The sequence below is a fragment of the Poecilia reticulata genome, chromosome 3, assembly GCF_904066995.2.
Source record: "Poecilia reticulata chromosome 3, P_reticulata-male-v2, whole genome shotgun sequence".
Taxonomy (NCBI): domain Eukaryota; kingdom Metazoa; phylum Chordata; class Actinopteri; order Cyprinodontiformes; family Poeciliidae; genus Poecilia; species Poecilia reticulata.
Window position 1 is genome coordinate 4,009,309 of NC_088832.1, and position 138,816 is coordinate 4,148,124.

The 138,816-nt window shown below is 40.6% G+C and overlaps 3 protein-coding genes across 9 annotated transcripts; 1 reads left to right on the forward strand and 2 right to left on the reverse strand.

Moving 5' to 3' along the window:
• Positions 1–13,105: 13,105 nt before the first annotated feature.
• Positions 13,106–36,434, reverse strand: hdgfl3 (HDGF like 3). The gene is made up of 6 exons (XM_008405033.3): positions 36,081–36,434; positions 34,878–34,954; positions 31,500–31,638; positions 31,174–31,332; positions 20,291–20,425; positions 13,106–18,394 (listed from the first exon to the last, which is right to left on the reverse strand). The coding sequence occupies exons 1-6, from the start codon at positions 36,162–36,164 to the stop codon at positions 18,368–18,370; spliced, it is 621 nt and encodes a 206-aa protein (XP_008403255.1). The 5' UTR covers positions 36,165–36,434; the 3' UTR covers positions 13,106–18,367.
• A 4,715-nt stretch (positions 36,435–41,149) lies between these two features.
• Positions 41,150–52,295, forward strand: rbbp7 (RB binding protein 7, chromatin remodeling factor). Of its 2 annotated transcripts, none has more exons than XM_017304038.2 (12): positions 41,150–41,297; positions 44,482–44,626; positions 46,967–47,112; positions 49,459–49,635; positions 49,757–49,872; positions 50,084–50,244; positions 50,357–50,483; positions 50,574–50,651; positions 51,086–51,162; positions 51,277–51,334; positions 51,475–51,585; positions 51,732–52,295. In XM_017304038.2, exons 1-12 carry the CDS (start codon positions 41,282–41,284, stop codon positions 51,798–51,800), a joined length of 1,281 nt encoding a protein of 426 aa, XP_017159527.1. In that variant the 5' UTR covers positions 41,150–41,281; the 3' UTR covers positions 51,801–52,295. The 2 variants fall into 2 exon arrangements, with proteins under 2 accessions (XP_017159527.1, XP_008403254.1); XM_008405032.3 differs by having other exon boundaries at positions 49,462–49,635.
• A 61-nt stretch (positions 52,296–52,356) lies between these two features.
• On the reverse strand, positions 52,357–89,686 carry txlng (taxilin gamma). Of its 6 annotated transcripts, none has more exons than XM_081604949.1 (11): positions 89,623–89,686; positions 87,815–87,931; positions 85,021–85,168; positions 80,130–80,221; positions 68,712–68,882; positions 68,019–68,213; positions 65,107–65,226; positions 58,969–59,043; positions 58,770–58,862; positions 55,163–55,258; positions 52,357–54,291 (listed from the first exon to the last, which is right to left on the reverse strand). In XM_081604949.1, exons 2-11 carry the CDS (start codon positions 87,905–87,907, stop codon positions 53,965–53,967), a joined length of 1,410 nt encoding a protein of 469 aa, XP_081461075.1. In that variant the 5' UTR covers positions 87,908–87,931; positions 89,623–89,686; the 3' UTR covers positions 52,357–53,964. The 6 variants fall into 6 exon arrangements, with proteins under 6 accessions (XP_081461075.1, XP_008403250.1, XP_081461076.1 ...); XM_008405028.2 differs by lacking the exon at positions 89,623–89,686 and adding an exon at positions 89,277–89,414; XM_081604950.1 differs by lacking the exon at positions 89,623–89,686 and adding an exon at positions 89,140–89,264 and having other exon boundaries at positions 87,815–87,923.
• Positions 89,687–138,816: the final 49,130 nt, after the last annotated feature.

Here is a 138,816-nt window from a genome sequence, read left to right on the forward strand (position 1 = left end):
TGCTTGTTTCTGTATTTATCATCAAAAATTATTTCCCAGAGCAAAAAAAGTCATGGGAATAGAAATTATTTTCACAGGTGTCTATGAAAAATGCAACAAACATTCAAGTTAAAATTGGTAGGTCTAACAGCAGCCAATCAGAGTGGAACAAATATTCTTATTTTGTGCCATTTTCTAGTTGTTAAATATTCCACAAAATGACCAGATAAAAGATGTACAACATGTCAGTTTAAACTTTGAACTATTTGCAAACCGACTGAGCTCTGCAACATTAAAACATGGATAGAACTGTAACTACATTAATCATAGCTCTTCTTCTCTTCAGTGTTTCTGTCAGTTTCTGGTGGTGCAGCTCTGTGCTGCCTTCAGGAGAATGGGACATCAGAGTATCATCCATAAAACTTCACCCACATGGCATTTATTGTGCAAACCAGAGCTTTCAGTGGAAAAACAAAAGTTTCAGGTCCTTTTAATGCCATATAAATATGAGACAGAAACATGGATTATATCTTTATATAGACCTGTCTATTGATTTATAGATTAATAGTTTTACTGGACAGAAATTACAAAGAACAAATCTGGTTCTTAATCAAATCCTAATGAGTCAAATTGAAAGTGTCATGGAGTCATCAGCCTCATGACATTAACACTGACATGAAAAATAATATTGAAGAAATAAATATATCAAATCTAATTAAAAACATAAATAAGTGATCAGTTCTTTACTGTTATGGTCTGTAAGATATATTTATTCTCATTACTAGATATGGTCTCAACAAACCCATGACATTTCAACAATATTATTTTACCTTTTATCTGGAAATAGTGTCTATTCTTAATAGAAATAGTGTTTATTCTTGCCATACAGTCTCTGTCAGGGTCTGTGTTTTTCCCCTTTTTTATTTCTTAGTTTGTTTTCTTTAGTTTTAGTTTTTATTTTTCACTGGTCTCTGGAACCGCTATTCCTCGGACATCCACTAGATGTCACCCATGTGCTACCCCTGGAAAGCGGCGAGGTTCAACGCGGGCGCACACGTGCAGCTCGTTTAGAGGGCGTGGATCCTGGATATAAGCAGCTGCTCCGCTCCTTCTCACCGCCTGAGTGTTTGCTTACCTCGGTAACAATCGTTCCAGAGAAAGGCCCTCTGTGATCTTCGCTGTACTAACTCCTTGTTGTCTCCCTTGTCAGATGATCCAGCTGTCTCCTCGTTGTTCCCGAGAGATCAGTTCCTCCCGAGTGCTGTGTGAGTCTGTTTCCCCGTTGTTGTGGATCACCTACCTCCTGTGTCTTCCCCCAACGCTACCGGTGATACCGGTCAGACGCCACCCCTCGTGTGTTCGTCTTCCCCCCTTCGTGGATCCTTCTCCGGTGGATTCCCCTTCGGAGCGTTCCGGGTCAGGAGACCCATGTCCGAACCTCACCGGAGAGAAGCTACTACAAGAACAGGAACCTACGCCGCTATGCCGGCCGTTAATTATCACTGTCCGCTCTCCAACGAGTCATACTCACACAAACCCAAGCTGATCACTCCACCCTTCTCAAGTAAGCATTCTCCAATTATTTCTGGACAACCATCTCCTCGCAGTTTCTAACCTTGTGCCTCTCATCCATCGGCAGTAAGATGACCTGGTCCTCCGCTCCAGTATTCTCCCCCTCTCCATTCTCCCCCTGACTTCAATAAACAATAATTGTACTTTTATTCGTCTCTTCTGGTCGTGTTCTTGCATGTGGGTTCGAAAGATTAATACCAACATGACAGAACACTCAGGCCAGTTCACGACCTCCGCAGACCCGATCAGAAGGGCGATCTCGGATCAACACGCCCTTATTCAGTCCCAGGACGCAGCTCTGAGGGAGCTGGGTACCTGCCAAGCAGAGACAAACCAACGACTAACTGAACTGTCCAACTTACAGAACTCGGTTCCACAAGGTGCTAAACACTCTTCTGTTTCCCCGTCTGCTCCGTCGGTGGCTCCGGATCCATCGGTCCATTCCGGGATTTTCGAAATCCGCCCGGCAACTCCAGATAAGTTTTCCGGTGACATCAAGAAAGTAAAAGGTTTCATACTCCAATGCACCATAGTCTTTAACCATTCACCCCAGAGCTTTCCCCATGATGACAGAAAAACCTCCTATGTATTATCCTTGTTGACGGGTCGAGCCTTAGAGTGGGCCGAATCCCGGTTTGTTACGGCTTCTGATTATGGATGTACTTACCCTGAGTTCTTAGCTGAATTTAAACAGGTCTTTTGCCAAGAGGCAGAGGGAACATCATCTTCCAGAGATTTGCATGGGCTAAAGCAGGGTCAGAAAAGCGTTTCAGACTTCGCTATAGACTTTAGAATTAAAGCGGCCGCCTCGGGCTGGAACACTGTAGCTCTTAAAAGTGCCTTTTTTCACGGCTTAAACGAGCACATCAAGGACGAACTAGCCACTTTAGACGAACCCGAATCATTAAGTGACTTTATCAACTTAACCATAAAACTGGATAACCGAATCCGGGCTCGGGCTAGGGAACGAACCTGCCGAGTCACTTCACCACGTACCTCTCTGACCAATAATCAGTCGTCCGCTCAGCCTTCATCCTCCTCTTCATAGACCCCGGATTCTGAACCCATGCAGCTGGGAAACGCGAGGCTCACGCCCGAGAAACGCCAACAAAGGCTCCGATCTCGGCTCTGTATTTACTGCGGTGAGCCAAATCATGTGATCGCAAATTGTCCCTCATGTTTAAACCCGCAGGTCCAGAAGTAGGGACGGGGAGACTGCCGGCACCTTCAACCACCAGACCCTGTCTCACCGTTTCGGTCACCCAGTTCACCCAAAATGACTCACTTTCCGTGTCAGTTCTCATTGATTCCGGTTGTGAACAAAATCTCATCAGCTCCGACATAGTTACTCAGCTCTCCGTCCCCACGGAACCCCTACCTGTTCCTCTCCGTGTCGCTGCCCTGGATGGTAAGGGACTACCCCAGATAACCCACCGGACGGTATGGTTGCCTGCTAATTTCAGGCAACCATTCCAAAGAAATCATTTTCTATGTTTTTCCCACAGCCAGTTCACCCATAGTTCACACATAACCCCCAAATAGATTGGGTCGAGGGAAAGATTAGTTCCTGGTCCTCCAGATGCCACTCCGTCTGTCTCCGTTCCGCAGTTCCTCCACTGTCCCAGTCGCCCACGATGGCGGAGGTTAAATTGCCCGACGTCGCGTTCGTTCCGAGTGAGTACCATGATCTAATCCAGTGTTTCTCAACCTTTTTCGGGCCAGCGCCCCCCTAGCCCTAATCCAGGTCCCTCACCGCCCCCCACCAAAAAATTTGTAGGCTACTTTGCACTGACTATTATTTTATTATTAATGTTACTATCATTATTGTAGATGTTTTGAATCGGCGCACCGATTATGTTTTCCCGTACACTTCGCGCCCCTTACGCTCCTTCACCTCGCGCACATAACGAGGTAAATGTAGCGAGTTTTGCCCTAAACGTATCGGCGTCTGGAGGAGGGGGATTGGGGGGGGGGGTAGCAAGTATGTTTCTACGCTCTTTTGTGGGGTTGTGCCGATTTATGTTTTCGCATCTACCTGAATAATGTGTAGTTGCGCCCCTGCCCATGGCACTTCAACAATATTATTTTACCTTTTATCTGGAAATGGTGTCTGTTTGTTTTTGCCATACAGTCCCCTGTATTAATTATTGCTCGAAAGGTCTTGCCATACCAGTTTATTCCTCCGTAGTTTAGTTTAGTTTCTTAGTTTATTCTTGCATTTTGTTTTTCATTCATTTCCATTTAGTTTCATTTGATTAGTAGTATCCTCTCTCTGTTTATTGCTATGTTCACTTTAGTTTCTTTCCTCTTGCTACATTTATTTTATTGTTTATTGATCATCAGTAATATTCATTCATCACCTGCTGCGCCGCTTAATCGTCATGTTTTTCACATCATGTGTTGATTTTTCACGGTTCAGCGTCAGATTCTCTGTTTTTATGCCATAATTCACATCTAGTTTGTCGCTACGTTTTGCCCGCTTCTCACGTTTCAGAATTTTGCGCAATGTGCTCGGCTTTTTTTTTTTTTTAACTCCCTAAGATGCAGGGCGGTCGGGAAACATATCTTTGGTGAAAAGGCAGACTGACATAAAACTTTTAAAACAACGGAAACAATTACGGCATTCTGATTATTGAAATTTTAAAGTGCTGTGGTACCGTTGTTCCATCACACCCGTTTCACGTCGGACCACTTACAGCACCGGTGTTAACGCTATAAAATGAACGCTCTCTATTGTGGCATCACCCATGGACGGATTTCTTTATTTAAATGGGTTAATTTTTCAGAGGGATACAAAGTGAAGGTATCGTGATTTTAGTAATTAAGAGCGATTTTCTGTTGTTCTTCCATGGTAGCAGGCAGCTTTCAAACGGAAATAAAACACTTTTTAATATAAATTGCTGCTTTGACATGATCACAGAACTGCCAAAACATATGTATCCTACATAAATACCAGACAAAGTGAATCACAGCAACGTCATCAGCCAGTGTAACGCTGAACTGATGCGGAGCCATGAAGCTAAAAACACTGAATAGAAGAAGAGCTGCCATCGATACAGTTGCAGCCAAGCATGATTTAATGTTACACAATACAGTTTTATCAAGTTGCTCAAAGTCTAAACTGGTATTGTTGTGGATTTAAGGTGTAAAGTTTACCTTCGACCAAAGGCATCCCAGCGCCCCCCTTTTGTAAAAATGTCCGCCAGCGCCCCCTGCTGGCCTCTGAACGCCCCCTGGAGGGCGGTACCGCCCACGTTGAGAACCGCTAATCTAATCAGTGTTTTTAGTAAAGACAAGGCTCTCTCTCTCCCGCCTCATAGGCCGTATGACTGTGCTATCGACCTCTTGCCTGGGGCTCCTCTACCTAGTAGTAGGCTGTATAACATCTCCAGGGCCGAACGCCAGTCCATGGAGGAGTACATAAATAAGTCACTCACTGCAGGTATCATCCGTACCTCTTCTTCCCCTTTGGGTGCTGGGTTCTTCTTTGTGGGGAAAAAGGATGGTTCGCTGAGGCCCTGCATTGACTATAGAGGCTTTAACCAAATCACCATAAAGAATAAGTATCCGCTACCTCTACTCTCCTCAGCCTTCGAGCCTGTTCAGGGGGCAACCATCTTTTCGAAACTGGATCTAAGAAACGCATAATATTTACTCCGCATTAGGGAGGGTGACAAATGGAAGACTGCTTTCAAGACCCCTCTGGGGCACTATGAATACCTGGTCATGCCTTTTGGTTTGTCTAATGCCCCCTCCTTCTTCCAGGCTCTCGTGAACGATGTCCTCCGAGATTTTATTAATGCGTTTGTTTTCGTCTATCTAGACGACATTCTTATCTACTCTAAGTCCCTCGTCGAACACCAAAAGCATGTCCGTTTAGTTCTCCAAAGACTGTTGGAGAACAAGCTCTATGTGAAAGCTGAAAAATGTGAGTTCCACTGTCAGTCTGTAAACCTTCCTAGGATATGTCTTAGAGAGCGGACAGGTGAGAGCGGCTGATGACAAGATCAAGGCAGTTCTGGATTGGCCCCGGCCCGAGACACGCAAGCAACTTCAACGATTCCTAGGCTTCGCCAATTTCTGTAGACGGTTCATCCGGAACTATAGCCAGACCGCCTCTCCCCTCACAGCTCTTACCTCCATAAAGAAAGCATTCACCTGGACTTCACAAGCCGAAGCGGCCTTCACTGAACTTAAGTCCGGGTTCTCCAAAGCCCCTGTCCTCGTACAACCCGACCCAAGTAAACAATTTGTAGTGGAGGTAGACGCCTCAGATACAGGGGTCGGGGCTGTTCTGTCCCAGATCACAGAGCTTGACCAGAAATTACATCCGTGCGTTTTCTTTTCTCGCAGACTCTCTCCTGCGAAGAGGAATTATAATGTGGGAGACAGGGAGCTGCTGGCAATAAAACTGGCCTTAGAAGAGTGGCGTCACTGGCTGGAGGGAGCGGAACACCCCGTTCTTGTATGGACGGATCACAAGAACCTGTCGTACCTCCAGTTAGCGAAGAGATCCAACCCACGCCAGTCACGTTGGTCATTGTTCTTCGCACGCTTTAACCTATCCATCTCTTATCGTCCAGGTTCCAAAAACGTAAAGCCAGACGCTCTCTCCAGGGTCTACTCCCCGGACGATTTGGAGGAGAGTCTGGCCCCCATCCTTCCACCAAGCTGCACGGTCGGAGTATTGACTTGGGAGATAGAAGACATCATCTGCCAGGCGCAGGAGGCCGAACCTCCACCTGAATCCTGCCCTCCAGGTAAACTATACATCCCTTCAGCAGTTCGTGCCCGTTTCCTACACTTGATTCATGCGTCTAAGTTCTCCGCTCACCCGGGAGTCAGTCGTACCATCACCGGAGAGAAGCTACTACAAGAACAGGAACCTACGCCGCTACGCCGGCCGTTAATTATCACTGTCCGCTCTCCAACGAGTCATACTCACACAAACCCAAGCTGATCACTCCACCCTTCTCAAGTAAGCATTCTCCAATTATTTCTGGACAACTATCTCCTCGCAGTTTCTAACCTTGTGCCTCTCATCGGCAGTAAGATGACCTGGTCCTCCGCTCCAGTATTCTCCCCCTGACTTCAATAAACAATAATTGTACTTTTATTCGTTTCTTCTGGTCGTGTTCTTGTATGTGGGTTCGAAAGATTAATAACATGACAGTCTCTGTATTAATTATTGCTCGAAAGGTCTTGCCATACCAGTTTATTCCTCTGTATTTACTTTAGTTTCTCAGTTTATTCTTGCATTTTGTTCTTCATTCATTTCCATTTAGTTTCTTTTGATTAGTATTATCCTCTCTTGGTTAATTGCTATGTTCACTTTAGTTTCTTTCCTGTTGCTAGATTTATTTTATCGTTTATTGACGCTCGGTAATATTCACTCATCACCTGCGCCACCTAATCACCATATGTTTCACATCATGTGTTAATTTTTCACTGTTCAGTGTCGGATTCTCTGTTTTTATGCCATAATTCACATCTAGTTCGTCGCTCCGTTTTATGTCCAGCTTCTCCTGTTTCAGAGTTTTATGCAATGTGCGCGTCTTTTTTTTAACCCCCTATGGTGCAGTGCCGTCGGGAAACGTATCGATGGGGAAAAGGCAGACTGACATAAACCTTTTAAAACAACGGAAACAATTTCTGCATTCTGATTATTGAAATTAAAAGTGCTGTGTTGTTCTATCACCCTGGTTTCATACCGGACCACTAACAGCACCGGTGTTAACGCTATAAAATGAACGCTGTCTATCGTGGTATCACCCATTGAGGGATTTCTTTATTTAAATGGGTTCATTTTTCAGAGGGATACACAGTGAGGGTATCGTGATTTTAGCTACCAGTAGCAGGAGAACGGAGCTGCACCAAGAAGCTAACAGAAGCTACAAACACTGAATAGAAGAAGAGCTGCCATCAATACAGTTGCAGCCAAGCATGGCTTAATGTTGCATAGTACAGTTTTACCAAGTTGCTCAAAGTCTAAACTGGCATCGTTGTGCATATCAGTTGTAAAGTTTACCTTCAACCAAACTCCCCTCAAAGGTATTCCAGCGCCCCCCTTTTGTAAAAATATCCGCCAGCGCCCCCTGCCGTCCTCTGAATGCCCCTGGGGCGTGGTACCGCCCACGCTGAGAACCGCTACTGTAGATGGAAGTGTGGATGGATGGAGGTTGGACAGGTTGGTTGGATTTGGTGATGACAATGATGATCAGGATGAAAATGATAGGAGCCTGGTGTTGGAGGGTTGCAGATGGTGGTTCAGGAACTATTGCAAGAATATTGTGAACATGAAACTCTGGAGATAATCTTTAAGTGAAACGCTTAACTCTCTGATGTGTAAGTGGGTCCTTTTGAGTGAGGTCATCTTTTTGCAATATCTTTGTAATGAAAAGTTTTCATCTCTTCATATTCCAGGTATTCCTCAAATATGTTACTGATATCATGCAATTCAAATATTTAATTTACCTTTTATACATTTTAAGAAATAACATGTTTTATATCACTACCCCCATTTTTCCGTGATTGGGTCCAAAATGACCCACATTCATTTCCTGAGGCGTTTAATGGGAATCTTTGTTTCTTACCAACTGTGACTTTCAAGAACACATTGTTTTTTGTGAACCAAACACACTGAGTCCCAAGTGTTACCCCTGAATAATAATATTTTACAGATGAAGAAATCTTATAATATATAAGTATTAATTGTAGTATTTATTTATATTTAGTAGTTTTTAGTTTTTACCTCACAGAAGTGTGTGTGCGTGTGTGTGGGCGTGCGTGCGTGCATGTGTGTGTGTGTGCATGTGTGTGTGTGTGTGTGTCAATCATGAGTACTGTGACGGTGTTATTGTCACGAATCAACATATTAGCCTTCTTCAAAGTTAGCTAACACTAGTTATCTAACCAACTAGCTAACATTACCAGCTATGCTTTATTGTGCACCTCTCCTTGGGCTGCCACCTTATCGTGGTGGAGGGGTTTGAGTGTCCCAATGATCCTAGGAGCTATGCTGTCTGGGGCTTTATGCCCCTGGTAGGGTCACCCAAGGCAGACAGGTCCTAGGTGAGGAACCAGACAAAGCGCAGCCCGAAGACCCCTTATGATGTAGACGAACTTTGGATTTAGTGTTCTCTCACAAGGATGTTGGTCACCGGGGCCCCACTCTGGAGCCAGGCCTGGAGGTGGGGCACGATGGCGAGTGTCCATATGTGCACTTGGCACCAGGTCACCCTAGGCCGCAGTTTGATGATCGATTTTGTCGTAGTTTTATCGGATCTGCAGCCGTATGTCTTGGACACTCGGGTGAAGAGAGGTGCGGAGCTGTCCACTGACCACTACCTGCTGGTGAGTTGGCTCCGGTGGTGGGGGAGGAAGCCAGTCAGACCTGGCAGGCCCAAACGTATAGTGAGGGTCTGCTGGGAATGTCTGGCGGATCCCCTGTGAGGCGGAGCTGTAACTCCCATCTCAGGCAGAACTTCGAACACGTTCCGGGGGAGGTTGGGTACATTGAGTCTGAGTGAACCATGTTCCGTGCCTCCATTGCCGAGGCGGCTTATCGGAGCTGCGGCCGCAAGGGTTGTTGGTGCCTGTCGTGGCAGCAACCCTCGAACCTGTTGGTGGACACCTTCGGTGAGGGATGCTGTCAAGCTGAAGAAGGAGTCCTATTGGGCCTTTTTAGCCTGTGGGACTCCAGAAGCAGCTGATGGGTACTGGCGGGCGAAGCGGCATGTGGCTCGGGTGGTCGCAGAGGCGAAAACTTGGGCGTGGGAGGAGTTTGGAGAGGCCATGGAGAAAGACTTCTGCATGGCTTCGAGGCAATTCTGGTCTACCATCCGGCATCTCAGGAGGGGGAAGCAGTGCAGCACCAACACTGTTTATAGTGGGGATGGTGTGCTGCTGACCTCGAGTCTGGACTTTGTGGGCCGGTGGGCGGAATACTTCGAAGACCTCCTCAATCCCACCAACATGCCTTCTGTGGAGGAAGTTGAGCCTGGGGACTCTGGGTCAGGCTCTAAAATCTCTGGGGACTAGGTCACCGAGGTGGTTAAGAAGCTCCTTGATGGCAGGGCCCTGGGGGTGGATGAGATCCGCCCGGAGTTCCTTAAGGCTCTGGATGTTGTAGGGTTGTGTTGGCTCACACGACTCTGCAATACTGCATGGACATCGGGGGCAGTTCCCCTGGATTGGCAGACTGGGGTGGTGGTCCCCCTGTTCAAAAAGGGGAACCGGAGGGTGTACTCCAATTACAGGGGGGGCGGGGGGGTCACACTCTTAAGCCTCCCTAGAAAGGTCTATTCAGGGGTCCTGGAGAGGACGGTCCATCGGACAGTAAAACCTTGGATTCAGGAAAAGCAGTGTGGTTTTCATCCTGGTCGTGGAACACTGGACCAGCTCTATACCCTCAGCAAGGTCCTGGAAGGTGCATGGGAGTTCGCCCAACCGGTCTACATGTGTTTTGTGGACTTCGAGAAGGCGTTCGACCGTGTCCCTAGGGGGAGTCTTCTGGGGGGTCCTCTGGGAGTATGGGGTACTGGGCCTTTTGATATGGGCTGTCAGGTCCCTGTATGTCCGGTGTCAGAGTCTGGTCCGCATTGCCGGCAGTAAGTCGGGTTTGTTTCCGGTGAGAGTTGGACTCCACCAAGGCTGCCCTTTGTCACCGATTCTGTTCATTACCTTCATGGACAGAATTTCTAGGCGCAGCCGAGGTGTTGAGGGGATCCGTTTTGGTGGCCTTAGGATCGCATCTCTGCTTTTTGCGGATGATGTGGTCCTGTTGTCTTCATCAAGTCATGATTTGCAGCTCTCGCTGGAGCAGTTTGCAGCCGAGTGTGAAGCGGCCGGGATGAGACTCAGTGCCTCCAAATCCGAGGCTATGGTCTTGAGCCGGAAAAGGGTAGAATGCCTTCTCCAGGTCAGGGGGGTCGTCCAGCCTCAAGTGGAGGAGTTTAAGTATCTGGGGATCTTGTTCACGAATGAGGGAAAAAGGGTGCGGGAGATCTACAGGTGGATTGGGGCAGTGTCTGCCGTGAAGCGGTCGCTGTACCGGTCCGTCGTGGTAAAGAGAGAGCTGAGTCAAAAAGCAAAGCTCTCAATTTACCGGTCGATCTACGTTCCCACCCTCATCTATGGTCATGAGCCTTGGGTCATGACCGAAAGAACGAGATCATGAATATAAGCAGCTGAAATGTATTTCCTCCGCAGGGTGGCTGGGCTCTCTCTTAGAGATAGGGTGAGAATCTCGGTCATCCGGGAGGGACTCGGAGTAGAGCCGCTGCTCCTCCACGTCGAGAGGAGCCAGTTGAGGTGGCTCGGGCATCTGGTCAGGATGCCTCCTGGACGTCTCCCTGGTGAGGTGTTCTGGGCACGTCCCACCGGGAGGAGGCCTCGGGGAAAACCCAGGACACCCTGGAGGGACTATGTCTCTCGGCTGGCCTGGGAACGCCTTGGGATTCCCCCGGAGGAGCTGGAAGAAGTGGCTGGGGAGAGGGAAGTCTGGGCCTCCCTTCTGAAGCTGCTGCCCCCGTGATCTGACCCCGGATAAAACGGAAGAAGATGGATGGATGGATGGATGGATGGATGGATGGATGGATGGATGGATGGATGGATGGATGGATGGATGGATGGATGGATGGATGGACTTTATTGTGTATGTGTATTATTTGTGTATGTGTGTGTCTGTTTGTGTCTGACACCCTGGATGAGAAAACCAAAAGAGAGAATGTGTTGAATTACATGCAAAACCTATTGATCAATGTGTTCAAGGTTCTTTCTTTCATCATCTCAAAAAATAAAATAAAAACTCATAGCTATATGAATAAATGCAAATGAGTCAGAAAAGAAGAGTGCTTTCTCCGGGTTGGGGAGGATGTCCTGCCCCAAGTGGAGGAGTTCAAGTATCTCGGGATCTTGTTCACCAATGAGGGAAAAATGGAGCAGAACATCGACAAGCAGATTGATGTAGCGTCTGCAGTGAAGCGGGCGCTGTACTGGTCTGTTGTGGTGAAGAGAGAGCTGAGCCAAAAAGCAAAGCTCTTTATTTGCTGGTCGATACGTTCCTACACTCATTTATGGTCATTAGCTTTGGGTCATGTCTGAAAAAACGAGGTCACGGATACAAGTGGCCGAAATTAGTTTTCCCCATAGGGTTGCTGGGGAGATACAGTGAGAAGCTGAGATATCCAGGAGGGACTCCGAGTAGAGCCTCTGCTCTTTCATGTCGAGAGGAGGATCTGGTCCTCTCGACATGTATGCGTGTGCATGTGTGTGTGTGCGTGTGTGCGTGCGCATTTGTGTGTGCTTGAGCATCTGGTCAGGATGCCTCCTAGACGCCTCTCTGGTGTTCCGGAGAGGAACACCAGAGAGGCGTTCACACCTTGTGCCCGGAGGTGTTCCGGGCACAACCCACCAGGAGACATAAAAATAAAACTTTGAGTTTTATGTCAAATCCACATGAATTAAATGACAGAAACCAATTTTCTCATTGAATCTTTGATTCATTTTGTCCAGCTGTACACTGTTAGACTTTGTCCAATCAGAGTCAGGTATTATGTAGTTGGTGCTTTTAATCAGTTTTCAGTTAATTAAATTCAAGTCTTATGAACACAAAATGTCACTAAAATCACTCTGTCCTAAAATCTTTCAGAAAATCGTAAAATCGTATTGAATTATATTGTTTGCTAAATATCGTGATGCATATCGTATCGTGATCAGAATATTGTATCGTATCGTGAGATTATTGTATTGCTACACCCCTAATGGATGGATTCACACACATACACACACTGACATGCATGATACACATGTAATAGAATAGAGACAGTAATGTTAGTTAGCTAGTTTCAAGAAATCTCTTTCGCCCCCCCTCCCCATCCCCACACACATAATGGATGTTGACATTATTCATTAGACATTTCATCATTGCTGTTGTAAAATTGCTGTCATTTTGTTTTAAAAATTTTGTACAAATTGTCACAAATGTTCAACAAATTGTTCTAAAAATGTTTTGAAAAGTGAAAAATGAAAATATTTCAAACAATAAATAATTCTTGTGTGAAATAAAACACAGTGGAAAGTATTATACAAAACATAATTTTGAATCAAAATGACAAAAATAGCATAAAAACACATTGATTGTAACCCGGGTCAAAAAAAAGACCCAGTCACGAAAGACTGTATAGTCAGTCACTCACGCATCAGAGGGTTAAGCATAAGACACAAAACCACAAGGAGAACAAGAGGTACCGCAGAGGCTAACACTCAGGCAATGAAGGCGCAGCACGGTTAATGAGGGTTCATGATCTGCAGCTGTGCCAGAAACCCTTAGTGGGAAAGGCAGCTGCAGGCTCCACTCCGCCCTCTAGTGGAAGCCTGCAGCTCAGCAACGGTCACTTGAACAGCACATTTCACCGACTGATTAAGGTGAAATGTATCACATCGTATAAATACTGCATCATCAAGTCTACTTGGAGGAAAGCTACTTAAATATTTTTTTCATTCAACATGAGAAAGTGTATCTGGAAGTGTTTAATGACAACTGCAGCATAAATATGGATCCCAATGTGTTTATTTAGCAAAAAAAAGTGTCTCCCACACACAGCTAAATCAATTTACATTAAATTACAGTTTATAATGGATATATGTTCCAAACACAATCATAGGAATATTAAAAACATACAGGAGGTGCATTACCTTATTATTTAAAAAATAAATAGTCTAAAAGCTGCAGGACTTAGTTGACAACTCATGGTTTTTGAGATTTCAGTTTAAATAATGACAAAGCATGTTTGCAATGTTTTAAAGAAAAAACATCTTTCAAGTCTGGACTGTGATCAAGGTTAGTAACAGTTTTAGATACTGCAGGAAATCTCCATTTTCCTCTTTGAGAGCAGCAGGCTAAAAATGAATAGATGTTAAGTACAACAGCATGTCACTACAGAATGCTTTGAAATATCATGTGACCTATTTTATAGACACTGGGCAACACATACAGTATAAATTTTTCATTAAAATGATGTAGTAGAGCTTTTCAAGTAAAATGCTAGGCCTATATTCTACATCAAAGGTAAAATATACAGACACTGTTAATAAGGGCTTACAATATGTAGCCCAATTGTGAACTCGATATAGTTTATCTATTTTTCTCGTTCATTTTTTTCTGATTATATAGCAGGAAGTTTGACATATGATGTCAGGTGGTTACAGAATACAGTCACACATAAGGATTCTTAACAATTCTGTTAAGCTCAATAAATGGAAATGATCAAAACATCAACACAAACACTATACTGCCAAAAATACTGGGCCACATTACTGAATTCAAGTGTTCCAATTACTTCTACTGCAACAGATGTATAGAATCCATGACCCAGGCCTGCTGACTACTTTACCAAACGTTTCTGCCCTCAGGAGCTCAGTTAACCAGGCCCTTGTTAGGGGGCGTCGCTTTGTCCAGAGGGTCTGGACCTTCTGCTATTGAGAAACGATTTCTATTGAAGGTGTGGACTCTATTTGGACCCTAGAACCCTACAAATGTGTTCTCTGTAGTGATATGTCATACCTCTATCTGACAATCTAGTTAGTAAGTCTGGAGTTGGCAGTTGCGAGGAGAAAGGTATTTGCCTGTCTGAACTGAGTGAAGAGTAATAGAGGGGATCGCTGCATGGCAGACCTGACCTCAAAACTTTTGGGATGAATTAAAGAGACACTTTGACGCAGTTCTTCTCGCTCAGTATCGGTTTCTGACATAACAAATGTGCCTCTGGAAGAATGGTCAAAAACTCCCAAAACAGGTTGAAGAGACATTTGGAACAACATATCAAATTTGGTGAATGTCCCACAAGCTGACATGGATGTGGGGGAGAGGAGCAACTACGTTTGGCAATATAGTGTGTGATTGGACTTTAGAATATATATATATATATATATATATATATATATATATATATATATATATGTGTGTGTTTGTATGCACACCTGCGTGTGTGCGTGCGTATGTGCATGTGTGCGCGCGCGTGTGTGTAGGTGTCCGTGTGTGTGTGCGAGTGTGCGTGTGTGTGTGAGAAACTGTGAGGGGTGGGGCAAGTTGGCAATCTTGAAAAACAATTTCAGACACAGCAGATATAATGAATATAATACAAGTTGGTACACACACCAGTATAAATAGTGTGATAGCTATATGCATAATGTGTGGTTATGAATTATAAGGAAAAATATGCACAACTTCATCTGGCTGTTTTGCTTGGTTGAAGTATGAGACATCATTTTATGGTTTCCTCATGTTATTGCAACAATAATGTACTTTTGTAACAAACATTTCACAAACTACCTCTTAATAAGCCACTTTTTAAACAAAATTTTCAATCCACAGTCTAACAATTTTGGTACAAAGTTTCTATGGAAACTAATTTTCACATTCATAATTTGAAACAGATTTAACTATGATACACTACCTAATGTAATGTTGCCACACTACATCAAGTAGTGTGGCAAGATTATGGTTCAAAAAAACTTTGGAAGCATATGATGGATGTACAAAAACAAAGCTTATATGAAGCTTCAGCATTTCAAATGTGTATTTTTTGCGCTGGCTGGATCACAGTAACACAAGGTGAAACCTAACCTGTTGTCTGTGCAGTCCTTTCACTCATTCTTTTTCCGACAATATTTTCTACAAACTAAAACTGAAAAAGAAATTATATTATTCAAACAGAAGCATTGATACTTTTGTGGTAGGATCATTTGACATTAGATAAGTCAAATAATTTACTGACCAACATCAAAAGATTTATTTGAATGCCACCATTTGGACACTTTTAAGAGGTGGCAAACTTACCACTTCTTAAAAATGTCCAAATGTTGGCTTTTAAATAAATCTTTTCAATCAAGTTCTTTCAGTTTTTATTCTCTGTATCTACAACAGTCAAATGTGGGAGGATGTAAAGGCTTACCACTACTGCTGGTAGCAGGATGTAGTAATGTAAGTGTAAGTAATGTAGTAAATGTAAGTGAAAATTTCAATGGAAGCAGATGTTGAAGGTCGAGGTCAAATGTCTAACTCGCCCATATTTGACTCTGCCTTCAACAGCACTCTGCAGTCTGAATGTACAGAGTTAAACATTTAATTCATGGTGAAGTCATAGGAATTTGGGGAAGTAGTGAGCCTGTGAGTCCATCAACATTTCCCTACACCCTCAGTAGAATACTGCAGTCAGTGTGGGAGAGGCAAACATTAAGACTGGGAAAGATTTACTTTAGTTTATCTTAAAAATGGGATTAATAGCATGTACATATGGGAGATATAGCCAAATGACTAGTTTACATCTTTACTCCAACTAACTAGGTAGTATGAAAGAGATAAGAGCAACAGTAAGAAAAACAACAAGTAAAGATAGTACAACTTAAAATATATAAAGTCAATAAAAACATACAAACTTAAACATGGTCATGGTTTTTCAGGAGCCATATTAGGATGTTTATCAAAAGAGGTTGGGAGTTAAAGTTCCGGACTTTTTCAGAAATATATTTGAGGTATGAGATAGACAATACGCTTTAAAAGTTGGAATGCTGAGGTTCAGCATAATAATAAAATATTTTAGAAACCAATACAAAATCATTATATTTCATAATGTTGTCCCAAATCATCACACATATTTTTAAAGTATCTGACAATGATAGGATTATTTGTTTTGTTTGTTTTTTTAAGTAAAATTAATTTACATCTGATTTATAAACTGTTTTATTTAGTTTTAGTGTTTCTGTCAACACACCTTGATCATAAAATTAGAGCTTTAGCAGAACTCTGTAGAAGCTGAGTATGAGACGAGGTAGTTCAGTCCTTTAAATTAAAAGGGTCAAAGCCTCAATCATTGAGCCAAAACAGTCCTCAAACTTCGCCTCCTATCTAAAGGTGGGTACAGCCATCAGTGTACAGGGGAAAAACACTGACTTGGGTGTAGAGACAAATAATTGACTATGACCACAATTGCCTCTTTCTTCAACTGCATGCTAGTGTTGGGATGAGAACAGACAAACAGTAAGCCAGGGGACATGTCTACCTTTGGGCCCAGAACATCTATAGTTTCACCTGAATCTATAAGGCAGAGTCAAAAGCCTGGCATGGAGTCCATCTTTTTACTGAGCTCCCAACTGACCCCACACTGGACTGAGCAGTCAGGAGAACCAAGCTTCAGGAAAATAACCAGCTAATTTCAGCAAACATTCATGTACTAGTACATTTTAAGCTTCACACCTGTTCACAACACTCTAATAAGGGTGCTTTACGTGTTTAATTTGAAAGCCTGGCCTAAAGAAGACAGTGGAATAATCACAGCTTTAAGAACATTTTATCCAGAATGGATAATGGTTTGCTGAAGCAGCTAACACAAAGAGAAAACTGGCTGTTCAGAAGCTGGCTAAGTGATTCATTCTCAAACTGAAACCTCCTATTTCTCGTAGTGCTGTCCATTCTCAAAGACTATATTTGTACATTCTGTTGCTAAATTGAATTTGTCGTGTAGATGAGCAAAGAACAGTCATAACAATCATAACAACCCATCTGCTCATTAAAATCAGCAACACTACACTAGGGGTGAATCTAGAAAAGCATTTATGGGCTGCAAAGAGAGGAGTAGGATAGATTGTGGGGCGGCTCCATATGGCAAACGTAACGTGTTTATATAATCACAGTCAATCACAGAGACGACAATCAAATGTAAACTGGAAGGTTCCCAAATTGAGACAGAAGTTATGGTATAGTTCACACCACACCAGTCTGACGCTTCAAGTTTGACATGTGTGCACTTTGAATGGAGATTGTCGAGATTGGTCTCATCTAGCATTTGCGCATCTGGTTAGCGCATTCAAAGTCTATGCAGAGGCGCGTCAAAATCTCTCTAGCTGTTGTTTTCCGTTGACGGCCTATTTGTCTGATGCACAAGATGCTCTTGGCATAACAAACGCTCAAAACACTCCAAACGGTTAAAATAACGCTGAACTAGACGCGTCAAACGGGCCACAACGGGTCCTCGACGCGCCTCCGTTTGCGTTTGATGTGAACGCACCATTACATTTATACTGTAAGCTATTTGGCTGCTTCCTCAAAGTGCTTACTGTTTCAGATTGTTTGTCTTCATAAAACTGCAAAATCATCCTGGACTCCATTCAACTGCAAGTTAAGCAAAATAATGTGATAAGTCAGAATCTTTTAGACTGGAAGCTTTAGAGTGGGGAGGCAGCCGAGCGTTGAGGTATCTGATCGCATAACACTTCCCAATAAACCAAACCCACCCAAAAAGAATATGACAAAAGGTGTCCCAGATGGAACTCGTTAGTGAGTAATGTAAGATCATACATTGTTCTTAAGCTTGTATACTTTATTGATTTCTTTTGATTTGTTTTTAATCAGTGGCAGTTCTTCTCTATTCTGGGTTGTTTATTTGAAGAAAGGCTTAGTAAACACAAAGACTAGATTAGATGTAATTGTGTAAATGTATAAATCAACCATAATAATATAAACAATTGTATTCCAAGATATCATGTTGAAAAAAAAGAAAAGCCTTTATTTGAATTCTGACAGCTCTGTTATTAGTGCTGACAAATGGAAAGCCCAGTTTTGCCCTCATTTTCTCCTCAGGTTGGATTCTGGAAGCTCTTAGGGTGCAACTTTCTCACATACACAAAATGAGAGTCCAGCACAGAGACGGAGGTGATGATTGCAGTCAGTGATGGCTGAACATGACAAACCAGGTACTTGATTCAATTCTCCAACATCATCACGAAAAAGAGGGATCCTCCTGGCATGTTCTCTCCTTCAGTGCTCTTCCATGAGCAGCTGGTTCTGCATGGACAAAATTAAGCATTTAAAATCAATAAAATGACAAAGCTCAATTTAATTCAATTCCATTTACTTTATTTATATAATTACTTTTCACAACAACTCATGTCAAAGCACTTTACCTAAATAAAATGTCAAATCAATCAAATCATACATACATTCTAGTTGATCCTAGTAATCAAACAATGCATGAAAGAGTTTATTATTCAAATTGAGTAAAAGGTTTCCACCTAAAGAAACGCAGTACATTCCATCAAGTCACTGACATGCAGCACTGCCTCCTCCTGGATGAGCATGTAGCTCCATGCATTGACTTTGCAGCTTACACCGAGCATGTAGGATCAGTGGAGAGAAACAAAATTCCCTTTAACACATTTGTCCTGTATGGAGTCTAAGTCCATATCACAAATCCCCTTACCTTTGATTTTTAACACAATTGTAATGTTGTTGTTGTTATTGGGAAATTGTGTGTGCCTTAGTGAGTGAAATGGAGAGTCTTTGTACGACAACGAGTCCTAAATATTTGGAGCAGTGTCACCAACTTTTAGATGTGTCCCTGGTCCAACACTTAAATCAAATAACTGAATTACTTCCTCAGTACTTCCAAGTTCTCCGGGGTCCTGCTGATGACCTCATTATTTGACTCAGGTGTTGAAGCAGAGACATCGGCCCTGGAGGCCTGAAGTTGAGGACCCCTGGTTCCCTGGTCTAGTCCAACAGACCTAGTTCAGGGATCTAAAATCTTTATAATGCGAGAAGCCATCTCTGTCTTCAGTCTAGCAAAGTAAAACTCATTTGGAGCCTCAAACACTTCCTGATATTTTGAAAAAATGGGGGTTGCAAACACTTGAAGCTCAGAGGAGACAGAGCTTTTGTGTTGCTGCTCCCAAATTATGGAACAATTTGTGGATACATATTAGAAGTGTTATTTATTGTTCACTTTTAAACCTCTTCTTACGTCACATTTTTATTTTTGGGCTTTTAACACATGTTGAGACTTTTACTTTTACCTCTGTTGTTGCATTTTATTGTTTCTATTGTTGTCTTTTGTCCTTTCCATATTTTTTGAATGTTTATTTATTTTTATCTGTACAGCACTTTGTTGCAGTTAGTGTTGTTTTAAAGTGCTTTACAAACAAAGTAATAGTAGTAGTTAAGGGATGTGGTTAATCTGAAGCACTTAATGCATTAATATTACATAATGCATATTAATTGAATCTCCTATTTTGACATAAAAGCTTCTCCCCCGCAGAGGTTTACTTAGTTCAAAACAGTGCATTATAATTTCACTTTTCAAACCACTGCGGTTAGAGCGGGCGCCCTGGATACAGAGGCTAAAGACCTGAATAAGGCTGTCCTGAGTTTGAATTCCGTCCGTGGTTCCTTTGCCGCATGTCTGTTCCTCCTTCCCCTGTCACATTCCTGTCAAGTAAAGGCCACTAGTGCCAAAATAATTCTCATATAAAACAAAAAAAAAAACATTGTGATGGATGTTTGGATAAAACCAAGGTAACTGATCTGGGTGTGCTATCAGGACATGGAGTGGGACTGTGAATCTAAAGGAGCTCCTCTTTGCTTTTTACTAGGACGTCCTGTCATTGACTTTTATAGAACTGCCTTAAATATTTGTAATCCGAGCCTATCCGGTCACTACATGGACATTACAGTTTTGTGACTATTCCAAAATGAAGCACATACCAGCAGTGGACCAGGTTAACCTGCCATTCTGTCTCATCATCACTTTCAGCTAGTTTCCAAGAAGTGGAAAACACATGCCGATCAAAGATTGAAAAGAGCTTTTATAAAGGGCTACTGGCAGCTCAAATATTTGCATGTGATTCGATTGATGCTTTGTTTAAAAAGACTAAAATGTTTTTAAAAAGTGATTAGGACCCCCACCTTAGCGTCGGTAGTCTTTTGGATAAAGTTGCTGTCGTGGTCTCCTCCCTCTGAGTCACTCTTTTGGTCTTCATCTTTGCCATCCCTTTCCTGGTCATCCTCTTCAGATGAAACCCTGGACAGTTTTGAGGAGTTCTGTGAAAGACAAGCACATCATGATCTACCCGGCGTGTTTCTCAACATAAAATCATACTCAGTTGGAATGTCAGTGACTTTAAGGGTACGTTCACACTGCCAGTATATGCAACCTCTATGTGTTCTGCAGTGTGAATGGGCAAATGACCTGAAAGTGTCCCGCATGCGCAGTAGAGGGCGCAATAGCGTCAGCATTCTCAGTGTTCTGCCAACTGCCATAAAAAGAAGAAGTAGTGCTCAGTGTTTGCGGAACATGGAGGCTAACGGTGGACTTAGCTTACATATTTGAAGTTGTTGTCCGGCCAGAGCAGCATATTAACAACTTAATCCTCATTATAGTCTGTCATGGTTGTTGTTTTTCTTCCCGCTTGCACGTATCAGGATACAGAATAGTGAGATTTGTTGAGAATCAGTGATGTTCAGTTCGGATGAATGCGGCCTGGACGTTAGGTCACATTTGAATCGGATACGTATCGGATATGGGTCACATTCGAAAAAGAATCCGACCTGTGCTGTTCAGACTCCCATGAAAAGATCAGATACAGGTTGCGTTACGCCAAAAAAATCGGAATTGGGTCACTTCAGGCTGCAGTGTGAACGCAGCCTAAATCATCTTCTTACATACAAGAATCATTCAATCATATATGTTTGAATTGACTATATATTCCTATTTTGAATTCTGATCAGTTTGTCTTGTAAATTACATTGAGATGATATCTGCCATGAATCAGCTGTTTAATTGATTGGAATAGAATTACTAAATTTATTTAATATTGCATGTGTTATAACAGGAGTCTATGTGCTTAAGTAGATTTCAAAGATTTGCTCTTTATTGTCATTGTCATATGGACAAGAGCAATGGTAAAGTTAAGATAGCAAAGATACATTCATGAATATCTGAGAATTAAAAATTCTGTAAAACACCAGCAAATATTGGAACAAGTAATTTCATATCAGCTGTCAACTTGATAGAACCTGAACATAAACAGATCCAATTTTCCATTTTTAGAAAGTTTTTTCTATTTACAAAGGAATTTGGCTTTATTATCAATGTGTCTGCATATAAAATGCTGAAGACAAATTGCAGCTAACTTTATTGTCTACATCCAGTGTTTCTTAGAGACTATGGCCTGAGTGTTTCAGGTGTTTCCCAGCTGCCACACAGAGCAGTGAAAGTCCAGATATTCATGTGTCTGTTTTGAAGATTTCCTTATTGCTTATTTACACTGCTTAGATCTTGTCATATCAGTCTGGAAATGTGACTTCCCTCTTGTTCAGAAACTTGAGCTAAACTCAAATTTTATGTGAAACATTCTTCATTTTTTCTTGTCATGAAAACTTAAAAACAGCAAATGCATTTTCTAACCAAGCAGTGAAAAGTCACAGCTCAGCTCTTACAGCAAGGCACTAAGTTAAAATTCATAGGGACATCCCAGTGAATGAAGGCCAAAAAACCATGGGGAAAACTGAGAAAGGCAACCATTTGTAGAACTAAATCATTCCCCAAATACAGGGTGCTATATTCATGATTTAATGACAATACTAATTTTAATCAGACAAAAATAATGTGAAAATCGTTTTCAAATTATTTTATCTGTTAAGGGAAAACATTTTTACTCATATTTTATTATATGAGAGCAGTGCTCCTAGAAAGCCTCACATTCCTTCAAATGCACCACATGTGCTCTGCACAATGGAGACCAGTTGCTAGGCAACTGTTGTTGCTAAGTAAGGGAGCTGAATGTGAGTGACTGCTTCCATTTACAGCAGAAATAGCAGGTTTTTTCCTTTTGGCCCTGAATCCTAACAAAGACAGACTGTAATAAAGAATACAAAATTAGTTAAGTAATAACTTAGTGGCAATGAAGACAAAAAATGAAGACATCAAAAATAAATACTGTATCATTCATACATTTTGAAAAATGTAAATAGTAACATTTTATTTATTTTTTTAAAATGACTGGGCGTGGCAGTGGCGTAGGGTTAAAGTGTCTTAAATTTTTATAGAACCATTTGTGCCAAATTAATATAGTTCTCAGAAATGTACACAGTCAGAGACTATCAATGTTCTGTAAAACTCACTGTACAACTCTGTACAAGCAATACAGTAAATTGCTTTTCAGTCATTTGAGTTGATGCTCTCAGCACATTTACAGTATTTACATTTCTTCACTTGGTGCAGTTCACTTTCCAAACAGTAATAACTGAGGTCAGTTTCCTCCAATGTATTATAGGCCTGGCGGGTTGCCATGCTTTTACGTGGCTCACCTATATGGACATTTATATGAAACCCCGTCTGTGAGGGAGCGGGGGGGGGGAGGGGGGTATATAAACCCCCCCTCACAGGCGGGGGTTTATATGCAAATTCTTTGTAGAATTGAATTAATCAATTCTACAAAGAATTGATGAATTCTTTGTAAAATTCATCAAGTTGAGACTTCCGGTTTTGTGACTGATGGAGTAAGACGTGTTGGAGGGAGCTCCTGCAAATTGCTTTTTCTATAAGGTGCATTTGGGCTTTTTTGTGTACTTTGCCTGCCCTTTAAATTTTATAACGAGTCTGCTACAGCTCAGGATGCCTCCAAAGCCCAAAACTACGAAAAATTCGACAACTACAGCGGCGAGGCCTGGTCCCCCACCCGCATCCCCGCCTCGGCTTGCTGAGACCGATCCACCGTGGGGCTCAACTAGTGGGCGACCACCTTCGGAAGAAACTTCTACATCTCGGAACGTATATTCCCCGGACTTTAAGGTTGAACTCCTCAGTGCACTTCGTGAAGAGATGGTGGGCATTTTCAAGACTGAATTGGAGACGGCGTTGACTAACAATCTGACCCAGATTAAGTCGGAGCTGCAAGGCGTGAAGACCGAGCTAAATGCTAGCATTGCGGCTATCAGGTCGGAGGTGGATGCATTAAGGGTGACTGTTGCAGACATGGAGGGACCGTTGACTTCAGGCACTCAGGGGCGGAGCCAGAAGGGGGGGCGGGGGACCCAGTGCCCCCTGTCATCTGATTGGCCCCCCTAGTCGCCCCCCCAGATGATTGACATGTAACAGCACCAGGTCATTCCTGTACATTATTTGGAATAATTCTAAGCCAATCTAATATCTGAAGAAGAAAAACAATAATAAATATATGAAAAGAAAATGTATAAAACTTTATATAAGTCCATGTGATGACATAAATAAATAGATTTAGATCAGGCGCGATACCAGCCTCCTTTATACTCATAACAACAAGCTGATATTCTTCTCCTGGATGTTTCAGTTGTGCTGCGCTGTGATGCAACTCAAAGGCTAAAGTACTTCATACCTGGTGGTTCTTACACACCAATAAGTTATTTATTGATCCTCCGCAAAAAGAAAAAAAACCGAAGAGGGGCCGACAATGTTCGTAGTTTGGAGCAGAGGTGGCGCTGGAGTTTTTTCGTTGCCCGTCAAAGAAAAAAATCATTTTATTTCCAATTTGTAGTCATCCAATTTGTAGTCATTAACATTTAGTATTTCTCTGCGAGAACGTTTTTGAAATCAGGTAACAATTCACAAAATAACGTGATTAGAAGACGGCAGAACTCTGATCGTTTCCTGATCCCTCGGCGGGAGAAAAACTCAGCAGAAGCGGATCAGCTCACTAGACGCTCCAAAGCCTCTGGTCCGTTAAAGCGACCAGATCAGAGGTGATTCTCTGACAGATATTGTTCTTATAATGATTAATAATGAGCTCCACGATGTTCTCTGTGCGTAAAGTTGAAACTGTCTGCGCACCAAGTGGTCAGCTGCGCTTGATCACAGTCTGGACAGAAGACGAGGGTGAGGAGGGAATCTGACATATTAACTAGGTTAAGTTTTTACTGGTTTTGTTTTTAAAACACCATTAACTAAACAGTGTAACTATATATTGTATATTTGGCGTTTGTCATCTCATGTGTGATTAATTGGAGCGTAACGGTGGAGCATTTATGCGCATTTATTGTCCAGCGCACTGCGCTTGTTTCCGTCTAACGAATCTGCACTTTAATTTCTTTCCTCCCTCAACAGTCAGCTGCTACTCCTCTATTTAAACTACAATAAGTAGATCAACGCTCAGCTTCTCAAATTCTTCCTGGTCGCATCTGCAGAGAAACCTGCGCTGGTTTATCAACAGTTGGATCTGTCTGAACCAAACCGAACAATTGAACTCTGTAAGATTTTTCCTTTTTTTTTTTTCTTTTTCTTTTTTTTTTTTAACCCTGTTCGCAGTTCGGGCGTGCGTTTTTGCCAGGATTTATTTATTTTATTTATTTATTTTTACATGGTTTCGCTTCTCCAAAACGGACAGATGTTACGTCTGCCGCGCTACTTCTGAGCATCGCTCTCCTTCTGGGTGCGGAGGGTCACGTCTTCACCTCCATTTGTTAAAACTGTGGGGCGAGTTACGTCTAATTCTTCGCAGCAGCGGAGCCGCGTCCGCATTGGTTGTGCAGTGCACTGCGCATGGATCTAATTAACTTCTGCATCTTAATGTATTTCCTCAAAGTAAACTGCCGGCTCCTCTGTTTAGACTGTAAATGGATAGCTCTACATTGCATTCTCTTTAGTTTTCTCTGTTCTGTACTGGAGACTGGAGTTAAAGGCGCCGTTTCAACTAAAGGTTTGCAATGAGCTTCCTAACCAAGGTGTCCGGTACATAACTCTTCAACACGCTGTCAGCTCCCGGTGAGAAAGACACATTTATTTCAGTGTCCATGAGATGATATTCAGAAAGGATTATTTTATTGATTGATTTTAGTTGCCTCTGTGATGAACTCTTTGCGTAAAGTCTGTCATGACTCCATGTGCACCAGTCAAAGGTGTTAATTATAACCTGTCAAATGACAGAGGGGCTTAAAAAAATGACCAAATATTCAGTTTGGTTATTTAAAAAAAAATAATTATATATATATATATATATATATATATATATATATATATATATATATATATATATATATATGTGTGTGCGCACACACATTTAAAATTTTGCCCCCCCCAGAGGTAGTCCTGGCCCCCCCAACTTTAAAAGTCTGGCTCCGCCACTGCATGCACTGATGATGTGGTCTCACTCATGAGCAATTTGGAAAAGCTTTCGGCGCAGGTCCTTGCTCTTGACAGTAAATGTGAAGACTTGGAGTCAAGATCTCGGCGTAATAACATTAGAATCATAGGACTACCAGAGGAGCGCAACCCAGTCAGCGCAGACACGATTTCCACCCTGCTTAAAGACGCCTTCGGCCTGGAGAAGGTGCCGGTTGTGGACCGGGCGCACCGATCTCTACAGGCCAAGCCGAAGCCAGGTGAGCGGCCCCGTCCCATAATAGCTCGTTTACATTATTACTCGGACTGCGCCGATATTTTACGACGTGCCAGAGCCCAGCAGTGGGTAAAAGTGGGGGATTCCACAATCTCCATCTTCCCTGATTTTACAGCTCGGACCGCGAGAACCCGTGCAGCCTTCAACGATGTCAGACGCCAGCTAGAGAGGTCCCAGACGTACGGTTTGGGCTGCTGCATCCAGCTCGTCTCTGCATCACTAGAGGAGGTGTCACGAGAGAGTTTACTTCACCTGTGGAGGCGGCTGCCTTCGTGAAAACACTCAAGATAAAATAAAACTGGTCTCACCACCAGAAAGCTTAATTCTGGTTCTTTTGTAAGTATAGCTGCAGCCAGATTTCTCTTTACTCCGAAGTGACTTTTGGCAGTGATGGCTGTAATGCACGTTTGAATTACTTCGTTCTTGCATAGTTAAATTTGTTGTGAGTGGAGAGCGGGAGGCCGCTCGTATTGCTCGGTCCAGGCCGGCCGGAGGCAAAAGAGGGTTAGGCGACATGTAATGTATCTGTTCTTATGTTAACACGTGTTGCAGGAGCTCCAACTGAGTTGGGGTGAATTGAGGATGACTGTTGGGTACAAAACCTTAAGTTTAGTCTTTAGGCTCATGACTCCATTTGGAGTCTGCACTGGTATCCCATCGTTTGGGGATGGGGTAGTGGTAGGTGCTATCTGGGGGAGGGATGAGGGATGTGGGATGTCAGTTCAGAAATATTGTCTTTTTTTTGTTTGTTTTGTTGTTTTTTGTCGTTGCTTTTTGTCCTCTTTTTTCTCATCCTTTGACCTGGTGCGTGGGGGCAGATTCTGGTTGCCTCACCATTGTTAACGCATATCTCACATGGCTAATGCAGACAACTCAAATGTAAGATTTATCAGCTGGAATATTCGAGGTTTAGGGGGTGCCGTCAAGCGGAGTAGGGTATTTTCTCATTTAAAGCGTTTGAAACCTGACATTGTTTTTTTACAGGAGACACACATGAGGAATAAAGACCAGTTTAGACTAAAGTGTCCTTGGGTTGCAGAGGTACTCCACTCTAGTTTTAATTCAAAGGCTAGAGGGGTTGCTATCCTGATAGGTAAATCTGTGCCACATTGACCAAAACCATCTTAGACAGAGACGGCAGATATCTCATAGTTTTAGGTACTCTATTCCAGGTACCCACCCTGCTAGTCAATGTATATGCTCCTAATTTTGACAATCCATGTTTCATGAACAAGTTGTTTGAAATTCTTCCTTCTTTGAATAACTGTGTTTTGATTTTTGGAGGGGACATGAACTGTACTATTAATCCTCAGTTAGACCGTTCTAAACCTGTCCTAACCCAATCTTCAATGGCTAGAACCCTACATAGTTTCATGCTAAAATTGAGGATGTCAAACATTCAGAAGCTTACTTCTGAGTTGGAATTGGTTGACCAACAGCTTGCAACTGCCCCTTCTGACAGTCTTTCAAAGCATCGCTTGGTCTTACAAACTAAGTTGGATCTCATTACAACTGATGAGGCAGAGCGCCTTTTGCTTCATTCTCGTGCTAGGTACTATGAATATGGCAACAAGCCCAGCAGATTGCTAGCTCACCAATTGCGCCGACAAGCAGCTTCACGTTTACTATGTTGTATTAAAGACTGATCGGGGGTCCTGCAGGAGGACATGCAAGTCATCAATTCTGTTTTTTCATCATTCTACGAGTCCTTGTATAAATCTGAATTCCCATCGGATTTGACTGATATGCACACGTTTCTAGACGAGCTTCAGTTTCCCCCTTTACACTCAGAACTGATTGATCACCTAGAATCTGGTCTGACTGTTCAGGAGTTAAATGCTCCTTTACAAAATATGCAAAACAGCAAAGCTCCAGGACCTGACGGGTTCCCAGTTGATTTTTTTAAAGCATTCCAAGCCAAACTTATTCCGTTGCTTCATTCTGTCTATGTTGAGTCTCTGACACTCGGCTCACTCCCCCCTTCGCTAAGACAGGCTTCTATTAGCGTTCTCTTAAAGAAGGGCAAGGATCCTGACCTTTGTACCTCCTATAGGCCAATATCTTTAATGAAGGAGGACACAAAGATTCTAGCAAAGGCCTGGCCCAGAGACTTGATCGAATTCTCCCGACAATTATCTCTAAGGAGCAAACTGGCTTCATAAAGGGGCGTCAACTCTATTACAATGTTCGCACCTTGTTAAATGTTGTTTATTTGAGGGAGACTACGGTAGCGCCCGAGGTTGTCATATCAATTGACGCTGTAAAGGCATTTGATCGGGTTGAATGAAGTTACCTGTTTGTTGTTTTAACAAAATTTGGATTTGGTAAAAATTTTATATCGTGGATACGCCTTCTTTATACACTGCCCTGTGCCTGTATTATTACCAATAACGACCAATCCAGATACTTCTTTTTAAATAGAGGTTGCAGACAGGGCTGCCCCCTGTCACCCTTCTTGTTCGCACTTGCAATAGAGCCTTTGAGCATTTTTCTGAGAATTTCCCCCAGTGTTAATGGAATCATCAGAAATCATACAGAATTAAGGCTATCGTTATACGCTGATGATTTGCTTTTATATGTCACCGATCCAATAGGAACCTGCCCCACAATTGTTGAGTTCTTTCACAGATTTGGCCAGTTCTCAGGGTATAAAGTTAATGTCGCCAAGAGTAAATGTTATTCTGGGAACCATTTAGCCCTGCAGCTAATCTGATGTTCCTTTTAAGCTGATGTTCCTTTTAAGCTGTGCCCTTTAGGTTTTCAGTATCTTGGGGTCAACATAACCAGATCTTTTAAATCTCTGTACTCTAAAAATTTTCTCCCGATCTTAGTGGACATTAAAAAAGACTTTCAAAAATGGGGGTCCCTCCCACTCTCATTAATTGGGAGAATAAGTACTGTTAAAATGAACATCCTGCCAAAATTTATTTTTCTTTTTATATGTCTACCTGTATTTTTACCAAAAAGTTTTTTTTAATTACTAGATTCGGCTATCTGTCATTTTTTGTGGAATGGCAAAACACCCAGAGTAAGACAAAAAATACTTCAGAATTGTACGTTTTATGGTGGTCTCTGCCTACCCAATTTTCAGTTTTATTACTGGGCAGCTAACATAACTACAATTGCTTTCTGGTCCAATCCAGTTGATATACCCTGGTGTCAACTAGAAGCACATTCATGTCCCTCAGCCTCACTTTTGGCTTTGCTTACAGGTCCAACCTCTGTGAATCCTGCTGGCCAAACCAATAACCTCATAGTTGTAGATACCTTGAGTATATGGTTTCAGTTTAGGAGACAGTTTAAATTTACAGGCCCCATAGTCTGACCCCACTTTTAAAAAACCCGGTGTTTACACCTGCTCCTACTGACCTGACCTTCTCCTTATGGCAGGATAAGGGACTAAAATGTTTCAAGGATTTATATAGGGAAGGGTTGTTTCGCTCTTTTAGTGATTTGGCTTCTGAATTCAATCTCCCACCCTCCCATTTGTTTAGATACTTCCAGATAAGGGCCTGTGCAAAATTCTTATTTCCCAACTTCCCTCACCGACCACCTGAGCAGCCGTGGGGCAAACTTACACAACTTAACCCCCTGCAAAGGTCTTTAATTTCAAAGATTTATAACTCGATTCAATCATATGATGTATTTTTAGCTACAAACACTAAGAGAGCTTGGGAATTGGGGCTGGTTTTTGATGATCAATGGTGGGAGGCTGCCCTGACAGCCATTCACAAAACTTCTATATGTGCCCGCCTGAGCTTGATACAGTTCAAAGTAGAATTCAGATGTCATTATTCAAAAACTAGGTTGGCACAGATCTACCCAAATGTGGTGGATGTTTGCGACCGCTGAGGAAGCTCACCCTGCAATCTTGCACATATGTTTTTCACATGCTCAGCCCTCACAAATTTCTGGCAAATTTACTTTCACACTATGTCTTTTGTACTTTCGAGAACTATTGATATTTCAGCTCATACTTGTATCTTTGGTCTCCCAGAGCGATATAGTCAGTACTCCGTAAGAGAGTTGGAAGTGATAGCTTTTACCTCTATGATAGCTAGGCGCCACCTTCTCTGTAACTGGAAATCAACTAGAGCTCCATCCAGCACAATGTGGATAAATGAGGTCATGTCCTTTATGAAAGTTGAGAAAATTGAAAATTAGATATACAAAAACCGGAAACTTGAACAAATTCTACTCTAAATGGCAACCATTTATTGAGTTTGTTGCTTCAATGTAGAAATGTAACCCCACGCACCCAGCTTTCCTTCTTTCCTTTTTTTTTGTCTTTACTATTAGTTTTATTTCACTGCTTTACTATTGGAGGTGTTCGGTGTACGTTCTTTGTTCTTGAAAACATGCATCTTAAAGTCAATGATCTAAACAGTTTGTTTATGCCAGCATTCTTACACCCAGGAATTTGTAAACACCTTTGTTCCATATGGAAAAATTTCAATAAACATATGAATAAAAAAAAAAAAAAAGCAATTCATCAAGTTAGGAACCAAGTTTAAATCCATTGCGTTTGCTCTGCTCGCGCAGCTCAATGCGAGCGTGCAGTGAGAATATTTCTTTATGAACAAAGCACCATATGTGTCGTGTGCGTTTACGTCTCAGCATGCTGATTCTACCTGCGGTGATAAAGTTTGAGTTCCTGGTTAGCCAGTGCGTCAGTGGACCAGGGGTTCAGCACGCGGAGGAGCTTTCGCACTCACCTCCATGCGTGTTGCGTGACTTATTTATTGTTTTGATTTTGCTTTATTTTTTTCAGCGATACAATGCATATCAATTGCTTTGTCTATTTGAAGTCTTACTAAGCTTACTAAGATGCATTAATGAACAGCTACAACTCAAAGATTTAATTCATAGTATCAGATGGTAACAGATGAGGATTGTTCTTTGAACTTTTACAAAGTAAACTTGCCAGCTCCTTAAAATCTTAAATTTAAATGTTAAACAATTTAAAATCTTTTAATTTATCTATGCTGAAACCATTAAATCAAATTTAGCAGCACTGATATTCTCTTATTCATTTATGCCTTGAGTCGGTTTTAAATGTGATCAGCATTACATCATGTTTTCAGATCCACTAGCTTATGACTTAATTTGGATTTAACAGAAGTGCAAATTATTGATATTTATTTTAATTGTATTTTATTAATTTGTTGTTTTTAAGATTCTATAGTTGTTGGTTTACGTATTGTCGGCAATGTCTTCCAGTAACATAATTACAGAGTAATATTTTCTTTTAATAAACAAAGGCAATTTTAAAAGGTCAATTTTAACATTCAGACACTCTGTACTAGACTTTTTGAATTATGCCCTAAAATAACACAAGTGTTAAATATGGTGTCTGGTCATAGCTATAAAGTCGACTTCCATTTAATTTACAACCTGCATCTTATTGTCACATCATACCTTAGAAGAGGGTATTTTTTTCCTTTTGGATCCAGTCTTGTCTTCCTTTAACTTTTTCTTGTTATCTTCTTCCTGAACAGAGTCACCGTCATCACCCTCACTGCTGCCATCGGCCGTGTTTCCTCCCTCTTCTGTTTCTGATGAGCTCTGCTGCATGGCCTGTACATCAGACAGTATAGGTTAAGACAGGCTTGCCTTCCTTACAAAAACAGGCTCTGCTTTGAACAGTTCTTTATTTGTACCATTAAACATGCTGTTTTGCAACCCCATTGTGTAGTTATTCTGTCTTTCCTTTGAACCAAAGATGATGCAAGCTGCCAACTGACCTGATAACCTGTGAACTTGACTCCAGGATTGTTTTCAATCTCCCACAAGCCTTCATTGAAGCCTTTTCTCTTGTTTGACTTGCCAAATTTGTCTTTATAGTCTTTGTAGGGCAGAAGATCCTTTGGACCTAAGAATGCACTAAAAGGGAAATTTAATTAAAATATGCTCTCAAGCATTCTTTTGCTCTCAAGCAAGTATTGAATAAATGTATATGTATGTACAAGTAATTAGTGTGGTGTTCAAATGATTGCCTTAATGGGTGGTATTTAATTTAGGAAAAATGTTAAAATTGGCAGTCCTAAGATTTATTTAAAAAATGAACTTGTACTGAGTGCAGGTCTACTTAGCATCAGAAGTGTGTTTATGGTTCAGCTTAAGATATGAACAAAGAAACATTTATAAAGAACTTTACCATCTTCATGTACCCTTAAAGGTGCAGTCGCAATGCAGTGTCCCCTAAAACTTTCAGTACTCCCCCTCGTTTACCTTATGTTATCATAAAGGTATGAAATTTTGTATACTTGTAGAAAAGTATAAAATAGTCTGAAGTCACCACTGTGGCATATGTTTTGTTCTAATTGAGTAGGATAGATCTCATCTAATCCAGCTCCGAAAAGAGATTCATTCAGTCAAAGATTTGGTGGATGAGGCCTAATTCCTCCACAACGCCTCCAAACAGCCCAAAGCCCTGTTTTGACTGAAGTTTATGAAATCCAGTACTGACAGAAAAAAGCCTCTTGGAGCCATTGTGACAGGCCCGGTGGCATGCGTGGGCATTGTCCACCCACAGAGTGAGCTGTGCCCCCCCACCCAGTAGACTGTAAGCTATTTTTTTACAATTATTTTTACCTCAGCGTGGCCAACTTTCTGTTATTCCTATCTTGATTTGATGCAGTAGAAACTCTCGCCCTTCCCATATCTGTGCCCTCTGTCCCCCGCACTTCTTTCAGCCGTGACATCCATAACTGTTTAATTTACTAGCATGTTGTAATATGTTGTGTTTTTCCGAAATGCCTTTAAAGGCAGCATGAATGCTAAGATGCTCAAGCCAGTTTTACACCTGTACAGCAGTGAAGGAGACCTGCTGCTGCTGCTGCGCATGGAAACAAACCAGCAAAAGGCAAAGAAGTTTGATAGTTTTTTACCCCCCAAACTAATGGGAGTGAGTTGATTAATGCTGTTGGATGCAGAGATAATGTTAACTAAAGGATGACTTGATAATACCAATATATCACATTAAGCTTGTTAACAAGTATGGGCTACTGATGTTCAAAAGTTGGTAATATGGTTACATTTACTTGAGTAACATTTTGGGAAAAATGGTAAGAGTCCTGCACTGTACTTTTTTCTTTTACTTGAGTAATATTATTGATAATAATAATTGAGTAGATTAATTTAGCATTTAAAGGAATAGACTTCAGAGATTGGAAACATTAGATTTTTAGATTTCGGCAACATATGAGCTAATGTTTATGCAAATTTGAGCATAATTACTCAATATTTTAAACATGCCACTGTATACATCCTTATTTATTTTTGTACTAATAAACATGGTTATTTTATTTGAAAGGTTACATAAAGGTTTGCTTATATATTTATATTAAAGTAAAAGCTTGTTTACTGTGCTCCCCCAAAATAAACCAATGCCCCCTCTGCTAAACTTCTCTGGATCCGGGGCTGTATTGTGAAAACCCTACAGACTTTTGTGGAACAAAGCTGCCATCTTGTATTACTTACTCAAAACAGAGGCTGTGGTGGAAACTTTTGTTATCTTGTCATTAGCTTTACTGACATATTAAACAACGTTTAACTGAAGTCCTAAAGGGGTGCGGGTTATAATGTTTTTATCTTTTTTTTTTAAAATCTCTTTCTCTTTCTCTATTTAATGTCACATGCTGTTTTTATTTTAATTATGTAAAGGACTTTGAAATGTGCTATACAAATAAAATTTGATTGATTGATTGATTGATTGATTGATTGATTGATTGATTGATTGATTGATTGATTGATTGATTGATTGATTGATTGATTGATATGCATAATTTTTGTTAATCTGTAAACAACTAAACTGGATTATATTGAAATTTAAATCAACAGTGTTGCCTAGAATATTTCAAACAGCTGTAATTCCCTTAAGTAGGATCAGATCCAAACCAAATTCGGTGATGATGACTGGGGTATGGTCAAATGCCCACTGCCCACATGGGCAACAATTATTGCTCCAAATATAACAGAAACGAGGGGGGCGAGTCAAAAAGTAAAACACGAAAAGAAAAACAAACTTGGAAGTCATGCGAGCTGCATTTCTGTTACTTTTATTTGTGCTATTATCACAACTTCAGTATTAATGGTACAACTGTCATCAATGGAGGAAATGAACTTAATATGCTTACAAAGACTTGGTTTGATTGGGGACCAAAATTGCAACATTTGTTACATTTTCAGCTGGTGCAATTCTCTTTCATGCTCCACGGTGACAAACGGACTAACCCCATTCAGCAATCTGTTCCCTCCCTTGTCTGTAGTGGAGATGTATCAAGAACCACTGAAGAAAACCACAGAAAAACCTCAAAAAAAGACACTGATCACAGCTTTCTTCTTCATGAAATGTAAACACAAACAGATTGATGTCAGAATTTAGCAATCAAAGGTTTTCTCTTTTGTCTAAAGTTGGCAAAAGACCATGATTCTGTTCTCCCTCTAGTGTTAGACTTGCATGGTTGTTTTGATAGAATACCCAGAATGCCCTGGGTTATAGTCCCCTTCTTGCTTTTGGAGTGTTCTACGGTCCGCTTGGCATTCACATAGATCAAACCGCAACATAGTTCACTTCAACCAAACCGTCAGCTGACAAATTATTCCCTCAGGTACAATCGCTAAACATGTTTTAATAAAAATGTACTGGCATAGATTTGACAACTAAATAATATGAAAATATGTGAGTGAGAAGAGTTCTTTTCATAGTTTGGTCACATTTAAAAGTCTTTTGTGAAAGAAAGGAGAATAGGAAAGAAATAAACTCAAGGAAATATTAAGTCAGTATGCTGACTGATGCATGACATCATGAACTATATGTTATTAAAAACTTTTAATCATATAAAATATATTAATGAACAAGAACTACTTCGTACGGAGACGGTGAAGTTAATTCAGTCTGTAATCATTTGTAGGTTAAACACTGAATCATAAATATTAAATTATTGTGTTTGTGAGTGAAAAACAGTACAAAGACATAATAATATAAGAAAGAAAATATATAGAAATAGCAAATGAGTAGAACGTCAAACTATAGATGTAACAACTGGATGAAAGTTAAATATAAAGCACATTATGTATAATAATAGTTTTCTTGTTTGAAAACAAATAAATGTGCATACGTTTCATGGGTCCCAAAGAAGAAGATTGGATATTTGTTGGCAGGAGGTTTGACCGCTCCTTCTGGAAGCTCATCAATCTGAATGACAGGAAAAGAGAAAAAATCCTAAATGTAATTACACAAGTTAGAATTTTATTCACAGACTGTGTGCAGTTCAGTTTTACTATATTTTATTATTTAATATGAAAATTCTACAAATTAACTTTACAGTTATTCCAAGCAGCTGTATTTACCAGGACAATACAAAGTACCCCACTAGAACGATATGGAAACGTGTGGTAACTGTACTTAATGGTTACCAGAGTTTCCAGTTTCCAATCGCTAATATATTTTTTAAGAAATTCAAATCAGAATCTCTTCAGATTTTTTTTTTAAATGAACTCAAAACATTTTATAGCAAACCTAAGCATACAAACAATTATTTTCAGCACAGCAACTGTATATTTGCTTTCATTAAGTTGTTCAGCAGTAACATTCTGCTTTTTGCTTTTTTTTTTGTTTTGTTTTCTACACTTGAGTTGAATTGATAGTGTTTTTCTCTTTTTCTTTTACGGTAGTTAGATCACATTTTAACCCATAAACCTTATACTCTCCTCTACGATTCCCGAAGAAAGATGGGAAAGAGAACAGCGTTACCTGCTATCCATCTTCTGCTGACACGTTGTTCACAAAATGTTTGATCTTACGTGTTAAAAAAAAGAGCCTGAGTGTGATAAAAGAAAAAAAAGAGAAAGTCGGAAACTACTTTTTGAAGGTAACCTTAACAGTAGTCGCTAAAATGACGCGACAGATCCGTCCGTGTCGGTTGCAGAACACATGAGCGCATTAATTAGGTGCAGGTCTTACCAAAAGATTAAGTACAACGTTTAACATTGTTAAAACAGACCTGGGCTAAGGTAACTACAGGTCAAGTGCCTTATATATTCTGGAATACTGGATACAATTCAAGCACTTTCTCCACTCGTTTGCTGAAATATCTAAAAATGTTGTCTTCACCAAAATATTCGCTTGGAAAATGGTGCCGACAAATGTTCCTTTTTCCTCTGCAGCCGTCATTAGCATGTCAGCAGACAGACTGACGGCACCAGGAGAACCTGCCCCAGCAAAACAGTCCATCCTGCTGAGAACCGTGCAGTCAGCCCGCCGCTCTGTGGAAACGCCGCCGCCTCTCTGCGCTTTCAGCCCGGCTGCAGCACAGACTCACCCTCGCTGGCCAGTGCGGGTATCCCTTCATCTTTGCGAAAACCAGATCTCCTGCCTTGTATTCCCGCGGTCGTGGTCGAGCCATGTCGCTGAAGAAACGCCGAGGTTTGGGCGGACTTGATAATCCTGATCACATTTAACTGGGCCCTAAATGCTAGTCTAAATTTTCAATCATCAAGTTTTTATATGAAGACTGCAGTTTTACATGAAAATAAATAAATAAAAAATGCGGGAAATGGGACCCATAACAGACCTTTTCTCTTACGCACAAAGTCAAGAGTAGATGTAATTGAGAATGGCCTAAATTGGAGTACGGATCCAGTAAGAAAAGCAAAATGTGTCATATTAATGACAATTCATTTCCGGTTAAAATAAATATTTAATTTCCTCTCCTCCTGTTCTTTTTTTTGTTGCAACTTTTTTTTTTTGCCAAAATATGATGAAATATCTGTAATAATAAATAGCTCTTTTAGTTCCCCAATGTTATGAATTTCATTCCCTGTTATAGCTTTTATTTATTCATTTATTTGTTTGTTTATTTGTTTATTTACCATGAGGTGATTTTATAATCACATACACTTAATTTGGTAGCAAGCCAGAGAGGACATTGGTTGTTAAAAAATCTTAAGTTAAATAATTTTGTGTAAAACTTCATAAGTACACAATAGTAGCTATATGTGCTGGTGTTTGAAAAAAAAAGAAGACTTTTTTAGATTTGTTATTATTCTGTCTTGATAGCTAATAAATTTGTCTCGGTTTGTGTTATAAAATACTAAGGAGGAACACCTGTAATGCTATGAAAGTTACTTAGCACTGGCAATGTGGGTTTTAAAAGTCAACTCATATAAAAACACTGTGTGTAAATGCTGTAGATTCATTAGACCTTTGTGAAAACTTTTATGTGTTTTCCATGACATTTCAAGCCCCAGGAGGGGGTAACACAAGTTTTTCTGTTCATGATTCTGGAGTTTCTACCAGTAGGCTTGGGCAGGCAGGCCTAACCTCCATCTCCTCATCAGACGGGGGAGTAAAAAGAGATGCTGCATCAATCAGCCTTTTTTATAGAATACTTTTCATACACTCAGATCAGGACAAAGTTATCGAATCAAAAACAGAATTAAAGTGAGGTAAATAGTTTAAATATAAAGGGTGGGGAAGAGTGCAAATGCAAGGATTTGCATAATATGAAAAATAAATAAATAAATGTTTAATTAATAAAACCTCCAAAGTTAAGTTCCTACACAATAAACATAAATAGCAGATGATAAAATCCAAAATAGCAAACAATACATTTTTAAGTACAATAACCTTTTTAAATGACCAACATTGCCTTTTATTAAGGAAAAAATAAATGTAAAAGGTAACATTTGCTTTTAGGTTCAATTACAAACCAATATGTTTTTCCACCTTCAAAAGCACAATTAAGTTTAAAAAACCTAATATTATTTTTACATTTCTTGTAATAAGTTCTCAAATTACATTACTTGAGGTAACCAAAGTTTCAACCAAATAATTATTTTACATTATGCAAGAAAACTTCCCTCACCTAGTTAAACAAAGATATTTCTGCATTATTTTCTCTCACATTATAAGACATAACTAATTATTTTTAAATTAGAATAAAAATTCTTGATTCAACTTGTATGAACCAAATATCTGATATTGTATTTTATTAAATATCACACTGAATTCTACTCAGAAACCTTTACTTTGAACAGATTTTATATCTAAATAGTATCCTAAATGTGATGTTATGGATACATAATCTCTGCATTTTGCTGGGTATCAATTCTCCTTTTGGCAGCTTCACATAGGATTTTAAGATCAGTATTTACCAGACTTAATGGTCTTATGATTCCACATTTGTCTGGATTTTTCCAGTTTTTCTAAGAGCAATACCATCAATGCACATGTTAGGAATTTGGGTAAACTTTTAGTTTGAAATACCTACACAATGACATCTTGAAGTATCTTAAACCTATTTGTCCATGTAGGGCAATTATAATTTATGACATTCTCAAATATAACTTTTAAATGTTAAAATATCTTTCCATAATTTTATGCTTTTAATGCTCTATCTAGAACTTCAACTGCATTGCTGGGTTACAGATGTAGTACCGACATCACACAATGCAGGTGGGGGTCAGAAAGTAAATGCACAACCAAAAATAAACTAGTAAGTAAATACTTAAAGCTAAAGACATGTAACATCTTTTATCTATTTTTAATGCTCAACAGGATGAAACACATTAACAATAAAAATCAGACTGCAGTTTGTGCATTTCATTACTTTGGCTGAATCGTGATAAACTGAATCGTTATGGGTTAGAAATCAAAACTAGCAAAACTGGCTGTTGTTGCATTGGTAAAAGGTAAAGGCAATTTTATTTATATAGCACATTTTCAGCAACAAGGCAATACAAAGTGCTTTACATGAATTAAAATGAAATACAAACAAAATAACACACCAAAGGAAAGAGCAAAAGAAGAAAAATAATCTAATGTTGATCTAAAGTATGTAAACTAGGTGCTCCTGTTCAGGGTTGCTAGATAAGTATAAGTAAGTATCCTCTGGTCTAATTCCTTTTCTGGGTTGTAATAATAGGAGTCTCTCTGCATAATGATCTAAAAATTAATCTAAGAAGTAGAATATTGGTACTCTACAGTTTTTAACAAAATAAGCTGAAGAGTGGCTAATAAACTGGAGTCTCTGGATTCCAAGTTTGTTCTAATTCCCTTTTCTGGGTGAAAAGTACCGTACTCCACAGTTTCTAACAAAATGAAACAAAAACAGTAAATTACACGTTAGGGCACAGAGCAATTTTTTTTGCATTGATAGATTTAAGCTTTTTTTTGTCAAATGTAATATTTGAATCTTATTTAGCTCACTAACTCCTATGTTAATAAAAACAGTTTGAAGCGAGAGGGAGGGGTTGAGCATTATGAATGGCCAACAGCTCAGTATGTTGGAGCCGAAAGAAGCTGACGATAGATAGAAAAACAGAAGGTATGTGTTTTTTTCTTACAACACAGAGCCTTTAAATATTACGTAATACGTTTTTTTTTAGTTTTTTTTTTACATTTTTACCATAAAAACCCTGGTGCCCGAGACAGACTGGCGACCTGTCCAGGGTGAACCCCGCCTCTCGCCCAGTATGCTAGCTGGAGATGGGCACCAGCAACCCTCCCGACCCCACTGAGGGACAAGGGTGTAAGAAAATGGATGGATGGATGGATGGATGGATGGATGGATGGATGGATGGATGGATGGATGGATGGATGGATGGATGGATGGATGGATGGATGGATGGATGGATGGATGGATGGATGGATGGATGGATGGATGGATGGATGGATGGATGGAAACCCTGGTGCTTTGACCAATAAGTTTAAGTTATGATATTTCCCAGATATTCATTATTTCTATTATTGGTTGTCAGTCATCCTGGACTTGCCAAAACTAAAAAAGGTTTAAAAATAAAGCAACTTAACAAGTTATAATTTAAATTAATACATAACTTGTATTGCGAGCCGCTACAATAAATCAATGTCTATGAAGAATTTTTTTAAAACTTGTTTTTATTTAGAGCCTTAAATGTTTTGTACAGATGTAGCAGAAAGAAATTAGTTATGTGACACTGAAGCAAACTCAATTCTAAACTAAATTTTAATTTGATTTTGACTTTGAGTCTCAACAGTTTGTTTACTGAGAAATACACACATTTGATGTGTATTGCCACCTATAGTAATTTTTGATCCTGGAGTTTGAACAGGTTAAAAACTTTTTAAACCACACTTTAGTGCTGGATCAAATCCGGCGGCATACATAAAGCCCCGCCCACTCGGCACACTGCTACAGAGGTTTGTAGATAATGCAGACCCATTGATGACGCTCAGCTCCGACAACTAGCCAGGGGAATATGCAAAGTTTCCGAGTAATGGATTTGGATGGATGATGAGTAAATTGACCAAAATGTATGGATTAGAGGATAAGAAAATAGCTCAGATTAATCCAATTAGTGTAATTCCTCCATGGCTATTTCCTGAGGTTAATGTAGACATGAGACTTCTTAAAATGAAAAACGACTGGAATTTAAATGAAATAGGGGTAAAGACTGGTGTATATTTACGAAAATCATATTATAACTACCTCAAAATTTATTCAGATGGTTCTAAAAAATCCCAAAGGATGTGTGGGAATAGGAATAAATATACCAGAGTTTGAAATCCACATCTCCAAAAGATGATCAGATCACCTATCTGTTTTCACAGCAGAAATGATGGCAGTTACATTAAGCCTACAGTGGGTAGAGGAGGTTCGACCAGACAGGGTGGTGATATGCACAGATTCTAAAGCAGTATTAGAAAGTATTCCGGGAGAAGGAAATAATAGGAAAGATTTAGTATTAGAAACTCTGCATAGTTTATTTAGATTATATAGAGGTGACATTGATGTTTGGTTCTGCTGGGTACCAGCTCATGAAGGGGTTAAAGAAAATGGAAAAAGCAGATAAATTAGCAAAAAGGGCATTAGAAATGGCAATAACGATAATAATTTCTTTTGGGAAAGGGGAAGGGAAATCATGTATTAAAAATAAAGAAATAGAAGAATGGCAAAAAGGTGGAATGAAGATAAGAAAGGGAGAAGATTATATAAAGTACAAAAGTCAGTATTAATTAGAAATATTAATGAGAGAAACAGAAGGGAAGAAATAATAATGACCAGATTAAGAATAGGCCACACCTATTTAAATGACACCTTACATTTAATAGGGAAGAAAAGTAATGATAAATGTGAAGGATGTAGTGAGAAAGAAAATGTAGAACATGTATTAATGAACTGTAGAACATATAAATCTGAAAGGGAGAATTTGAAAAGAATGGTTGGAAGGACAGGTCAATAATTGAGTCTTAAAGGAATATTAGGAAATGAAGGAAACATAATGGATATTTATAGATTAAGGAAAGCATTATTTATTTTTCTTAAAAATACAAGATTAATAAATTTAATTTAATAGATGTAAAGAAATGTTACACACACGTGTACAGTAGGTGGCGGTATGCACCTCAAAGTTGCTTGCAATCCGCCATAATAGAAGAGAAGAAGAAGAAGAAGAAGACAACTAGCCAGGGATCTGCTAAGAAGTAGCAGTTTGCGACTTCCTTTGTTTTTGACCATTGTGTCATTGCGAGGTTTGGGACATGGCTGAAAAGGAGGGTAGGTTAAATACAACTCTGTAGCATGTGGGCAACGGTTTAGTTTTCTTTTATGTATCTCTTTGTGTGGATTTGTCGGGCTTTATGGTTAGCATCTTGTGCTAGCTCAGTGAAGCGCAGTCATGCCTTCTGGTCTTAGCAGACTGCGTGCTGGTGGAGCTGAAGTTATGTTCAAGAACTTCTGTCAAGGTTTCCACAAAAGGCTTTCTGCATTCCAGGTGATTAAGCATGGTGAAGAAAACCCTGAAACTCGAGTAGATAGTACAAAGTTTGTAACAATATTGCAACTAAAAAGTGAAAAATAAGATGTCTATGTCGAAATTACTAAAATAAAAACCTTACAACGAGAACTGCCGTATCAGATAGATGCGTGGGACAAAAGAGTCCAAGATTGTGGAAATCTTAGACACTTATTGGTTGTAAAACTCTATTGCGAGCACTTTTTGGAATTACCTGCCAGATATTTGTGTTAAATCAGCCAAACTCACTATAGATGTATTATCTTACCGATAAAACAGACCAGTCACCTTTTCCCCATATTGTTTAACGGGATAAACTCTTCTCCTTCAACTGACAAGCTTGTGCATTCTATGTACGTCACTGGGAGACGTCACAGTTGTTAGTTGAAGATCTTTATGAATCGTTTTTGCAATATAGGCACATGTATACAGAATTACTAAATGCAAGGGGTTAGAGGAGACAAACTTTAGACAAGAACTTACAAAAGAAAAAAGCACAAACAGAAAATAAATTTACTAGTGTGTAGAAAAGCATCACTTATCTGTTTATTATATTTAAGAGTATAACTGGTTCCTATAGAATATGCTTTATTAATCCCCAAGGGGAAATTGCTTGTGGTTTTCTTGTTCCCAAGTCTTTTACCTGTGATGCTGTGTTGCAAAAGCTCATTGCTAAAGTGGTGGACTGATGGTCTGTCCATCTCGCATTGTGAAAGAGAAAAGTTTAAAGAAACAGAAGTTTGGCAAAAAAGACGACAACAAAAACAAACTATTATTCACAGGATCTAATGCAGTGGTCTCAAAGGGCCGGTGTCCAGCAACTTGTAGACGTCTCTCTGCTTCAGCACACCTGGCTCTGATTAGCTTCTGTGGAGCTTGACTCCATGCTATGGAGGAAGTTTCACCATTTAATTCCAGTGTGTAGGACAAGGGACACATCTACAGGTGGCAGGACTCTGGTAATTCAGGACTGCAGTTTGAGATCACTGATGTAGTGTTTGTAGATTTGAGAGTATTTTACTTTGCAATCATATAAGCAAAGAGAAAAATCTTCTATTATCAATTTATCAATAAATAGATGTTTTATGATTTTAAAAATCATATCCTTATTAGGTTAAAGGTTTATAAATTAACCTTATCCCAATCAAGATAAATGGCACCTAATGAGTACCTAAAAACAAATACACATGTTTGCTTAACGTCTCACTTCTAGTCCATGGAATTGAGTGATAATGTACAATATATTTTTTTAATAAATGCAAATTTATGACTTATGTTTATGTGAATAACCTTTCCATTATAAATAGGTTGTAATTATCTAAGCTATGATTCACAAATTCAAGTTTCGAGAGAAAACTAGATTATCTGGGCATGAAAACATTAAAGGTGTATGGATGAGTTGCTGACAACATTTTTGATGTCATTGTGGTCGTCACAATGCTAACATTTCTATACCTATATGAAGCAAAAATACTCTACCATTTCTATACTGCAACATTTTTTGAAGGCTGCGGGTTTCATCCAGTTGAGAGCAAAATTATGATTAATCACAATGTCAGTATTTGAATTTTCCATTACTGGAGTAAAACCAAAAAGTAGGGGGAGAACTCAGCCTTTGTTTAGAAAAATTCCTAATTAAAAAATGTCACTTCCTTGTTTGGCAAAACAGTAGACAGTGGTTCTGCTTTGTGGGAGCAGATGTGGTTCTGCTGGAGGTTACTTCCTGTTAAGAGTTTTTCCTCTGCACTGTCACTACATGCATACTCAGTATGAGGAATTGTTGTAAAGTCAACAACACAAATGATTGTCTGCTGTCGTTTGTGCTACAGCTGGCTAATATGGCTCAAAAATAAAATCTCCAATTTTAAGGTTTTTTTTCTCACTTTCTCAACAAAAAATTACGAATGATAGAACATATTTAAATGCAAATTAAATGTAATCTAAAATATATTTAAATGTTAAATATAGTTTCAAAAACTGACTTTTTTAAAATCCTGCCTTCTCTTGAGTTGTCCTGAAATCCAAATAAATGGAAGCTGTAAAACACGCTCATCAAACAAGATTGAAAAGCATGGTTGGCTTACATCACTGAATTATGGAAACACAAGTAGTACATTGGTGAGAATAAAACCCTGGTTTTCAAAAGTTCAATTTTACAAAACAGAAAATTTGATAAACTGATTTATTGACCAGCCGTAGTACATGCCACTAAAAGTCAAATGCAAAATACCAGATTGAAAATGAAAATATTGGATCATACCATGGAGGAGGTGACAGATCCTGAACATTAAATGGGTTTAAGACTGAAGGCTTAAAGAATCTAGAGCAACATGCCAAACTAAGATAATTTAAATGGTAATAGACCAATCATAGTAACTACATTTTAACAACTTCAAGTCACTTTTTTGCACTCAGATTTACCTGGTAGAAGTCTAGTGGTAAATTTTACCACCAGACTCTACACAAACCTCTGCCTAGGTTTCACTGAACAGTGGACATCATTTGCTCTGAGGACCAATTCTTTCCTTTTTATGGCCAGCCACCCCCAACTTCTAATTGAAGCAGGGTGGTTGGCTCTGCGCAGCCTGGTACAAAATGCTACTTATTAAAATACTCAAATATTCAATAAATAGTTACAAATTCTTGCATGCAAATGGTTATTGATATGTAAATCTACAGTTAAAGTACAGTGCTGAATAAAATGCTAGTTAAGGTGATTTTAATAAAGTGCAAAGGTGTTCTTAAAGTGGTGTGCAAGATACTTGAGTAGAACAGTCCCAGTAATGAAGACGTCTCAATTAAAGCCAGTTTATAACCATAGAAATACAAGCTTCTGATCATGATAAACTAACTCTGAGAAAATATTAATTAAGGATGAAAAGGTAAGACAAATATCTGATTACTTGTGTTCATACATTTAACTTATCCCTTGCTGATCCTCTTCAGTGTACGATGATGCAGTGGAAGAAAGGGTCATCAATGAAGAATACAAGATCTGGAAGAGGAACACTCCATTTCTGTATGACCTGGTCATGACCCATGCCCTGGAGTGGCCCAGTCTGACTGTGCAGTGGCTTCCAGATGTCAACAGGTAATTAGGCCCAAGCAGCGAAGCGCTGGCGGAGGCTTATTGTAATCACAGGATTTCTTATTCTTATTTTTCCGCCACTTCACGGGGCTGTTTGGGGCCTTTTAACATATTCAAAAACTCACCAAACTTCACCCAAAATTGTCCCCTGACGAAAATTTTCGGATTCTGGCGGAATCCGAAGTGGACGTGGCCAAACTGCTCTACAGCGCCACCTAATGTGAGTTGGGGGGAAAATGTAGGTCGTAGAGATCTGAAAATCGGTATGTAGGTAGATCTCCCCAAATTTTTTTCAAATCTCCCCAAAGAAAAAAAGTCTTGGAGGTACCCCCTAAAATCCTCAGGGAGGCAGCCATTTTGGGTCAAAGGTCAAATTTTGGCCATTTTTCAATTTTACTCACGTCGAACTTTAACGAACTCCTTCTAGGGATTTTGACCTATCGGCTTCATTTTTGGTCAGGATGCAGTTAATGGGTGTGCCATTAAAAGTTATCAAAACGGTGAGTTTTCATACATGTTGAGGGGGCGTTCCTGGGCGCCGAAGTTGGCGTACTCGCCAAAGAAAACGAACAGCTACAACGTTCACATAGAAAGGTCAATTGGCACCAAACTTGGTATGAGCGATCCTGGTTGGATGCCTGACGATCCAATGCCGTCATAGTCTTACCTCACTTAAGCCCCGCCCCCTCAGAACAGGAAGTGACAGTTTTTTTACTTGGAAAGATCCAACTCTGGCTCTCTTGACCTAATCAAGATGATCTTGTGTCAGAGGACTGATAACGAGTTGGTCTCACTTGCTTTAAAGCGCAAAGAATTTCCAGTGAAGGGCGTGGCCATGGCGACACGGCAAAGTCACAGGTCACACCGCCGCCATACGTTTGGGTCTAGATTCCACATGTTTCAGTCCAGCTGCACAAAACTCACTGAGATCGATCCTTGTTCACCCCCCAACAGGAATTCAGTGGAAAATTTGGTGGGCGTGGCCTAATTCCTCCACAGCGCCCCCTAGAATATTTTAAATAATCAGCCCCCAGCCATGCTTTATCCCACAATTATGAAACTTGGTACACATGTGTAACTTGTCAGGACCTACAAAAAGGTTTCTTGGAGCCATGATCCAAACCCCACAGGAAGTCAGACCATTTTGGATCAAAGTCGCCCTTTTGTCTATTTCATTGATGTCGTATCTGAGCGAACTTGTCCTAGAGCTTTCGAGATCCAGGCTCCATATTCCGTCAACACAGTCTTGAGGCATTGAGGGTCAAAAGTTATCAAAGGAATTTTATATGTCAAAGCATGTGGGCGGGGCCAAGCCTCAAATCTGGCCATTTGCCATAAAACATGGAGGCTGGGGGAACTGCGCCAGAGCGTTAGCGGTGGCGAGAGAGTGGTGGTGCAGGAACCCCCGCGGTTGCAAGTATGCCTTCGGCGCGCTTTGCTGCGAGGGCCTCCAACGCCTCTTGCGGCTTTAATTACAATTGTTTTGGTAATAAAGTCTCAGTAATGGTGACATGGAACTGCCTGATGCACCGCTGATCTGGAAAAATCAACCAGTTTGCATGTCTGTCCAGTAAAGATGCAGCTGCTTTCTATTTGGTAAGCACAAAATTGTCCTCCTGGAGACTGACTGGTAATGACATTTTATTCTCTTAGATTATTGTTGATGGTTTTCCCCATGTGGCATTTCACAAGCCAGTAATTCTCTGACATCAAAGTACAACACGCAGACAATACGGTAAATGCTTTTTCCAGTTACTGTCATCCCAGAACAACACAGAGAAACCTATTGGCAGGTGATTGTCTGGAACTTAATGGTCAAGTGAAAAACCTCCAAAGAACTTTGGGCATGAATCCAGTGATCTTACAACTACAACAGCAAGAAGGGAGACCTGAACCCAGAGTTTTGAAGGAGAAACCCTGTGCCTTTCTCCCATTGATGTACAGTTTCCCTGCTACCCTAGCCTGGCCTACTGCCTTCCTCCTCCACAATTCTGCTTGAAATAATTCTCACTCCCAGCACAGTCTGGACTTTCTGCCCTGTACTTGGTCATCTCTGGTAGAATTTTAAACGGGCTAATCCGCGAGCAGAAGAAGTTGTTGTGAATGATGACGTACGTTACTACAGGAAGTCCAGTCTCTGCTAGGCCTTAATCTGAACAGTGTTTATGTGTGAGGTTCATTTCTGGTCTTAGAGTGGTTCTGAAGAATCAAAGTCAGGATATATTTACTTTATGTTCATGTCTAACATCTTTATAAAATAGTTTTTCTTTTACAAGCATTTTTTCTGGAATGTTTGAAACATTGATTCTCCTTATCTTTTCTTTGTGAAAAATGCATGCTTAGGCCAGAGGGGAAGGACTACACAGTCCACCGGCTGGTTCTGGGGACCCACACATCAGATGAGCAAAACCATCTTGTAATAGCCAGTGTCCAGGTACCAAACGACGATGCCCAGTTTGATGCATCACACTACGATAGTGAAAAAGGAGGTTAGTACACAGATCATTTTTGAATTTCATAGCAACAAAACCGTTTTCTATTAACAAAATCAAAATTTTAGTGACAAATTTATGTCAACGACCAAAGTATTCATACCGCTTCAAACTTTACCACATTTTGTGACATTCTGACCACAAACCTCAATAGATTTGATCTGATTTCCATTGGTTCATTTTCATTTCAAGTTATTTTTGTAACCATTGCAGGGTTTCCCCCAGAAAACTTGTTAAGCCCGGTGGTCGGGGTGCCGAGGCGTTCCACCGGCGGCCCACCGTGTTTTTGTATTGAAAGATGTTAAGTAGGCAGGAAATGTAAAAATATTACTGGGTAATTTTATGTTACCCGAAAACATCGCCAATGAAACGCTATTTAAACCCACATCTAGTCTTAAAAACAACTAATCAAAAAATACAATTAAAATTAATATCAATTATTTGCACTTCTGTTTAATCCAAATTAAGTCAGCAGCTCCATCAGGCCCCCCAGGGCTTCAGGGGCCAATAAATGCTAATATTTTAACAGAGACCACAGATATATGAATGTAACACTTGTTTATTGAGCTAAATTTTATTTAATGGTTTCAACACACATAAATTAAAAGATTTTAAATTGTTCAAAATGTATATGTAAGATTTTAATGAGCTGACAAGTTTACTTTGTAAAAGTTCAAAGAACAATATAGTTAAATTGTTACCATAGCTACCAAATTGTTACTGATGCTATGAGTTTAATCTTTGAGTTTGAGCTTTGTTTGTTAATACAAATGAGTAAACTGCTATTATAACTTATTGATTTTTAGGTTGGCCAATTAAACTAGTCCCCCTCTCCCAGATTTCTCTAAATTTAACGCAGAAGCTGTAAGTGGTGCGGATGTTTTTAGCATGAAGAGGGGCCCCCAAGTCAAATTCTGCTTCAGGCCTCATGCAGCTTTGGACCGGCCCTGCATGGTGAGTTAAATCCGCTGCACTGCGCAGAGATGCGTAACAAACAGGAGATTCAATTCAATGCTGCTAATGTGGCTTTAGTAGCTCTTCCATTTCATGTCTGTTGAGTTTTTAACAAGGAACTATTTTGGTTGGTCGAGTTTATGGGACGAGTTTCTCAGATCTCCACGCACATTAACTCTGACTGATTAAGTGGACAAAGCATTCGATATGGTTTAATGCGTCGTTTAACCGTAAAAATACTACTACCAATAAAATAATATAAAACCAGCATGATGCGTGACTGCGAGGCGGCAAGCGCGAAAACTCCTCATCGGGCTGAACCTGCATGATGAAGTTGGCGCTGGTTTCTTAACCACTAACGCTCTGACCAACCGGGAACACAGCCAGGCGCTGGACAGCATGTTGAAATGGAAAAGCCGCACAAAATTCTTTGTCCACAAATATAAATCATTCTCTACAAGTTATTCCTGCGGTTCACATAGAGCTAACACGGTAGGGTTTGAACTCCTATCTTGATCAAAAACTCTGGAAAGAATCATAATTCCTCACAGGGGGTTGATGTCAATATCCATACAGGTTAGCTTGTGTCCAGTTTGAGTGAAAGGAGGCATGGGATCTGCGCTGAGGTAAACTTAAGACATCCAGCTGCTGCAACGCGCAGAGGCAACGCGCAGAGGCACCAGCTGTGTGATTGGTCCGACTTTAAATGCATAAACTATAAATCTATCTTCTCTAAACTTAATCTTTTTCTAATCTTTTAGGAATTTAGGAATAAATCTGCTCTGCCAGTGAAGTGCTCAGAGCAACAGAGATGCTTACAATACGGCTAAAAAAAAAAAAAATTTAAAATTGCTTTTTTTGTTATTTTTCTAAAAACATAAACAAGAAATGCTTAGCCTGGCGGCAGGGTTATCAAAGCATGGCGGGCTGCCAGGCCTGTAATACACTGGGGAAAACCCTGCATTGTTGCTGTTTGGTCATTAACAGAGGTACCAACAATTTTGTTTGTGTGTGTAGATCTTACACACTTAGATTTAGCATTATGAATGCCATTTTAAACCACATACATAAATCATATTCACTTAGCATGTTGAAACTTAGTTTTTAAAAAAACTGTTTATCTTCCAGCAGGTATGTTGTTGGAGGTTCTGCTGTTTGTAGGTGTGGGGTGTTCATGGCATCTGAGCAAATGACAAGTACAGTATGTTTGATGAGAAGCAAATATCCAGTGATGCTACTGGCCGTAGCCAGGGGATGTTTCTACTACCAGAACCAAACGGTACTGTAGTTCTTCTATTACGCTGTAACTGGCCACAGGTGATGTTTTATATGCAGCTGTTCAGTGTTTTATCAGATTGTAGTGCTTTCAATGTTGGGCCTGTGTGTTGTCAGAGTTTGGCGGGTTTGGCTCAGTGAGTGGGAAAATAGAGATTGAGATCAAGATTAACCATGAAGGAGAGGTGAACCGAGCACGCTACATGCCCCAGAATCCCTGCATTATTGCCACCAAAACTCCCACATCTGACGTTCTGGTCTTTGACTACACCAAGCACCCATCAAAGCCAGGTGAGTCAAAATTGAACTTTTGCCTATTGACTGTTCCTAAATAGTCAATAGGCATTTAGCCTATTGACTAATTAGGAACTGGAGTGATCATAAATTATGAATATGAATATTATTATTTCAGATCCCAGTGGGGAATGCAGTCCTGACCTGAGGCTCAAAGGTCACCAGAAAGAAGGTTACGGCCTTTCCTGGAATCCAAACCTCAGTGGGAACCTGCTCAGTGCCTCTGATGACCATGTAAGTGGCTGAAGGAACACTATTAGTGCTCTGCTCTCTCCTTTCCTAAAATCTACATCTGAGTATTTGTCGACATCGACATTCTTAAAATTGTGTACAGTTGGACATGGGGTGTTTGGATCAGAAATCAGAACCTTCCTGCCAATAAGAGATCCAAAGAACTGAACAATTGCAAGAATAATTTGTGCTGTTTTTAATTTTACCTCTACAGACCATCTGTCTGTGGGACATCGGTACCGGCCCTAAGGAAGGAAAGATTGTCGATGCTAAGACCATCTTCACTGGTCACACCGCAGTTGTGGAAGACGTGTCATGGCATTTACTCCATGAATCCTTGTTTGGCTCCGTTGCTGATGATCAGAAACTAATGATGTCAGTAGCTGATGTCAAAGCAGAAACTTTCCATAAAACACTACTCCTCCATGTTGTGTTTCTGATAACTGACATGTTCCTGTTGGTTTCTTTGGGATTTGGGCTGCTTCAGATGGGACACGCGTTCCAACAACACTTCTAAAGCCAGCCACTCTGTTGATGCTCACACTGCTGAGGTCAACTGTCTGAGCTTCAATCCCTACAGCGAGTTCATTCTTGCTACAGGTTCTGCAGATAAGGTGGAAACCATGCTAACGTTGCAAATTCAAGTTTACCTGTAACTCCCAACTGATTAAAGACAGATGTCTTTTTCTGTTTGGTCCTCCCAGACTGTTGCATTGTGGGATCTAAGGAATCTCAAACTGAAGCTCCACTCTTTTGAGTCCCACAAGGATGAAATTTTCCAAGTAAGAATTTTAGTTGTTTTGTCAAGAACTTGTTGGGTCCTCATATCCAACTTATAATGCATCATAAACAATAATAGTAATATGCTGACCAGAAATAAACCAGTCATCTAAAACTGTCAGACCAGCTAGCAGTGTGATTGGGAAAGATCCCAATAACCTCCTCACTTCCTGCTTCAAACGAACGTTTGTCTTTATATCCCTTTGGAGTTTAAATCCTTCAGAAGTTCAGTGGCTAGAGTTGTGAAGCTGAGACGATTTGTGTGACGCAGATTTCAGACACCAGACTTTCATATTCTGTGTCAGAACAGTCATTTTTATGGCAGGCAGCTGTTTACATGCTACATGTTAACGGGTCAGGGATGGTTTGATACTTTGGGCTGTTGGACTCTGCATTCAGTTTGATCTTACTAGGGACTATCCATTCTGTTCATTAGGTCCAGTGGTCACCTCACAATGAAACCATCCTGGCCTCCAGCGGTACTGACCGACGTCTCAACGTCTGGGATCTCAGGTAGAATCTTAGTGTTCAGTGATGATTGCTGATCATGAACTTTCCTGCTCACATGTTCAGGGGTTGACAAGTGGAGTTACTGTGCAGGGTGATAATGATGGATTCTGTTTTCAGTAAAATTGGGGAGGAGCAGTCTTCAGAGGACGCTGAGGACGGCCCACCAGAGCTTCTGGTAGGTGATGTTTAGCAGAAGCCTGTGATGGACAGTATGACACGAAACCTGTCTGCTGGTTGTCCAGATGGAACCTTTTAGTGGTTTGTTGGCAACCTGCTCATGTCTTCATCCAGTTTATCTTTTTTCTGCCACTTCAGTTCATTCATGGTGGCCACACGGCCAAGATATCGGACTTCTCCTGGAACCCCAATGAACCCTGGGTCATCTGCTCCGTGTCCGAAGACAACATCATGCAAGTCTGGCAGATGGTGAGAACAGTTCTTATCCAAAGTCTCTCTTGATCAAATTAGAAACTAGATCCCAAGGTTTGATCACTTTAACCCTGACTGTACCTTCATCTAACGGAGATGAAGGAAAGTCTGAAGGGACATTTTGTGCTTCCCTTGTCTTCCAGGCAGAGAATATCTACAATGATGAGGAGCCAGACAACACACCCGCATCAGAACTGGAGGCTCAAGGATGATGAACACCCTGACCAACTAATCTGCCACCACCTGGACCTGGCTGCCTCCTGATCCAATAATTTGTGAAATGTCAGAGCAGCCTGTGCCCTCTCTAGTTCACACTTGAATTTGGTGTCATTCCACTGGCCCCTGACGGCCAGGGCTCTGAACAGAAGCACAGATTGGTAATGCTGTTCCCCTTCAAGTGTTTTCTCTTCAGTATTATGAAAAACATTTTGTGGTAAAGGGCTTTAGAAAATATTGTTCATAAAGTTATTTTTTCAGACCCACTAAGTTCACAGGAAAACATGATACCACAACATTAAGATGAATGTTTGCAGCTCTTGTTGGTAGTTTTCTATCACCACTATGCAGATGTACATTGCCAACTGTGAGCTCGCTACTTTCCAAGGTACAAAACACTTGGCGGTTTGGGATTATTCATCATTACATAATGTAACACATTATCAGTGATGTTTCTGGCACCAAACTGCAATAAAGCTTTTCTAAATGTTGCTTTTCAAAAGCAGATGTTTGAGATTTGCGTGAAGTGGCTAGGGAAAATTAATCCAGACATTGGAAATCCTACAAAATGTTTATTGAAAAGCATGACAGACTTGGAACATTTTACATTTAGAAGGTGGTAAAAACAAAAGCAGTCAGTTTGCTGACTCATGGCCCTGCCCACAGAGGTAGATTCTGACATTACTCGAGTAATTCTGGGGCAATGCCAAGGTCAAGCTGTCTGCAGCTCAGCCTGCTGAACATTTAGTTTCCTCTGATTTCAACTCGGCATGAAGAGTCGCTTAGAAAGGTGGGCAAAGGTCAAAGTGCACATACTGCCATTTTACACATTCACTGCTATGCAACACTTACAATCTTAATTATCTCACCTGGACTACATCCATATCCGTCCCACTACTTTGTTATGCCAAAATATTAGTCAGACAGATCTGGGGTCAGCCTGGAGCTAGAGGACTACATGTGAAGTAAGTGCTACAGTAAAACAGGACAGGGCACATTGCATGGTAACAGCTGCTGAGGCTTATGGAAAGGAACAATGATTACTACAAGATGTGCAAATAATGAGATGAAGTGACAAATCTACTTTTCAAGTGAAGAGAACCCAGAAGGGTCAGTAGTACAATCCTCCCCAATGACAGCAGTCAGGCTGGTACCTGCTGCTACTTCCTACATTCACTTAAGGTGTAAACTCACTGAAGAGGCCACACCCCCATCAGAGCCCTTAATGGTTCCTAACAGCAGATGTATTCAAACTCCAGAAAAGCAAATCCCATCTTCTCTTCCAAGATCAAATCTGACATGGTTGGATGTCAACGTTTCAAACATAATTCACACCAATGGCCCGTTAAAACCAGCCTCTGCGCTCTGAAGAATCTGCAGGATCAGGTTGGAGACAAACCCTTCACATCTCATTTTGATCTGATATTTCAACATTTATCTTGTAAAATGTGGAAATCTCCACCTGAATGACAGCAGTGCCGTTTAGTCTTCCTGGAAGTGCTTTAAAGGCCAAGTTTGATGAAAACGGACAGATGGAGATAGTCACAATGAATAATACTGGCTATCTAGTCAGGAGAAAAACTTAGCATAGGATGACCCTGAGTTTCACTGGAGATGGTTCCTAAATGATCCACTGGTGGCAGCAGACCAAGTTAAAACCAGAAAGACTAAAGCAGACAGCCAACATTACGAGACATTCACACCTTCACTGGGAACTACAACTGACTGTTTGGGACCAAAAGAAACCCTAAACATTTGTTAGAACTCCATATGATGGATTTTAAAGGAAATTTCCTTGAAAAATACAAATGAGAATGTGACTTAGAAAAATAGCTCAACTATTTGATGGTCTTCAATCATCTGGTGGCCCTTATGTACTAGTCATATTTTCAGGAAGCAGAAGCTTTGAGGAAAATGTCGTGATTAGACAGACCTCTGTACTGCAGTCTGCTGGAACGATGTGCTCCAGGCCCAACTCAGCCTGACTGGTGGAGGAAAGGGCTTTGCTCACAGCTCAGCGCCTTAGAAATGTGGCAATTCTTCATACAATAATTTTATTGAGCAAAGTGTAAAAACACAAAAAGATCAAAAAGATAGTTTACAATTGTGAAAGGGTAAATCTTTAGTAATGGTAATGTTTCAAACTGCCCCATAGCAGCTTCAATCCAGCAGCCTCGTCGGTGGTGTTGCTGCAGCAGTAGTGGGTTTATCAGCAGCATGCTGTGGGGGCTCCTCACACGCCTCCAGCTCTTCATTATGCGCCAAATCTTCAGAATCCTCCTCGTCGTCGTCGTCTTCCTCGTCCTCCATGGGCAAGGCCTCGTGCTGGTCGGGGCCAGGCGGCACCGGCCCCTTGTCCCTCTGCTCCTGCAGGAGGCTCAGCTGGTTGCTCAGGTCGTTCCTCTCCTTCTGCAGAGCTCTGCACAGGCGCTCCAGCAGCTCCAGCTTCCCCTGCAGAGCCTTGAAGTGCCCATCACGCAGCGTTTTCTGCAACAGTGTTCCAGACACAGCAACTGTGTATAGTAGTACTATTGATTAAAACAAAAACAATCACCATAACCCAACTATAAATATGCACAGTTGTTTTTCTCGCAGAAATGATACTCGTGGTGAAACCCCTCCTTCTGCTACGCCTCAACCAATTCAAATACAAGCAATTATCTGGGTTTTTGTAGCAGACAGCAGGTAATGTAATCTCCCATTACTCAACGGCAACTAAGAAACTTACTCCATTGCACGTGCATACAAGTAGCAGCAAACTTGTTCAGGGGACAAAGAGATTTTATTTTCTAGTTTCTGGGTGCCCCACCTCTTTCTGATGCTGCCCTGGGGAACTGCAGATATTGCCCAGAAAAAAACCGCCACTGTGCACGTTGTCAAGAAATGTTTGAGAAGTTTTATTGTCTTTAACCAAACATGTCCAAAGATTCCTAGTTTTCCAGGTGTTAATATTCAGGAAAGTTTAAAGGAATTTATTTTAAACGTGTTAAATTTAGAAATGCCCCTCTCCATTTCCTGTGGAGCTTGTGTGATGAAGCCACAGTCACTTGTTCTCATCCAGCCAAGCAACCAGCATAATTTGTGCATTTGAAATTTTGAGCTTGTACACGTAGATGTGCACACACAGTCGGTCTGATTTTTCTGCAACTTTCTTGCATCGCAGCCTCACTTATTTTTCTTGCAGCCTAGCGACGCAAGAAAGCTATAAATAGCCCTTCACAAGAGAAAGGTTTTAGATCAAAATAGGTAGTTTCAGTAATCTGTATCATGTAATATTAGCGCATTAAAATGTTCAAATTAATGTTATGCGTTAACGTGGTCAGCCCTAGTTTAAAGAGTTTGTGGGTAAGAGGCTCACCTCCTCAGCCATCTGCAGCAGCGCCTGGTTGTTGCTCTCCCACTTGGTCCTCCACTGCGTTGTCTCCTTTTCCAGCTTCTTGATCTTCTTTGTCATCTGGAATTAAATCCACACCAATCTTGTGGCTGGTGTTATCTTACCAATCTACTTAGAACTTGTATCTCACTTCACTGTACTATAAATATTTATTCAGATTGAAATTAGTGTGAAACTGCTATGAATGGTACATCTTGATATTTTTGGCCAGAAGTTGCCTTGAAATGTTGCTTCTAGCAGAGAAAATGTTTGAGGTAGGTTTATATTGCTCTGAAGGGATCCAAACTCTTTCAATGAGTAGACTGTTGTGAGACACCAACATCCCATAATAATTTCACCAAAGCTACAGGCTGATAACCAAGCTCCTCCTCCAAAATAAAACTTGGCAGCTTCCTCTAAACTCTCAGTCCCAAAGCTTCCGCAGTCTAAAAGTAACTCCTAATATAGGAAAATTGATCAAAATTCTCAAATTCTAACAAGATTATTCTCCAAATTTTCCCTCAGCAAGATAAAAGTTATTCACAAACCAGTGTTTATCAAACTTTTTCAGAGTGAAGACCGCTTAACTCTTAAACAGTCAGGGGCCACTTAACCTGAAATCACGATTACACAGTTTTTTTTAACCACCAACACTGTGTACATTAATAACATTTAGTTCCATTTGTGATTTAGAAGCACAATTAAAGAAAAATAGACTTGAGTTGCTTTAACAGAAACAAAAATTCCTTTTCTGCACCATTAAATATAAAAATAACCGACCAATTGTATTTAATATTTTTTTAATTAATAAAAACAAAGCATCATTCATTAACAAGCAAAGTCACAAAAAACAAAGAATAGTTCAGACTAACTGGAGCGATTCATACCGCTAACCATTCAAAGGAATCCAATCGCTAGTGAACAGCGCATCACTTCCTCTGATAAGTACAAGGTGTCCTGGAGTCGTTTTCTTTCTGTCGGTCTGCAGCTTTTCATTTGAGAAAACCCGGTTTAAGCCAGTTTTCTATCATTATTTTTAACACAATCCTTTGGTGAACTAGCTCCGAGCACATTGAGCTAACATTGCGGCAAACAAACGGAGGCCACTGTTTGAGAAAGGCCATTAATGAAATGTTAGCAGTTCATAAATATCCATATCAAATGGATGATGTAGTAAAATGATCAGACCAGAATCATTGGACATTGCGAGAAACCATGACCAATAACAATAACGAAGATGTAAATAAGGTTTGATCAAACATGTTCATTGGCATTAATACAATACTGTAGTTTCGTCATGACACATTTTCATTCTAGATTTAATGATTGGCTCATTTCTACCATTGATTCATGAAACAGCCAAAACTAGGCTGATTTCTTTCAGAAAGACTCAGGAAGTAGCTTAGCAAGGAAAAAACTTGCTAAGCTAGGTAGTCAGGGCGCTGAGGCGGTTCACTAGCATCCCATCATGTTTTTGTATTAGAAAATGTTATGTTCACAGAAAACGTAAAAATTAGGGATGCTCCGATCAGGTTTTTTGCTGCAGATTCCGATCATCCATGAGGCTGATCTCTGCCAATCACAAATCTTTGCTATCGCCTTGAATGGCTGTTAATTTTTCATTTTAGGTATAAATAATACTATTGTTTGGCAAAATGGAATAATTATCTGGCAATAAATTCACCTAATTTAGACATAATAGACATATTTTAATTCATATCTAAAATCTTTTTTTTTTTTTTGTTACATGCTGCAGCTTTCAGCAGACGTTCGGTGTGAGAGTTCACTGTCTGGTGGAGGTTGAGCGGCGCTATGTCTGTGAAATATTACTACTACTAGCGGCGGTACAAGAGCAACAACAGAACCAGCGTCTTACACCGTCAGCTCCAAGACTTGACTTACTTTTCAGGTATTTGTTTAGCTTTCTGATTGTGATACTAATCCGGGTGAGTTGGTAGTTGTGCGCTGCTTTACCTGCTGTCTGGCCGCTCTGGATGAGCTCTATTTCCTGCAGTGAACCTCGAGATGGCTATACTCCCATCAAGTGCCTGTTTTTTAAATCCCCTGTTAGATTCGTTGTGTTGATGCATTTTGACATGCTTCACCGCCGAGGTAATTTTCCACCGCAATACGCAAACTTCCTTATTCATTCTCAAGAGCGTTATAATTCCACATGACAGGATTTGTTGCTGCGCACTTGTGCAATGTGCAGGAAAGAGGAGATAAGCTGCACATGCAGGCTGCAAAGCAAGATAAATGTGATCGGTTTTGGTGATTGGCAACACGAGTCTGATTGGCGAGCACCGATCATACACTTTTTCACGGAAATCGGCCAATTATGATTGGTGGCCGATCGATCAGCACACCTCTAGTAAAAATATTACTGGATAATTATGCTACTAGAAGATATTGCTGACAGTACTTAAACCTGCAACAATGGAGTCAGAAAAACAACAAATCATAAAATACAATTAAAATATCAATTATTTGCACTTCTGTTAAATCCAAATTAGGTCAGCAGCTCCATCAGGCCCCCAGGGCTTCAGGGTCTCCATAAATGCTAACATTGCAATACAAATCACAGATGTATAAATTAACATTTGTTTAATGAGAATATCAATGCCATTAAATTTGATTTAATGGTTCCAGCATAAATAAATTAAAAGATTTTAAATTAACATATACACTTAATATTTTAAGGAGCTGCCAAGTTTATTTTGTAAGTGTTCAAAGAACAAAATTCATAGTTAGATTGTTTCGTTACCACAGCTAAAATCTGATGTTGCTATGAGTTTAATCTTTTGAGCTCTATTTGTTCACAAATACTTCTAGATAAATTAAAATTATAACTGATGACTTTTAAAGTTGACCAATTAAACAAGGCCCTCTCTTCCAGATTTCCTTAAGTTCATGGTGAAATACTGTTGGTGGTGCTGATGTTATTAGCAGTAAGAGGGGCCCCTAAATCAAATTCTGCTCAAGGCCTCATACAACCTTGGAGTGGCCCTGGATGATGAGCTAAATCCAATGCACTGCACATCTCTGCTGGACACAGAGGGACAAACGAGGAGATTTAATTTATGTGGCTTTAGTAGCTCTTCCATTTCGTGTCTATTGAGTTTTTAATGAGCACCACAGAAACTGTTTTGGTTGCCCGAGCTTTATGGAATGAGTTTTTCTGATCTTCGTGCACGCAACTCCTTCTCCTCCACACCTCCTCAATAAGATAAAAATGTATGTTGTCTTGGTACTCAGAGTGACCCTAAAAAGCTGAATGAATCATTCTGAAGCAGCGACTCCTAGCAGGAATCTCCAGGCAGAGATGGGAGCTCTGTGGGAGGACATCATGATCTTTCTAAGTCAAGCAACAAGTCTTCAGGACACAAGTCTAATTTGAGTCTGACTTACTTTTTGAACTCAAGTCTCTGGTTCCATTTGATTTGATTTGATGGAACAATTTTGCTGTGAACTTTTTAGAGAGGTCACAGCTGTGAGACAGAATGTTCTTCTCTAGTTAAATGATGTCAAAGTCGTAGGCCTGAGGATGCTGTCTAACCATTAAGACACAAAGAGGTGAAGATCCAAAGCTCACCTTCTCCATTTCTTGTCTGAAAGTGGTGAAGACTTCATTACTTTTAGCCAAAGTGCTTTGAAACTCTTCAAACTTGTCCATGTACAGGGAGAGCTGAGAGGAGAGAACATTATACCAGAGCTCATTTGTACAACACTACGTTTACTTTATTACAGCACATTGTGTTGCAGAAGCATCCATCCTGATTGGACCAGCTCACCTGTTGTTTCAGCTGAGATTCTTGCTCTTTCATCAGCTCACATTTGCGCCTGGACTCTGTGGCGTCCTTCAGCAGCTGAAATGCCACAACAGACAAATGTTTAACCCTGAACTAGGCTTCAAGACTTAATTTTTCCTCTTCAGTCCTGCTAACAGTTTAGGTGCTTATGTTCCATTCTACACGGCTGATGCTGCTACAAAGTTCACAGTTTGTCAACCTCCCCAGTGTTCAGAACGAAGAGCCACCATGGAGAAAGAAGAAAGTAGCAGCGGAGAGCCATCTCATCCTGGTGTAGAGGGGTGACTACTAACCCAGAGTGGTCAATAGTCCAATCCAAGCATGACTGCTTGGATTGGACTATTGATATATACAGCATATTTATAACAACTGAAGGAAACAGTTACTTGATTGTGATATAAAACAGCACTATGTGCCTGGAAAATACATAATACTGCCCGTTTGAGTGTGAGTTAGCAGCCTGAGTAGGACTAGAACTGAAACTCACTTGTATCACACAGCTTTTTAGAGTGTACAGTGATCCCTCGCTATAACGCGGTTCACCTTTCGCGGTCTCGCTGCTTCGGATTTTTTTGTGCAGTTTTTTTCACAGAGCATTGTGTTCTGCGTCCTGATTGGCTAAACAGTCTCCGAGCTCCTTCTCTACCTGTGTGCCAATAACGTTACGGTATTTAAATATAAGTAATACAGATTGGCCATTCAGGAGATGGAAAGCTGAAAACTTTGAATGCCAGCTGGAAAAAAAAAAAAAAAAAAAAAAACTGTCCAGAGGCAGCGCAGAACCCGACCGGAGGCTCGCTTGACGAGATCCGTCGCTCTGCCGTAGATATAGCTGTGAATCTTGCAAAGCAGCTTGGAGGAGACGTTTTAATGACATGACTCCGGATCACATTAAGGCCCGATTGATGAACACGCACATCCGCTGACCTGAAAACAGGTTTTGTTCTTTGGTTTCAATAGAGTATTTAATTTGCTGTATAATAATTGTAAAAACTAAAGGTAACTACTTCACGGATTTCACTTATTGCGGGTTATTTTCGGAACGCAACCCGTTCCGTAGGATCAGGATCACTGTACTTAAAAAAGAAAACTGTGTAAAACTCATTAGTATTAAACATCAGAACCACTATTCTAAAGGCCATAGCATGCCGCTCGCATCTGACTCTTAAAGCTTTAATCCCTTTTGGTTTTTTTGGCATGCCAGCTCCGACTTGAGTCTTACAGACCACTGGACTAAGATCAAGTATTCAAAGAGAGATTCATGAGTGTTGGTACCAGAAGTCCTGGCAGCATGAGTGCAAGCTGGCCTAGCAGGAAGCTCAAAGCTGCTACCCCCTTTCATCTTCCTGTACTTCTTGCGTCCTACAAAGAATAAGAACGCTACTCTTTTTGTGTATAGAAGATTCTAGTTTATATTTTCCCCCAAAGCAGGTCTACTTTGCTATGCCAACTCATCTCACTGACATTCTAGTTTAAAGGCACAGTCCATACCGCCACAGCCAGATTCATTTTCCAGATCCGCCGCAGCTTTGCCTGGCAGTTCCCAGATTTTCATATCTACCTCAGGGGTAAAAATAGCAGGACCGATCCAAAACCATTTGAGTGACATTTGACCGTATGTATTGATTGGCTCATGATTTACTATATTATGTTATAGTTTAGCTATAATAGAAAATAGAATTCTAATCCCTCACTGTTTGCATATGGTTGTGTCTACATCATACATACACTGTAAAAAAAACAAAAAACGGGTAAATGTACAGTAGAAATTTGAAGGAATTTTTCCGTTTTAGTTTTACAGGTATTTGCACTGTATTTTCCATTTTATGCATTGCATCATGGGAACAAGAACCTTCGCAAAGCGCGAAAACTGGTCAAACGACATTTCAAGCAGACCCTGGAACATATATCTTTTGGACTTCGGTTGGATTAAGAGATGGAGTTACCATTCTGCCACCACCCTGGTAAAGTAAAATAAATAAGAACACATTCTTTTCTGTGAATAATGTTTTTAAATATTTGTAGTTGACTTCATGAGACTTCTGGCACAGTCTATAATTGCAAACTATTTTGCTGTCTTTTTTTTTACAAAAAAGGTGTATATTATTTTTACAATGTTGTGTTTGCTTGTGTATTATAAAAGTAAAATGCAATGATTGCTGTATTACTATTCATGTATTTTACCAAACTCAAAGTACCGGCCATTTTTTCAAGTCAAACTGAACTGAAAGCTAACCGTTCATGGCGTCATGCTACTTATGTCTCAATCCTGCTTTTTAACTTAACTTTTCCTGGAAAGCACCTAGGCATTTTTATAATAGGTGTGTACATTTGTTTTTGTTTTACTCAACCTGTTAAACCTTTAGTTTAAATTAAGAAATATGTGGTGTTTTCTACAATAACATAGTTATGTCTCTTTCTAATAATGTCTAATGCAGCACTATGTAACACATTTTTTTACATATTTGTTGAAGCTGTCACTGTGTCGTGATATTGCATGAGAGATAATCTGTGGAAAAAAATTTAGCTCTTCTGTTAGCCAGTGCTAACTGAATTCAAACAGTCAGAGCCAGGAGGCAGGTCTTAGCGTGTCAATCACAAACTCTTGTGGTGCTGCTCATCCCACTTCTCACCGATCTCTTGCGTTTGGCTACGCTGCAGCTAACGGAACCTCTCATGAATGTTAAGGATGAATGTTAAGGCTAGTTAGCATGGACACCGATGACAGTGGATAAGCGGTTTTCCTATAATGGTAAATTGATTGACAGCATGAAGAGGTTGATTGACAGCGCTAAGACTATCCTCCTGTCTCTGATTGGTTGGTTTTGGTTGGGAGTGATGGATTTCTTCAGATGGAAATAGTAGCACAGGGGGAGTGGAGGAGTTTGTTATTTTCACAAATTATACGTCTCATAACATAAAATCAAGACATGGTGACTTTATTTTAACAAATATGAAAAAAATCAGTGTATGTTTTTATTTTCTCAAGAAAATATTTGTGTATTGTGTATGCTAGGGGTGCACCAATAAATCTTCCCCAAATTCTTAATTTTGAAGATTGGTGATCCGCCAATACATGTGAAAGTGATTTCATCCACTGATCTTATCTACCTCAGCTAAGATCTAAAAATCAAAGCTTTCCTCTCCTGTTAGAGACGTTTGACTGATAGACCGACCCACCAGGTCATGTCTCCATGTTTGCAAGTTATCAATAGTCACCCCACTGTTGCCAACCCACTGACGTTTTCTGCATTTAGCAATATTCAGACAAGACAATCAGTATGGACCAAATCAGAATTAACAAGTCAGATTTTTAAAGATTGGCCAGAAATCTGCAATTGACACACTCGCAGTGTAGATTTTTTATCTGTCAGAATTCATCAAAATTACTCAATGTTGTTTGTGAAAGAGCGATTAGCAATTGGTGAGACACTGATGAGCAAGGTGATGTGCCGCTGTAATGTAATTTAGAAGCATTTTGTAAAAAGTACATTTATAACATGAAGTGTTTCTGTGTTAAACTTGAGTATCCATTCTCTTTGTTTAGAGTTTTTCTGGGCTCAAACCCTGAACGAGGTCGACTGACACTATGCAGAAGGTGAAGAAGCAGCTTTGCATCCCAGATGGCTCAAGTTCCTTAATGAACTGAATGACTGGGAATCCATAGAAAATTTGAGCCTTTTGAAGTTTAAACGTGATTGATCATCTCATCAAACTTGGTGCACCAAGAACCTTTGCGAAGCACAAGAATTGATCACTGAACATTTCAAGCTCTTGGTAACTGGACCTCAGAGTTGGATTAACCTTTTTTTTGCAGAACATAGACATAAAATACTGTAAAATACTGTTATGTTCACAGCGACTAGAGGTAATGAGAGCACACACTCATGAATCCAGTGTCTTCCACTGTCGTTGGCCTTAGGCTGGGTTTATGTAGCATTTGATTTTTAACTAAATATTTATACCTGTATTTCATAAAAATAGTGGTTGACTTTTGGCATTTATTTTGAAGTATGTTGGTCCTGTTTACAACTATGATTTTCATGTTCCAAAGCAATTTTTTGTATGTTCCATCTTATAGTAATTAACAAAATTGTTTGACTACAAAGACTAGAGTCAAGACTGCTTTACATTTAATTTATACGTTGAAATTTGTATAGTAAAATGCAATAAATTAGTTGTGATGTACAGAAGATAAACATTAGCAAGCTCAAGAATATGTTTAACACTTAATATATAATAGCGAAGGTTAGTTATAAAGATTAGATGACGTCTTAAATTGCAAAATAAAATCTGCAAATTGTCGAATGGTTTCATTTTTATATCACTTTGCATGAGCTGCTTTCAAACTAAGTGTTTTGTGTTCTACAACTACATTTCCTGTGGATTTAGAATTTAGTTTTGTTTCAAAATTATGCGAAGAATATATTAAATACATTAACTTTAATATATTTTACACTATAATTAATATATGGTATAGAATAAAGACTGCAATGGTTTGGAAGACAAAAGTATTTGGAAATGTCCAAGGTTTTTTAAAAAAGTTTGTGAATATATCACAAAAGACAGAGTAAAAAGACAAGAGAATTTCAGTTTTGGGTTAACAAAATAATGGTATATTTGACATAAACTGTTAAATTATGGAAAATATTTTGGTGGAAATTCTGGAAGAAAAAAAAACAAAAAAAACAGAAAATGTCCTGGTAACTTTTTGCCAGGATATTTTCAGTTTTTTTTTTTTTTACAGAATTTCAGTCAGAAGTTTCCCGTAATTTAGGGCTGCACAGTGGCGCAGTTGGTAGAGCTGTTGCCTTGCAGCAAGAAGGTTCTGGGTTTGATTCCCAACCCCGGTCTTTCTGCATGGAGTTTGCATGTTCTCCCTGTGCATGGTGGGTTTTCTCCGGGTACTCTAGTTTCCTCCCATAGTCCAAAAACATGAGTGTCAGGTTAATTGGTCTGTCTAAATTGCCCCTAGGTGAGAGTGTGTGTGTGCATGGTTGTGTGCCCTGTGTGTCTCTGTGTTCCCCTGCGACAGACTGGCAACCTGTCCAGGGTGAACCCCGCCTCTCGCCCGAAACGTTAGCTGGAGATGGGCACCAGCAGCCCTCCTGACCCCACTAAGGGACAAGGGTGCAAGAAAATGGATGGATGGAAGTTTCCCGTAATTTAGTTCACATTTTTCTGTTAAAAAAAAAAAAAAAGGAAAATGTCTTGGTAATTTTCTGCCAGTACATTTTCTGTTTTTTTACGGAATTTCCAGCAGAATTTTTTTCTGTAATTTAACAGTTTTCTGTGTTTAAAATTTAACATATAAAAGCTGTTAAATTACGGGGAAAAAATCTGTTAAATTACTGAAAAAAATTCTGCTGAAAATTCCGTAAAAAAAAAACCCCAGAAAATGTACTGGCAGAAAATTACCAGGACATTTTCCGTTTTTTTACGGATTTTTCTTTTTACTGTGTACATCATCCGATTTGCACCAAACTTGATGATTGACCTTTGCTAACTCCCAACAAGCAGCAATACCATTAAATAGTAATTTGACTCCACTGCACCCCGCAGGGTATTCCAACAGCTATATCTTCTTACTACATCAGCTGATCTACACCAGAATTTTTGTGCATCATGAAGGATACGCAACACATCGTCACAACGGAGAACCCTGAAGTTTTCCATTGCCGAGGATTGCTGCAAGCATCAGCAGAGAGTTGAACACAGCTGCTGCTCATATCCCGCTCACAATAAGGAACACAGCGTATAATGGAAAAGCTCACTACCTGAGGTTGAACTGAGCCACACATTAACCGGTTAGAGCGCAATTTGTCAGAGGAAAAACACCTCTTGTATTGTGTAGCTCTGACCCCAGGTTGTTCACATATTGACTCCAGATCCAACTTGGTCATAGTCACAAGAATCACTAGCTGTCAGCCAGGCCCTGTTGACTTCAATATGTTCCATTTACTGCTTATGTCTTTCAATCCAATTTTCTGTTGGATCGGATGCAAAAACGGATATGGTGCATTTTGGCCACAATATTCTGATGATCTGATTCTGATCTGCCAAGGTGTTCTGATGAGCTCATACATATCACAGACAGTTAAAAAGAAGAAATTATCTTACAAACTCTCTCTCTCGCTGCTGCTTCTCCTCCACTTCTTTCATCATCTCAGTGATTCTTTGCAGCTTGGCATCCATTAGCTGCTGCTGCAGCTCCTTGTGTTTGAACACCTTGTCTATGTGCTGCAAAAAGAAACGATGTCAGCATGCAAGACAAGCACAGGAACACAAACGTCTTCATTTTCATTAATTATATCCATGAATTAGAAAACCTCCCTAGCAGTGACAGGTTCCACTCCAATCGCAAGTACTGGAACAGGCTCCAGATCACAGCATTTTTGGAAGGATCATAATCAGAGTAGCTGACGATATTTTCTGTCACACTACAGTTTATGATTTTACATCATCTGTCCTGTAAAAAGTCATCAATTTTCCCCTTAGTCGTCAATCTTAGAACTCGGAATGTTCTAAGATTGTCGACTTGCTTGCGATAATCATAACCAATCATCCTGCAGTGTTTGGTGTATTGCGTAGAATATCAGGACCGCTCCGATTTAAAACCGGGCATATTCAACAAGTTGGATTGTCTTGGCCCAACTATCGCAGCGTGTGCGGTTTTCCCTGACTGGGAGCGAGAACGCAACCTGTTGAATGTGACAGGTAGCCAATCAGAAAGCATGGTGACATAAGCACAGAGAGGAATCCCAAACAGCTGACAACGAAGATGGTCTGCGGAAACAGCATGAATGTTTATTCAGCATTTCATACAAGGAATATCAATAGAAATGATGAGGAGAGGAGTTGGAGCGAAACTGGTTTAGATGTGTGTATTTATCCATAATAAATGATATTTGGAGTTTAAACTATTAAAATAAAAGTGTTTATTGTGGAGACTTCACAACTTTGGCAGATTTCAGTTATTTGAAGGCAGATGTGGTCCCCAATGAATACCAAGTGACCACTAGCCTTTTGCAAATTGCCTGCCAGGATGTGAGTATTTTAATAGTCTTAAAATTCAAAAATACTTTATTGCTACCAAAGGAAAATTTAATGTTGTAACTTATTAACTCAAATTCTGACACATTCACAGTATCTCACCTAAATCATTCATCTGTCAGTCAGGTGAAGCATCCACCTGACTACAGCCTGGTTTCATTTAGTCTGTTATAACATACTTCATGCCAACACGTTTCATAAACACCAAATGTTAACTCAAAAGTGAAGCAGTGGGACTGCAGCAGATATTTGTGTTTTGTTTTTTGTATCGTATCAGCTGACGCATACATGCATTCGTCAATCCATTATCTTATTAAGCAGTATGCCATGAGATCACATGACCATATGCACTGTTGTTCTCTCCCTGGCTGGTAATACTACAGTATTACAAGACTAGGTGCCAACAACATCAAGGTACGTTTTCGACTTTTAATGGATTTTTAGCTGTTTAATTGTATCTGCCCTTTGAAAGTCCATCTCTGCCTCACTGTGAGCAGTGTGTGTCTGTTTCACTTTGACATCGTGCTCAGGGTTTTAAATTCACTGCGGGATTGCAGGTAATTTTCCAATCAAGTTTTTATAATGTGGGAAATTCACAGTGACGTGATGATGTGCACTGGAAGAACACTTCTCCTTAGTATGAACTCTCTTCACTGTCCAACAGCTGCCGGATTCTTTTTACCGTCAGATAATAAAATCATGGAGTTAAAACATAACTTACCAACTGCAAAGGGCTTGGGGGGCGTGGGGCACTAATGATAACAGGCAAAACTGATGCCAGTGATGTCGGAAACGACAGAAATCCTTATTTTTCCTCCAACAGATAGTGTCATTGGTGGCAACTTTACTGACTGAGTCTATGTGGCTTACATAGCAGAGATCAAATCTGCAGATGCATTGGGGGAAAAACTAGTTGATGCTAAATATCAACTTCGCTCCGTGGCTCAGATGTTTCTCATTTACCAGCAGCGAACAGAAAAAGGGAGGCAGATTCGGCAAGAAATGGTAAATGATCTGTTTTATACAACACTGGACTGGTCTGGGGACTCTTGAGCTACATCCAGCCATTCACCCATTCATGCACAGAATCACAGACATGTGAAAGTTAAACTGAAGATATACAGATGAAGTGTGATGAGAAGCCTAGCTGTATGGAGGGCTGATCCTACCAAAAATTCCAATAACTATAAAAACATAAGTGAATTGATAACGTAATTTATGTGGCAAATACTGCAACCAAAAAAAAAAAAACTTTACAAACTTCTTCAATTACACAATGTGACAAAGTAATATTTGTTTATAATTTTTAACAGTATTAATGTAAATATCATAACTATTATTTAATTTGTGACATCATAACTATTCTTTAATTTTCATTTTCTTCAATCTTAGTTTTCTTTTCAATATTTTTTTCTCTTTTGTCCATATTCAGTATTTATTTAATGCAATATTTGTATTTACTGCAACAATTCAATTAAGAATTTGTGTGTAGTTTTTTATGTACCGTCACCTTTGTGAACCATGCATTGATTTATTTTTTCCTTTACAATTTCTTGTTACAATGCAATGCTCCAAGAACTTAAAACCCTTCCGCAGTTTTAAATCAACACTTCTGAATAACATTTATCATTGTGTCGTTTGTATCATGTAAACAGAGGTAGACAAAGAAATATTGGCTTCAACAATACCCCCCCCCAAAAAACAAAAAAACGGCAGCACATATCGGAGTTCTGTCAAACCGATACCAAAATAATTTCTGACTGGTCAATTTCTAGTTTGAACTGACCTGGTGGCAGGAGGAAGGTTAAGTGTGACTTGGCAGGCTAAACGTTCATGTGAAGCAGAGTGGAAGCATAACTAAACCAGACGATGGGAAGCTGCTACAGTAGAAACCACTTTTAGAACCTGACTCACAACAACCCGAAGTTGCCCATGGTGCTGAGTGAAGCTGCAACATGACTGCTACATTTGGTTCTGACCTCCTCTCTGAGCTCGTACTGCTCTATGAGCTTCTTGAGCTTGTCGGCCAGCTCCATGTTCTCCTGCCTCAGCTTGGCATTGTGGGAGCTGTGCTGCTCCATCTGCACCTCAATGTCACCCAAAGTCATCTGGAAGTGCAGCATGGCCTCCTTCCGCTGCTCCTCATACTCTCTGGACCGCTGGCCGTTCTCCTCCTGTCAGTGAACACAGAGCCAATCTGCTTCAACATTATTACAGTAGCTCACAAAATTAAGTGTAACCCTCACAGTTATGTAAATATTTAGTTTCATCTTCTCATGGGGCTAAACTGAAGATATGACACTGTTATAGAAACTGTAAACTGACTACTTGACATTGTATCAGAGTAGATTTGCTTCGGCAAGGCAGTGGTCGTCTTAGAGACATGTTTGTGGCCCAGTTTCTGAGGGGTGGGGAGAGACCTGGTCTGCTTCAGAGCATGTTGGAAAAATTCTATGTGACCAACCTATGAACTGCCTCTCCACTACCTGGGGGCATTGTGTTGCTTAGCATCACTGGAAATCAACAACCAGACCTGTTAGAAATAAATTTAAAATGGAAAACATCTTAGCTGTATAAAGGGCTTTGTAAATTTAAACGTGCGCAATGAAATGAAATGTATGCAAAGCTTTGTAGACTTCAAGGAGCCTAATTCTTGTGAAGAGAGCCATTACCTTCAGTGTCTTGTTGTGTCTCTGGAGTTCTCTGCAGAGACTCTCCAGCTTGCTGCGGGCCAGGATGGCTTTGCTGTGTTCTCCCTGCAGGTGGATCTTCTCCTTGACAATCTGAGACTGCTTCTTCTGCAGGGCTTTCAGCTGTTTCTGCATACAACGGCTCTCCTCTAGCTGAACCAACCACAAAGTCACAACACATGAAAATAAAAGGTAAATAAAAGCTGTACAATCTTGTAGGGATGCACCAATAAATCAGCCCCGATTTCCTTAATTTTAGAAAATCTGTGATTTGTCCATATCTAAATGTGAGGCTGATCTTATCCACTGATCTTATCTACCTCAGAAAAGGTTAAAAATCAACCTGTCCTCTTTAACTCTGCCATGAGAGAGGTTTGACTAATAGAACCAGCATGACCTGCAAATATGCATATGATGTCTGCACGTTTGTTTGTTTTTTGTTTTTTTTTCAGGCAGACAAAAAAAAATGCATCTGCAGATCAGGAGGATTTTTCAAGATTGTTAATTAGCCAGAAAACTTCTGGCTGATGAAGTTACATCAGCCAGAAAACATATAGACCAGTCACAGTGCTGGTCTATATGTGAACACGGTCACAAATCAAGCTTTAGAAAGCTAATGTCAGTCTCTTTCACAAAGTCATTCAATGATTTTGTGTTTTCAAAAATAAAGTTGACATCACAACACAGAACATGTGGCTCAGAAGGTGTTCTGTTCTAAAGGAGAGAACACAAAAGCATTCCTGAGACCTCCAACTGCTCAATAAAGGTCAGGGATCTGTTCATTCTCTGCACTTAACGTAATTTAATGACAAATATTAAAGCAGATCAAACTACTTCCACCTTAATCCTGCAGCTGGCTGGCCCCACAAACGTGTCATGCAGGGTTTGCCGCAGTGTCGGCCCGCCATACTTTACGAGCCCCCCGCCAGGCTAAGCGTTGATGGTTTTTGTTTTTAGAAAAAAAAAAAAATATATATATATATATATATTTTTTTTTTTTTAAGCGGGACTGCAAGCATCTCTGTTGCTCTGAGCGTTTCACTGGCAGATCAGACTTATTCCTTAAAGATAGGTTTATAATTGATGAATTTAAATGGTAAAGCCGGGAGCGCAGATCAATCACACCGCTGGCGCTTCTGTGCGTTGACGCTGCTTGATCACTGAAGTTTACCTCATCGCGGATTGCACAGGCCTCCTTTCACTCATACTGGACAGGCTGACCTGTATGGATATTTACATCAACCCCCTGAAAGGAATTGTATTTCTTTGGACAATTCTATATCAAGGTAAGAGTTTAAACCCCACCGTGTTAGCACTGGTTGCGCAGCTCTATGTGAACCACAGGAATAACTTGTAGTCACACTTTCAGAGGTGCGTGTTGAGGGAGTGGTGAGAATGATTTATCTCACCATTTTCACCAGAGCTGCACATACAGGGAAGATAGATCCGCACATAACAGACTTATGTGCGGCGTTTACATCTCAACACGCTGCCAAGGGTGTGGCTCTGTTTTCCCTGTAAAGTTTATGTTTGTGGTCCCGCTTGGCTGGTGCATTAGTAGTTAACGAACCAGTGCTAACCTCATCATGCAGATTCAGCCCGGTGAGGAGCTTTCGCGCTCGCCTTGTAGTCACGCATCACGCTGGTTTTATATTATTTTAGTATTATTTTTCCAGTTACAAGATGCATCAAATCATATGAATGCAAATGCTTTGTCCACTTAGTCAGCCAGAGTTAATACGTGCTGCGGCGCAGAGATCTGTAAAACTTGTCCTATAAACTCGAGCAACCAAAACAGTTTGTGTGGCAATTATTAAAAATTCATCAGACACGAAATAGAAGTGTTGCCATTAAATTAAGTCTGCAGCTTTGTTGTACATTTCTGAACGCAGTGCAGTGGATTTCATCCTGGATTACTGGTCCAAGGCTGTATGAGGCCTCGAGCAAAATTTGACATAGGAGCTCCTCTTGCTGGTAAAAGCATCAGCACCTCTAACAGCTTCTTTGTTAGATTTAGTGAAAACTGGGAGAGGGGAAGTAGTTTAATTAGTCAACCTATAAACAATGAGTTACAATTGCAGTTTACTCATTTGTATTTGTGAACAAACATAGCTTAAACTCAGATTAAACTCATATCATCAGATTCTAACTATGTAACTATGAATAATGTTCTTTGAACTTTTACAAAGTAAACTTGACAGCTCCTTAAAATCTTACATTTAAATGTTTAACAATCTAAAATCTAATTTATATATGCTGAAACCATTAAATCAAAATTAGCAGCACTGATAATGTAACAACTGTTACATTTATTGGTAACACTTTATTTGAAGGGGTGTGCACAAGACTGACATGACACTGTCATAAACATGACATAACACCTGTCATGAACATAAAGAAGTCTTGGGGGGCGCTGCTGAGCACCGGATATGTGGTTTAAAGTACATTCTTGCACCTCCTTACACACTTTTTTTTTAGAACAGACTGGACTACTAGTGAATGAAAATACATATCTGATTTGCAACTTGTAAGTACCGGAGTTAAACATGAGGAAAAACAACAAGGCTACTCGCAGCAAGGCTGACCACGAGGCTCCGGCTGATCCACATGCTAATAGCATACTGCTAACCAAGATGCAGGAGATGCTGAACGACTCACGCACTGATCTCAACAGGTTTGAGAACATTGTTTCGAATGTCATTAAGCGGGAGATCTCAGCTGCTGTGACACCGTTAGAAGTTATAATTGTCTCGTTTGGGAATGCTATTCAGGACTTGGAGTGGGCTGCTAATGATCAGGACAGGAGGCTAGCTACCCTGGAGGCATCGGTCAATACCTTAAATGTATTAAGTGGAAAAGTTGTCCAAGAAATGTGAAGACTTGGAGGGTTGCTCCAGACTAAACAACATCCGCCTTGTGGATGTACCAGAGGGATCCGAAGGTCAACAGCCAACGAAGTTTGTATCAATGTTGCTTCAGGATCTACTTGGCCTTGATGCTAAGCCTGCCCTTGACCAGGCTCATCGCACATTGTGGGCCAAGCCAGCAGAGGGGGACCCACCGCGCCCGTTCGTTGTCCGTGTCACCCTGTTTCAAGAACGGAATGAGATTCTACGGAGGGCTCGAGTCGTCTCCCTTACTCTACGGAGGAAAACGTGTGTTCATTTTCCCCGATTATTCAACCTCATTTGCTAAAAAAAACGTGCATCGTTTACGAAAGTGAAGAAGGAACTCCATTCTTGCCCCAGAATCAAGTTTGGGCTTCTTTTCCCTGCAATATTACGGATCACTCTTCCCAACAGGCAAATTCGCTAATTCGAGGACCCAGCCCTTGCTGCAGACTTTGTTGAGAAAAACATTAAAAACGTGGTTGATCCGGCCACAGTTTAATTCGGGAGGTGCCGCTTGCCAATATATATGCTCCTAATTGTGATAACGAATACTTTTTTAAACATGTTTTCCAGTCACTTCCCGATTTGTCCACTTATCACTTAATATCGGGAGGTGATTTTAACTGCTGGCTTGATCCTCAGCTGGATCGCTCGTCAAACATAACCAGGCCTTCACGCTCATCCAAAATTATTAACTCCTTTATGTTCGAATTTAATGTTCATGATGCCTGGCGTTTTCTTCACCCTTCCCAGAAGGTTTACTGTTTTTTTTCCCCCAGTCCACCACACCTTTACGTGTATTGATTTTTTTCTTGATTGATAATAGATTGCTGTCCTCTCTCATTGGGTGCAAATATGATGCTATTGTTCTGTCAGATCACGCCGCAGTTTCTATAAATATTAGATTCGACTCTTACCCCACACTGAGCGGCCACCGTGGAGGCTAGGCACCCGTCTGCTATCAAGTGAAAAATTTGTATCTTTTGTGGCACGACAGATTATTTTTCTAGAAAATAATAGAGGACCTGAGGTGTCGGCCTCACTACTCTGGGAGACACTTAAAGCCTTCATCAGAGGGGAAATTATCTCCTAAATAAGCTGCAAAGAGAGAAAATTAGTACTTTGACACGCCACATTTCTCAAATTGACAACTTGTATGCAATATCACCACCTCCCACTTTGTACAAGGATCACCTTGTGTTGCAAGCCGAGTTTGATGTGCTCATGACACAACATACTACTGAGCTGTTGCTTCAGTCTGGTGCCCAGTTTTACGAACATGGAGATAAGGCTGGTAAACTCCTGGCTCACAAAATTCGAAGCGTGTCAGCCTCTTGCCGCATCTCTTAGATCCCAGGGTGTCACAACTAACCCAATGGAAATTAATTTGGCCTTCAAGGATTTTTATAGGACATTATACTCCTCAGAATGTACTCCTTCTGTAACCGATTTTGATAACTTTGACGGTTTCGAAATTCCTACCATCGGTCAGGATGTAGCTGACAATCTTGAGCCCTATCGTCACCTTCGAACTTACTGAAGCAGTTAAGACCCTACGGGGGGTAAATGGCCCTGATGGGTAACCTTGTGAGTTTTATAGAATATTTTGGGACAAGCTTTCTCCACTACTTTTAGAGGTATACAATGAATCTTTGACCTCTGGGCACTTACCTCAGACCCTTAATCAGGCAATTACTTTACTTGCTAAAAAATGCAAAGACCCTCAACTCTGTTCTTCCTATTGCCCAATAAGTTTACTTAATGTTGACTTTAAATTGCTTGCAAAAACAATAGTACTAAGACTAGAAACAGTGCTTCCCACTGTGGTTGGCATAGATCAGACCGGCTTTGTACAAAATGGAAACTCCTTGTCCAACATAAGACGACTCTTTAATGTAATATACAGCCCACCCTCTGTCAGTACTCATGAAGTTGTGATATCTTTGGACGCCGAAAAGACCTTCAACAGAGTCGAATGGCCATATTTATTCTACTCGATTAGGAAATTTGGCTTTAGGGAGAATTTTCCGTCTTGGATTAAGTTACTTTATTCTGACCCATGTGCATCAATTAGGACAAACAATACCCAAATCTGGCTATTTTTGTCTCAGTCGCTCTACGCGCCAAGGCTGCCCGCTGAGTCCGCTATTTGCTTTGGCAATTGAACCCCTTGCAACGTTAGCTGGAGATAGGTACCGGCAACCCTCCCGACCCCACTGAGGGACAAGGGTGTCAAGAAAATGGATGGATGGATGGATGGATGGACCCCTTGCAATAGCGCTTAGATGCAATACAAGCATTATTGGTATTAAGAGGAATGACATGGAAACCAAGGTTTCTCTATATGCTGATGATCTTCTTTTGTACATCTCTAATTTGAATATTTCTATTCCTGCTGTACTTGCCACACTTGGTAAATTTGGGCAGCTGTCGGGCTATAAATTAAACCTCAGCAAAAGTTAATTATTTCCAGTTAATGAGTTAGCTAAAAGTTACCCACTGCACACATTGCCATTTAAGGTCGTAGACTAGAGCTTTACCTACTTAGGGATCCAGATTACATCCAAATACAAAGATCTTTTTAAAGCTAACTTTTCCCCTTTATTATTGCATGTTAAGGAGGACTTTGATCGCTGGTCGGTGCTTGGCTTCTCGTTGGTTGCTCGGGTTAACTCGATCAAAATGAACATCCTGCCACGTTTTTCCTACTTATTTCAGTGCATCCCTATTTTTCTTTCACGGTCCTTTTTTAGCAAACTTGATAGTATAATTACCAAATTTCTCTGGAATGGGAAGGCTCCTCGTATACGCACTCAATTCTTACAACTCTCATAAAGACTTTATGTTCATGATAGATGTTATGTCATGTTTATGACAGTGTCATGTCAGTCTTATGCACATCCCTTCAAATAAAGTATTACCCATTTATTTATCTGTGGTCTGTGTTAAAATATTAACATTTATGGGGCCCCTGAAGCCCTGGGAGGCCTTATGGAGCCGCTGACTTAACTTGGATTAGGGCTGTTGTAAACGAATATTTTAGTAATCCAGTAATCTATCGATTATTCTTACGATTAATCGAGTAATCGGATAAAAAAAATTATAAAATAAAATATAGGTAAATCTGGCATAACACCGGTGTTACTATCAGATATCAATATCAGTCTAATTTTTCATATTTGAGCATCTCCAACAGTTACTTGATTGTAGTTTAGAAAACTAACCTGTAACAATAATAGCTCACTTTCTAAGTTAACCAGAAGAAAAGTTATACAAAGATCTGAAATTATATTGAATTTGATAATAAAGAGGCAGGCTCACAAATACACTTGTAAAAAATGTCTATAATTCAGCTTTTAGTTAATGTATTAATCTTCAGTGAACTCTCACCTTGCCCCATACTTGTCAAGCTTTGGGCTTGAGAATACAGGAAAAGTCACCTGGAGCTGGGGACTTGAGGAGGTGCTGGGGCGGGGGCGGGGGCAGAGGGGGGTGGAGGCGAATGAACAAACGTAAGATGGGGGTGGAGAGGAGAAAGTAGACCAGGGGACGAAAGTAAGAAAGCAATATGGGATATTTACGGCACCTTCGTTCGTCACACTCTGAAACTCATCTACCAGCCATGTACCACCACGATGATTTCCTTAACCTGTTTGTTGAGACCGGGGTGATATGAAATTTATTGTGCGGTTTGTCCGTAAAGATACATTTATACTATAAACATCAACTACTCAGCCGCCCGCCGTGTTCAGTCTATCCGCTCACCTGTATAAATTCTCCTGCAGCGCTCTTTCCACCGTTCGCTTTCAACCAGCAGCTCCTGGAGGAAAAAGGCTGCCGTACTCCAAGCATCACACCAGTCATTTTAAGGATGCTTACTGGTCCCCCAAAAAACAATGAAAAGCCGGCCATTATCATCAATCAATAAAATCCCACGGGCTGAACTTGAAAATTGGGACATTATGCCGCCAACACTTAGCTTTCGTCAACAACTCAGAGGCGGAAGTGAGTACTACGCGTAACGCAAATAATGTCCCGGCCGGAACACGGTGCGCCAAATAATAAAACATAAATTAACGAAGCTTGGGGGTAGGTAAATTTTCCTTGAGGAATTTTAGTAATCGAGGTACTCGAATCATTCGAGGAATCGTTTCAGCCCTAATTGGGATTAAACTAGGGTTTCTCAAAGGGGGCGGTACCTCCCCCAGGGGGCGCTCAGAGGACAGCAGAGGGCGCTGGCGGAAATATTTACAAAGGGGGGCGCTGTGATGCCTTTGGGGGGCGTTTGCTCGAAGGTAAATTTTACACCTTATATGCACAACAATACAAGTTTAGACTTTGAGCAACTTGCTAAAACGGTATTATGTAACATTAAAACATGCTTGGCTGCAACTGTATCAATGGCAGCTCTTCTCCTCTTCAGTGTTTGTAGCTTCTTGGTGCAGCTCCAAGCTCCTGCTACTAGTAGCTTCACCGCATCAGTTCAGCATTACACCGGCTGATGACGTTTGTGTGATTTCAACTAAGGTAAATAAAGAAATCCCTCCATGGGTGATACCACGATAGAGCACTTTCATTTTATAGAGTTATTGGTGTTGTAAGTGATCTGGTATGAAATGGTAGTACCACAGCACTTTTGAATTTTAATCATCAGAATACCGGGATTTTTTCCGTTGTTTTAAAAGGTTGACGTCAGTCTGCCTTTCCCTGTCGATGCGCTTCCCAACCGCCCCGCACTGTAGGGAGTAAAAAAAAATATTTAAAAATGACTTGCACGTTGCGCAAAACTCTGAAACAAGAGAACCGTGACATAGAACGGGGCAACAAACTAGATGTGAATCAGGATCAAAGAATTCGGCGCTGAGCAGTGAAAAATCAAGAACTTATGAGTAGCAAATCAGGTGAAACTCATGATGATTACGCGGTGCAGCAGGTGAATGACATGATGAGTGAAGATTGCTGGTGGTGTCAATAAAAACAGTAAAATAAAACTAGAAACAGGAGAGAAACTAAATGGAAATGAATTAAGAACAAAATGCAAGGATAAACTAAGAAACTAAATTACCGAAAATATAGAGGAATAAACTGGTATGGCAAGATCTTTCGAACAATAACTAATGCAGAGGACTGTATGGCAAGAACAATCAGACACTGTTTTTAGATAAAAGGTAAGATAATATTGTTGAAGTGCCATGGGTTTGTTGAGACAACATCTAGTACTAAGAAGGAATATATTGTACAGACAATAACAGTAAAGAACTTATCACTTATTTGTTTTTAATTAGATTTTATTTTATATTTATTTCTTCAATATTATTTTTCATGTCCGTGTTAATGTCATAATGGTGTTAATGACACTTTCAATTAGTCTCCTTAGGATTTTACTAAGAACCACTTTGTTCTTTGTAATTTCTGTCCAGTAAAATTATTATTCTATAAATCAATAAGACAGGTCTATTGAAAAATATCATCCATCTTTCTGTCCCATAAATATGGGACAGAAACATCCTTTTAATGGCATTAAAAGAATCTGAAACTTTTGTTTTTCTACTTAAAAAACTGGTTTGCACAGTAAATACCATGTGAGTGAAATGTTATAGCTGATACTCTGATGTCCCATTCTCTTGAAGGCAGCACAGAGCTGCACCACCAGAACCTCAAACACTGAAGAGAAGAAGAGCTATGATTAATATAGTTGCAGTTCTATCCATGTTTTAATGTTGCACAACACAGTCTTTTGCAAATAGTTCAAAGTTTAAACTGGCATTGTTGTACATCTTTTATCTGGTCATTTTGTGCAACATTTAAACAACTAACATCAGAAAATGGCACAGAAGAAGAATTTTTTTCCACTCTGGCTGCTGATAGGCCTACCGATTTTAAGCTGAATGTCCGTTACATTTCGTAGACACCTGTGAAAATTTTTTTTATTCCCATGGCTTTTATGTTCTCTGGAAAATTACTCTTGATTATAATTACAGAAGCAATCATAAAAATTAAAGCATCAACAACAGTGTCAGTAATATTAATAAAATAATGTTCAGTGAAAAGTAACATACAAATTTTTGATGGGGGTGGTAAGGGACCTGGATAAAGTATAGGGGGGCGCTGGCCCAAAAAAGGTTGAGAAACATTGGATTAAACAGAAGTGCAAATAAATGACATTAATTTTAATTGTATTTTTTGATTTGATGTTTTAAGACTAGCTGTGGATTTAAAAAATGTTTCACTGGCGACTTTTTCCTGTAGCATCTAATTAGATGCTACAGGAAAAGGTCTGGGTAATTACCCAGTAATATTTTCACATTTCCTGTCTACTTATAGTACTGTTATAAACAAATATTTTAGTAATCTAGCAATTATTTTTACAAGTAATCGGATGAAAAAATTAATAAAATAAAAATATTTGTAAATCTAGCACAACACCAATGTTACTATTGGATATTAACATCAGCCCAATTTAACATTTAAAATGTTAAATTAACTTTCAACAGTTACTTTTCTGTAGTTTAGAAAATTAACCTGAAACAATAATAGCTCACCTTTTAAGTTAACCTGAAGTTATACAATAATCTGAAATTATATTCAAGTTAATAGTAAAGAGGTAGGCTCACAAATATAAAATATGTATGTGCTCCAGCTTTTAGTTTATGTATTCATCTTCAGTCAATCTAATAGATGAACTCTCACCTTGCCCAGCCATTTATAGCTTTTGTGTAGGCTGATTTTAAAATTAGTTAACTGGACTTGTAGCCATTATTTTGTGCCCATGTGGCTGGACACCACACACCACTATCGAACCCATTATACCTAGGATTTCTGTCGGCTAATGTGTCTCAGGTTTTGAAAATGGGCCGACAACTCCTGTAATGTGCGCTGGACATTAGACTAATGAAATGAGGAAGGGAGGGTCAGTGGAGAGCACAGGAGCTGAGCCTTTTTTCATTTAGTGTCATCAACAGAAAGACAAAAGGCCGGAAGAGATGATAATTAAAATGAGGTCGATAGGTTTAATTTATCGTCCGATTAATTGACACCTTCGTTTGTCACACATAGAAACACATCTACCAGCTATGTACCGCCACAATGTTCTCCGTCACCCGTTTGTTGAGACCGGGACGATACAAAATTTACTGTGCGGTTCGTCCATAAAGTTACACTTGCACTATAAGCATCAATTACTCAGCCACCCGCCGTCTCCTTTCTATCTGCTTATATACACTTAACATCTTTAATACAAAAACATGGTGGACCGCCGATGGATCACCTTGGCGTCCCGACCTCCGGGCTTAGAAAGTTTTCTGGGGAAAACCCTGATCATGGCTCAACACGTCGGGCTGATCCTTCTAGACGTGTTCTGCAACCTTAGGCGTTTGGTTTTACACAAGGTAGTGAGATTTTTAATTTTTTTTATAAAGGTTTTATTGGCTCTAGTGGCCTTTATTTGATAGTTAATTCACAGGAAACAGGGTAATGAGAGAAGGGGAAGACATGCAGCAAATGTCGCCAGGCAGGGAATCGAACCTGTGATGGCCGCGTCGAGGACTGAGGCCTCTATATGTAGGTTGTGCTGAACCCCTGAGCCACCACAGCACAGGTAGTGAGATTTTCAATTATACGCTCTGTTCCTCACTATTGTAGGCAGAATGTGGTTCTGATGGACTCCAATAAATTATTAAAAATTTATATCTGGCCTAAACAAAGATAAAGACTCAAATCAGCTGATTATTTGGCAATACATATAAAAACAATTACATTCTGGCATTTTATTTTCTTGAATTTGCGATCTTTTGGATTTATGCATCGTATTTTCCGCACTATAAGGCGCACCTAAAAACCTTCAATTTCCTCAAAAGCTGACGGTGCACCTTATATATGGACCAATATTGAGCCACAACAGGTCTAGCAACTACGATAAGCAGCCGCCGACTTAATTTTCCCCCGTAGAAGAAGAAGCGCACGGTGCATGCTGGGATAGTTTTCAGAACGCTGGTTTGTAATCTATTAATAACGTTTGACTGACCTATCTACCTACCGACCGTCTAGAATCAGGTCGTCTGCAGGTCATTTTGCACCACGTTCTCCACAAACATGCTGTGCGCGAGCGGAGAAGGATCACCATCGTCAGGCCACGCCCCAGCCCAGTCGCAGTAGGCTCTCCTCGTTGACCGGAGTCGGACTGTTTTGTTGATATTCACTTTAGTGCAGCTCCATCTAGTGGATGCATAAAGTAACTCCAGCCTCTCCTGCAGCATCTATTCTATGCAACTTATAATGCACCCCTTTAAAACTTATATATGAAAAAGTTTTAAAATAGGCCATTCATTTAAGGTGCGCCTTACAATCCGGTGCGCCTTATAGTGCACGGTAATACTGTAATACTATAGAAAATACGGTAATACTGTCAAAAAGTGGTAAACAAATAGCCAGTTAATAAAAAAAAAAAACTCTACAGTGGTTTAGTGTCTTATGTAGCCCTATGTAAAAAGACAGAAGCAAACATTCCTACCAGATCTGCATATTTTTTGCACAGTGCTGCCAGTTTCTCTTCAGGCGTGGCAAGAGAATTCAGTGCCTGCATCAGCAGTACGACCTCTTTTCCTGCAGGGAAAATGACAAGACAGCCAAAGAAACACATTAAAAATAGTTTAATAAACAGATCACAACACTAAAAGCTCCAGTACAAGAACTCAACACATTACTTTTAGATTTATGCCATCTTGGCAAATTATTTATCATACAAAGACAATTTTGCATAAATTAGAGAATGGACATTAGAATGAAACTAGTAAAAAGGAACAAAACTGTGATTAATGATATATTTAAACTGTTTTGAAGCCAAAGATCAAACAGAAATAATTTTTAGTCAATTTTATATATAGCAGCTGCTTCAAACATCAGCAGACCTAAATGTAGCTTCCCAAACCATTACTAACTAGTAGAGATGTGCCGATCAGGTTTTTTCCTGCCGATACCGATCACCCATGAGAACCGATCACCGATACCGATCACATATTTTTTTAATTTTTTTTAAATCATAAACACTACCGGTAAAATTATGTGGAAAAAGGAACCATGAATTCACCTTAGACAAAAGCTTGTTTTTAATAACTTTTTCCAAGAAGAAAACTAAACAAAACAGGCATTGTGCAAATTGTACTGCTATCGGTAATACTATCTTTAACAGACTGAAAACATATGGAGGCTCTGAAGAGGCTAAATAATGCAAAGAGCCAAAATAAAACCTCTCAACATTGCCAAAAAATTCAAGTATAAAACTTAACATTCAAAGGTAAATACAGGATCCATTACAATAAACAATCCAGAGTTACTGAATGAAAACTTCCTGATAGCATGGCGGCTAGCTGATTACTGCTAGTTCTGAGTGGCTGTTTCTGACTGAGCGGAGTAATTATGCAGAACAGGGAGGAGATCGATTATTTTTTTAGAGATTATCTGTTTCATGTTAGGACAGCGAAGGTTTTAATATGTACGTAAAATGTATTTTTTTAGGTTAGATGCTGCAGCTTTAAACAGAGGTTCAGTGTGAGAGTCACTACCAGGTGGAGCAGAAGCGGCGCTCCGTCTGTCAAATATTACTACCTGTAGCGCGTAGCAGCGGTTCAACAGCGAGAGCAGAACCAGCGTCTTACATCGCAGCTCGAAGACTTAAATTATTTTGCAGGTTATTTGTTTAGCTTTCTGACCGTCATGCTAATCCAGGTGTGTGTTTGTAGCTGTGCGCTGCTTTACCTGCTATCTGATCCTCCATGTCTTTTTTACTGTAGTGAGCCTCGATGTAGCCAAAGTCCGTCAAGTATGTCATTGTTTTTATGTCGTATTAGATTCGTCATGTTGATGCATTTTGACGTGCTTCAATTTTCCGCTGCAGCACATAAACGTCCCCTTTCACTCAGTGCGTTCAACATCGCTTAGGATTTGTTTCTGCACGTTTGCGCAGTGTGAAGGAAAGAGGAGAACAGCTGCACAGGCAGGCTGCGAAATGAGATGCAAGTGACCGGTTTGTGTGATCGGCAACAAGAGACCGTGATCGGCGATCACCGATCATGCACTTTTTCACAGAAATCGGCCGATTATGATTGGTGGCCGATCGATCGGCACACCTTTACTAACTAGTGTTCAGAGTGCGAATGCACCAACATGTATGTAGGCTGTTGCAGTTACTCCTCTCGTCTTTTTACTTTTTCATGTTATTTATTTACAACATGAATTGCTTTTTGCACTTTACTAGAAGCTCATCCTCAACAATGTTGACTAAGAGTCTAAATCTTTTTCTTTGCTCCAGAAATATGTCTTTTATTCTGCCAAGTACAACAACTTGACCACATTGTTTACACCAGCTGATTGTGCTGAAACCAGAAGGCATGGTGTTCAGATCTGGAGACACATATGGGCTGCAAAAAAGGAAACAAACAGCTGAGAAGAGCAACAAGCAATAAACAACAGAGTGTTGTGGAGAAGAAGAGCAACAAGCTGTTTCTCCCCTCTCGTTACCATGGGCAACATTAGATCGATGGCCAACAAGACGGATGAATTAACAGCACTAGCCAGGAGCCAGAGGGAGTTCCGGGAATGTAGCTTATTGCGTTTTACGGAGACATGGCTGAACTCCGACATTCCTGATGCCAATGTCTCCATCAAGGGCTATGAGACTGTTCAGGCTTACAGGGATTGCACCAAGAACATAAAGCAGAATTGAGGGGGGGGTTGCTGTTCAACTAAACAACCGTTGGTGCAATCCTACTCATTTAACGGTCAAGGAGCAAATCTGTTGCCCGGATGTTGAACTGTTGGCGGTTGGTCTATGTCCATTTTACTTACCAATGTGAACATTTCCATGTTATTGTGGTGACTGTTTACATTCCTCCCTCTGCTAACGCCACGATGGCCATGATGTCTGGACATTCGACTGCATTCATGGTTATCGAGGGTGATTTTAAACATGTTACCATGGACAAAACCCTGCCCAACTTCACCCAGCATGTGAGCTGTCCCACCAGAAAGGAGAGATCCAGAGTCCTTTCTGTTAACGTAATGCATCTTTTACCGTCTAACTGTATGCTAACGTAAAAGATGCATACAGTTCCTCTTCCCTCTGAGTAGAGGGAGTGGAGAGGTGCAGCTCAGTTCTTGTTACATACATCTGGTAAAGAGACAGCCTGCAACCACGACGACAGCCAGGAAGTGGTCAAAGGAGGTCAATGAGACACTACAGTAGTGGTGCTCAAAGTCGGTCCTCAAGGGCAGGCATCCTGTATGCTTTAGTTCTCCCCCTGGTTTAACGCACCTATCTTCACATGATGGCTCATTAGAAGACTTAAGAAGAACAACGACATGCTGAAAAGGTTGTTAACTACCACCAGGGACTACGAGGCTGGTCCACTAACGCACCAGCTAACCAAGAAATGCATAGGAAACATGCATTTCCTATGCATTTCTGAGGAAGAGAGGCTGTGTGGGCCTCTCTTACTCAGGCCCACACAGACCTGATACCTACAGATTTTAAGCTGAATGTCCATTACATTTTTCATAGACACCTGTGAAATTTTTTTTTATTCCCATGGTTTTTTTTGTTCTCTGGAAAATTACTTTCGATTATAATTACAGAAGCAACCATAAAAATTAAAGCATCAACAACAGTGTCAGTAATATTAATAAAATAATGTTCAGTGAAAAGCAGCCTACAAATTTTTGATGGGGGTGGTAAGGGACCTGGATGAAGTATAGGGGGGCGCTGGCCCAAAAAAGGTTGAGAAACACTGGATTAAACAGAAGTGCAAATAAATGACATTAATTTTAATTGTATTTTTTGATTTGATGTTTTTAAGACTAGCTGTGGATTTAAATAGTGTTTCACTGGCGACCTTTTCCTGTAACATATAATTACCCAGTAATATTTTTACATTTCCTGTCTACTTAACATAGTACTGTTATAAACAAATATTTTAGTAATCTAGCTATTATTTTTACAAGTAATCGGATGAAAAAATTGATAAAATAAAAATATTGGTAAATCTAGCACAAGACCAATGTTACTATTGGATATTAACATCAGCCCAATTTAACATTTAAAATGTTAAATTAACTTGTAACAGTTACTTTTCTGGGATAGTTGTCAGAACACTGGTTTATAATCTATTAATAAAGTTTGACTGACCTATCTACCTACCGACTGTCTAGAATTCCTTTGCATTTCTGAGGAAGAGAGGCTGTGTGGGCCTCTCTTCCTCAGGCCCACACAGACCTGATACATTTAATCAGTGCAATCACAGAGCCACGCACTGAGCAGCATGTTGAGACATAAACACACGCCGCACATAACGCTTTGTTCACACAGATATACTATCGTCACTGCATGCTTAACACGCACCTATAATTGCGGTTCACAATGAGCTGTGTAAGCAGAGCGAACATGGTGGCTTTTTAAACTTGACTCATACCTTGATGTAGAGTTCTCCAAAGAAACATGAGTTCTTACAGCAGGCTGAGATAAATATCCATACAGGTGAGCCTGTGCCCAGTTTAAGTGAAAGGAGGCGTGCGCCAATCCGCGCCCACGTAAACTTTAGAGATTCAGCCGTGATAGTGCGCGAGGCAGCCAATGCACAGAGGCGCCAGAAGTGTGATTGGTGAGTGCTACCGGCTTCATAAATTATAAACCCATATTTCAAGAATGATCTTGCACTGCCAGTGAAATACTCAGAGCAGCAAAAACGCTTGTAGTTAGCTAATGCTTAAAAAGAAAAAAAAATGTAATAAAAACAAGCAATGCTTAGCCTGGCTGGAGAGCAAGTAAAGACTGGTGGCCCTTCAGGGCCACACAAGGGAAAACCTTGAACCTTGTATGTGTTTGCCCTTCTGATTGAATACTTGAAGCATTGTGCCTGCATTTTTTTTTTTTACGTTTTTCTCTAAATTAAGTGATTTTATGGTTTCATTTATATCCTAAATCAAAATCAGAGATCGGGAAAAAATCTGATTGGAGCATCCTTACTGTTTTCATACTAACAGGTTAAGTGAATGACATTTGGATTTTTCCACTGAGCAGCAGAATCTTTAATCCAAATGTTGTTTTAGTGTTTAGCAGTTTGATCCATGCACCTCCTGCAGTTTTGAGCATTGACTAATGTGGACTGGATTGATCTTTGACCCTGACCACCAAAAAATATTCTGACTCCACCTACACATCACATATAAACAAAGGCAGGCCAAGTGTCCTGAGTGTAATCAAACATTCAACCTTTGCTCACATTTTGTTCCATCAAAATAAACCATATTTTAACTTTAAAAAAAAAAACTCCATAACATTATGAAAACTCAGCATTGTTGAGAGGAAACTGATAAAGGAAACGGAGATACGCAAGCAGCAGCGTTCCTACCAAAAGCCTTGTCGTCTCCAGCCTTGGGGTCTCCTCCAGGATCAAGTTCCGCCTCCCCCAGGTCACTGGGACTGTCCTCTCTACCCGGGGTTTCCCCTCTCTCTTCCTCAGGCCCACACAGACCTAAATGAAACCCTGCGACCTCCTCCTATAAACACACACACCATTATGACAACACATCAGCTCTAATCTCTCATTAAACAACACTGAGCTGGAGATTTCATTGAAAATTCCAGAAAAGGTCAGGGCTTAAATCTTTAGTTGTATGTCAAAAGTTATGCTGCAGAAGTAAACTTTAACTTTGTTTCCCCAGCACAGTGATTCACAAAGTGAGGGACACAGTAGCTGTGTCTGAATTCAGGGTCTGCATCCTTCAAAGGACCCAGTCTACGTAGAACATCTGACGGATGTTAACAGAATAATCAGTCCCCTAAGATATTCTGTTCTCAGGCTTGATGTTACTTTTTGTTAAGTTGTCACTTGAACACAGCAGTGGTTGATTAGCTAACTTCAATACTGATAGTAATCTGTCAGTGAGTTCATCTGTGGGTCGCCTTTGATTTTTGTTAACCAAACAGCACCTTAATAAAGTAATAATTACTGTGATTACTATCATTATTTTATTGATTCAATTATTTGAACATGTTTTATTGAGGTTTTTTGTCTTTAATAAAGGTTTAAACTTTTTGGATCTTAAGTGTACATTTTTGATTTGTCATAACCAGAGAAACAAGCTCGTCTCAGCTGGTGGCGTTCAGTTTGTCTGCTGAAGACCCTACAGGCCAGATCGACTTAAAACCTTCCTGAGATCGACTCGTTGGACACACCTGCTCTAGTGCAACCTCTCATTTACACATAATGGTATCTGATGCTACATGTTACTCAGCTCTCACAAAAATTTTCTTATTAACCAAAGGAGGACCCAGCAGAAAACATTTTGGAAGCCACTGTCCTAACCATAACTTGATGTAAGTAGCTCTCCTGTCTACTCTTTAACCAATAGGGTTATATAAATAAATCGATTCGGCGATATATATATCGATACTTTCCGCCCTCGGAAAGTATCGATTTTTCATCCGCAAGTATCGATCCGTTAAACCATAGGGGTCCATAGCCTTACAGCTCTTTTTAACATCTAGTTTGTGAAGGCATAGCAGCAAGACTCCGCCTCTTCAGTCTCACTTTCAACTTGAGCTTAAAGTGCACATTAAAAATTACACACCAGTTTTTAAATTGTGTTAATAGGCTAAGTATAACCGGAGTTATGTTAAAATTAGTAAACCATATTTTTCCGAATGTCAGAGAAATGTCAAAAGCACCGCCATTCCCCGGCTTTTCCGATTATGTGAGAGGGAATGAGCTTCCAAACGTACAAAACGAAACAAAACATTAGATTTCTGTGTTTTTGGCAATGTAAAATCTTCAATAAATAACGATGGGCTGTATTTTGTTGCTGAGAAACGAAGTAAAGTTGCGCTAGTAACCGTGAAAGAGAAGCGGAACTGAGAAGCGGAAAGGAGCAGCGGCGCGAATGGAGCAGCTGCAAAAGCAGTGAGATCGCGAAATTAATGCAAATTTTGACTGGTAGCATTCACTTCGTAATTAGTTTTTAGCTTAGCGGTTTCTGTTCTGTATATAAAGGATCACCTGAAGAATGAACATGGGTTGATAACATCTGAAGCGGGTGCGAAGCGGTGCTGTGTTTTGAGCAGAAAAAACCCCAGCCGGAATCTGCGGCGCAGTGAGGATTTCCATGATAACAATGGCTGATCGATCATTCTTATTAGTAACAGACAAAGAGTATCAGAGACTGAGAGAACTATGAGATCCTGGCAGTCTGAGAGGCAGCTACTCAGAGATCCAAACAGGGGAAGGAGTCGCTCACTACGCGGTGAGGCGGAGCCACTACTTTAGCAGTTAGAAGAAAGCAGCTTACAGCCACAGCTAACTCCGGGAGCCAAGGTAGAAAAGCCTTTTTCCCCATAGTCCAAAAGACTGCATTTGTGGCTGCATTTTTACTCCAAAATGCAACCACGGTGTCCAAAAGAAAAAACATAAGTGCAATCATTTGCATATTGAGAGTCTACAGAGGTGATAATCTCCCCACTCTCCTGGATTACCGTTTAAACTTTTGAGTTTTATGTCAAATCCACATGAATTAAATGACAGAAACTAATTATCTCACTGCATCTTTGATTAATTTTGTCCAGCTGCAGACTGTTAGACTGTCCAATCAGAGTCAGGTATTGTGTAGTTGGTGCTTTTAATCAGTTTTCAGTTAACTAAATTCAAGTCTGTGGAACACAAAATGTCATGAAAATCACTCTGTCCTTCCAAAATCTTTCAGAAAATCATAAAAGTGCACTGAAAAATGCACCGTATCGCTCAACAAATTTCGTGTTACATATCGTATTGTGACCAGAATATCTTATAGCGTATCGTGAAATTATTGTATCGCTACACCCCTACTAACCAACAACAGCCTCATCTTAAAACAAAGCTGATCTTGTAGTATATGTAGCCCATAACAGGACATGCTGACAATAACCTAACTGGAAACTGAAAATCTTGATCAGTTATAAAATTTACTTTCTGACAGATCCTACTATCACGAATTATATTTTTACCTAAAACTCTGAGCATTTTTCCATTTTTGTGATCAATATATCTGTAGAAAATGAAGTCAGGGAGCTTCGAAAACCGTTAGTAAATATTAATTTAAAAGGTGCAAAATAATCTAGCAGATTAAACCTGAGAATAGCCAGCACATAAGAATGATCACATTGTCATCTACCTGACATGGACTATCCAGATCAGTTGGGGATTCACTGCCGCTCACTATTCTTCTGTTTGGCAGCTCAATCTCACAAACTCCTGGCGTCTCCATCAGTTTTGATCCAACCCTAGAAATCTAAACAAAAGAATGGTTAGAATTTAGACTCACTATATTAAGCTGTATAGTACAAGTTTTGCCAGACCGTGTGACCCTAAACCCCATTTGTGTCCACCAGGTGAATTTACAAAATTAAAGAATTGTGAATTTGCCCTGACTGTGTGGGAATACAACTAGCTGTCAGATACTGGGCCAAGCTGGATCTTCTTGGCAGGGACCATGCTTGAGTTTTGGATCAAAATATACCCCTGTAAAGTTCAAATAAAAACTTCTTCCAGTCAAAGATCTTAAATGGTTGATCAACTATGTTAAATTAACACTTAGAAGATGATCCAATGTCTAAGTGTGTCTGTAGCAACACAGCTTCAGACCCAAGCTATGTTGATCAAGTCTCACCATTGTCTTTTTACACATTTCTATTTTTTTTTTCTTTGTTAACATCTGTTGAATAAAAAGGAATACATTGTGGGCAAGTTCACTATTCTATAAAATGGTCCTGGATGCATCTTTGGGAACATAAAAACAGTACACAACTGGAAGGGTCAGAATTCTGGTTCCAAGAAACTCTTTTATTCAGCTGTAGCTTGTTGGACGCCAGAGGAGCCTCTAGCAACTCGTTGTTGTTGCGTTCACTCAAGAGTTGTTAGAATTAGCAGGTGTTTAGCTTGACCCTAACATCAGCACCAGCCTCACTGGACCCTTTAGTGTGGAAACGAAACCAAAAAGACCGGAAAATAATTATTTAAATATACAATAAAACAAATACACTTCAAATAACTTTAAAAAGTTGAAAAACATGCTGGTATTTACTATATAAAAATATTTAAGCCTAAACTAAATTTGAAACGACACATAGTTTCGCTTCGCGTATGAGACGGTGACGAGAAACCCCAGACCGAGTGGCAAACGTGATTTTCCAGAGAAACAAGTTTTCTGGAACCCTCTGAGGGCAGACTTGAGCGGAACGCATGTGTTCCCACTCTGTTCCGGGTCGTTTTAGCAACATGGCGTCATTCTGCTCCGTGTGAACGGAGTCCCACTGAAACACAAAGTGTCTCTTTCCCAGAAACTTCTCAAGTATTACTCGGAACAGCAAAAAATACAGCTGTCGAGATCAAACCCCAAAACCGTAAAAACATTTACGTTACACGGTGTTACGTAGCTACTGCTAGCGAGCTAATAGTTAGCTTAAAGCTAACTGACGCTAGTCTTGTTGGCGAACTTACTTCAAAATGTTGAACAAATGAAAACAATCACTGCGCTGTAGACCTCTTTGTAAAACTTCGTTCAGTGCGTTCAGGTAGCGTATAGTCTGCATGCCACAATACAAAACACTCCGATAAACAGTCCTAAAAACACTCACCTGAATATTTTCACTGTACTGCTCGAAGGAGGACGTCAGAAGCTAGTTAGTGTGACGTGAACGCATACGACATCCGGGTACCACCTTTCAAACTATAACCACTGATGTGTTTCCAAAAAACGGAAACATTCATTTTATCTACTTTGTAGTTTATTGTTCTAATCTTGTTTAGCTTAGTATGTGTTTTTTAAATATTAGCCGATCCATCTCTAATGTTAAATTAAAGAGCAGACCAATCTGAATTCAAATTGTATTATTTTAACTTGAAGGTGAAACTCTTCATATCAGTCAGCATCGTAAGATTCTTCATGCAAAATTTAAACCAAGGGCAAAAACGACCATTTACCTGCGCCTTCCAAACAGGACTTGTATCTTTTCCAGAAATAAAAATGTTTTTATTTAAAGGCTAGCACAAAATACAAATAAAACAAGAACTTTAATAAAACAACATGAAGCAGTACATATTTTAAAAGTAAACAACACAAACTATCCAAGTTTTCCCTTCTGAAGTTTCTGACACAGCTTCTGAATTTGATGAAGTAGGTGTATGATGGCGTCTTCAATACCACAGTGATTAACTAACTCCAATGGATCCTAAAAAATACTTGTCTCTCAAGGACCCTCATGGTGTGCAATGTCAGAAATGAGCTAGGTCACAGTCATCAATACACATAAAAGACAGGAACAATCGTCCAGCAACACTTTCGACGTTAAAAATGTAGTGTCTAGTGACAGTGGTAACTTTCTTATCTTCATTTAGAAGAGAAACAGCTAACAAAAGCTTTGAGCCTGAAATATAATATACACAGTGAATAACAAAATACATACCCAAGTTAGCTGCTGCAAGAGTCATTTAATTTCTTAGTCTGATAGAGACATGACTGAACACAGAAAAATGGGGTCAGGTGGACCAGTTGTAAAAACAGAACATAAAGTTATTGGCATCAATAACTGTAGACAATGCATCATTGGAGAGTAGAATAATAAAGTAGTGTAGAGAGGAGAAGTGTTCAGTTTGTTCTCCAGGAGCCTACTGCAGCAAAACTACAGAGAAAGCACAGGGGCCAGTCTATAAACTTTATGGCAAGGAAAGTGTTACACCTTTTCCTAAAAGTAGACAATGTGTCTGCTGATTCAATTAATGGGAAATTTTAAATAACTACTAAAATAAAATGGTGTAGCAACTCAGCCAATAAGAGATGTTATTTGCAAGTCTAAAACAACAATAAGGATACAGCTGGGCACCAATGGAAAAATAACTTTGTTGATCATTTAACTGTTCTGTTTATAATGGTAATGCATCTTAATGATGTAAATTCCAAGGTTTCTGCACATGCCTCCAAGTGAGAGATTTTTTTATAACATCTTTACAGTCCAGTGAAACCGAACAGGACACATAACATAAAAAGCAGGCTAACTCTGAAATATAATAATATCTTTGGTGCTGGTCTTTGGAAAAATTGTTATTTGATAACCATTAGAGGGCGCCAGTGTTGTATTTCTCACTATGGTATTTCTTTTAGCAAACGACATTGAATCGTTTTCCTTTTTCTTCTTTCCTTCCTGGTTTAGTTACGGAAAACGTAAGGGGACATGGAGGAAGAAAAAGCGATTTTACTTTCTCGAGATCCTGTGAAACTGTCTCGGTCCGCAAAATGTTTGTAAAATTGACGAAACTGAAGTTGGTTTCCGATTGCAGCTTCCGATTCGGGAAATGACTAAAAGTCGATTCCATCTAATTTCTCATGTACTCCTGTTAAAAAATAATAAATAAATAAACAAAAATAAAAACTACCATACCTACACGCCTCAAATCTGGACCAGATTATTCTTCTCTAATAGCAAAAACATTAAAACCACGTTTGTGATTTGTGAAACATTTATCTGATTTGTGAAACTTCAATGAAGGACTATTTCAGCACTTTTTATGCATTTGGGTCACACTGCAACTGCTCCTGTTCCTAACTACAACATAATTTCAAAGGTGGACGAGATCATACTATCACACTGATTTTAGATTACAGGGATGGGCAATCCTGGTCCTGGAGGGCCAGTGTCCTGCAACTCTTAGACGTCTCCCTGGTCCAACACACTTAAATCCAATAGATATATCTGATAATAAATGATGATGCTACTAATATTTTTGTGACAGATTTCTGCTCGTCCTGCATTGGAATAGAATGGTTTTCTGTACTCAAAGCATCCAATCCAATACTGGATTGCTAGTCAATCCAGTAGTACATTTTAATTAGCAGAAGTACGTAAAAATAATTAACTATACTACATTAAGAAATTATATTTAATCCTCAGTGCTATGTATGTAGCTTCTTTGTGTGCCTTGGAGTTTCTGTACTGAAATTTTTTTTTTTGAGAAGCAATAAAAGTTGGGTAGCTCTTGAATTGCTACAAAATAAAGCTGTATTTCCCTCATTCCACTGGCTGCAATGTTGGCACCTTGAGATGCTGTAAGACCTAAATTCTGAACATCATGGCACTGAGTGCATCCCAGTTTTCCATATCTGGCATGTAACCATTCATTTTAGCTTTTAAACTGGTTATATTGATCCTGTGTCCAGACAGTGGGATAATCAGTAGCCCAGTATCATGACCTGTTTGTTCTGAAGATCCTGCAGCTTCCACATCTCTTCCTAACACGGAGCCTCCTCACCCTGACTCATACTGATTCTGAAAGCTCTGAACCACAGAGCTCTGTTAGGTTAAAGCTCATCTTCTGAAGTTGGGATGTTTTTCCTCCAACAGGTTCCAGAGGAACCACCTCAAACCAGATGTTGGACTGGATTTTATTTCAATGTCATTTGTGAATATTAGAGCCTCATTTTCAACAGTGGAGCTATAAAGGTTGAAAAAGGTTATTATTTTAGAGAAAGTCTCATCAACATCAATATTTCCACTAAATAAGAGACAAAAAACAAAATTGTTTGATAAAGTAAAAGCCTCTCAGACTCTGAACCCGACAGCACCAAACTATTTTTTTATATTAGACAACTAATTTAATTTCACATAATTATCGCAGTAGAGGCCATTTGTTTGTTAAATACTTAATGAAAAATATATACCATGTTTGATGTTTGTTGTAAATGACATATGCTCACAAAGAACGAGGTAATTAGTCCAAGTTTGTCATTTATTGAACGTTCAGAAATTACAGCGGCTGTGATGTGCCAAGACAAAGGTAAAGAAAGGTAAAACAACCTGAACAGGTGATCAACTCTAAACCACTGGCACCTTTTTACTCTCCGTCTCTGTCATTTAAGCACACCCGTTGCCATGGCAACCTGCGATTCACAAGCCTACCCGAGATTACGTTAAAAATACAACATTCTGTCCGTTACAATATTAGGTTTGCAGGGTTGATATTTGTCATGGACGGCTATCTTGACGAAGAACTGGATGTGAACACCTCGTGCAGCTTGTAGAACTCCGCTTTATTCCTCTCAGTGCCGCTATACAACTGCCGGACGCACAGCGCATGCTCATGAGTCTGAGTCTGCCCCGGTTACGGAAGCCTAACTGTGATATATCACTACATCTCCCCCTTCCAGCAGTGAAACCCACTTGCTTAACCTTTACATAGATACTTTACAGAAATACTTAACAAGTTAGAAATAGCATCGCTTAACACTAGGATGTTAGGGTTGACTACCCTCAGTCCGCAGCAACATAGGGATTATTCTGCCCTCAACAGTTGTCGTTCCTACCAAACCTACAAAACAAACTTAAAAGTTTCATTTAGTAGACTGCTGGTAACTCCAACATATGAATCTTTACACTTACAAAGTTCCAGTGCTCTTTCAAAATTTCAATTTGCTTCTTTTCTCTTCCCCCCCTTTTTTCACTCTTCTAATGAAATAAAAAACTGTAACATGCAATAATACTGTCCTTGAAAACTCAAAATTAGAATGAACATAATACATTTCTGAACTCTATAGGTTTCACACCTAGATACCTGAACCAAAAGATTGAAGTAAAAGAGTTTTGAGTCACTAAGTGTCTCTATATCTCAGCGGAATTTTAACTACTCGTCCCCTGGATGTAACCCGTGACCCTTCAAGTTTAGAAGGATGTTCCACATTCGGGTACAGCTGCTTCTGAACAGGACTTCTGGCAGTGGAGTCGGAACTGTCCTCAGGTGGGAAGCTGGTCCGTTCCGCTGGGGGATCAGGTGACTTTAGCTGATCTGGTCGATCGGTGGGAAGTGGGACAGCTTGCAGGTGTCTCCGATTCCGTCGTAGCACAGCTCCATTCTCTGTTTCCACCATGTAAGACCGTGGCTCTTTGCATTTGGCAATAACTTTAGCTGGGGTTTTCCAACCTTTTTCACCGTCCAGTTTTATTCTGACGTTCTGTCCTGGTTGTAGTGTGGGAAGTGGTTGTACAGAGTGATGGCAGTCGTGGAAGAACCGATAGGCTGACTTAGTCTGGTCATGCCTTTGAGCCGGTTTATTTTCTATGCAGAAGTTGCATGATGACACTGCCTGTTTAATGTCAGCACTGATGCTCGGCCACCACACTGCCATCCTAGCATGTGCCCGGCACCGTGTTAGTCCTTGGTGTCCTTTATGTAGATCTGATAGCACCTCAGCCCTTTGGACAGTAGGAATCACCAGCCGGTCCTGATATAACACTAATCCATCCGTTTCTGAGAGATGTGCTCTTGCAGAATAATAACGATGAAGAGATGAGTTCATCACTGTTTTGGGCGGCCATCCGTTCCTGATGAAACCTATAATCTGCTGCAATTCATGATCATGCTGAGTCGCCACACGGATCTTAGAGAGTCCTTGAGATGAGACTGTGCATTTGCTACAATTGACTCAATATGTGCTTGTACCACATGGTCTGTGGTCTCATCACTCACGAGTTGCTGCGGCCTCCTGGATAGAGTATCGGCCACCACCAACTGCTTGCCTGGGACATGTTCTGCTTCCACATTGAACCTTAAAAGGCGCATCAGGAGTCTCTGGCACCTTGGAGGGGGGCTTTGTCCAGGTCATAAATATTTATGAGTGGGACAAGTGGTTTGTGGTCTGTTTGCAGAAGGAAACCGTCCATTCCCTGAACATAACGTGCAAATCGCTCACACGCCCACACACCTGCCAAACACTCTCTCAATTTGAGAGTATCTTCTCTCTGCATCCGGCAGCGTGCGGGAGCAGAATGCCACTGGCCTTAAACCGTCCTTGTGTTCTTGTAGTAGCGCTGCCCCTAAACCATAGCTGCTTGCATCGGCGCTGATGACAGTTTTCCGATTTGCCTCATAATATGCAAGAGCTGGGGCTGACACGAGCATGGCTTTAACAGCGATAAATGCCTGTTCTTGTGTGTCGTCCCATACCCATTTGTTCTCTCTTCTTAAGAGGCTTGTGATTGGGTGTAGTTTGGTGGAGAGGCCTGGCAAAAATCTCCCCACGTAATTAATCAGGCCCAGAACCTGACGGAGCTCCTCCACATTTGTGGGACTCTGCATCTGTGTGATGGCTTCTACCTTGGACGGGTCGGGCTTAATGCCTTCGGCACTGATGATATGACCGAAGTACCGAGTTTCTGATTTGCTGAAGTGACACTTTGCTTTGTTCAACTTCAAACCACTGTTCTTGATGGTCTTCAGAACTGCATTCAGATGGCTATCATGTTCCTCCTTAGTCTGTCCGTAAATGAGAATGTCATCCATGACTACGACAACCCCTTCATGATCATTTAGCAGTGTGGATAGCTGTCTTTGAAAAATCTCTGGCGCTGACGTGATTCCAAATGGCAGTCGCCTGAAGCAGAATCTACCAATAGGTGTTATAAATGTTGTTAGTTTTCTGCTCTTTGTATCCAGAGGGATCTGCCAAAATCCACATGAGGCGTCTAAGGTGGAAAACACCTTAGCCCCTGACAGTTTTGGAGCAATGTCTTCCAAAGTTGGTAAAATGTAGCGCTCTCGTTTTACTGCTTTGTTTAAGCGTTTCAGATCCACACAGACTCTTACTTGATCTCTGTTTTTCTTTTCAACAGGAACCATCGGGGCACACCAATCAGTGGGCTCAGTAACCTCTTCTATGATGCCCAAATCCAGCATACGCTTCAGTTCTGTTTCGACCTTCGAAAGGAGGGGAAATGGGACACGGCGTGGCGTTGTCAGGCTGTAGGGCTCTGCGCCTGCTTTGAGTTCTATTTTGACAGGGTCGCACTTAAGCAGGCCAATTTCTCCAAAGACATCCCCTAGGAGGTCTGTGTTTATGTTGTTGATCCTTCTGACCAAACCCATCCTCCTAGGAATACTACCTCCCAACAGGTTGTGTGCATAGGGTCCCTTTATGACAGTGACCCAGAACCGGTATTTCTGTCCCTTAAACTGACTTGTGGCCAGAAACCTACCCACACAGTGGACTTGGCCTCCAGGGCTGGTGACAAGTGGCATTTTACTTGCTGTGACTAATCTTGGGCTCTTTGGCAGTCCGTTAAATGCAGTCAGTGACATCACCGTAATGTCTGCACCTGTGTCAATTTTAAATCGGACAGAACATCCATTTACAGGTAACTCTACGAGCCACTCATTTTCTGAATCTGGCTGCTCAATTATAGCTGGCTTAGTATTAGTTACTGCTCCAAGAAAAAACATGTCGCCCCTCTCCGCTGAGTTGTCAGACACCACTGTCACCTCTTTCAACATTTTGGTTTTGCAGACTACTTCAAAATGTCCAGTTTTATTGCATTTCCGGCACCTCTTATTCTTGGCTGGGCATGACTGCGTTTTCCCATGTCGTCTATTACAGCGAGGGCATGTAAGGATATGTTTGGACTCACCGAGCTCCGGTTTTCTCCGCCATTGTGCATCGTTGTTGCTCTTTTTAGTGTGAAAATGCCGTCTCCCTTGACTCATTCCGTCCACAGCATGTTCCACGTGCCATCTGGATAGCTCGTTCAAGTGTGAGGTCTGCCTCCAGCTGCAATTTTTGGGAAACATCACGGTCCAATATGCCTATCACTATCCTGTCTCAAATTTGTTCATCTTTGGTGCCTCCGAACTCACAGTATTGTGCTAGCTCGTATAAGCTTCTAACAAATGCTTCGACTGGCTCTCCGGCTTTCTGCACTCTCTTATGAAAGCAAGCTCTGTCGTGAATAATGTTCCTTCTAGGCACAAAATTGTCGCTAAATTTCGCCATTACCGTCATATAGTCCAGCTCAGGATGAGTCTCTACGGTTTCTTCCTCTGCCTCTTCTTCGTTGTTTTCCCTCTCATACACAAAAGAGTCATAAATAGTCTCTGCCTCTCTTCCTAGGGCATAGAGAAGCGTGTTAACTTGGACTTCCCCGCTCTTTCTGTCCAGCTTCGATGCTACTCTGAAACGGTCAAAGCGACGGCGCCACATGGGCCAGTCTGCTGGGCGGGAGAAGTCAAAGGGTTCTGGTGGTCCGAACTTTGCCATATCTCACTCAGTAGATGTCCTGTCGGCCACTTCTGACACAATGTCATGGACGGCTATCTTGACGAAGAACTGGATGTGAACACCTCGTGTAGCTTGTAGAACTCCGCTTTATTCCTCTCAGTGCCGCTATACAACTGCCGGACGCACAGGGCATGCTCATGAGTCTGCCCCGGCTATGGAAGCTTAACTGTGACATATCACTACAATATTTATTTTGCGATCATTAATAAACCTCTCATGAACACAGCGGTGGTTGATTAGTTAATTTTAAACTCCTGCTCTGCTAGTTATTTTGGTAATGGAACCGAAATGCACAGAATTGCGCAACACCTTGTTGAAACAATAATCACTGAGATTATTATTGTTATTGGATCATTAATTTGAACACGTTTTGTTGATTTTATTTTGTTGTTTTTTAATAAAGTTATGAACGTTTTAAGCCAGCCAGAGGAGGACGTGCTGGTCTCAGCGTCCTGGCTGCGTTCAGTTTGTCACCTAATGCTGATGGACTCAAAACCTTCCGCGTCAACGTATTGCACCACTGTTCTAGTAAAGCACGAAGAGTTCAGAAACAATATGAAATGAGAAAAAAAATATTCATTAACTGATTAAGTCGTGTTTTAGATTGTTCTTGAAAAACTAATCAGTCACGGCTGATTAGTGGGTGCTCTCACGGCTGCACAGTGAACCCATTAATTTTACAGCAGACAGCCGCTCCCCTCTCTTGCAGGTACTGCGTACCCACGCTAAATCTTTTAGGGGTATGCAGTACCCTGCCGTACCCCTTACTTTCACCCCTGGGTTTATGCAAGCGAAACGTGAGAATTATATATATATATATATATATATATATATATATATATATATATATATATATATATATATATAAAATAAGCAGCGCTTCACTTTCACAGACGGTGGGGACTTCGTCTACCTTTTAGTGTCTCTTGGAAGGAAAGCTTAAAGAAAGGTAAGCTCTGTGGAGGTGATGCTAGCAAAGCTAGCTGTACTGAGACACATGTTGCATCTGCGATGAAAAAAAGTTGTCACTCATGCGCTGAATTATTGTGTGGAGGTGTTGACTGAGGTGTCGCATGTATGGGACAGCGCTGTGACCAAAGTGCAATATAGTAATATCACATTCAGGAACGATCCTATTCTTCTGGACGGATCTTTACTAAGGTTGATAGGACTGAAGCCTCACTGAGAGCCGTTCTGTGTTCTTGTAATGCTCTGCGTGCATACACTGCAGTAGCTATTATTTTATTTCATAAAAAAAAAAATATATATATATATATATATATATATATATACTGCTCAAAAAAATAAAGGGAACACTTTAACATTTGTATATATATATATATATATATATATATATAATTGGAAAATAAATAAAACAAGAACATAAGAACGCAGAGCATGCTCATTGCTGCAATGTCTACCACCTGTCATGGTGGTAGACATTGCAGCAGGAGGGAGGATGAAAACAGTCACGTGCTCCTTCTGCTTGGTTATTTCTTGCTTGGACAGTGTTCATAGTTGAGCGTTGCTTACCGTTAATTGCTATGTTTAATAGTGCAGACAGTTGTGGTTTCTGACATTGGCAATATGGGCAACTGTCCAGGGCTTTTTTTTTTAGGGATGGCAGGAGACCTCTGCGGATTGTGGCACAGAGATGGAAGCAAAACAGAATGAAGAACAGTTTAAATTGATACTGGTTACATTTATTTCAGCTCTAAGTATTTAATATCGAGGTGTTTTTATGGGAATGTGGATCTTTCAGATCAGTTTGAGAAGCAATTTTGATAGGTGCACTTAATTTTATTGTGTCACATAGCGAAGGATGCTGGTCTTGGTCTTGATTTGGTCTCGGGTTCAGTGGTCTAGACTACAACTCTGCTACGTGGCTCCTTGGTTCCATGTCCTCCCCCTCCCACCCTTTCAGTTGGATTTCTTTCAAAATAAATGCCACTAGTGGCAAAAAAAAGAGTGAAGTTCATGCTGTTAGGACAGGAGACAAGATGCATAGAATCACATATCTAAATCTAAACTATGTTACAGAGAGTAAACACAAGAAAAACATGCTTTATCTGTGGTATTGTTCATTAAAATGGCACATTTCTGACGTATTAAAATTAAATACGATCGGTACATTTAATGATATTAGCGATTAGGTAATGCATTAGGCAAGTACTTTTACTTTTAATACTTAAGTAAAAGTATAAAAGTAATGGCTTTTAAAAATACTTAAGTAAAATGTTAATGTGGTAGATTTACTTGAGTACATTTTTGTCTGTATATTTGTACTTTTACTTAAGTACAGTTTTTGAGTACTTTCTTCACCACTGGAGCTTGGTAAGGTCCATGGCAGCCAGTGCAGTTAGCGAGAGGTTGCGCAATCCCAGGTGAGGCTCAGCTCGCTGCTGCCTCACCGGCTTCCCTTATAACCATTTGAATGGGAAAATGTGAAAATTCAGCGATTTTGAAGAAAGATTTGGTTAAATTAAATGAAAAATAGGTACTTTATAGTACAAACCACAGGGTGAAAATATCTTTATAAATGATTTTCAGGGTTTTCCCCAGAAAATTTGCCCCGGTGGTTGGGGCATCGAGGTGGTCCACCATGTTTTTGTATTAAAACAGTGGTTCTTAACCACTGTTTAAGAACCCCGCTTTGCTATCACTTGCTACAGAGGATCACGTTACAGTGCTTAGCCAATCAGAGCTGCGGAGGAGCACTGATTGAAGGAGCTCCACTCTCAGCATGGATTTGAACTTTTGTCTTTACTTACTTCAGCAAAGCTCACAGTTTTTACCAAATTCTGTAGTCTAAATCTGCTCCTTAGTCGCATCTTTTCAGAGTTGGTACTGCCTCTTGTGGTGTGGGTGTGGTTACACAGCTAATATAATTACATTACTAAATCGGGGGGGACGGTTGGGATAAGAAGAGTTCGGTGAATGTGCATATGCAACTGGGGGGTTCGGTACCTCAAAAAAGGTTAAGAACTACTGTATTAAAAGATGTCAAGTTGACAGGAAATGTAAAAGTATTACTGTGTAATTATATGTTACGGGGAAACATCTCCAGTGAAATGCTATTTAAACCAACAACTAGTCTAAAAACAACAAATTTTCACTTCCGTTTAATCCAAATTAAGTAAGCGGCTCCATCAGGCCCCCAAGGGCTTCAAGGGCCCCATAAAAACTAATATTTGAATACAGACCACAGATACATAAATGTAACACTTGTTTATTGAAATTATCAATACTGTTAAATTTGATTAAATTGTTTAGGCATACATAACTTAAAACATTTAAAATTGTTTAACATTTAGATGCAAGATTTTAATGAGCTGGCAAGTTTACTTTGTAAAACTTCAAAAAACAATATTCATAGGTAGATTGTTTTGTTACCATAGCAACAATCTGATGCTGTGAGTTTAATCTTTGAATTGACAAATACAAATTAGTAAACTGCTATTATAACTTATTGCTTTCTAGGCTAGCCAATTAAACTAATCCCTTCTCCCATATTTCACTAAATCTAACACAGAAGCTAGAGGTGCTGATATTTTTAGCAGCAAGAGGGACCCCCAAGTCAAAATCTGCTCAAGGCCTCATACAGCCTTGGACCGGCCCTGCACATTGAGTGCAGGGCCGGTCCCTGCACCCAGTCCCCTGCACTCAATAAAGTAACAAACGGGAGATTTAATTGAATGCTGCTTCAGTAGCTGTTTCATTTCGTGTCTGTTGAGTTTTTAATAAGCGTCACATAAACTGTTTTGGCTGGTCGACTTTATGGGACGAGTTTCTCAGATCTCCGCGCGCATTAATTCTAAGTAGACAACGCATTTGATATGGTTTAATGCATCGTGTAACCAGAAAAATACTAAAAAAAATAATAAAGTAATATAAAATCAGTGTGATGTGTGACTCCGGAGAGCGGGAAAGCTCCTCACCGGCCTGAACCTGCATGAGGTTAGCGCTGCTCGTTATCCACAAATGCTCCGGCCAACCGGGACCACAGACATAAACTTTACAGGGAAGACAGACACAGAGCCACAGGCGTGTTGAGACGTAAACGCCGCATATTAGTTCACAAAGATAAATTATTCTCACCGCTCCACAACGCGCACCTCTGAATTAAGTTATTCCTGCGGTTAACATAGAGCTGCGCAACCAGAGTTAACGCGGCGGGTTTTAAACTCTTACCTGGAGTTCTCCAAAGGATCACAATTCCTCACAGTAAGTTGATGTAAACATCCATACATGTCAGCCTATGTCCAGTTTGAGTCAAAGGAGGCGGCAGCGCGCGATCCCGCTGAGGTAAAGCAGTGGCAGTGCAGAGGCGCCAGCGGTAGTCCGCGCGCTGTCGGCTTTAAATGCATAAACTATAAACTTATCTATTATAAACCTAAACTTTAGGAATAAATCTGCTCTGCTAGTGAAATGCTAAGAGCAACAGAGACGCTTGCAGTCCGGCCTTTATTGTCATTATTTTCCTAGAAACGTAAACAAGCAACGCTTAGCCTGGCGGCGGGGCTAGTAAAGCATGGCGGGCCGCCGGGCTTATAGTACACTGTGGGAAACCCTGATTTTATTATTTTTCCATGATGACAGGCTCACCTGCCTCCTCTGACCGACCGCACGGTCAGAGGTGGTTGATTAGACCGCACGTCACATATACAGAGACATATATCGGTATTGCAGAAATAAACACGCCTTTTCACCCAAAGACGGAACTAAACTTTTCAGGCATTTCCAAGGATCTTGAGAAAGCCAATAGGGATCGCTTTATTTTGTTCTCCATGCCCCCTTACATGCTTTGTAGATTACAGCCTGTACAGTGTACACACTGACCCAATAATAAAATGAGCAGCTTCTGCACACACAACAGCTTTTCGGAGGATCATCCCAGTCCTTTCTAAATCTAGCATTTATGGAACTAGAACCACTGGATCATACGTCACATCTTTCTGACTCTGACTTTTGTTAAGATTATAGACTTGTTATTAAAAATACTTCATTGATCACAAGAGGAAATTAAATATGATTAAATAGTTTTTTTTGGCGTTACCTGGGAGTTTTATGTCTTTAATCCCATATGTCTTTTATCTCACATCAGCTTTTACAATTTATTGATTGAAATCTGAATCTGAATGTAATGCGTGCGTTGTAGAACTTCGAAAACATTCCATCAGAAACAGTAGCAATGCTAACTAGAAGGTTTCTTCTCAGCCGTCCAATCAGCGCGCGCTTGTATGCTGGAAGCTGGACCCAATTGGCTAAAAGTAGTCCACTTCAACATATCGATAGCTTATTGGTCAGGTTGATAGTCCACGGGCGAGAGATCCGCCTGTTGTGTTTTCACAGGGTGGAAGTCATTTTCCATCCAGATTTCAGACTGGGAGAGAAAAAACGTCGGCAAGCAGATATCCAAATGGAGGCTGAGTAGCATAAAACGGGTTATTGGCGCTGTTTTGTTGGAAATGCATCAGGCTTGCTAGCCGAGAGGAGCATCGGCGCTTCATTTCGGCTTGGCTCTTTGTTGTTGGAGCGGTGGATCCAGACGGAGCCCAGCGGTGGTGGCAACATTTCAGGTTTGCTTCCTTTCTACGTTTTCTTCGTGTTGTTGGATTTCCATGTTTCCAGCTGGAGTGAGAAAACTGTATGTTTTTTGCTGTGTGCTGAATTAATTTGGAGACTTGAAACGGATCACAATGTGTTGCACACTTCTTCATCCTGCCAACTTCTTAGTGCATGTCTGGTCTGGAAGCTGGAGCACTGAGATCCAGAAAGCAGCTGTAAATTCAGTCTGGCTTAATCCTCCATGTTTCCTGCACATGCCTGCTTTGGTTGTTAAATCTGAAATTCTGAAGCAATCCATGACTGATGTCTTAAAACGGGAATAAATTGCTTAAGTGAAGAGTTCAACAAATGAAAGCAGCCGGAACTGTTCTAGAACCTGGTGTGTTGCAGTAATATCTTAAGTCAGTCGCATGAACTGGAATATCTTGGTACCAGTGGGAAGTTTGTGGCGCAAATGCCGTATTTTCACTCTGTTAACATAATTTAAAACTGAAATGTGTGACATCAGAGTTTATTTAGAATAGAAAAACAACAGTTATTTTCACCACTGCTAACTTTGACAGCAATAATAATGTTATTAATAATGATATTGAGCATAGATGAAATAAAAGTTCAAGGTATTGGTAGCTTGTAAAGGGATATTACACAAAATGCCCCCTCCTTCTGGTGTCTTGTTCTTTTCACTAGGAGAATTCCAAGCTCATCTCATCTCATCTGTCAGCTGCAGTAGCCTCGTTGCCCTGTAAATGGCTGCTTTTCAGATATCTTGCATAAAGTTTGCCAGTTATATTTTTAAGCTGTGTCAGGGGTAATGCTCATTGTGATCTAACATTATGACTATAAGAGGATTTACTCAGGGGTGAAAGTAGTTTTAAATTCTTGGGGGTACTATGACAATATATATATATATATATATATATATATATGTGTGTATGTATGTAGCTTCTTTGTGTGCCTTGGAGTTTCTGTGCTGAATAATTTTTTTGTGAAGCAATAAAAGCTGGGTAGCTCTTGAATTGCTACAAAATAAAGCTGTATTTCCCTCAACCCACTAGCTGCAATGTTGACACGTTGAGATGCCATGAGACCTAAATCCTGAACATCATGGCACTGAGTGCATCCCTAGTTTTCCATATCTGGCATATAACCATTCATTTTAGCTTTTAAACTGGTTCTATTGATCCTGTGTCCAGACAGAGGGAAAATCAGTAGCCCAGTATCATGACCTGTTTGTTCTGAAGATCCTGCAGCTTCCACTTCCTAACATGGCGCCTCCTCACCCTGACTCTCATACTGACAGGAGGAACCACAGAGCTCTGTTAGGTTAAAGCTCATCTTCTGAAGTTGGGATGTTTTTCTTCCAACAGGTTCCAGAGGAACAATCAGATGTTAGACTGGATTTTTGTGAATGTTGGCTTCTCATTTTCAACAGTGGAGCTATAAAGGTTGTAAAAGGTTATTATTTTGGAGAAAGTCTAATCAACATCAATATTTCCACTAAATAAGTGGCAAAAAATAAATAAATACATTTTTTGATAAAGTAAAAGCCTCTCAGACTCTGAACCCAACAGCACCAAACTATTTTTTTATATTAGACAATTAATTTAATTTCACATAATTATTGCGGTAGAAGCCATTTGTTAGTTAAATACTTAATGAAACATATTTATCGTGTTTGATGTTTGTTGTAAATGACGTATACTCACAAAGAACGAGATAATTAGTCTAAGTTTGTCGTTTATTGAACGTTCAGAAATTACAGCGGCTGTGAAGAGCCACAGCAAAGGTAAAGAAAGGTAAAACAACCTGAACAGGTGATCAACTCTAAACCACTGGCACCTTTTTACTCTCGTCTCTGTCATTTAAGCACACCCGTTGCCATGGCAAGCGCCTGCGCTCCTCGAGCCGAGCACAGATCACATTAAAAACATTTAGTCCGTTACGACATCAGGTTTTCAGGCTTGATATTTATTTTGCGATCATTAATAAGCGCTCCCCGAGCACATTGGTGGTTGATTAGTTCATTTTAAACTCCTGCTCTGCTAGTTATTTTGGTAATTGAACCGCAACGCACAGAATTGCGCAACACCTTGTTGAAACAATAATCACTGAGATTATTATTGTTGTGTCATTAATTTTGAACACGTTTTGTTGATTATTTTTGTTGTTGTTCTTTAATAAGGTTAAGAACGTTTCGATAAGGAATCAAAGGAGGACGTGTTGCTCTCACCCTCCTGGCAGTGTTCAGTTTGTCACTTAATCCCGAGATTGACTCAAAACCTTCCGCGATCGACTAGTTGCACCGCTGCTCTAGCAAAGCACGAACAGTTCAGTAACGATATGAAATGGGAAAAAAGTTATTTATTAACTGATCAAGTCGTGTTTTAGATTGTTCTTGAAAAACTAATCAGTCACGGCTGATTAGTGGGTGCTCTCACGGCTGCACAGTGAACCCATTCATTTTTTACAGCAGACAGCCGCTCCCCCCATTTCCAACATCAGAGCGATTTCCTCCTCCTATACTGGAAGCATTTTCTGTGGAATCTGGTACATTCTCTGCCTTATTTGTGTACACTTTCATGGTGTACAAGGTTTGTTGACTCAGGTTTCTCCTGAAAAGATCTGGTGGAATAATGGCTTGTATTTCTTTCTGCTGAGTTACAGAGAGATGAGAAAAGTCAAATGAGACCGAGTTAAGTCCAACAGGAGTAAACTCACCAATAGGGCTGTGTAATATCGATTTTGCGATATATATTGATATTTTCTTTGCTAGAAAAAAATCGATATTCATCCGCAAGTATCGTAACATCACCTTGCTCACTCACTGCTTGCTTTGCCGAGAGTGATTCGGTCATCAGGCTTAGAGTGATTCCTTCAGTTGTTAAGTGTCTAAGTTTAAAAGGTATCAAACTATTCAGAGCAGGTACTTGGTGCACTTTATTACTTTACAAATGCATGTAGGCTACAGTTTGTAAAAAACATGTTTTCTCACCACTTCTTTAATTCATTTTGTCCAGCTGTCAACTTTAAGTCTGTGTCCATGTCCAACCAGAGCCAGGAATTTTGTAGTTGGTGCTTTTAATCAGTTTTCAGTTAAATTAATTCAATCTAACTCTATAACAGTCACAAAATGTCACCAAAATCATCCTGTCCCTCTAAAATCATTCAGAAAATCGCAAAAGTGAATTGAATTGTATAGTTTGCTGAATATCGCAATATATACTGTATCGTGAGCAGAATATCGTGTATCGTGAGATTATTGTATCACTATAGCCCTACTCGCCAACATCCTCCTTCTCAACTACAACATGCACAAACAAGTGCTGTTGGATTGGACTATCCCAGGTTTTCCATTCCTTTAGGAGACTGATGTGAAATGACTGTTTTGAATTTCTTCACTCAGGATCTCATAAGTTGTTGTACTTGGCTTTCACAGCACAGGATTCACCTTATTCCTGAGAGGGTTACTGTAGGAACAATTATGAGTCTTACTTCCAGTGCCCACCGGAAGTATCAGTATTTCTCTGTGTAATTTATAGCTTTTTGTTAATCTGTATTCATTGTAGACTAGTGATTCTCAACGTGGCCGGTACCGCCCCCCAGGGGGCGTTCAGAGGACGGCAGGGGGCGCTGGGTTACATTTTTACAAAAGGGGGGCGCTGGGATGCCTTTGGGGGGCGTTTGGTCGAAGGTAAACTTTACACCTTAAATGCACAACAATGCCAGTTTAGACTTTGAGCAACTTGGTAAAACTGTATTGTGTAACATTAAATCATGCTTGGCTGCAACTGTATCAATGGCAGCTCTTCTTCTATTCAGTGTTTGTTAGCTTCTTGGTGCAGCTCCGTTCTCCTGCTACTGGTAGCTAAAATTACGATACCCTCACTTTGTATCCCTCTGAAAAATGAACCCATTTAAATAAAGAAATCCCTCCATGGGTGATACCTCGATAGAGAACGTTCATTTTATAGCGTTAACACGGTGCTGTAAGTGGTCTGGTATGAAACGGGGGTGATAGAACAACAGTACCACAGAACATTTAAATTTCAACAATCAGAATACCGAAATTGTTTCTGTTGTTTTAAAAGGTTTATGTCAGTCTGCCTTTTCCCCATCGATACGCTTCCTGACCGCCCTGCACCTTAGAGGTTAAAAAAAAAAGAAGCGCACATTGTGCAAAACTCTGAAACAGGAGAAGCGGGACATAAAACTGAGCGACGAACTAGATGTGAATTATGGCATAAAAACAGAGAATCCGACGCTGAACAATGAAAAATTGACACATGATGTGAAACACATGACGATGAGGCGGCGTAGCAGGTTAGGGTGGAGATTACTGAGCGTCAATAAACGATAAAATAAATCTAGCAACAGGAAAGAAACTAAAGTGGACAAAGAGAGGATAAAACTAATCAAATGAAACTAAATGGAAATGAATGAACAACAAAATGCAAGAATAAACTAAGAAACTAAAGTAAATACAGAGGAATAAACTGGTATGGCAAGACCTTTCGATCAATAATTAATACAGAGACTGAATGGCAAGAATACCATTTCCAGATAAAAGGTAAAATAATATTGTTGAAATGTCATGGGTTTGTTGAGACCATATCTAATACTGAGAATAAATATATCTTACAGACCATAACAGTAAAGAACTGATCAATTATTTATGTTTTTAATTAGATATGATATATTTATTTCTTCAATATTATTTTTCATGTCAGTGTTAATGTCATGAGGCTGATGACTCCATGACACTTTCAATTTGACTCATTAGGATTTGATTAAGAACCAGATTTGTTCTTTGTCATTTGTGTCCAGTAAAATTATTAATCTATAAATCAATAGACAGGTCTATATAAAGATATAATCCATGTTTCTGTCTCATATTTATATGGCATTAAAAGGACCTGAAACTTTTGTTTTTCCACTGAAAGCTCTGGTTTGCACAATAAATGCCATGTGGGTGAAGTTTTATGGATGATACTCTGATGTCCCATTCTCCTGAAGGCAGCACAGAGCTGCACCACCAGAAACTGACAGAAACACTGAAGAGAAGAAGAGTTATGATTAATGTAGTTACAGTTCTATCCATGTTTTAAGGTTGCAGAGCTCAGTCGTTTTGCAAATAGTTCAAAGTTTAAACTGACATGTTGTTCATCTTTTATCTGGTCATTTTGTAGAATATTTAACAACTAGAAAATGGCACAAAATAAGAATATTTTTTCCACTTTGATTGGCTGCTGTTAGGCCTACCAATTTTAACTTGAATGTTCATTGCATTTTCATAGACGCCTGTGAAAATAATTTCTATTCCCATGGCTTTTTTGTTCTCTGGGAAATTATTTTTGATGATAAAACAAGCATAAAAATCTAAACATCTACAATAGTGATAGTAATATTAATAATAAAATAACAGTCAGTGTAAAGTAGCCTGCAAATTCTTTGGTGGGGGGCGGTGAGGGACCTGGATAAAGGCTAGGGGGCCGCTGGCCCAAAAAAAAGTTGAGAAACACTGTGCTAAAGGAAGGGAAAAGCTATGTGGCTGTAGGGTGCCACTTCAAAATAAACGAGTCTTCCGTTCAATACATAAAGAAGGAGGAAAAAAATATAAGGACGACGGCAGCAGTAAGCTTAAATTTGAATGCGAAGAGGGTGGTAACTGTACGCAAAAAGACCATTGTGAGGATGGAGTCTGCATTAGCCTTGTGGATCAATGACTGCAGGAAAAAGAACATCACACTGGATACAAACACCATCGGCACGAAGGCAAAAAAACTTCATAAAACTTTTGCCAAAACCGATGACGTTCCTGACAATGAAGAGGACGATAATGCAGAGTCAGGACCATCCCGCGCTTCTCCCACAGGAACAACCCCATTTATTGCCAGCAAGGGCTGGTTTGACAAATTTCAGAAGCGCTTTGGACTTAAGAGTGTCTCTCTGCATGGAGAAGCTGCCTCTGACGATACACATGGAGCTGAGGAGTATGTGAAAAACAAATTTAAAGCCATCATTGAGGAAGGGGAGTACAAACCTAAACAGGTTTTTAATATGGATGAAACCGGAATGTTTTGGAAGCAAATGCCTTCTCGCACCTTCATAATGAAGGAACAAAGCTAAAGCCCCTGGGTTTAAGGCCCAAAAAGACTGTGGAACTGCCCCAGGATTTATGATAAAGCCAGGGCTTATTTATAAGTCAAAAAACCCAAGAGCCCTAAAATACAAAAACAAAAATCCATTGCCTGTGTACTGGATGCACAACGCCAAGGCCTGGATGACAAAAGTGCTCACCTCGGACTGGTTTCAGCGCTGTTTTATCCCGGAGGTGAAGCATTATCTGAGAGAGAAAGGCCTTGACTTTAAAGTGCTTCTGCTCATGTCATGGACAGCGCAGGAGGCTATGCTGCTGATTTGTCGTACGATGGCGTGCAAATAGAATATCTGCCACCAAACACCACATTGCTGATTCAGCCTAAGGATCAAGATATCATCTGCCCTTTCAAAGCTCTCTACATCAGGAATGCGCTTCAACATCTGGTTGAAGGTGTGGACTCGGACCAAGACTTCTCACTTAAGGCTTACTGGCGTGAATACGCCATTGCATCATGTCTCCTAAATATTGAGAGGGCAATTCAGGAGATGAAGAGTGAAACTTTGAATGCCTGCTGGAAAAAACTGTGGCCAGAAGTCATCCGCGATAAAGTATGCTCTCCTGATAATCTCCATCACTCTCCGGTAGATGGAGCCGTGCAGCTGGCAAAGCAGCTCGGAGGAGATGGCTTCACTGATAAGACGGGAAGCCCCCTCACAACTGTTAACAGATGAAGACCTGACAGAAATGACAAAGCCCGCAAGTGAATAAGATGAGGAAGAGGAGGAAGATGACACAAGTGTTGAAGAAGAGGAGGAGGTCGGACTAACACTTAATCACCTGGCAACCATGGTCAGGATGGCTAATGAACTTCAGCGAGTTGCACAAGAGTGGGTCCCCATGATGTACTGCTCTTTACAGTTCTCTAATATCATCGAAAATGGCATGTCAATGTATAAGAACGTCCTCGCCCAGAAAAAAAAGGAGCGACAGCAACTTCCTATAACCATGTTCCTCATTCGGAAAAAGACATCCTCACCCAGGCCTGCGGAAAACAGCGTTACCGTGAGGGTGGGGATGCAGCGCCATCAGAGCAACTGTAATATATATTACCAGGTGAGTAATCACTCAGAATTTCATCATGTTGTTAAAATTATGTAGGTTTCTGAGAGTGTAAACTGTGTGACAATGTGGAAAATGTTAATGACAGTTTTGGAAAGATTTATAAAGAGTGCGAAGCGGGGTTATGGGGCCTTAGCATGTATTTGAATAGGGAAAAATTAAACAGTCAATACTTCGCGGATTTTGTTTATTGCGGGACTTTTTCAGAACCGCTCTGCTCTGCTAGTACCGCCCACGCTGAGAACAGCTACTTTAGTATGTCCAGCAGTTCAACCTTTTGAGCGATGGTTAGCATCTTCCTCTTGCGCTTGGTGCAGCGGCAGGTGCCGAAGGCGCTGGACATTATGTCAACATGACATAATTATGACAGTCAACATGAGGCTTGAAATAAACCCCTTTTTGAACGAAAAAAAAAATTGCCAACACACTTCACCGTGAAGTAACACTAAAGCAAAAGCGATCAGGAATGATATGAAAACTACAGTTTAAGAACAAAGGTTGCAACGTAGACCGACTCTCTCTTGGCTATTCAAGACACAGAACAAACCACTTTGATGTCCATTGACCCAATCAAGATATGAAACAAAGTGATCTGATTCGTACAGTAGAATTTTGTCACATAATTTAAAAAATGCAGTGCTGCATAAAAATTTTTAAAAAATTCTCAAAACGGTGAGACCGCAGAAGGTGAACCGCAATATGGCGAGAGACTACTGTACTCATTTCATTTTGTGCATAACAAGCCTATTGAAGAAGCACATTGATAACTGCAAACATACAGACATGAACTGGTGGGCCTGTCTGTCAGTCAAACCTCTCTCACTGTAGAGCAGAAGTGGACATTGGATGATTTTTAGACCTTCACTGAGGTAGATAAAATCAGGGGATAAGATTGCCTTCACAAGTAAGTATCAGCTGGTCACTGATCCCCGAAAGTTAAGAAAATCGGCTAAAGTGGCCTCTTTTACTTTCTTATAATCTCCATTGGCCTCTGCTGCCATGGCTACATAGGCTGCTCAAGCCCTTCCTGACAGGTATAGAATAAGCCTCACTGTCCATTCAGCCTCAAGCCAGTCAAGGTACTGCTCAATGTCATTACCTTCTTTCAGTTTTGGTAACCACAGCTTTCCCCCAACTCCCGTCAGCTTGACCTCTCTGAACAGTGGGCTGGACTACCATTTCCCCTTCCAATTCAATATTCTAAGGTGGTGAAACCTATTGCTGCTCCAAATAATCTCTTATGTTATTTATTTGGATCTGTATCTGGCACCACCTTTTCTCATCTTTCACTCAGGTCATGCTGGATCTTTAGACACTGCTGCAGCAAGCCAGTAAAAGAAACAAAGTTTGTGGTCCCTCCTTAGGCTTTGTTAGAAATGACTGTACTAATGTTTTGAAATTGACAGGAGGAATAAAGATTTCAACAGAAGGGATGTGAGACTTAATGGAGCAGCAGACACACAGATCAGTGGAGCACCGGCACTATTTCCGACTTTCAGTCTGTCCTCCTAACACACACACAAACACACCATTGCCAGCAGCACCTACCCTGACAGGTGACACCTGTGTGTGGCTGTCATGGAAACAAATGGGTTGTGGAGGCAGAAGCTGAAATCCAGTCCATGTGTTCCTGGTTCTCACAGGTCTGCTGCCTGGGACAGCATGTTGGCTCTTTCTTCACATCCGCTTACTTTCCAAAATGTGAAATCTTTTCACCTTATAGTGATTCTGAGAACTGATTAGTTGGTTAACAATAACAACTAACTAAGGTGTGTCAGCGTTAGAAAATCTGTGAACTTTGCTAAAGCACAGGTTGAATGCTTTTCCTCATCGGGGTTTTGCATTAAGATGACAGTGACCTATTTCTGGAATGTTGCTTCATGTGATTCCAAAGCACCATGCAGGATGGCTGCAGAGGGGTGATGAAGACTATCATCTCTCACTGTTACCAGGTATGGAGCTCAGGTATTCAGAAGGTCAGAAGCCATTGTTCTGTCATCAGAGGTGCAATGTTCCTACCTGAAGTTGTAATGTTTCCTAGGTGGATGTCGCATAGTGAAACCGTAGCTAAGCTACATACTGTATAGGGATGTGCGATATGGCATAAAATTCATATCACGATATATATTGTGATGGGTGGTGGTAACAATTTATTTTACAATATGATGTGTATAAAACTTACAATAGAAAGGGAGAAAAAAAATCACATACTAATTGGAATGTATGCATTATGTGATAAAACTTGTTTAACCCTCTTATTACCTACAAATAACCCTCTTATTTGTAGGTAATATTTGTAACTTGTGTTTTATGTTGCTGCTTATCATCTCACAATCATAGGCATTGAAAATACAATTTTAAGGGCATTAATAGGCAGCAGCATAATCTCAACGATGAGTATCTGGTACTCAAAGTTAAATAAATAAATGAAAAAACATCTCTATATAAAAACACAATAACTTTAATGTAATGGATGTCTGTATCAAATCCTGCTTTTTCTTCCCAGTGTTGTGACTGGAACTTGTAGTTGGCAGCATTGTTGGTATTTAACTAAGCATGTATGCTTCGTTTTAAGGTAGTAAAACAAAATGCTTACTCTCTATCGTAGGCCAAGTTTCTATCATTTCTACTGTATACCATGTATATTGTGCATTCCTAATACTAATCATTCTCACATTTCTAAATTAGTGCAATGTACATAATACTGAAGTGACATTGCAAACTGCTCTGATTTGATATTAATGGGTGTGCAACAAAAATAAAACATCTGGCCTTTCTGTTTACCATAGTTACACGCTCCGTGAGGCTGTTACAACTCATGTCACACTTTGTAAACCTGATGGAAATAGAAACATGAAGTCAGCCACTCCTTGATCGAGTAAACATTCAGTACTGTAGTCTCTCTTACCAGAGGCACCAGACCCTGAGAAAATTCTCCGAACCTCCAGTTTGGAGGGGAGGACTCTCTCCATTTTGTGGTGCATGCTAGTTTGCAACCTCTGCATCTTGTTTATTACAGCCACACGTAATTTCTGATGAAATTACTCTTTGTGTAGCCTGGTTGATTTGCTCCCAATTCAAATTCAGAAATACTTTATTGATCCCAAAGGGAAATTAAATGTTGTAACTCAAATTAATTCAAATTCTTCAGAGTTATTGTAAACCAGAAGATGGAAACTTGCCTAATTTGCTTTTTTCCCTTTTGCGCCATTTCAAGTTTGCTGACTGCAGTTTTTAGACAAAGCTACTGCTTTGTCCTCATGTGAAAATTGGGTTGACTGGGTTGTTCTGGTATGTGGTGGTCTGTTTCTGTCCAGAGGGTCTTCCTGTGAGGAATATCAACATCCTCAATATTTTTGCTCCACCCTCTCATTGTCAGGCTGTACAAGGAGAACTGGAACTTTGTGTTTCTGACTGCTTTCTTACAAATGCAGCTCAAACTAAACAGGAAACTTTTACTCCAGCTCTGACTGATGTTGCATTGGGGTTTTTTTGCATTTCATTGTCTTTTGTTTTTGTGAAGAAATGATGATTGAAATGTGGAGATAATTCAGGTATTTGAATCAGATATTTTGGAACAGGAAGCATTTAAAATGTGTGGAAATGTTGGCTCTGAAGGTCAGGACTATGGGCCTCTGCTTTAGGCACACAGTGTCTGTTTAATCTCTCTGGTTGCTTTAACACATTCCAGTTCTCTTACTTTGTTTACCTTCCTTTCAGCGTGTCCATAAGACTGCAACTTTCATTTACTTGTCTTCTTAGTTCAGCCTCTTCCTCCCTTTGTTTTCATCACCACTTTTCAGAAGAGAAGTTTTAGTGACGACTGGCTCTGTTGTTGATCTGTTGTGTGATTCTGCGATAGGGTGTCTCTGAAAAGTAGCAGGATATTTTGCTCATAACCTCACACTGAATTCACCATTATTATAGTGAATCCAGCTCTCACTGGAGCGGTTTGCGCGTGTGAAGCGGCCGGGATGTGGCTCTGCCTCCAAATCCGAGGCCATGGTCTTGAGCCGGAAAAGGGTAGAGTGCCTTCTCCAGCTCAGGGTTGTCGTCCTGCCTCAAGTGGAGGAGTTTAAGTATCTGGGGATCTTGTTCACGAATGAGGGAAGAAGGGAGCGGGAGATCGACAGGCGGATTGGGGCAGCGTCTACTGTGAAACGGGCGCTGTATCGGTCCGTTGTGTTGAAGAGAGAGCTGAGCCAAAAAGCGAAGCTCTCGATTTACCAGTCGATCTACGTTCCCACCCTCATCTATGGTCTTGAGCTTTGGGTCATGACCAAAAGAACGAGATCACGGATACAAGCAGCCGAAATGGGTTTCCTCCGCAGGGTGGCCTTAGAGATAGGGTGAGAAGCTCGGTCATCCGTGAGGGACTCAGAGTAGAGCCGCTGCTCCTCCACGTCGAGAGGAGCCAGTTGAGGTGGCTCGGGCATCTGGTCAGGATGCCTCCTGGACGCCTCCCTGGTGAGGTGTTCCGGGCACGTCCCACTGGGAGTAGGCCTCGGGGAAGACCCAGGACACGCTGGAGGGATTACGTCTCTCAGCTGGCCTGGGAACGCCTTGGGATTCCCCCGGAGGAGCTGGAAGAAGTGGCTGGGGAGAGGGAAGTCTGGGCCTCCCTTCTGAAGCTGCTGCTCCCGCGACCCTACCCCGGATAAGCGGAAGAAAATGGAAGATGGATGGATGGATTTTCAAAGTTTTATTAATTTGTGCTTTTCATATTTCAGATTCCAGACATAAAACTGAATCCACTTTGTTTCTTCAGACCTACCAAGCTAAATCGCTATTGAATTAAAGATGAATTGCACTACTTTCTTTTCTATTATAAAGTCTACCAGTAACATAATTTAAATGATTGAAGCATAAGATTATGTGAATTATGTTCTTAGAACACAACACTAAGAATACAATTATAAATCATTTGGACCTCAGAAGCAGCAGTGCTGAGGTGAGTTTGCCTGAATTTTCATGGCAATTGACATGGCTTCATATTGACAAAAATCCCGCTTTTCTTGCAGTCCTCTGGACAGACACACACACACACACACTGAGAATCTGGTTAAATCAAAGTTAAATAAATAAATGATGGGCAATTACCCAGGTGTACCTGAGCACATAAGACTGGATGGGAAAGTCTTTTTATAACAAAACTTTCCATCCAGATGGGTAAATTGTGTGTCTGTCTGCATTTAGCTGCATTTGTTTAGGACCTGGTAATTATGGCCAGCAGCAGAGTTTTAGTTGGAGCCTTCAGGGAAATGGTTTCAGTCCAAAAGCTCCCACGTCTGGAAACTTTTTAAAAGCTCCTGTTTGACTATGAGCTTTTTTAAAGTCATTTCCACAGTTTGTGTTATTTGGTTAGATTTTTCATGTATATGTGTTTATCTTTGTGTATGGGTCTATTTGTAAGTTTTATCATTGGATTAGTTTAGTTTTCTGTCCTTTTGGTAGTGTGCCTTAATGCATAGACCACAGTTAGGAATAGCCTACGCACTATCAAAAATATAAACCGGAATCTCTGCCTAAATCTTGGACATTTTGTGTGTCATTATGTGTGGGTGTTTAGAAGTGGTTGAAAATTACTAACATTTCCAAACCTTACACACTAACACACTGACCGACTGAGAAAAGCTTTGTGATACCGGAGCCCGGCTTTTGGTGATCTATATTCCAGATGTGGCAGCCCCGCGCTGGAGCTGCATCTGCACTGGGTGGAGTCATGTTTTAGGCCCACTTTTGCTTTGATAACTTTAACACAAATAGATACACTTTAACCCTAACAGTTCAGTACTGACACTAATGTTATGTTGCTGCGTTTTCATACCAGTGTGATGATGGTTATAGATGATCCTTGTGTTTGGTATTTTAGCTACGTTTCATTGGTGCTTCATCTAAAAGACTGTGAACTCTCATAACTCTCGAGGGAAACATTTTTATGGAGAGGGGCAATACTTTTGATTGCTTTTTTTTTCATATTTTTCTCCCAGGCGTCTGGCAGTTACATATGTGTAATCATTGCATTATTTGGGCCTAAATTTTTAACTGGGTTAAATTAATGGAAACCCAAACTTATTTTGATTACAGTTAGGCCTGTCGCGGTAAACGATAAATCAATTAATCGCACGATAAATTAAACCTATCGACCTCATTTTAATTATCGGCTTTATCGTCTCTTCCTGCCTTTTTTTCTTTCCGTTGATGACACTGAATGAAAAAAGGCTCAGCTCCTGTGCTCTCCACTGACCCTCCCTTCCTATTTCCTTAGTCTAATGTCCAACTCACACTACACGAGTTGTCAGCCGACAGTCGGCCCATTTTCAAAATCCTGAGACACATTAGCCGACAGAAATCCCTGGTATAATGATTTGATCGGGTTCGTCGTGCCGTGTGGTGTCCAGCCACATGGGCACAAAATAATGGCTACAAGTCCAGTTAACTAATTTTAAAATCAGGCATTAATCAATGCTTTACTAGAATCTACCTGTGATGCATGTGGCTAGGGTCAGCGTAAAGTCCTGACTGAATGAAAATCATTATAAGCCATTTATGTCACGTTAATGAAGAACAGCTGAAAACTTACCGGGTTCATCAATTGTGGTAGCGATTTGGCTCCAAGTCCTCCCCTTGTCATTTCTATATTCTTTGCACAAAATGTTAAATAAATATTAATGTTGTTTCCACATATCATCTCCAATGTCCGCTGGACTTCGGGTTGCGCCGTGTCAATTGTTTGGGATTCCCCTACATAATTTTCCCTCAAAGCAGGAGGAGAATTCGCACTTTCTGATTGGCTACCTGTCACATTCATCGTTAATGGAAAACATCTGATTTAGATCGGAGCGGCCACGACGATCTAAATCACACTACAGGATGAAAGGTTACAAAATTACCACAATCTTAGATCGGTCAACGATCTAAGATTGTCATAAGGGGAAAATAGGGGCAGAAAATAGGGGCAAAAAATCGTGTAGTATATTGTATTAGGTAGTCAGATGTGCCCATCTTTGCTATTTAAATATAGTGATTACTGATGGGCAATATAGTATACAGACTTTATAATCTGCACTGTTTTGGTTGAATGCAGTATTTATTTCCACTTTGGCTTTATGTTTCAGTGTTCTGTAAAACCGCCATAAGAAGAAGTAGTGCTCAGTGTTTGCAGAAGTAAACGTGGAGGCTAACGGTGGAGCTTAGCTTACATATTTGTAGTTGTTGTCCAGCCGGAGCAGCATATTAACAACTTAATCCTCATATAGTCTGTCATGGTTGTTGTTTTTCTTCCCGCTTGCACGTATCAGGACGCAGAATAGTGAGATTTGTTGAGAATCAGTGATGTTCAGTTCAGATGAATGCGGCCTGGACGTTAGGTCGCATTTGAATCGGATACGTATCGGATATGGGTCACATTCGAAAAAGAATCCGACCTGTGCTGTTCACACTGCCATGAAAAGATCAGATACAGGTCGCATTATGTAAAAAAAATCGGAATTGGGTCACTTCAGGCTGCAGTGTGAACGCAGCCTATGAGGCCTTTTATCACCAGGGACATGAGTTTGAAAAAGGCACTTGGGGCTGAACACAGTCCATATGGAACTCCACAGAATCTGGATAGTTCTTCATTTGTTATGCATGCTGTTGTGTCACGACTCTCTTCTGCCAGCTACACCTGATAATACAAATTGTGTGACTGAGGGAATGACCTTCATTCTCAGACTAAAAGAAAACATCTTTATGAATAAATGGGAAAAATTTACACTGTGGCACCACTGTGGCACACGTGTAGGTTTTAGACACTTGCAATCAAGGTATTTTGTTTGCTTTTTGTTAATTTATTACTTTCTTTTGTCTAAATATATGTTCAAATCTTTATGTTCTCTTCATGAGTACTGTGAGAGCAGCCTTTTTAGGCTTTAATAGTCTGATTTATCTTTACGTGTCCACAGAAAATGTGAATAGAAACTGAAATGAAAAAATCCCAACAATACTGATCTCCCTAATAACACTGTCTCCCTGTTTTAGGCTGGACTCTAAAGTCCGGATTGTTGCTTCGAAGTCTATGTTTTTTTGTTTTTTTTTATAGCTTTGGTAGATTGATTATGTGAAACTAGTGGTTAGCTAGACAGTGTGTGTGTGTGTGTGTGTGTGTGTGTGTGTGTGGGTGTGTGTGTGCGCGCGCGTGTGTGTATTTGTGCTGGCTTGTGGGGTGTATCCCATACATACACCATAAAGACAGTTGAGTCGCGGTTCAGGAATGTACTGTATAATTTACAACACTAGAACCTCTTGTTGAATAAAATATACCTGGGAGCCCATGTGATATGATGTTCTTTTGTTTAGTAGCTTTGCCCAGACACTGAGATTAAAATTTAGTGTTTAGATTTTAATTTATACATTAGATTAAAATCTACCCAGATAGCAAAATATGGTAATTCAATGTTGAATTATGGTCAAAAATCTTAATTTTTGGTTAAGAACTACAATTGACAATGGATCAATAATAAAACAATCATTTAATTCTAGCCAGTTAACTAAAAAATTATAAGATGTCATTGAAACAATGTTGTTTTGTGGTTGATTTCTAATGATCGAAATGCCAATGTCTAATCCAGTGTTTTTCAACCCTGGGCCTCAAGGCACACTGCCCTGCAAGTTTTAGGCATGCCCCTGCTTCAGCACTTATGGTGCCAACTGATGGCTAATTAACAGGGTTTGGCTGAATTGCAATCTTCTGAATGGTTTGTGTTGAAGCAGGGGAACATCCAAGCATGTAGGTCAGTGTGCCTTGAGGACCAAGGTTTATGGAGTTACATTTGTTTCACAATTATTCAATAAAAAAAACTAAAACTAATCTCAAATAAAAAAATAAATACAACTGTGATCAATACAATTTGAACTGCAATGAATTTTTTTAAAGCAAAAAGAAATTGTTTAAAAAACAAATTTTTAAAATTAAAATCACAATTTTTTGTCTCATGAAGTGAAAAAGTTATTTGCAAAACAAAGTTTTGTTTGCGCATGTCAGAAATCCTTGGATTGCAATTTTCCTTTTTTTGGTTGCGATTCTCAAACTTTTGCTTGCGAGTCAGTTTTCTTACATGAACATCCTGGGAGGGACCTAAAGACGAACAATGTAAGACGTGTCCCTGTTAGCGCTGACTAAAGCAGATGACTGACTCCCTGCTATCTCAGAACTTTGTCTTGGCTTGCTGGATTCGGTGACAGGATGCAGAATGTGAATGGTAAGTAATCTTCACAAAATTACACCCTTTAGCAGCTACTAAAGCAACACTTATGGATACCATCTCTGACTCGATATTTGGTGGTCTCTCCATCCTCATGTTTTGGTCCTCTCTAGGAGCTGGAGGAATTGCTCTATTCAGTAATGCTTACAAGTGCTGTCCTGCTTTAGCTGCACTTTGCTGGTCATACTAGAACAGGGGAATTAGGAGAACACCAATTTAATTTCAGAACATAACATAGTAAAAGGCACATTACATATAATTTGAAATAAAACTAAAGACAAGACAACACATTTCCTCCAGATACATTTGGTACTTTGCAACACTTAATATAACGCAATAAAAGTGCGCTGGTTAACAAATTCACCATAAAGAATTTGTTAACTAGCGCATATTACACAAGCCTAGTTTATGCACTTTACTTAATGCTAACGGGCTGCACAGTGGCGCAGTTGGTAGAGCTGTTGCCTTGCAGCAAGGAGGTTCTGGGTTCGATTCCCAGTCTTTCTGCATGGAGTTTGCATGTTCTCCCTGTGCATGCGTGGGTTTTCTCCAGGTACTCCGATATAACATAGACCGCGGCAGACAAGATATTTGATGGTCGTCATAAGTTGTGTAAGATTTCTTCTTTGATAAAAGGATGGACACTTCAGTAGTTGTTAAATGGTGTAATTTTGTGAAGGTTACTTACCATTCATATTCTGCATCCCGTTACTGAAACGAAGCAGCAAACCCTGCAGTTCAGGACAGAGTTCTGAGATAGCAGGGAGTCGGAGTCATCCATTTTAGTCGGCGCTAGCTAGGGCTGAAACGATTCCTCAAATGATTCGAGTACCTCGATTATTAAAATTCCTCGAGGAAAATTGATCTGCCTCAAAGCTTCGTTAATTTATGTTGTATTATTTAGTGCGCCATTATCTGCATCGCACGGAGCTCTCACTTCCGCCTCTGAGTTGTTGATGACAGCTAAGTTTTATCATCTTAATGTCCAATTTTCAAGTTCAGCCGTGGGGATTTTGTTTTGATAATGCCTGGGTTTTTGTTGTTTTTGGGGGACCAATAAACATCCTTAAAATGAATGCGATGCCTGGAGTACGGCAGCCTTTCTCCTCCGGGAGCTGCTTGTTGAGAGCTCTGCAGAAGTATTTATACAGGTAAGTAGATAGACTGAACATGGGGGGTGGCTGAATAGTTGATGCTTACAGTGTAAGTAGCTTTATGGAAGAACCGCACAATAAATTTCATATCACCCCGGTCTCAACAAACGGGAGGCGGAAATCATCATGGCGGTACATGGCTGGTAGATGAGTTTCTGAGTGTGATAAACGAAGGTGTCAAATCCCGTTGCTACACAAAAGCTGCCCAGATAGCACAATATGAGTGGAACAACATTGAAACAATGTCAGGCCGAGACTTGGAATCTACTTTAAAGCCTGGCATTGAAACGGAATTGAAAGTGGTCTGTGACTTGCATGTTGAATCAACGTTGGTTTCAACCATAACTGACACTATATCAATGTTGATTCAGCCATCATCTGTATGTCAATTTACATGCAGATTTGGGTTGATTTTTATATTGAATGAAAGCTAAGGATTTATGTAAATTTTTTGGTCTGACAGATCTACATCATAACATACCACTAAAAGTTTCTTCACTGGTGTTAAACACACTATTTTATTGGCAGATGATGGGTATCATGGGTCATTCAAAAGTATCTTACATTAACATATTACCAAACCTCTGTGTACAAAAGGTTACAAATGACAACATGGGATTTATATAACATTTTATTTAAGAAAAGGAGATCTTTAAACATATTTGACTCCTTTTTGACTGTCAGAACTACAGTATTGTCCATGGAAGAACAGCGTCCACCTTTGTACTGTATGAACCAGGGGAACAGTACAAGTTTGGGATAACCCAAGTTTGACTCTGGTTGGCGTCACTTTGGTTCCATGATGCCTTCCTACCATTCTGGCGCGTAATGAAGCTTCTTGACAGTTTCGCTGCAGTCCTTGACCAGTCAGCTTTGGGTCAAACTGCAGAGCAGCAGCTGAAAAATACAAAAATAAAAGTGAGGAAGGTGCCGGTTAGAAAGACGATAAACATTCGAAAAGTTCTGAAAGACATTGAAATATTAAATACTTACTGTTAAATTAATAAGGACACTCTAATGAATATTCATCAATATTTATCTTAATGTTAGCTGACATATACAATCAAGCTGTAGCATAGTGTAGCATTTATGATGCTGGAGGCTGGAGTCTATGGCAATGTTTTTGTTTTTAAAAAGTGATCCATTGAGCAATCATTCATGCATAGAGCACTCCAAATTTTTACTCCAATCAGAACATATCTTAAACAAGTTTAATTAAGCAAGTGTAAAATGTATTTGGTAAACTGCTCAAGTACTGAGTAACTGATCATAACACCCGATTTAATAATCAAAGTGTCCTCAGACAGGGCTTGAAAAGCATAAGTTATGTGAAAAGTCTGGTATTGTAAAGCATATTACCAAAATATTTATACAAATAAGTAGATAGATTTGAAGGCTGGTTCTAGACCACATTTACCACAGGGGGTAGTCAGTGCTTTTTCATGGGGACACTTAAAAAAATGAAATAAAAAAACAGAGCAGTATTTCATCATTTGATATATCAAGTGAGCCAAAGAGCAACTTGTGTCTACAGAGATCCAGGTTGCAGATCCCTGGCAGATTTAAAGTGTGATCCTATACAGCAGCTAAAAGTGCAGCAGTATAATTTTTAATTCAATGTTGAAGTAAAATTGTGAAGATTAAAAAAATCCACCTCTGAATATTAACAAAAGACATTTATTTAGCATAATTTCTTCTGTACCCCGTTGGCCCCCATCTAGATCCACCCCTGGGCTGCAGGTCTGTGTCTGACATTAACAATACATTAAATGACCACTGAATTAATAAAAGATGTCAACATTTCTTAATGAAACAAACAGAAAGACCTAACAAACCTTTTTAAAAGTAGGAAATATTTATGTATTTACTGTTAATCTCTCAGTATGGTTTGTTCTCTAAATGACCATTTATATTTGTGACGGGGTTCTCTTATGCTTGGACAAACAAAAAAAAAAAGACTGCCCAAGGCCAGAGATCACTTTGGTGAAATTTATTCAGTTCAAGTGAACAAAAAAGTGGCAGCATACAAAGACGTCCAAGGCAGGTTTAACAGCAGGTACAACATGGAAGGTACAACAGTACCTTCCATGTAAGAGTCCATCACCTTCACTGTGATCTGGCTGGAGTCTAGCCACAGACGCCTCCCTGTGGCGCAGTGCCCTGCTTTTAAAGCCACAGGCTCCGAACACAGAAAGACCAAACAAGCAAACAAAAAAACAAACAATTACTTCTAACTCAAACGAACTCTTAAAGGATACACAATAATAATAATAATAAGAAGAAGAAAAATAAATAAAACTTGTAATCAACAATACAATAATCAATTTAATAGAGAACGCTCAATATGCTCCGATGACGTCATTACGTCATCATATGACTCTCCCCTGGCACGCCACAATCCGGAAATAACTCTGCTTGAAAACAAAACCGGAAAAATGTTTGGAACTGAAAACAGGTTAGGATGGATATGCCAACTAAAGCAGGAACACCGCGTGTGCACCCACAATGAACCGCATCAGTTTAACCTGCAACAGAAGTAAGTTAGCGATTGTGTATGTGTGTGCGTATGTTGATAAGGACTCATAATTAAGTCCCGGCTCGTGACGGCTCCTCCGTCACACCACCCCTCTCCTCTCCAAGGTTGGCGAAATTCGGCAACCTAGAAAGAAAGTCTGCCACTTTATTAAGTCTGCCACTCCTATGACGGATGGTGAACTTGTAAGGTTGCAAGGACAAATGCCACCTAGTTAGACGATGGTTACTGTCCTTCATGGTGTTGATCCAGGTCAGGGCACGATGATCAGTCTCCAAATCAAATTCTCTGCCCAGCAGATGGTATTTGAGACTTTCCAGAGCCCATTTAATGGCCAGGCCTTCTTTTTCCACCACAGAATACCTCACCTCTCGAGGTAGCAGCTTACGACTCAGGTAGAGTATGGGTTGCTCCTCCCCAGGATCTCCTTGAGCTAGAACAGCTCCTAGGCCGACTGTGGATGCATCTACCTGGACCAGGAATCTTTTACTGAAATCAGGACTTTGGAGGACAGGAGATGAACATAGGTGAGCTTTTAGAGTGTTAAAGGAATCTTCACACTCCTTGGTCCACACAACAGGATTCTTCTGGTCTTTAGCTGTCAAACTTGTGAGTGGAGAAGCAAGTGTAGCAAAATGAGGCACAAACCTTCGATACAAACCAGCTAGTCCCAGGAATGACCGCACTTCCTTCTTGGTTCGGGGACGAGGGCATTTTTGGATCGCTTCTACTTTATCCATCTGTGGTTGCACCTCTCCTCTCCCCAGCTGGTAACCCAGGTATCTGGTCTCCTGTTGTGCCCAAACACACTTTGAAATGTTAAGTGTCAGTCCTGCTCCACCAATCTTTTCCAACACTCTTGCTAGATGTGAGACATGCTCCTCCCAGCTACTGCTATAAATGATTACATCATCTAGATAAGCAGCGCTGTAGTCTTCACTTCCTCGCAGTACTTTGTCCATTAGCCGCTGGAAGGTGGCTGGAGCACCATGCAGACCGAATGGCATCACAGTAATCTGGAAAAGACCAGACGGGGTACAAAATGCTGTGTACTGTCTACTTGACCCTCGCCCGTTCAGGCTCAATGTGGTCCTCTAAAGCTGCAATGTCCACTGGCCCCGAAACTTGCCTCCTCGAACCGGACGGCAAGAATCTGGGGATCACTTGAAATCCCGGAGCTGGAACGTCAGAGAACTCCGGAACCCGTGGACCTTCGGGACGACTCGAGGTCTCAGGCTCAGGGCCACAGGTTTCCAAGGGAGCAGACCGGGGATCTGGAACATCCAGGAGTTCCGGAACAGGATCGCAAGACCCCACTGGAACAGGTAAGGGCTCCAGGAGACCCAGATACTTAGGATCAGGATCTCTGAACTCCTCTGGCACTGGGAGAACCTCGGGAACCACCGTCAACTCTGGGGCAGGGTCACGGAACTCCCTCGGCGCAGGTAAGAACGCCAGATCCGATGGAAGCTCCAGATCAGGATTTAGGAGCAGCTCAGGAACGGTCTCGAATACAGGAAAAGCTGGGGCAGGATTCTCAATCCCCTCCGGCACAGACTGGAACACTGGAACTGCTGGAAACTCCGGAGCAGGATTCTCAATCCTCTCCGGAGCAGACTGGAACACTGGAACTGCTGGAAACTCCGGAGCAGGATTCTCAATCCTCTCCGGAACAGACTGGAACTCTGGAACTGCTGGAAACTCCGAAGCAGGATTCTCAATCCCCTCCGAAACAGACTGGAACTCTGGAACTGCTGGACGCTTGGAGGTCGGAAAACTAAACACTTCCAATAGGACCCCATAGAGAAAACCAACCAGAAGCCTCCTAGCATCTTCATCACAGGAGGGCTCGTCTCCCCCACCTTCGCGGGAATGGTGCGAAGCGTCGGGGGAGGTATTCAGTCCCAACCCACTCGGTGAGACTGGAGCCAGTGATGATGTGGTAAGCGGCTCAGGTAAGTCATACTCTGGCACCCTCAACCCGGTGACCCAGGCAGGGAAACTCGAAGCAGCAGCGGCCCCTCGGGGGAGAGACCTTGCAGCGTGAGATGTCGGCTCAGGTCGACGAACAGGTTGAGTCCGTCCTTCTGATGACCAGGGGACACCCCACGGAAAATAGTCCTCTCGGTCCCCGTAGAAAAATCTCCACAACTCATCCTCCCCCAGCCGTGGAGGAGAACTTGAGCGCGGAGTATGGCTCCCCAAGTCATGATTCGTTCTTGCGTAGTGGCTGGATCGTTCTGTGGTTAAGTCCGCTTCTAACGAAGGCTCAGGCAGGCGACAGGGTGTTGTTTTGCCTTTATTTTTCATCTTACACACAGGTATCTGAGGTCGAACTCGAAGGTTCAGCTTGCTTGGTCCACACTCAGCAGACTACTTTCCTAGAGCGGAGTTTTCCTCATAAAACTAAACTAAACTCAGAGGTACATTTCTTCAACTCTCTTAAACACAAGTACAATCAGACAACGATCAGACAACGATCAGACAACAATCTGACAATGAACAGACAACAATCCGACAACGATCCAGCGCCACACAATGGTGCATGCAGACTTAAATAACCCGGGGAACAGGTGAACGAGATTACTAATCAACAGAGGGTAAATGACACTAAGGACCAGAATAAACGTAGAAACACAGAATAAACCCCTAAACATAGAATGAGAATACAGAAATAAACCCAAAAGAACTGACATGACGGTTCACATATCCAACAAGCACAAGAGTCTCTTTTATAAGTGATGTGGAACTACCACTGTCCATTAATGCAGTTACCTGCTGTCCATTCACAGTCACAGTTTTATGAGTTCCAGTTTCAAAGTTTTTGACACCAGACTGATTTTCAGTTCTAGGAGCATAGCAGGAACCAGTAAACTTGGTTTTCTTTATTGGGCACACTGAGGCCTTGTGGCCCAGCTGCTGGCAATAATGGCAAATCAGTGGCTTACCATGAGATGGTTGATTCACAGAACCGGTGGTACCTTTAACCTCCTGGCTTGGCTCTCAGGCATATCGTTGATGTCCAGCTGGTCGAGCAGGTCGTGGTACAGGGTTGGAGAAACATGCTGGTCCTCCTCGCTGTGCGTTCATGTACTGTAGAGCCAACTTTGACGCAGTCAGACCATCCTCAGGTTCATGTTCCTTCACCCAGGTCCTTACATCAGAGGGCAGAACGCTCAGCAGTTGTTCCTGGATGATGAGCTCCCCAATGTCCTCTTTGGAATGCTGGTCCGGATGGATCCATCATCTGTAGAGACCTCTAAGGCGGTAGTAGGTTTCAGTAGAAGTTTCACCAGCAGGGATACTTGTTGCTCTGAACTTCTGTCTGTAAGTCTCTGGTGAGATGTCAAACTTTGTTAACAAAGCAGTTTTCAAGTCCTTGTAGCAGTGAGCACGGTCCTCATCCATGGCAGAATAGGCCTCCAGCGCCTTCCCAGAAAAGAGTGGAATGAGACGGCACGCCCATTCACTCTCTGGCCACCTCCAGGTCTTGGCAATGCGCTCAAACCGCAGTAGATAATTTTCAAGGTCTTCTCCAAATTGATAAGGGGGAATCTTTGGCTCAGTGGTGTAACTTACTGGCTGAGGTTGATGGCTTTGATCACCGTCATCATCATTATTATAACTTTACTCCGCACCAACTCCTGACTGAAGGTGAGGACGTGGCACTTGCTGTGGTTGCTGCAGGGACATCCTAAGATTTCGCAGTTCATTCAGCAACCCTTTCTCTCGCTTTTGCTGACCTGCCATAAAGTCCTTCATCAAAATGAGAAACTTACTGCCAGACGCACTTGATCCACTGGGGCCAGGTTTTGGTTCACCTTCCTCATCTGATCCAGACGTTGGCATGCTTTGTCAGCCACCTGTTCTTCCATCTTTGATTGTGATCGAAGACCAGATCTTTGCTTCACCAGACAAGTTCCTCTTCTATGGCTCGCCATAATCCCACTTCTGACACCATATGTGACGGGGTTCTCTTATGCTTGGACAAACAAAAAAAAGAGACTGCCCAAGGCCAGATATCACTTTGGTGAAATGTATTCAGTTCAAGTGAAACAAAAAGTGGCAGCATACAAAGACGTCCAAGGCAGGTTTAACAGCAGACAAGACAACAGTACCTTCCATGTAAGAGTCCATCACCTTCACTGTGATCTGGCAGGTGTCTAGCCACAGACTGCCTCCCTGTGGCGCAGAGCCCTGCTTTTAAAGCCACAGGCTCCGCCCACAGAAAGACCAAACAAGCAAACAAAAAAAACAATTACTTCTATCTCAAATGAACTCTTAAAGGATACAAAATAATAATAATAATAATAATAATAATAATAATAATAAGAAAAATAAATAAAACTTGTAATCAAAAATACAATAATCAATTTAATAGAGAACGCTCAATATGCTCCGATGACGTCATTACGTCATCATATGACTCTCCCCTGGCACGCCACAATCCGGAAATAACTGCTTGAAAACAAAACCGGAAAAATGTTTGGAACTGAAAACAGGTTAGGATGGATATGCCAACTAAAGCAGGAACACCGCGTGTGCACCCACAATGAACCGCATCAGTTTAACCTGCAACAGAAGTAAGTTAGCGATTGTGTATGTGTGTGCGTATGTTGATACGGACTCATAATTAAGTCCCGGCTCGTGACGGCTCCTCCGTCACAATATTATTTTGGCTGCTACGACTATACATTAAATCAGCAAATAATCAACTCATAACAGTCGACTAAAAGCACAATAAGATAAATAAAATTCTCTATCATATCAGCCTCAAAAGATGATTGAGGCATGAAGAGATGCTGAATTCTGGTTCTTTAGGTTGTGATGGATCTGCTGTTCATCTCCTGATCCATTCTGTCTGTCATACAGCAGCACACTGCGCCACGACGGACACATTTTATAAAAAAATTTTAAATGCCTGAATTCATCCTCACTAACATGTTCAGCCTTGATTTGCGTCTTCCCTCTCATGTCTGTATCTGAGGTTTTACTTCTAAGGACATGATGGTATCGGGTTGAGGACGTTTTAAAAAGACGCGGGTTGACAGCAGCTCACCGCAGCTGCGTAGTGTCTGTCTCTATGAAACTACAACAGCGTCGGTCTGTAGCGTTCTGGGGTCTTTTTTACATCCCGCCATGACAATTTAGCTGACCTTAATATTTCCTGTTTTATTTTGGTCATTATTGTTATAATTAGTGTTTATGTGTGTGATAGGCATGTCTATCGGACAATTATAGAAATATGGAACAAATCGTGTCCCGTATCGGTTCAATATGGGACGCAACATTCAACAGCCAAATATGGGACGATTCCGTATTTTAAGGGACGGGTGGCAACCCTACACTCATGTTAAAATGAGGGAATCAATATTTAAAATAAAGGGCTGTTTATCAGAAAACCTAAAGATAAAACTCAGGGAGGATCAGGGTTGATTTAACACACCAGAGACAGAAAAATAGAGCAAAAGGTGATTTGTACTGTAGTTGGAAAAATAATTTATAATTTTCACAGGATCAACTTCCATCAAATAACTGGTTCCATTCATCCATTTTCTTCCGATTAGTCCCTCTAGTGTGTCCTGGGTCTTCCCCGGGGCCTCTTCCAGGTGGGACATGCCCGGAACACCTCACCTGGGAGGCGTCCAGGAGGCATCCTGACCAGATGCCCGAGCCACCTCAACTGGCTCCTCTCGACGTGGAGGAGCAGCGGCTCTACTTTGGTGGCAGCCTTGGTGGAGTCCAACTCTCACAGGAAATGAGCCCAACTTACTGCTGGTAATGCAGACCAGACTCTGACACCGATCATACAGGGACCTGACAGCCCATATCAAAGGGCCTGGTACCCCATACTCCCAGAGAACCCTCCACAGGACCCCCCGAGGGACACAGTCGAATGCCTTCTCCAAGTCCACAAAAGACATGTAGACCGGTTGGGCGAACTCCCACGCACCCTCCAGGACCCTGCTGAGGGGGTAGAGCTGGTCCAGTGTTCCACGACCAGGACGAAAACCACACTGCTCGTCCTGAATCCGAGGTTCAACGATCTGACAGACCCTCCTCTCCAGAACCCCTGAATAGACCTTACCAGGGAGGCTTAAGAGTGTGACCCCCCTCTGTAATTGGAGCACACCCTCTGGTCCCCACTTTTTGAACAGAGGTACCACCACCCCAGTCTGCCAATCCAAGGGAACTGCCCCCGATGTCCATGCGATATTGCAGAGTCGCGTTAGTCAACACAACCCTGCAACATCCAGAGCCTTACGGAACTCCGGGCGGATCTCATCCACCCCTGGGGCCCTGCCACTGAGGAGCTTCTTAACCACCTCGGCGACCTCGTCCCCAGGCTCAGCTTCCTCAATGGAAGGCATGTTGGTGGGATTGAGGAGGTCTTCAAAGTATTCCACCCACCAGCCCACAACGTCCCAAGTTGAGGTCATCAGCACACCATCCCCACTATAAACAGTGTTGGTGCTGCACTGCTTCCCCCTCCTGAGACGCCAGATGATGGACCAGAATCGCCTCGAAGCCGTGCGGAAGTCTTTCTCCATGGCCCCTCCAAACTCCTTCCACACCCGAGTTTTTGCCTCAGCGACCACCCGAGCCACATGGTGCTTTGCCTGCCGGTACCCATTAGCTGCTTCTGGAGTCCCACAGGCCAAAAAGGCACTATAGGACTCCTTCTTCAGCTTGACAGCATCCCTCACCGAAGGTGTCCACCAATGGGTTTGATGGTTGCTGCCACAAATGGCACCAACAACCTTGTGGCCACAGCTCTGATAAGCCGCCTCGGTAATGGAGGCACGGAACATGGTCCACTCAGACTCAATGTCCCCCACCTCCCCCGGAACGAGTTTGAAGTTAAGCCGGAGATAGGAGTTAAAGCTCTGTCTCACATGGGACTCTGCCAGATGTTCCCAGGAGACCCTCACTACACGTTTGGGCCTGCCAGGACTGACCGGCTTCCTCCCCCACCACCGGAGCCAACTCACCACCAGGTAGTGGTCAGTGGACAGCTCTGCACCTCTCTTCACCCGAGTGTCCAAGACATGCCGCCGCAGATCTGATGATATGATGACAAAGTCGATCATCGAACTGCAGCCTAGGGTGTCCTGGTGCCAAGTGCACATATGGACACCCTTATGCCTGAACATGGTGTTCGTTATGGACAGTCCGTGATGAGCACAGAAGTCAGTACGATGAGAGGTTCAATCTTCCATTAGCTACAAATATTTCCAAATAAGTTGATTAAATTCATTTAAATATGTCCATATGCTGATAAAGATCCTGCACAAGTAATAATTGTCTAGTTCAGTTTAACCAGTTAGCAGTCCAAGAATCAACAGACTGAATCAGCCATTAGCAGGTTTAGATAAGTGTTTCACCTCATCTATGGATGATTAACAGCCTTCTGCAGTTCTCGACGGCTGCAGAAGAGATTATGCAATCATCTAATTCAGCTGTTCTGGAATAGAGGCATATCTAAGCATGTGCCTAAGCACATCATAATAAAAAATGAAAAACAAGTGATTTACTATTACTATAATTTAAAGCCCACCTGCAGCAGCCAGCCTTACACTTCCTCGTCCATCACATGCTCTCCCGGACCAAACAATAGGCCCCGCCCTATTTTTAAAAACTCAAATTCCACAAAATCTCACAGGACTTAGGCCTAACATGGTTGGTAGCATAAAAAAATTCAAAAGGGGACATGACCTCAATTATTAAAAATATCTGGTTTCCCCCCAAATAACCAGGATTACTATAGGCCAGTGTTTCCCAACCCTGGTCCTCAAGGCACACTGCCCTGCATGTTTTAGGTGTTTCCTTGCTTCAGCACAGGTGATTTCAATTAGCAGGTCTTTGCTGAACTGCAATCAGCAGAATGAGGTGGATTAGAGCAGGGACATTTCTAAAACATGCAGGGCAGTGTGCCTTAAGGACCAGGGTTGGGAAACACTGCTATAGGCACAAAACAATGCAGCTATTTTTCAATAAACAGATTTAAGATCAAAGTAATATTGCCAAACTTACCATAAACATGCCAAGAGTAGAATTAAATTCAGAAGCCGGTTGCAAACAAGCCAGCAGCAAAGTGGCTGTTTGGTTGGGACAAACCACTAGAGTAAACAGGAGGAGGCAGACTGTTCCACTCCTTGTAGTGACTTGTAGATGTTTTTGAGTCAACACATTATGCACAGTCAGTAATAATATTTACAGACAAGTAAGAAAATGTACAGAAAGGAATTACAATCCACTGTTCTCAACATGTAGTGTTTAATTTGAAATGTGGTTAACCCCCACCTAGTAATAAAATGTTCTGATCCAGAGCTCAAGAAAGGGGATGAGGAAGGGAGGTAGGGAGGAGGCCATGGGGGAATAAAGAGGGGAAGGTTTGGGGGACTGGGGTGAGGGAGGGGATCGTAAAGAGGGGAAGGTTGGGAGGAGAGGGTGGGTGGGTCGAGGGAGATGAGGAGGAGGTGAGAACGGGTGCAACAAACAGCATATTTGGATTCAAAATTGATTAGACACCAGTCCTCAAGGCAAGCTGACCTGCATGTTTTCAGTTCAGCAAAACACTGTCAATCAGCCATCAATTAAAATCATGTGCCTAATTATGGAAATGCCTAAAACTTGCAAGGCAGCATGCTCTGAGGACCATTGTTGAAAAACACTGGATTCGACGTGTTTCAACTATTAAAATTCGACCACAAAACAACATTGATTCCAGTGTCACATTTTCAACATTAGTTAAGTGGTTAAAATTGGGTGATTGTTTGATGGTTCATCCACCATCAGTCATCAACCTTAAACATAAATTCAACCTTTGTGATCATAATTCAAGATTGAATTAACATCTTTTGCAAACAAGCAAACAGTGAAGTGGCTATGTGGTTGGGACATCCCACTCATGTAAATAGCGGAGGTGGACCACTCCACTCCTTGTAGTTGTAGATGTTTTTGTGTAAATATATCACACACAAACAGAATTTTTATGAACAAGTAAGAAAATGTACAGAAAGGAATCACCATCCACTATGCTCTACAGTGCTTAATTTAAAATGTGATAACCCCGCTCAGTAATAAAATGCTCTCACCAAGAGCTCTGATAAGGAGTAAGGGTGAGGCAAAACAGCATACATCGATTCAACATTGATCAGACGTTTATCAGACATAGGCATTTCATTCATTAGATTTCAACCACAAAACAACATTGATTCAATTACACATTTTTAACATTGGTTACTTGGCTAGAATTAGATGGTTGTTTGATGGTTGATCCACTGTCAGTTGTCGACCTCAACCAAAAATCAACGATTCTGACTATAATTCAACTTTGAATTACCATCGTGTGCTATCTGGGTGGGCAAGGCACACCTGTCAAGTCTCCTGTTTTGGCAGGGAAACTACCGTGTTTTCCCCATCTTTCCCGCAATTTTTTTTTCTTTTAAAAACTTTTCTGTCTACCCCGGCGTACTCCCCACATTATGTTCGTTCATTCATCTGTCTCCCCCAGACCTTCCGTCTGTCCCTTGGTCTATTTCCTCCCTCAAACCCCCTATCTTATTGTGATGGACCAAGTTAAAAACGGGAGGAGTCACATGATATATTAAAAAAATAGGGTTTTTTATTTTAACCCAAAGATTATAAATGACAAAAAAATTAACTGAGCTCATAAAAGAGGTCAAAGAAACAAAACTGAACTCAGGCTGCACAAATAAACATAACTGGCCTAACAACAACTTAAGATAATGAGTATTTGAGTATTTACTCAAATACTCATTATCTTAAGAATATAATAAAAGGAAAGGTTAATAATAACAGCATTTAAGTGTTAGATAGCTGTTATTACTCATTGTCAATTCACCATTCTCTGACTGTGTATAAAATAAACAGTCTCGATCGGAGAGTAAACCAACTAGCAGCAGCTTTGGACACAGTTGGGAAAATATATACACCGCTGTCTGTAAAGGCTACGTAATGTTAGCCAGCTAACAAATTACTATTGGTATCCTAGCATATCAACTAACAGCTAGAAAAAACCAAAGCACGTACCTTTGTAGTCAAACTGGTATCAATAAGCGAGGAATTTGTCCAGTTTAGATTATGTTGATGAAGAAAAATTGTTTGCAAATAGTGATGTATCTTCAAATCATATTTGTGGCAGCAGCTTTAGAGTCCAGAAACGGTATTAACTACACACACCGGAACTAAAGATACTCCGTTTCGAGCCATAACGGAAGTTGTGTGACGTAATGTGAAAAGGGTCTATAGAGCTTTGGAGCTGACGTCACAGCGCATGACGTTTACGTCGCTCGGCGCCATTTTTGGTGTCCACAGACCAAAACAAACTATTCAGAACACCTGTGTTTTCATTGTGTTACCGACTGTGTGAATCTGTGTGAAATTATCCTACTAAACTATATAGATTAGGTATATTTTTATTCCATTTTGACCCTTTTTATTTTTTAACCAAAATTTATTTTAAAAAATATTCATAAAATGTATTACCTCAGATGATCATCACTTGTTACCCGTAATGTTCAATTGCATAAAATTCTAGGACAGGATCCATTTCATTACATGTTCACTTACCTGAAATATGTTAAATACAACAAATATTTATTAAAGTGTGATCTATGTCATTAATTTGTCACCTTTATTGTTTAATTACACATATGTTTAAAGATGTTCTCTTTCATCTGGTTTGTGTCATGATGTGGCGGTGGACACAAACGCAACAGGCAGTAGACTTACTTTATGTGGATGTTATTTTAATGAACAAAATAAACGAACTAAATCCAAAATCCGGGAAAAACAAGGAAATACAAAACAATGAAACAGGAGACATGAGGGATAACAAAGGTAACAACTGGCAACATGGTGAGCAGGTTAACAAGCTGGACTGCTGAGTTGTGACTGAAAAAGAGGAGCTTAAGCAGATTAATGGCCAAAATGAGAAGAGTGATAGCAGGTGTGAGTAATTTGGCACAGGAGCTGCTGAGGGCTGGGGAGAAGGTGGAACAGGGAAACTAAGGAGATCTGCTGGGACACAAACGGGAGGAAACGGGGAACTGAAAAATACTTCTAATACAAAAGACACTAAGAGTAAAGAAAACCTGATGAACTAGGAGAGAAAGATATGAGGGAAACCAGAACTAAAAAGAAACAAGGCTGATCTAACAATAAGAACTAAGGAACACAGAGCTAAAGAAACTAGAAGATCTAAACAAAGAAATAACTAGAGGTGTGCCGATCGATCGGTCACCGATCATAATTGGCCGATTTTTGTGAAAAAGTGCATGATCGGTGATCAATGGCTCTTGTTGCCGATACCGATCACCTGCTTCTCATTTCTCAGCCTGCCTGTGCAGCTGGTCTCCTCTTTCCTTCACACTGCGCTAACGCGCAGCAACAAATCCTAAGCAATGTGGAACTATAACGCACTGAGTGAATGGGGAAGTTTGCGTGTTGCGGCGGAAAATTGAAGCAGGTCAAAATGCATCAACACGACGAAGCTAATACGACATAAAAACAATGCCATACTTTACAGAGTTTGGCTACATCGAGGCTCACTGCAGTAAAAAATACATATGGAGGATCAGATAGCAGGTAAAGCAGCGCACAGCTACAAACACTCACCCGGATTAGCATGACGGTCAGAAAGCTAAACAAATAATCCGCAAAATTATTTAAATCTTCTAGCTGCGATGTAAGACGCTGGTTCTGCTCTTGCTGTTGAACCGCTGCTACGCTACAGGTAGTAATATTTCACAGACGGAGCGCCGCTTCTGCTCCACCTGGTAGTGACTCTCACACTGAACCTCTGCTTAAAGCTGCAGCATCTAACCTAAAAAAATACATTTTACATACATAACCCATACTTTCGCTGTCCTAACATGAAACAGATAATCTCTAAAAAAATAATCGATCTCCTCCCTGTTCTGCATAATTACTCTGCTCAGTCAGAAACAGCCACTCAGAACTAGCAGTAATCAGCTAGCCGCCATGCTATCAGGAAGTTTTCATTCAGTAACTCAGGATTGTTTATTGTAATGAAACCTGTATTTGCTTTTGAATGTTAAGTTTTATACTTGAATTTTTTGGCAATGTTGAGAGGTTTTATTTTGGCTCTTTGCATTATTTAGCCTCTTCAGAGCCTCCATATGTTATCAGTCTGTTAACGATAGTTTTACTGATAGCAGTACAATTTGCACAATGCCTGTTTTGTTTAGTTTTCTTCTTGGAAAAAGTTATTAAAAACAAGTTTTTGTCTAAATTAAGGTGAATCATGGTTCCTTTTTCCACATAATGTAACCGGTAGTGTTTATGATAAAAAAAAAAAAATAATAATAATTATATGATCGGTATCGGTGATCGGCCCTCATGGGTGATCGGTATCGGTATCGGCAGGAAAAAACCCAACTAGAATTACTAAAGAAAGATACAGACTCAGACATGGAAGAATAACTGAACCTATGGTGATCAAATTAAGAAATAAACATTACTAGAAACCCTGCAGGGAGGCTGAAATAAGACATAACTAGAAGGATAAAATAGAACTAGAAAATTCCTGCAGAAATTTTAAAGGGGCATGCCAAAGTGTGGCCGTCGGATTTTTAATAAAGCGTTCCGATGGTAAAAATTAGCAATCATGCTTAAGAAAGCTTCAGTGTAGTCAATAACCCGCGGGGAGTCAGAAGCATGTTTTCTTAAGCTGTACACGTACGGTAGTATGAGCATTTTTGCTCATTTTAGTATGTTGCATAAGCTAAAATGAGCCAAAATGCTAACAATAGCATGAATGCTATTGGAGCATCAGTAGCATGTTTTCTGTCATTACTTCCGTCACACATGGCAGACCAATCCTTGCTCCGACCAAGCTTCCAACCAAAAAAACACCTGACCTGTGTAACAGGTCACAAACACGACAAAAGTCTTTTTAAATCCTGAAATTATTCAAATAAATTCTTCATAAACCCAATATATTACCCGGATAACAGTTTATATATTAACCTAATAACAGTTTATGACGGAGTATTTCCTTGCAAACGGCTACGTTTTTAGCCTTAGCTCTCTGCTAAAAGGAAAAGTACAACACGGTAAAAATGTAAGAAAATAAACACAAAACTCACCAAAACCGATGTAACTTAGTTCTCATTAAATCCCAGTCAGTTTTCGACCAGGTAATTTATGTTTTCTCAACTATATTAAGCTTTTCCGTTCATCACCGCTCTTTTCCTACGAATCCTCTTCTGCTCTCTGTCAGGTTTGTGATCTGTAGCATCGCAGGCGCTGCGTCTGTGCCGCTGGTTCCTTAAAGGAGCAGCGACGTTATTTTCTGTCCACAGACTTTTAATCAACTATTTATTCTTATTTATGTCAGATTTTAACATGGGGGGACATATGTGTAATGGTTATAGTCTTGAATCAGTAGTATAATGCTGAAAACACAAGCAGTTGTAAATACCAGTAAACCCTACAGTGCAGTCCTGGGGAGCTGCAGTTCCAGACACTCTGTTCTTCTGTTGCTATGGTAATTAATCCCCTGCAGCTGTGAGAGCCAAAGAGCGGGAAAATCCTCTTCAGACACAGTTTCTATACTTGGGAGACACCAGGCGTCAGTCTGAAGGACCCTGACAAAAAGCATAAGCCCTAGCAAATTTTTGTAAACATTGTACATGAGCAGGCATGTGTATCTATGTTATGACCAACTTTCAGACCAATAGGGCGATATTTATGCCTGTGAGGGGGAGTTAAAAAGGGTTTTTGAGTCAGCCATAAACAGTCCTGTGTGTGTGTTTCATAGAGAAAGATTACTGATTCTGTGAGACACAAAATCTCAAATTTTTTCGTTTTTATTAATTTATGTAATCATTTTAACTCCAATCCCCAATAAAAGTAATAGCTCCCTTCTCGGCATCGAGCCGCACGATTTGATACCACTTTTGTGGGTGGGCACGCAGCGGTACGAGCCGCATTAACGGTGACGGAAGAATAAATATATAATAATAATAACTAGAAAATTCCTGCAGAAATTTTAAAGGGGCATGCCAAAGTGTGCCCGTCGGCTTTGACGCAGCGTTATGATGTTAAAAATTAGCATTAATGCTAAAGAAAGCTGCAACGTAGTCAATAACCTGTGGAGAGGCAGAAGCATGTTTAATAAACTGTAGTTGTACCATTCATTATGTTAGAATTGATGCATAAGCTAAAATTAGCCAATATGCTAATGTTAGCTCAAATGCTGGCAGTAGGATGTGGAGCAACACGACCATGTTGTTTTAATTTTACTACTCTATTCAGTATACTAAACATTTCTAATTAATGAGAAAATTAGGTAAAAGCTAACTTTAGGTAAAAGTGCTAGTGCACTAGTCATAGACAGTGAAATGCTAACTTTTGTACAAATGCTAATGACCTGCCTTGCTGAGCATCACCGCTCTTTTCCTACGAATCCTCTTCTGCTCTCTCTGTCAGGTTTGTGATCTGTAGCATCGCAGGCGCTGCGTCTGTGCCGCTGGTTCCTTAAAGGAGCAGCGACGTTATTTTCTGTCCACAGACTTTTAATCAACTATTTATTCTTATTTATGTCAGATTTTAACATGGGGGGACATATGTGTAATGGTTATAGTCTTGAATCAGTAGTATAATGCTGAAAACACAAGCAGTTGTAAATACCAGTAAACCCTACAGTGCAGTCCTGGGTAGCTGCAGTTCCAGACACTCTGTTCTTCTGTTGCTATGGTAATTAATCCCCTGCAGCTGTGAGAGCCAAAGAGCGGGAAAATCCTCTTCAGACACAGTTTCTATACTTGGGAGACACCAGGCGTCAGTCTGAAGGACCCTGACAAAAAGCATAAGCCCTAGCAAATTTTTGTAAACATTGTACATGAGCAGGCATGTGTATCTATGTTATGACCAACTTTCAGAACAATAGGGCGATATTTATGCCTGTGAGGGGGATTTAAAAAGGGTTTTTGAGTCAGCCATAAACAGTCCTGTGTGTGTGTTTCATAGAGAAAGATTACTGATTCTGTGAGACACAAAATCTCAAATTTTTTCGTTTTTATTAATTTATGTAATCATTTTAACTCCAATCCCCAATAAAAGTAATAGCTCACTTGCCGGGATTGAGCCGCACGTTTTGATACCACTTTTGTGGGTCAGCATGCAGCGGTACGAGCCGCATTAACGGTAACGGAAGAATAATAAATTATATTTACTAGAAAATTCCTGCAGAAATTTTAAAGGGGCATGCCAAAGTGTGGCCGTCGGATTTTTAATAAAGCGTTCCGATGGTAAAAATTAGCAATCATGCTTAAGAAAGCTTCAGTGTAGTCAATAACCCGCGGGGAGTCAGAAGCATGTTTTCTTAAGCTGTACACGTACGGTAGTATGAGCATTTTTGCTCATTTTAGTATGTTGCATAAGCTAAAATGAGCCAAAATGCTAACAATAGCATGAATGCTATTGGAGCATCAGTAGCATGTTTTCTGTCATTACTTCCGTCACACATGGCAGACCAATCCTTGCTCCGACCAAGCTTCCAACCAAAAAAACACCTGACCTGTGTAACAGGTCACAAACACGACAAAAGTCTTTTTAAATCCTGAAATTATTCAAATAAATTCTTCATAAACCCAATATATTACCCGGATAACAGTTTATATATTAACCTAATAACAGTTTATGACGGAGTATTTCCTTGCAAACGGCTACGTTTTTAGCCTTAGCTCTCTGCTAAAAGGAAAAGTACAACACGGTAAAAATGTAAGAAAATAAACACAAAACTCACCAAAACCGATGTAACTTAGTTCTCATTAAATCCCAGTCAGTTTTCGACCAGGTAATTTATGTTTTCTCAACTATATTAAGCTTTTCCGTTCATCACCGCTCTTTTCCTACGAATCCTCTTCTGCTCTGTCAGGTTTGTGATCTGTAGCATCGCAGGCGCTGCGTCTGTGCCGCTGGTTCCTTAAAGGAGCAGCGACATTATTTTCTGTCCACAGACTTTTAATCAACTATTTATTCTTATTTATGTCAGATTTTAACATGGGGGGACATATGTGTAATGGTTATAGTCTTGAATCAGTAGTATAATGCTGAAAACACAAGCAGTTGTAAATACCAGTAAACCCTACAGTGCAGTCCTGGGGAGCTGCAGTTCCAGACACTCTGTTCTTCTGTTGCTATGGTAATTAATCCCCTGCAGCTGTGAGAGCCAAAGAGCGGGAAAATCCTCTTCAGACACAGTTTCTATACTTGGGAGACACCAGGCGTCAGTCTGAAGGACCCTGACAAAAAGCATAAGCCCTAGCAAATTTTTGTAAACATTGTACATGAGCAGGCATGTGTAT

Coding starts and splice junctions, on each gene's coding strand:
- rbbp7 (XM_017304038.2), top strand. Junction 50,652..51,085: donor ACAAGGATGAAATTTTCCAA/GTAAGAATTTTA, acceptor TCTGTTCATTAG/GTCCAGTGGTCACCTCACAA. Junction 51,163..51,276: donor CTCAACGTCTGGGATCTCAG/GTAGAATCTTAG, acceptor TTCTGTTTTCAG/TAAAATTGGGGAGGAGCAGT.
- hdgfl3 (XM_008405033.3), bottom strand. CDS start 36,164: ATGGCTCGACCACGACCGCGGGAATACAAGGCAGGAGATCTGGTTTTC. Junction 31,639..34,877: donor TTCTTTGGGACCCATGAAAC/GTATGCACATTT, acceptor TTTCCCTTTTAG/TGCATTCTTAGGTCCAAAGG. Junction 31,333..31,499: donor TCAAGTTCACAGGTTATCAG/GTCAGTTGGCAG, acceptor TCTGATGTACAG/GCCATGCAGCAGAGCTCATC.
- txlng (XM_081604950.1), bottom strand. CDS start 89,231: ATGCAGACTATACGCTACCTGAACGCACTGAACGAAGTTTTACAAAGA. Junction 65,227..68,018: donor AGTACGAGCTCAGAGAGGAG/GTCAGAACCAAA, acceptor TTCTTTTTGCAG/CACATAGACAAGGTGTTCAA. Junction 58,863..58,968: donor AATCTCAGCTGAAACAACAG/GTGAGCTGGTCC, acceptor CTCTCCTCTCAG/CTCTCCCTGTACATGGACAA.